Here is a 144,179-nt window from a genome sequence, read left to right on the forward strand (position 1 = left end):
TTTGGGCCTTTGGACAGTGAGGAGGGAGGAGGTAAATGGGCTGCTGTTACAACTTCTGCGATTAAATAGTAAGGTGCTATGGGAAGGGGATGAAGGGTTTGGGGTGATGGAGGAGTGAACCAGAGTGTCACAGAGGGAACGGTTCATGCGGAATGCTGACAGCAGGGCTGAGAGGAAGATGTGTTTAGTGGTGGCATCATGCTGGAGTTGGTGGAAATGGCGGAGGATGATTCTTTGGGTGCGGAGGCTGGTGGGGTGAAAAGTGAGAACTCTGTCATGGTTCTGGGAGAGAGAGAGATCGAGGGGTCAAACTCGGTTGAGTGCCCTGTCAACCATAGCGGGAGGGAAACCTCGGTTGAGGAAAAAGGCAGACATTTCTGAAGCTCTGTTTTCACAGGTGGCTTCACCTGACTGGCTGTGGTGTGACAGCATATATTAAAAGTACAGAACAACAGAAGTGTTTGAGTAGAAATAGAAATTTAATTTTCAGCCTAAGTTTGTGGCAAGAACCACTTCTGCTGCAAGGGCTGGTGTGTCTAATCTCCAGCACTGGAATATGTATTGTTGGACTGAATCGCAGGAATAATGATGCAGGGCAAAATCAGTTTGAAACAAAAAAATGGCTATATTGAGGAACACCTGGTAAAACCAGTTTCAATCTCAGCATAAAGAGATGCGGCCTCCCAGAGCTGTGATTACGCAGACAGCAACAATCTGCCATAGTCACATCTTTACAAGGTATTTTTGTCACAGACATCTGAAAATGGTGAAGGATCAAAATGCATAGATCTAGGCTTTTATTTATTGAGATAGAATTCTGGAAGCTGCAGTTTTGAAGAGGTTTCTTGTCCATAACTGGCAGAAATCCTGTGCCTGCTGCCTCTGACTTTCTAACATATGTATCCACGTTCTCCACATCATTTCTAACATATGCCAGTGACGAGTGATCTTCATGGCTATGGGAACAGACTTTGTAAGTCTAGCCTCTTATATCTGGATACCTTGTGATATGCAATAAAACTCGGTACATGACATATGGAGCGCTGCATGTTCAGTCACTTCAGTTGTGCCAAATGATTGTCTGATTTGTTAGTGTTTAAAATATTGCTTAATACTTAACTGAGCTAAAATGGACATTTCACATGTTTATGTTTCAACACTTCTATTTTCCAAAGTAAGCAAATGTTTGACTTACCAAGCTTCCAAATTTATGAGAGAGAAGGTTTAGCGTCTACCCTCGTGAATGAAGCCAAAATGTCCAGACATTGTGAATTCATTGTAAACCTCCTTCCACTATTCAACAAAAATGACAATCGTCACTGAGAGATGGGCATTGTTTGATTTGTCCCTTTAACAATACAATTTGTAATTTAACTGAAACTGGACCAATTTATGCAATGACTTTACTGTCAAACCCAACAGAAAAACCTTTTAGTTTCCTCATAGTTTCTAAACAATAAAAACAGACATTAGCCAGAAAAGAAACATTTACGTGAAACAGAATAGGTGCAATGGGTGGCAGGAAGCAGTGACACAAAACAGAATGGAGAATGGAGCACAGAACGAAGGCACAGAAAAAGTTTAAAGTTAGCGTCACAAATAGGTTTACATCAACACTGCAATGAAGTTACTGTGAAAATATCCAAGTCGCCACACTCCAGCACCTGTTCGGGTACACTGAGGGAGAATTTAGCATGGCCAATGCACTTAATCAGCACATCTTTCGGACTGTGGGAGGAAACCAGAGCACCCAGAGGAAACCCACGCAGACACGGGGAGAACGTGCAGACTCTGCACAGTGACCCAAGCCGGGAATCGAACCCAGGTCCCTGGTGCTGTGAGGTAGCAGTGCTAACCACTGTGCCACCGTGCCACCATGCTGCCTGCGAAGATTTTCACACACGCGCCCACTCTGTCCTCTCCTCTCCATTCAGATCACCATAGGTAACTAATCCAAAAATAAGGAAAAGCTAAAAACACTCAATATCTGAGCATCTTTTACCTCCTATCATTTTAGACGAGCAGTTATCCTGAATAGGCTGCAGCCTGGCTTTCCACACTCTTTTTATTATATATTATGTATTGCCAGATATATGACCTGAACAACCTCCCCTTGGCCTATCAAGAAATATTCAACACCACTCTCTCAAAATATATGACAAATCAAAATAACTGTCTGCCAGACATTCGCCTGTTTATAGTTTTTTAAATAATATTTAATCTTAAAATTAAATCAAATGTGATGTTCATGTTCCCATAAAATGAAAGAACAGGTCATTAATATGATGCAAGAATGCCCAAACTTCTAGCATTATAGCTGCATATGTATGTATTGTATCTCTGTGTTTCTTTCTCTGGTGTTGAAGACTGGAATCTGCAAGGAAGAAGTCTATTTCCCTGAAATTCTGCTGTCTGGGGGTGGATCATTATTTGCAGGTGGTTATATGGGAGTCAGAAGACAAGTGTTTGTCTGGATCTCTGTCCAGAGGGGTTAAAAGACTGGAAATCTAGCATCCACATGAGCATATCTATTTTTGGTGCTAACTGGTTCTGAAGAAGGGATTTATGTCTATGGGATGCTGCTTAAATTGGAATAGAGATAGCTAGCTGTTAAGCATTATACTTTGTCAATGTAAGCATTGAAATTGGTAAAAGTTATGCTAATTATTTTTATTATATTCTAACTATATACTTAAATAAAGTTTGTTTGATAAAAGCTTCCCAGTGGGTCAATTGAATCTTACCTGGCGCAGAATACCTTATGCTCACCCGAATGCCAAACTCATAAAAAGGGTCTAGGATAATTTTATAATATACCTTGGAGTTTCTGGTCTAGTTCCTAACAATAATAATACAGCAGCTTGTGTCTTCAGCAAAATTATTCTGCACCAATCTCAGCAGAGATACAAACTCCACGCAACACCACCACCACACGGCCCACCACACGGCCCGCCCCCGCCCCCGCCCCCGCCCCCGCCCCCCCAGCAACTGTTCCAGCTGTGTCCATTTGCGCTTTTTTGAACCAATAACCATTATGTGCCTTTAATAAGGCAATTAGCTTAACAATGTAATTGTCACGGTATGCATTTGCTGATACATTGACACACTCATGTTCTGACTTAAGCTTTATCCAACAATGAAGTATTATTAACAATGTCCTTTCTAAACCTTCCATGAACACACAATCCAAACACGACAAACCATAACATAAGAAACTTGTCAAGCTTTGAAGGCAAGCTTGCCAGATCTTGGAGGCTACATCTGATCTGAGAGCCTGTGAAGTGCATTCATGAAAGTGAAGCACAAGTTTAAGTTATTGAGCAAGTTAGGCACAAGATATTTTTAAATTAGTTTACAATATTTCAGCTTCTATCTTAATCCCATATATATGTCCCAATAATAAAATTTTACAGAGAGCAAAATAATTTAAAAGTGAAAAATTCAGTGCATTTTACTTCCTGGTTTTCTGTCTGTGCAAATACTTCAGTGCGATTGGCTGCTTTTGCTGCTTGGTGATATCACTGTTGCTGGATTCCTGGAGATTCTTTTGATTTGACATTAGATTCAAACAGCTGTGGAACGGATAAACCCCACAGCTCAGAGATCCGTAGATCTTTGTGGTGAGCTTTCTTCAAAGTCAGCAATGAGCACCATTGCTTTACCACTGACAATGGAATTTGGTCCATAAATCAACATCCTTCCAGCTCTTTAAAAACTTTCCACTGCCCTACACAAAAATAATTATTCATATAAGGAAGAAATACAAAATATGTGTAGTTATTTGGTTAGTATTATGTTGTCCACATGCTTTAAGTCCTATGTGCATGTTTCCCTTTAATGTCCCTGTAAGCCATGTTTATGCCTGTCTTATTCATCAACTTGAGTCTATGTTGAAATGCTTGTGGAGTGGCAGAAACAAAGGTAGTGTAGGTTATTGTCAGGTCCTGTCATGGTGATCCTCAACTTGAATTCCCAAGTACAGGGTCAAGTCACATCCTTACAACAGCGGAAGCCCAATGCGTACCCAGTGTGTTTCCTTTAAAGGACATAGCTGAAATGGAGTCTAGTGCAGCCTCCTTGGAACAATGCTGACTTTCACAAGTTGTGAAACCTCTTCCCTGCTGTATCAGTAGTCTGAGTCTCCCTTGATGTGCCTGGGAATTGCCCATAGGATCTGTCTGATATGGGTAAAGCCTATCATTGCTACTCTTTCCAAATGATGCCCCAATCAGTCAGACTTGACAGTGACAGAGGCCCGCACTTGGGTGATGACAGTCTCAGTGACACCAGTAACAATATTGATGAGAGATCTGCTTTATGTAGTTCTGCATTTGGGGCGTATCTTTGTTTGGAGTTTGATGTATAAGAGTCAGAAGACAAGTGTCTGTCTGGATCCCTGTCCAGAGATGTTAAAAGACTGGAAATCAAGCATCCACATGAGCATATCTATTTTTGGTGCTAACTGATTCGGAAGAAGGGATTTTTTGTCAATGTGGTGTTGCTTAAATTGGAACAATAGAGATGGACATCTGTTAAGCATTATATTTTGTCATGTTTAAGCATTTAAATTGGTAAAAGTTTTTCTAATTCATTTTATTATATTTATGCTTGCTCCCTCACTACTTTGGGACTCATCTTCAAAAAGTAATGTGCATGGATGCTACAGGGGCCTTCAGTAAATAAGTCCCTCCCTCAGGAGAGTGCTGACATTAGAGGTGAACTATCGCACTTTTCTCTCCTACAGTGACACTTTGTTCATGGCAAACTCAAAGGATAACTCGGACAATACTGTTTCTACAGTAACTTCTGCAAGAAGGTGTTTTCTACTAAGATAAGTACTAAAATGTTATCACAATAGCCATGCCTGCAGCTGGTCAGTGCTGTCTATTCATTACAATGCCGTACATAAAGCTTTAAAAACAACTGCCAATCAAATCTGATTGTACTGTAACGAGGGTTTGAGAAATATTAGGCATGAAGCAAACTCAATGGAAATCCACTGAAGGGTGTGAATAATATGAATGAATTTAAGGAGAGGTTAGGCAAGCCGAAGGGAATAGAGGCTTACGACAAATCGTTTCGATGAGAAAGATGGGAGGAGCCTGGAATGGAGCACAGACACCAGTAAGGGCTGGTTCGGCTGAAGTGCAGGAAAGTGGGATTAGCGCGCCCTTAGTGGTGGATATTGTCGATGCTGACTCATGGGTCTAAGGGTCTTTTCTGCACTGTATGACTCAATGGCTGGAATTTTACCGCCAAATTGGGGCGGGCGTGGCTCACAGAACGGAATTCTCCGTTGACCTCGGGTGGGATTTTACGAGCCTCGGTCTGTTCCTGTGTTTCATGGTGTAGTTAATCCTGTGTAATCCTATGAATAAAAAAACCTAAATGTTCAAACAGCGGATTTTCTGAAAATACAAATACAGTGATATTATAAATATAACATAAAAATGATAAATTTGTACAAAGCGTTGGTTAGGGCTGATGTTGGAGTACTGCGATTGTTGTAGCAACTCCAATATAGAAAGAATGTTAAAACCATAGCGAATCGAGAGTTGGATTCACCAGGATGATGCAGAGAAAGAAAAACTAGAAATATATGTGGTAATTTAAGACATTTGGACTATTTGCATTGGAGCAGATAAAGTTTAAAAGGAACTTAAGGAAGAATTTTTAAATTAGGGAGTTTAGGTATTTCTTCCTTCAGTTTGGAGTCAATGAAGGAAAGTCGTCAATTTAAAATTGTTGTTAAAAGAATGAGAAGAATCATAAGGAGACATTTCTTTACAAGGGAAGTTTTACCACATGAAATACTTTCCCACGGGGAATGGTTGAAGAGACTGTTATATTTTTAAAAGGGAAAACTAGCTAATTATTTGAAACAATGTAAAATACAGAAATATGAGGACAGCAAAAGGCAATTGAATTAGTTTTGAAATGTTCTGCAAACGTTGGCACAGATACAATTGGCCAAATGACCTCCTTCTGTGTGGTATACATCAATGGGCCGCAATCCTCCAAAAGAACAACCAAGGCCGGGATTCTCCATTCTCGTTCACCCCATCACCACTGCCGGTGAGAACGGAGAAGGAGCACCATTTGGCGCTCAGCCAAATCTCCATTCATTGCAGCGGGACCGGAGAATCCCAGCCGCGGGCAAACTCGAAGAATTTCAGCCAAAGTGTCATCTCCAGTGGGAAACGTGGAGTGATTCCTGGCTGGTTGATCGGAATGATCCCATTCGCAATCCTCCCCAACTTAATTATCTTTTTAGAGGGGGAATGATTTGCGCCATGAAGAGGGGGCAGAGCCTAAAGATGCCGGCAAGGCCTGCTCCTTAGAGATCAGAGCACCCTCTTAAAGGCTGCCTGATCTCAGACTAACTTGTAAGACCTGTCATTGAAGCCTCCCTGACAAATCAATGGCATCATTGGTACCCCTCCCAAATCATCACCCGAACCAAAGCCACCTCCCACCCTTATCACCGGCATCATCGGGCACTCCCCCTCCCTCATCACCAGCATCAAAGGCCCCCCCCCCCACCGCCACATAGGTTTGAACCCCGCTATGTCCTTTCCCTTTAGGCTCCATCCCCTTGGCGGTGCCAACCTGGCAGTCCTCCAGTACCCTGGCAGTGCCAACCTGGGTGTCAGGAGGCACTGCCAGGGCACTGGCAAACCATGTCGCTGACCACCTGGGGGCTTCCATACCACACAGGAGGCCTTTTGGCCCCCTAGCCCCCAGCTTGGTAATCACACCCGGTCTCTGTTTCTGGAGACCGGCAGTGATTCCCACCGGCTTCATGTCACACCGGTGGGTGGGAGAATTTAAGGAGGCCGGAGAATTTGACTGACAGCCGATTCTGAATATTTAAATTAATAATTATGTATGCCATTAGGTCGCTGGCCAGGAACAAGGAGAATCTCAAAATGAGATCTCCCCAAGGCAAATCCTGTTATAGGCCTACTCGCGAGAGTCCCTGACCATGACAGGATTTGCGCCTGAGTGAACGGAGGCTGGAAAATCGCCCCCATGATTTCAAGTAAACCAGTTAAATTAGAAGGATAGGGTCATTTGTGCAAGCGATCTGTTGGTTCAGTGTAAGCATCTTGATGGTGAATACGCTCATTCTTCATAGTTTCATTGTGTTCTTTCTTATGTTGCGTTGACATTGCAGCATCATTTTCATGGTAGGTCACTGACAGACATTTGCACCTATTGCTCAGATGGTCCCGCCTGCCCTTTCACCACCTTAAGACATCACAAAGCATTTTATCACTAATAAAGTACTTTTGGAGGGTAGTGGCTGTTATAAGGTAGGAATCAAGGCAGCCAATTTGCACACAGCAGGATTCCACAGGCAGCAATGTGATACTGAGCAGGTAACCTGCTTACGTGATCTTGATCATGGGATAGATATTGGCCAGGATCGGGGATAACTCGCTTGTCATCTTTCAAAGTTGTGCAAAGGGATCTTCAAACTCCTCATGTGAGAACAGACAGAGGCTCGGTTTGGCGCCACATCTAAAAGACAGCACCCTCAACACAGCCCAGCGCTGGCAGCCTAGACATTTATGTTCAAGTCTCTGGAGAAGGACTTCAACGCACAACCTTCTGACTCAGAGAGGAACGTGTTTCCGACTAGTGGTTTGGGAATGTGTTCCCGCTGCCAGGGCTATGGGATCCATACTACTGATATTGCAATGTGGATTACTGAACAGCACTGATCGCAGTGAAAGGATTTCGTGCTGGCAGAGGTATCATTGACACCTTGTTTATATCACAGCAGCATCACTCGAGTTCCCAGTGTCAAAGCTGTCAAGGCAAAGGAGCTAATCTGTTATGTTCATTTAGAGGAACATGTGTGTTCCCAGAATAAAATGTAGTTAGAATTAAATCATAGGGCTGAATGATTTGTTCTTATTTAGGAATTTATTTCATGAAACAGCTTCTATATTTTAATATAAATGCAGCGCAAACTGAGTGTTCCTCTGAAAGACATTTCATTCAAGCTGAAATGAATCAACGGGCTCTGGTGATATTAAGCAGGAACCCAGCAGAGAAGAATTGCTGGAAGCCACTGATTTTAATGCAGCTAGCCTTTTTGAACCTGATCTGGAACTAATGGAATTCCTGCTAATTATTACTGTCTTAACAAAAGCTCATTAGACACTCTGCGGAGAAAAGCATTTCTCAATCAAAGGACAATCATAGGAACCCTACAGTACAGAATCAATTGATAAGGAATCAGGGAATCCCTACAGTGCAGAAGGAGGCCATTCGGCCCACCAAGTCTGCACCGACTCTCTGACAGAATGTCTTAGCCAGTCACTCTCCCCAGCCCTATCCCGTAACCCTTCCATGGTTAATCCATCTAACCTACACATCTTGGGACAATTTAGCATGGCAATTCCACTTAACTTGCACATCTTTGGACTGCGGGAGGAAACTAGAGCATCCGGAGGAAACCGACGCAGACACTAGGAGAACGTGCAAACACTGCACAGACAGTGACCCAAGGCTGGAGTCAAACCCGGGTCCCTGGCGCTGTGAGACAGCAGTGCTAACCACTGTGCCATCCATGGTGGATAATGTGCAAATAGGGACTACAAGGATCCCTTCCCAATGTTAACTTCGCTTTAGTTTGATTTAATTGTTCCGAACTGTAAATTGGAACGCTTCAAGCCAAGGATTTCAATAAGAAAAAGTAAGCCACTTAAAGAGAGGGATACAGATAATAGAAATGCAGAATTCCACTAAACGTACTTACACCTTGCTACAATCCTATTGTAATGGAAGCGTAGGAAACTGGAGGTGAGGATCCTCCCACACTCAAGAAGGAGAAAGGGAATTTGGTGGCATGGAGGCACTGCTGCCTCACTGCTCCATGGACCTGGGTTCAATTCCCAACTTGAGTCACTATCTGTGCAGAGTCTGCACATTCTCTCCGTGTCTGCATGGGTTTCCTCCGGGTGCTCCGGTTTCCTCCCACCGTCCAAAGATGTGCTGGTTAGGTGGATTGGCCATGTTAAATTGTCCCTCAGTGTCCCGGGATGTGTAGGTTAGAGGGATTGGCGGGGTGAATGTAGGGGGTTGCGGGGGTAGGGCCTAGGTGGGATTGTTGTCAGTGCAGACTCAATGGGCCGAATGGCCTCCTTCTGCACTGTAGGGATTCTATGATTCTATGATAAAGATAATCCAAAAGATTCTGTGGACAGAGAGATTCCAGAGATGTCTGAAATAAAATCAGAAAATGCCAGAAACAAGCATGAAAGTTCAGTGCTGAGTGCTATCTATTCTACAAAACATTTAGTGCTTGATTATTTTCCAACAAAATATGCAAAGTATGGATTATTTGTACACACAGACCTTGCAAATAAAGTAAACAGATATAATTGAAAGAATAACTCTTTGTGATAGCAGGGAGCTGAAATTTATTTTGCCTCGTGTGACAGTTTGCTAACCCCTTCACCCCAGAGTGAGTTAATAGGATATTTCCATATTGCTGCTATCACCGCTTTACAACTTTAATAATAAAATGCTATCGCTAATAACATGAACAGAATTAATTCAGCGAGACACAGACGAAGCTATTTTTTTCAGTGTTCTACAGAAATTGCAGTTCTGCTGCGGTATTTTTCAATGTTTACTTGGAACATAAATACACCAAAGTTCCGTAAGTTCAAATAATCTATTATTAATAACTCTCATTAATTCCTGCATAGCTCCCATCTTCTTTTCAGCGAAACATGGAGTCAGAATAGGGTGACCTTAATTTCATTAGCTGCACTGTCCCCGGAGATATAAAATCATTTCCTTACAGAATTAATAAAGTGAGGTCCAACACCCAGAAACGAGGCAAAAATGTGAAAACTGCCCTTGGAATGCACCGGGGTTATTGGGGAGCTGGTGCCGTTTGGTTTGGATTCTAAATCTCTGGTCTGCCTGAATCTTTAGGCAATCCCAAATTTGACTATCAACATATGGATTGCAATTTCCATTTCAGTTTCAGAAATTAATGAATCAAAATGCAGAACGCCACATTTTAATAGCAAAGCAAAAAAAAAGTGCCTTGGTTTTCAGATGCTGCTGCAGTGTTGCTGAAGCCATTTACTTAGACATTGACAAAGATTTTAATTTGGCTTCAGTCATCCAATAAGCTACCAACTGCCTAAAACTGTCCACGAAATGATGCTTTGCCATTCCACGTCATTCTTTCGCTAGTGCACCTGTTAACCCAGCTGGATTTTTTAAAACTCAAGTATTGTTCAAGAAACATACTGTCGAAGCTTTTTGTCTTGTATTCATCAGGACAGATGCAAGAATGCCAAATTTCAAAAGGAACAGTTTATACTGCATGAGAAAAACGTGCTGATTGATTGACAAGTGGACTCTGACTGGTTGAGGCCTTTCCATGGAGAATGCACCAGGGGAAATAAAATGAAAAATTTACACCAGTTCAGTTCACTATTTGAGAAGATCAAAGGGCTATTAAAAAGATAAGAACTAGGGACGGAAGTGGGCAATTCAGCCCCTCGAGCCTGCTCCGCTGTTCAACAAGATCACGGCTGATCTTTTCTCGGCCTCAACTCCACTTTCCTGCCTGTTCTCCATAACACATTACTAATTAAAAACCTGCTTATCTCCTCCTTAATTTACTCAATGTCTCAGCATCCACCAGACTCTGAGTTAGTGAATTTCACAGATTCACCACCTTTGGGAGATGTAGTTTCTCCTCATCTCTGTTTTAAATCCGTTATCCCTTATCCTAAACCAATGACCTCTTGTTCTTGACTGCCCCACAAGAGGAAGTATCTGCTCTACACTGACTTTGTCAATGCCTTTTGTCATCTTATTGACCCCAATTAGATATTCTCTCATTCTACTAAATTCTAGAGCGTATAGGCCAAAACTACTCAAATTCTCTTCACAAGACAAACTCCTCAATTCTGGAATCAATCTAGTGAACCTCCTCTGAACTCCCTCGAATGCCACTATATCCTTTCTCAAATAAGGGGAGCAAATCTGTACACAGCACTCCAGGTGCGGTCTCACCAATGCCTTGTATAGTCACAGCAACACTTTCTTACTTTTATACTCTGTTCCTTCAGCTATAAATGCCAAAATTCCATTTGCTTTTCTTGTTACCTGCTGTCCTTACATACCAGTTATCTGCAACTCATACATACCCAGTTCCCTCTGCAAATAGGTTCCTGGAAGTCTCTCTCCATTTAGATAATAAGCTGCCTTTCTATTTCTCTGACCAAGATGGATAACCTCACACTTATCCACATTAAACTCCATCTGCCACACTTTGGCCCACTCTCCGAACCTATCCATTTCTATTTGTAAATTTCCTCATTGCAATTTACTATCCCACCTATAATTGTAGAATCATATAATTATAGAATCACTACAGTGCAGAGGAAGGCCATTCGGCCCATCAAGTCCACACCAACTCTCCAAGCCCACAACCCATCCTATCCCTGTAACCCCACACATTTATCCTGCCAATGCCGTTAACTTGCACATCTTTGGATACTAAGAGGCAATTTAAAATGGCCAATCCACCGAACCTGCACATCCTTGGACTGTGGGAGGAAACCGGAGCACCTGGAGGAAACCCACACAGACATGGGGAGAATGTACAGACTCCACACAGACAATCATCTAAGGCTGGAATTGAACCCAGGTCTCTGGTACTATGAGGCAGCAGTGTTAACCACTGTGCCACTCCATTTTAGTATCATCTGCAAATTTGGCTATTGTACCATCTATCCCTGCATCCAAGACATTAATATAGATTGTAAATAGTTGGGGCCTGAAGACCGAACACTGTGGCACTCCACTAGTTACACCTTGCCATCCAGATAAAGACCCATTTATCCTGACTCTCTGCCTACTGTCAGTTAGTCAGTCTTCTATCCAAGCCAGTAAATTATCCCTAACCCCATATTATCTTAGCTTGTGAATTAACTTTCTGTGCAGCATCTTATCAAACACCTTCCTGAAGTCCAAAAATATTATGTCTACAGGATTCCCATTATCCACTTGGCTTGTTACATCTTCAAAGAAGTCAAGCAAATTAGTCAAACACGATTTCCACTTCATAAAGCCATGCTGAATCGGATGGAATGTGTTTTGACTTTCCAAATGTCCTGTTATTCCTTCCTTAATAATGTATTCTAACAATTTCCCAACAACAGACATTAAACTAACCAGTCTACAATTTCCTACTTTCTGCCTTCCTCCCTTTTTGAGTCAGACTGTTAGTATTAGCATTTTTCCAATCCTCTGGAACCTTATCCACATCCAGTGGAGCTGAGTCCACAAAAAGATCAGCCATGATCTTATTGAATGGCGGAGCAGGCTCGAGGGGCTAGATGGCCTACTCCTGCTCCTAGTTCTTATGTTCTTATGAAATTTTGGAATATTATAACCAATCAATTCATCATATCCTCTGCCTGTTCCTTTAATACCCTAGAGTATAGACCACCAGGCCCTGGGGACTTGTCTGCCTTCAATCCCAATAGTTTGTTGAGTACTATTTCCCTATTGATAATGATTGTTCTAAGTTCCTCCCTTTCTATTTCCTCTGCATTACCTGTTACTACTGAGATGGTACTAGTGTCCTCCATATTGGAAACAGAGGCAAAATATTGAGGTAAGTTTGATAACCTTAATTTGAGCCAGAAGTGGCCCAAGTATTTTGTTTAAATGTTGGTTAAGTTTCTTTTGGTGCAGCTGGAACAGCTCTACCTGGGTTTGCCTTTAACGTTTCCTGTCTGAATCAGCCGGGACCCTCAGCCCACTTCCTGGTTTACCATCTGCAGTTTTCTGATGGAATTGGCCCCAGCCACAGTTCCTGCTCACTGACATTCAGATAATTGTAGTAAGAGTTTTAACAACACCAGGTTAAAGTCCAAAAAGGTTTATTTGGTAGCAAATACCATTAGCTTTCGGAGCGCTGCTCCTTCGTCAGATGGAGTGGAAATGTGCTCTCAAACAGGGCCCAGACACAAAATCAAGTTACAGAATACTGATTAGAATGCGAATCCCTACAGCCAACCAGATCTTAAAGATACAGACAATGTGGGTGGAGGGAGCATTAAGCACAGGTTAAAGAGATGTGTATTGTCTCCAGACAGGATAGCCCGCAAGTCCAGGAGGCAAGCTGTGGGGGTTACTGATAATGTGACATAAATTCAACATCCCGGTTTAGGCTGTCCTCATGTGTGCGGAACTTGGCTATCAGTTTCTGCTCAGCGACTCTGCGCTGTCGTGTGTCGTGAAGGCCGCCTTGGAGAACGCTTACCTGAAGATCAGAGGCTGAATGCTTGTGACTGCTGAAGTGCTCCCCCACAGGAAGAGAACAGTCTTGCCTGATGATTGTCGAGCGGTGTTCATTCATCCGTTGTCGTAGCGTCTGCATTCAGATAATCCCCAGTGACTTCCAGCAGGAGACAGTTCAGCTCCATTGTAAACCCCCAACCAACTCCACAAACTGTGGCTTGTCATCATTCTAAATTCACAGCAAAACACCTGTCCTTAGAAATATTATCCAGTCTTTACAACATTGCTTTATTTGCTCTATCAAAGTGCAAAGCATTAATAAAAATCCTTTCCGCAAGCTCACTTGTAATTCCAGCAATCATTTTTTTAAAAGTTTCTCCAGATTTTGGCACTCCCGGCACTGTTCCAGATCTGTTCTACTATTAAAAATCTCCCAGCAGCAACAGTATGTGAATGTCCCCCATTAGGGGCAGCAAATCTGCTGTGAACAGGATCCGCCACAATTATCAGCCTCATTGAGCATAAATGCCTTCCAGCATAATTGAAACAGTACCGTCAAACAAATTCAGGGCCACATCGTTTTTAACAATTATAGCATGAGCATCATTATAACATTAGAATTTTAATTTGGAATTATTCATGATGTGGCCCAAAAGGCGACAATCTCTTGTAAGAGCGCAGACAATGTTGAGGCGGTTTTGCCTGAAAATTAATGCTGGGCATAAGAGGATTTACCTTGATAAAATTTCTGATCTAAACTGGACTGACAATGCAACTTTCGCTGCGGCATTTTACTATCCTGAGGCTTCACATCGTCAGGAGTTGGTACATTTGCAGCTCAGGCAACGCAAAGATCTTATCTCAGGAGACAAGAGACATGCAAATTTGAAAAGCTCAGGGAAATAAATGACTCAAGGTCAAGCATCGGATATGCTGCTGATTCTGCATTTGTTTGCTTGCGTAGGGACATGCATAAATAAACATTAACAATAGGCAGTCTGATTTTTGTGTGTATAGAACATTTCCCTGCAACATTTGATCATTTATGGAGGGTAGTTCAGACAGAATGCTATTTCCTCGTCCTAATTTGTTGAAAATGTGAATTTCTAATGGTCAGCTCACAAACTGGTCAATTATATTCCCACAGATGCTCCCAGCATACAAGGCATGACAAAGCTGAAAAGAACAAGTCACTAAACCTCATACGACAGCACCTTCCAAACCCACAGGCAGCTTATATAGCAGAAAAATTAACGTTGTTAGTTCAGGTTAGGAGGGGTGGAATGGCTCCCCTCCCCACTCCTCATACGACTATTTAAAAAGGATATGCTTGCCAATTCAGTGAATGTTTAACTATTTATGTGCTGTGACTGTAAAATACAGAAAAAGACAGGTTTTCCTGAGTTTTTGAAAAGGAGAACAGTATTTCTTGTCCCATAACTTCCTGGCTCCCCAACATAGGATTTGGGATGTACTCCATACATGTGCTGGGGAATCCCTCTTGGAAGTTCCCACATGAAGACTTAACTGGCAATTGTCTAGAAGGGCTAGCTTTCCCTGGACAATTGCTCTCAGAACCATCCAACAAAGCAACTTAAATTGCTAATTTCAGAAGGTTCTGCCAGTTTTACACTCACATTTACTCTGAAAAGGTTAGAAGAAAAAAATAATTTTTAACCCAATTTTAATCATCCAGACTGAGTCCCACACTCAACACATCAGAGAATCCCCAGCAAAGCACTCCACCACCATGGTACTTCCCATCCACACGGGATGCCCCACCCTCCCACAACCTGACCTGACCGGGCTCAACCCCACACCAGCCTGAGACAGGCACTTTGGAATTCGAGCACAGGTAAGTTGCTATGGAGTGGCAGTCTGCTGCTAATGGAAGTTATCCGAAGGTTTACCATTGCTGGACGGCAGGCCCATGGATCTCTTGAAATCAGACAATGCAGGGTGCCTATGATTTGAGTCAAGCTGCAAATTCATAAATTCCTGAACTCAAACATTTGCCACTAACTGAAGATCCCATATATAATGCCTGGGCTCATCACAATAGATGGTGCAGTTTCACAGAGGATGTGGACTTTGAGGATTTAACATGCAAATCTGGTGATCAAGAAAGTACACATTGCTCTCTCAATGTCCCACTCTCTTTCGTTTGAAGTGGTTTTGATAAATTATTCTGGTTCCTGTATTTCTGGGATTGAGTTGTTGGAGATAAACAATGCATTCTTCACTCAGACAAGAAATACAATAGGTTTGTTTCATTTTATTCCCCTCCATAAGCAAATTTCATCACTTATATGTCTCAGTGTTATCACTCAGAGGCCATCCCCACCCTGAGCCAAATTGCATTTTTATTACACCTCGTTCCACAAATGTACATAATAAACCACCACAACTCTAGTTAATTGGAATCAAAGCTACAACACTGCAATAGACAACTGCTTAACAGACTTTATTAAAATGGTATATTTTCAGTCATAGCAATTAAGTATGCTCATAATTAGTCAGAGGAAACTGCTCTACGATTTCTACCTGTCTTCACTAGCTTGCAATGTTCTGCCCATTTACTTGAATGGACCTTTAGCTTCAAACTTTGCTGTCAGGAAGATTAGGAGCAGACAAGAACACATGCATTGCTACTTTACCTATTGATTCCAATATACTGCAGGCTTCATGGCGATAGCAAAATTGAAGATCTAAATATACAACTAATAGTTCAGCCATAGTATTATGCACAGTGTCATTACATTACACTTAACTGGGTTGGGGGAGTAACTGGAGGGACCAAGTTGTATTAACAGTGGCACATGAAGCGGTTAGACTGACGGGAATACTTGATGAGAGCTGAGACATTCAAAACTGGTGTATTTGGGGCGAGATTGCGTGGGTGGAATTGCATTGCTCAGCCATACTGGTAATGCCACTCAAACGTAAATGTTAACACAGGAAGTGAGAAGACTTTAAATGGGCTGTTGTGGTTGTACAATGGTACAGTAAGACTCATGTCCTACTTATTTCATTTTTTAATTGAAGTTTTATCGTTATTAAATAGCAACTAAACTTACTTGGTATGGAACGTACACAAGCAAGAAAACTTGTTACAAACCTACCCATCATAAAGTCAGAGAGTTTTACAACATGGAAACAGGCCCTTCGGCCCAATCATAAATCAATGAGTGGTTTGGAAATTTACCCATGAAAAATGAAAAGCCAAATTGACCAAATCATGTATGAATTTTACAATCTTTCAGCCCATCTTTCTTCCTACAGCTGGGCCAAAATACAGGTTAAAAAATGTTGAAAGTGGTTTTGCAATGTAAATACATTTACCAATGAAATTGTTTTTCGTATCCTTATCATCTTTCAGTAATGTTTATAATCGGAGGCTTGTAGTTCTGATATTTGTAGCCATGCTTTGCTTTGGAGGTTTGTGCCAGAGTAAGTCTGAACCCTGGATTATTTATGCAAGCCAATGTCAGCTGAACAGATCCAACGAGGTGGAGATACCAGCACATCCCAGTTTTAAAGGAAATCTTTTTCAGTGGGAAGGAAAGGCAGAATAATTCTACACATAACGTAGGACAAGATTAAAGCAGGTTGTATCCGCATTGTGATCAGGAGCCTTACGATCCAGAAAATGTGTAGTGATCGGATTTGCTCGTTCCAGACTCAAAATAAGTTTGGATATGTTTGATCATCGATAGGCTGCCAGTCAAAAACAAAGGAAGGAACTAGAAAATCTGTAAAGTTTGTTAAAACGGGTATTTATTGATTTTCACAAATTTCTCATTTTATTTTAATGATGATTCATTAAATACTATTTTCTCAAATTTGAATTCCATCCAATCTTGCAATCTTTAAATTAATTACAGGAATGCACACAATTCACGTGTAGTGTCAGCACACACACATTGCATGCTGCACATGTTCTATTTGCTATTCATGTTCCTGATCCCAAAAAATCTCAGAGCCCCAACCACACGCTCACAAAATGAATCAGCGAGGGTCAAAGTCATAATTGCTGGCATAGCTAGTCAAGTATTTGCTTTTCTTATTTTTTTTATGCAATTAGTGAGCATTTGACAACTTTTCTGCTGCTCTAGTTACAGGGCCTTTCCCCAAGCTCTTGTTAGTCGCTCGCTACATCAGTAAGTTGGGTCAAAGTGTTTTAGGCAGATGTTAGGAGCAATCTGGAAATAGCTGCACCAATACAATAGTCAACCTGCTGCGGTACTGCAGAAGAAACCCCCGCCACAGAAAAATTAATATTCTGAGAAGGCATGAATCTTTTAAGTCCGAAATTCCAAGTGTCATTATGCTTAGCCGGATGATATTCAGGGATCAGATTTAAGTAGACTACAAAACGGAATCACTTTCAAGAGCTGGCTATTTGCGAATATTTTTGTGCCAGCTCATCAATGGTTAATCAACCATTTGAAGGAAGATTCTATTTTGCAGAGAACCTCTAGTTGAATTTTTATCTGAGTTTTTTCTATTTAGTTTCTTCTTTTAATCAGTTGATATGGTAGCAGAGCCTGCTGAGCATTTGCAGGGTTACTAGAAAGTCATCCAATTGAATTTATTGTATTCCAGCTGCACACAAATAAAATTAGGAGTATTTTTAGTACTTTGCTTTAGTTTTTGTAATTTTACTAATAAACACTTTTTTTGACTTATATTTTGTTGACTCTAAGAAGCAAATATTACACGCTGAATGCTAACTCCCAAAAAACAGTTGGTGAGGGGGAGAGCGGGCTGTATCAGAGGTTAAAACACAAGCTTGGCCGGAATTTTCAGCCTGGGGTGGGCGAGGCTCGCAGAACAGAATTCTCCGTTAGCCTCGGGTGGGATTTTATGAGCCTCGCCCGAGCCAGGTTGTAAAATCCCACAGATGGGGTCTGGAACAGGAATAGAATGAGCACGAGCAACCAATTTGCTCACAGGATATGGGGTTGGTCATTTAAATATTGAAATGAGGAATAGATATTTGATTTTTAACCAGTTTCCTAGGCCTCAGGAAAGGCTATGTGATGCACTGAATTCATATGACAAGTGTTTTATAGGATTGCTTGTGGGTGGGCCTGAAAGCAGTTCTTTCACCAGTCCCAATAAGCTTTGCAAGTGTACTCTCCTGCACCCTGGAATGATCTGCCTGCTTTCCTCCTCACCGCTATCGAACTACCCCCTTCCCCAATGCTGATTTCACTCCCAACCCCTAATATACCGACCTGTACTTCATAGGCTTCAATCCCACCTGAAAGGCCTCCAGCATGTCAATCGGGCTGCCTGAGGGCAGCAGGAGCGCCATAGAAGAAAAAGGGACTGGACTATTACATTCTTCTATACATTCCGCAACAGCTGACTCATGACCAACAGCAAGCACCCACCACCAAATGCACTTAAGTCCATGCAGAGCGGTCTTCCAGGTCTATATGTAAATACATAATTAAAGGATTAAAGTCAAGGTTATTAATAACCTGACAGCTGAGGGAGTACAGGGGGTTTCCATCATTGCAGTGTAGGGTGGTTGGGTGGAAAGGAGGTTGGTGAGATTCTTTTCGAAAGTACAAGATATGGTAACTAGAGAAAATGCATAGGATGCTGGGTATATAGGTTTAAGGATCATGTCAAAGACCTAGGACAAAGGATATTATTGGAGAAGATGAAGGAATATGAAATTAGGGGAAGGGTAGGAAATTGGATTAAAACAAACTGGGAAAAAAGGGCAGTTTCTCATTGGTCAGGAATGGATGACATTTGGATGACATTGTTCGAAAGGATGCAGAAACCTTCTGCTCAGTTCGTACATCAATGTTGTGGATATAGGGCGAAAGTGTGGTGTCCAAATTTACAGGCATTAACGTAGGAAGCATAGGAAATAATCAAAGACAAAATGAGGTTTCAAGGGACTATTGACAAGATTTTGCAATGAACAAACAAAAGTAATAAAATGATGGAATGCTCTTTTGGAGTTGGTGCAGACAAAGGCCCGAATTGATTTGATTTATTATTGTCACATGTATTGGGATAGTAGTTAAAAGTATTGTTTCTTGCACGCTATACAAAACATACTGTTCATAGAGTACATAGGGAAGAAGGTGCAGAATATAGCATACAGTTTTAAAAACATAGGAGTAAAAGATATGATGTGGAGTTGCTGGCGTTGGACTGGGATGAGCACAGTAAGTAGTCTCACAACACCAGGTTAAATTACAACAGGTTTATTTGGTAGCACAAGCTTTCGGAGCTCTGCTCCTTGATCAGGTGAGACTCACCTGATGAAGGAGCAGCGCTCTGAAAGCTCGTGCTACCAAATAAACCTGTTGGACTTTAACCTGGTTTTGTGAGACTACTTACTGAGTAAAAAATAGAATTTGAGGGTATACTGGGGACAGCTCACTCCGGAGCCATCTTAGTTCAGGAGTTCCCCAAAGAGGGGTGGATGCACCATTCCTGGAGGCACTGGAAAACCAGTATGAAAGCTTGGAGTGGAAAGAGTAAGCCCCTGTTCCACCTCCTTGTGCCAAAAATCAATTTAATATTTGGCCGCCAAATAGGGAACATATCAGATATTAAACTGATAAAAACAGAAACTACACTTGATCTTAGGCAAAAGGTTGAGAAGCGATCATAGAGATTCTATGGTTCTATTAGAATAGGTTAAAGGCAAGATATGATTTGTTAGAATGGTTTAATATTTTGAAGGATGAATCAGGGTAAATAGAAAGACTTTCCAGTGCTTGAGCTGTCTAGAACAAAAGAATATAGCTCCAAGCTGTAAGTATTGTTAGGGCAGAAAGCAGGAGGAAGTTTTTTGCCAATTATTGAGGCTGAGAGTGTGAGGCATTAGTGATTGAATCAGAAGCTAGGTCAATATTCAAAAACATTAGCTCGGTGGTGAAAGGCGAGGGCGCGATGGGCAAGAGTTGTGGGAACATGGTGACCACATGGGATTAGGGCTACTGCTCAGATGGAGACCATGACGATCTTCTTAAAAGCAAGGAGCTAGATTAAGTAGTTGGTGAGTAAACCTGGCACATCATACTGCCAGAACATCAATGTGCTTAGCAGAGGCATCTAACAGTCTCTTATCTTTGTGATAAATGCATCCGCAAGCTTCTCGCACTGGTTACCTTCACTTCCCACTTTGCAAACTCTTTCCACCATCTTACACCCTCATTCTACCTAACCCCCAATAACCAGGAAAAATTATGACAATTATTAACATTTCCCCTTTTTTTGACGTGAAATTAGACCAGGGCTACAATCCCACTGATTGAAAATAAACTGAGGTTCAACTAGGAAACACATATTGAATCTTAAATGTTTTTTTAACAAAACCACTTTAGACATCTTAAAATTTTAGAATTCAGTTTTATTAAGCTCATTTACTGACATCCATAATGGTACAGACCAAGTTCAAAAAAGCAGTAGTAATGATCACCAATATTTGAGTCAGTAGTTTTTTTTGCCTTGTCAAACTCCTTACATTTACAGAAATAACAGAAGGTGGTCCCACAAATAAATTCCACCACTTATTTTTGTACTAAGTATGATCAAGCTTATGGATCTAGCTGCTTCTTGTATCAGAAAACGTTTAATGAAATAAGACCTGGTTGACAAAAATTGTTCACCAGAAAGGCACAAGTATTTGGACTAATTGTAAGTAATCCTTTATCAATGTTAGTTATTCAAGTCCCAATCACCTTTTGCAGGAAGTGCAAAAAGGAAAATTTATTTCAGAAAACCAACTTGGATAATCTAAACAGCAATATACATACATTTGTTGGGCGAACATACAAGAATTAATGTTTTAGTAAGTTTATGAATGCCTTTTTGTTGCATCATTTACTCTCAGTAAAGGTTGTAAAGGTTTTCATACCTATATCTGTAGGTCAATTAAACAAAAATAAACTTTACATAAATTCATCTGTATAGTTAGTACATATAGCCAATAATCTTGGCCAATGTCACTCAAATGCACAAAATAGCCCCAAGAATTTATTTTCTTTCTGTCCTTGTTCTTAGTTTGCAATATTCTTTAGAACCTCTACAACAGTTTTAACAGTATAAAATCATATTGGTAGTGAATGCAGTCCAGTTACACAAAGAATGCATGTATTTCTGACCTACTTTCAGTATGAGTTAAATGTGTTGGTCAAATGTATGCACATCAACAAGAAATTAGTTTACACTGAAAACTTTCCAGAACTAGGTAAGCACCTACAGACAATTCACTAAATGCTAACTTTCACAGATATCTCATGGATACATTTTTGCCATCACAATATGGGACTACATAGAGAGCAGGTTCAAAACAAAAGCTTATCAGAAAAACTCAGTCGACATTTAAAATTTATCTGCAAATGAGTAAAGAAAAAAAAGTTAAAGATTTAAACTCTAATACACTGAATGCAGTTGTCAGAAATAGCCCATGAGGTGGTATCCTGTACAGCAGAAAGCATCTGAAGTAGATTTCAACAAACTTGACCGAAACCATACGCAGTCAGAACACATCTTAAAAATAATCCCAAACCGCCTTCTGTAGCAATGTAAACCCAAAACGTACCTTAATTTCTGGTATTAACCAGGGATCTCAAATCGTTACTGTAAGTTTCTATGTTACAAAAGAAAGGTTATTCTCCTTTCTTAAGTTGAGTAGACTTTTGTGGTGAAACATATACTGGAGCTCAAATACTCAGAAGTTTTTCAACACTGCCTGAGCCACTGCAAATTATATTCAGTGATATGTCTGATCACACTGCTTTCCCGCCTCTCCCCGTAAATGCTCACAGATACTTTCAAAAGAATACATATACAAATGTTAACTTCTATTTACAAACAAAAGCTCATTTTATTTCAGCTTAAAATGTATAAAACTTTGGCACTACCTTTAAGGCAATGCACAACAAAGACCGTTAATACTCAATCTGCTGTAACGAGCAGTGAGCTAATTGATAAAACCCTTCCCAAATGGAGCCGTGCATAGCTGTGTACTTCCACTCAGTGAGAAAATAAGGTGACCACGATAAACCCATTAGTTTAAGGTATTGATTCTACATTCTGCCAAGCAAAGTATCTTATACAATTAAAAAGGCATGCAGAATTAACGAAGGTGGAAAAAGAAATGTGTTGTGTAATCAGCCATTTCTTAGGTAAGCTAAAGGACCGTCTCCCTTCCTCTGAAAGGGAGAGCGAAGGCATAGAAATAAAAAGTAAAATGTTTTACAGTAAACATAGCTACAATTACAGGCATACATACAAAATTAAACACAAAAATGCTCAATGTAGACTACCCTAATTACTTAAAAAATTTACAAGACAAACATAAATAAAGCTGTTACAACTGGCAAATTGTACAGTACTGGTCCATTCAGTATATCTTCCCTTATATTCAGAAGTAGATTCAAGTCGACTGAATAGTTTTCAATCTGCAAAAAAGAAGACATTTTGTTTTTATATCTTCCATTTAGAACAATTCAAAATCCTGCAGGCACTCTCCTTACTGGAACTAATCATTTACAAGTTGTATATTGGAAAGATTGCACTGCAATAACTGTTATTTTCAAAGACCGCATTTCTGATGATTGATATAATGAAGCCATTAATTCATGAAAATATTTAAATATCAAGTATGCTGATTTTTATAATAACTCAGATTATATTATATTTTTTTAAGTTTACAGGCATTTTATAAATCTCACCAGGAAACAACAGTGTTAGTATATGAAAATACCACTGAATGAGGAAACTAAATCCTACTTCTGGCCAAGGCGTGTTGAATCGAGTAAAATGGAGCAGCTTACTTATAGAAAATGGGAAGATAAAGCACAAATGCTTTGATTTTTATTTAAAAATCTGAAATCTAAGTGATGGCCAGGCTCATTAGTAACCACATGGCTCAAAAGTAAAGGCAAATGAGGAAACAAATTATAAAACAGTAATTTAGGAATATCAGTTCATGTTTTAAAAGCCTCAAGACTATCGGGAAAATTGAGAAGTTGAAGTATGAATGAATAAAAGGATGCACCATGTCTTGATTTTGGCACAACAAAAATATAAAGAGGAAGAAGAGCAACTATTGCAAAAAATTTACACAATGTGGAAGGGGCAAAATGCAGATGCACACTGGCAAAAGTCGTATCAAAATGAGAGTTAGCTGTTGGTATGAAGAGGCAAAAGCCAAGCCTTGAAGTCATTCAGCCCATTGTGACTATAACTCTTTGCTAAGAGTTTCCAATTAGGCCTATTTCACTGCTTTCTTCCCAGAACTCTTCAATTCCTTTTTGAAAGTTATTATTGAACATGCTTCCATTACCCTCCCAGGCAGGGTGGTCCAGATTACCACAGCTTGCTGCATAATACACATTTTCCTTATGTCATGCATGGTTCTTTTGCTAATTACCTTAAATCTATATCCTCTTGTAAGAACTGTGCATTTATAATTGTATCAATTCAATTATATTGCCATTCCATGCTACCAAAATCTATCACTTCACACTTCTCTAGATTAAATTTCATCTGCCATTTGATTGCCCATTTCACCAGTCCATGAACTCTGGAAGCCTGTTGCTCTCCTCTTTGTTTACGACATTTCCAAATTCTGAGTCATTTGCAAACTTTTAAATTATGTCCCGTAAACCCAACTCATTAATATATTTTTAAAAGACCTGTAATCCTAACCCTCCCCTACACTCTTAGTTTTGACAGAAGAGTTTAAAGGACACCCCAGAGTAGGGAGTAGCTCTTAAGTGCTGGACAAAGTTTGACTTTATGGATTTGAGAGCTGCTGAGGGGAAAAGTGTGGGCACAAGGTAGGAAAGTAGGGTACTGGGTACTTTAGCAATGGGTTAATGTGGGGTTACATTTGAACTTGAGCTAGTGACACAAAAATAGCTAATTATGCACGAGGCTAAAGTACAAGAGACAGTGATCAAACTCAAAACTAAAAGAAGCTGGATCTGTGAAGATCTGAAAATATGATTTTCATCATCTCATTTTTGCCTTCAGGGAGACAAAGATAATGGCAACAAGATACTTAGAAAAGAGGGAAGGCAAGTAAACAAGAGGGGACAGGAGTGAGAAGGCGTGGGAGACAGAGATCTCACCTTTGAGCTTCTTAGCTAAGCTCTGGATGGATCCAACCACACCTGAGCCCACAACTGCTGCACCTGGATTATTTTGGGGACGTGTGAACAAATAGTGTACGTGCGTTAAAAAGTTATCAAGCATGTGAACTTTAAAAGACTAAAGTAGGCCAATTGCTGTAAATCGACAAATAATAGAGCAGCGAATGTGGTAGAGTTGAATATACCTTTAAATGAAAATACAAATACAGGTCGTTCCTTCCTTAAAGTGTAGAATTTTTATGAAAGAGTTTTCCTGGTGACTGAATCACTTCAAAAATCTGTCTTTTGACAGATGGTAAATATTTTTAACACAATGAACCTGTTGAAAATTTGACTTGGCATCTTTATATCAAGGCTAGTTACTGTAATGAGTTTAGGGAAAAACTAAGGTAACTTACCAATCCCTTCAACAGCTTTAAAACAGACCACAGTCCTTTAAGTTATTCTTTATAATGACATCAGTGACTGCATCAAACACAAACTGCACATTTTTGGTGTCTGTGGCACATGTGAAGTGAGTGTAGATTTCCTTAGTGTCCTTTCGTTTGTTCAGATCTTCAAATTGACATTGTATATATGCTGCAGCCTCTTCATAGGTGTTTGATCCTGCATGAAGCAAAAGTCAACGTTTAAATACAAATTAACTATTGTAACACGGAATTTCCAGTCAGAATCTTCAGCATTTTTATCTGTACTGTGTACACAACCTTCCCTTGAAATTGCAAAATAACTACCACGGAATATTACGACTTATGTTTAAAAAATCATCCAGTCATAGGAATTTTCACGTTGTGTTGATAATGTAATAGGTTAGATTACTAGCCTTTCATAAAGTCACACCTGTAATTCAACTTACAAATTCAAGTGAAAAGGTATCAAAGTAGCAATTTGGAGAGTTCTGCAGTTTAAGAAGGTTTTTCCACTCAATGATATGTCCTTGCTCCCTGAAGATGGTGCTCACCCTCGGAGAACCATGAGGCAAAACATAGCAGTGGCGTTCTGCAGCTACAATTCTTCACTATTTGTTTCATGGATTACATTAGAGATGTAGACTGCTTGCTTCCAATACCCGTGAACTATGACTTAAGTAAAGAAAGTGGGCTACAAACACTTGGAAAACTGATCGTGATGACCATAATACTGCCAGAATTTTACAGATGTGGAGATGCCGGCGTTGGACTGGGGTAAACACAGTAAGAGTTTTAACAACACCAGGTTAAAATCCAACATTAGCTTTCGGAGCGCTGCCCCTTTGTCAGATGAAGTGGATATCTGCAGATAAAAGCTTTAATGCAATTATTTGGTACCATACATTTATTAATCGATATTGTAAGCTGGAGTAGGTTTGGTCAAAAAGTGAGTTCTAGACACTTGGGAAAGAAAGAATTATCACCCAATTAGCCAGGTAAACCTTACAATGCACAGAACAGCCCTAAGACCACAAGGACGGCTGCCAAGTTATCACACGAGCTGTCCCCATAAGCCATCAGAACAGATTATTAAACTCATTCCTGGCACTTGTACGGTTAATTTAAGATTTTGTTCAAGTGTAGATTAAAACTTGAAATGTTTTCATGCAAAAAATTAAAATACTACCTATACCATATTTTTACCTGCATATTCAGGATAGCAAATTGTAAGGGGGCTTCTTTTAATCTTTTCTTCGAAGAGATCCTTCTTATTCAAGAATAGAATGATAGATGTGTCTGTAAACCACTTGTTGTTACAAATGCTGTCGAACAGCTTCATGCTCTCATGCATTCGGTTCTGTGGAATTACACAATTACTTTAATAAGTACAGTCTATTAACTGGATTTATGCAAATAATCTAGTCTAAATTCAATGCAACACTGAAGGAGCACTGCATTTTCAGGGATGCTGTTTTTTGAATAAGATGTTGAACAAGTCTCAAGGTGGACATACAAGACATTACTCTTTCCAAAGAGCACAAAGTTTTCTCAGTGATCTCATCAATATTCCTCTCTCAACTATCAACAGCAACATTAGTGCGACTCGTCACCCGCCATTTGCTGAAGATGTAAAATATTATGCTGTACTTATCCAATAACAGGGACAAAGCTTCAAACTGAAATTCAAGTGAAGCAATCTGCAACATCTTGAAAAGCGTTATGACCATGAAAATTCATTCTTCCTTCACAGCAAGGAAATTTAATTTGAATGACTTAGCAATTAAAATGAAGCAGAGATCTGGAAAATTGCCAACATTTTAAACCTGCAACCCAATGTGTTGAAATTGGCTGTAATACTCCAGCACTGTTTTCCCAAGTCCATAATCAAACAAATGAAATGGATCGATTGAGTTTTCAATCAAGCTGCAACACATTAGTGAGGCTAAATAAAAACAGAAAATGCTGGAAATAGCCAGGTCTGATGACATTTGTGGAGAGTGCAACTGAGTTAATTCAGGGCTGTGACCTATCAGAACTACCAGACCCAAAACATTTAACTCTCTCTCCACAGATGTTGATAGATCTATTAGCTTTGTGTTTTATTTCAGATTCCCAGCATTTGCAGTATTTTACTTTTGTATTATTAACAAGTCCAAGTTAGAATAAAAATATAACTATGAACAAAATAGCTCCTATTATAGTTTACTAACCTTAACGTGTATTTTATTATGTATGCTCGATATATAACCATAAAAAGCCTACACAATGTAACTGTTCACTAGTCCTGCTTAATGTTTTTTTTAAAAAAGTTATGAAATCATTGACTCCAAATGTAGCGCTGCACTAGACCATATCTGCAGATTATGCCAAGATGACAGTATTGTGATAAAATTAACATTGCACACTATGCATAACTTGGGGCACTAATACATAAGGAAGACATTTGAGTTTTGGCTGTGCTGCAGAGAAAGAGCCATGAAGATGCTTGCCAGTGTCCAGGGACAGATATAAAAACGGAGTGAAAATCTGGGCTATTCAGATGTGAAAAATATTTTTCAGGTGTCTCGGAGGATACAAAACATAGTAAACCGCACAGAAAGGTAAATCTATAATAAAATAGTGACGGTAGAAGATGGCTACAAGGTTACTTCAATAAAAGATAGACTAAGAGTTGATGTTAGGACATCCTTCATAGATTGACTAACATAAGCAATGAACTTCCAAGTAGTGGATGTAAATATCCTAGAAATATTTAAGAGATTGTGACATGGAAACTATAGGTTCTTACTGAATAAATCATCTGAGATAGTGTGAATGGCTTTCTTTACATAGATATACACATCTTACAAAACATTAATGCTGATCTTTTTCACAAGGATGAGATAGATTGGAGATTAGAGAAGAGCAGAAAGGAGGGTAAGAAATGATTTGCATTTATATAATGAGATATCACATCAGGATATCCCAAAACACAGATTTGAAGAGCAATCACTGTTCAAATGCAACAATTTGTTGACAGCTAGACCCCACAACCCGAAGACAGATTCCAAGATGATCCATTTTTGAGACGGGTGTGCTGTACTGGAGGTTGCCCCAACAACTTTTGACTTGGAGGTAAATGTATTGTAGTCAATCTGATACTAAGGAGGAAGGGAAGAAAAGAAATCTGGAAGGAATAATCTTTGGAAAGCAATTAGGGAAAGAGAAAGGAAAAAACAAAAATTGAAAGATCTGTGCCCATTTTGCAAATAAAAAGGTAGTTAATGCCAGCTTTTGAGAAATTAACCTACTATGATAGTCATTAAATGCCACACTGTCAAAGAAAGCTTCATGATTGAATAGCAAAGAGGTGTGTTTTCGGTCAGGTCGTGGTTTAGTATGTCTACAAAATATTATGCCCATAATATGAATACAAAATCAACAGCATTATTTAATAGCAATTCACATATTCATTAAGATTTATCTTGCACTCAAGTCTTCAAACCAGATTTTAAACTGAAAAATTTCTGCACAGTAGTGTGAGCATAGGTAATGCTCTGTGTTGACGATACTTTATTTTAAACTCATCTCAAATCTTAAACATACCACTTCAAAAAGTAAAATATTTGATGAAATAAAAGTTACTAAAAAGAAAGTGTTAACAGAGATCTGGATTTGCAAATGTTAATCATGAGCGGCACGATAGCACAGTGGTTAGCACTGCTGCTTCACAGCTCCAGGGACCTGGGTTCAATTCCCGGCTTGGGTCACTGTCTGTGTGGAGTTTGCACGTTCTCCTCGTGTCTGCGTGGGTTTCCTCCAGGTGCTCTGGTTTCCTCCCACAGTCCAAAGATGTGCGGGTTAGGTTGATTGGCCATGCTAAAAATTGCCCTTAGTGTCCTGAGATGCATAGGTTAGAGGGATTAGTGGGTAAAATATGTAGGGATATGGGGGTAGGGCCTGGGTGGGATTGTGGTCGGTGCAGACGCGATGGGCCAAATGGCCTCTTTCTCTACTGTAGGGTTTCTATGATTCTTTCTATGATTAATCATCCTGCTTCCTGTCTTCTGTTAATGCCATTTTGACCTGACTGCTAGGGATACACAACAGCATCTCAAGTTGCTTGCAACTTTCCACTCATCTCCTCCTCCCCTCTACCACCAACAGGGAGATTGCCTCACCCCAACTCCATCCTGCAACAACGTACCCAAGATCAGGATTCTATAGTGCAGGGATGGAACAGCTATCCCAAGATGTGATCTGCCTATGGCTCTATCCAAATTCAGGGAAACAGCAACTGCCTTTAACAATGAAGAGAGCATGGCACAGCTACCTGTGAATTAACGTTGAACAGACATGAAAAGAAAAACATGGGTATACATTACATCCTTTTAGTGATTCTCTTGAATATTTATCCTGACAAATATGATCAATTCACTTACCATTTCCTCATCCTCTGCAAGAACAAGGTCGTAATCGCTGAGTGCCACACAAAATATAATGGCAGTTACTCCTTCAAAGCAGTGGATCCATTTTTTACGCTCAGACCTCTGGCCACCCACATCAAACATTCTAAAAGAAAACAGCATTTTAGTGTTTTTCCATTTCAGGAAGCTCAACTGTCATTAGAACATAGAACAGTACAGCACAGAACAGGCCTTTCAGCCCACGATGTTGTGCCGAGCTTGATCTGAAACCAAGATCAAGCTATCCCAGTCCCTATCATCCTGGTGTGCTCCATGTGCCTATCCAATAACCGCTTAAATGTTCCTAAAGTGTCTGACTCCATTATCACTGCAGGCAGTCCATTCCACACCCCAACCACTCTGAGTAACCTTTCCTCATAAGACCTGTCCTCCAAAGCAGGCAGCATCCTGGTAAATCTCCTTTGCACTCTTTCTAGCGCTTCCACATCCTTCTTATAGTGAGGTGACCAGAACTGCACACAATATTCCAAATGTGGTCTCACCAAGGTCCTGTACAGTTGCAGCATAACCCCACGGCTCTTAAACTCCAACCCTCTGTTAATAAAAGCTAACACACTATAGACCTTCTTCGCAGCTCTATCCACTTGAGTGGCAACCTTCAGAGATCTGTGGATATGGACCCCAAGATATCTCTGTTCTCCACAGTCTTCAGAACCCTACCTTTGACCCTGTAATCCGCATTTAAATTTGTCCTACCAAAATGAATCACCTAACATTAATCAGGGTTAAACTCCACCTGCCATTTTTCAGCCCAGCTTTGCATCCTATCTATGTCTCTTTGCAGTCTACAACAGCCCTCCACCTCATTCACTACTCCACCAATCTTGGTGTCATCAGCAAATTTACTGAGCCACCCTTCAGCCCCCTCCTCTAGGTCATTAATAAAAATCACAAATAGCAGAGGACCAAGCACTGATCCCTGTGGCACTCCGCTAGCAACCTGCCTCCAGTCCGAAAATTTTCCATCCACCACCACCCTCTGTCTTCGATCAGATAGCCAGTTACCTATCCAATCGGCCAACTTTCCCTCTATCCCACACCTCCTTACTTTCATCATAAGCCGACCATGGGGGACCTTATCAAACGCCTTACTAAAATCCATGTATATGACATCAACTGCCCTACCTTCATCAACACACTTAGTTACCTCCTCAAAAAATTCTATCAAATTTGTGAGGCACGACTTGCCCTTCACGAATCCGTGCTGACTATCCCGGATTAATCCGCATCTTTCTAAATGGTCGTAAATCCCATCCCTTAGGACCTTTTCCATCAACTTACCAAGCACCGAAGTAAGACTAACCGGCCTATAATTACAAGGGTCATTTCTATTCCCTTTCTTAAACAGAGGAACAACATTCGCCACTCTCCAGTCCTCTGGCACCATCCCCGTGGACAGTGAGGACCCAAAGATCAAAGCCAAAGGCTCTGCAATCTCATCCCTTGTCTCCCAAGCTATCCCTTTCATTCCAAGCTATGAAAGCAGGTATATTTGTAAAAACACAAACAAGACTTTCCAAGTAATGGAGCACACTATCAGTACTTCCATCTATCCAGCTACCAAATGAAACTGCATCACTTGAATACAATACAGACAAGTCCAAAATCAACCCTCGTTAAACCCAAAGCTGTGCCGACTAGGCTTTTAGCTACAAAACCAATAAGAATGCAACGTGAAGGCAGCTGATTAATAGGATGCCATGAGATCTTCTTTTTCTATTTCATAGTTGCTTTCATATTTTCTCCACTTTAACGAACTCTATTGCTTTAGGTGAGGCACAGAGATGTTATGACATTTCAGTTAGTCAAAAGGTAAAACTTAAAAATAAATGCTGAATTTCAAATAATTCTTGCACTGCCTGTTTTGCAGGGGATTGGTCAAAAAGGCCAACTTTCTAATCCCAAGAGATAATCACTGCACTATTCAAATCTTTTTCCTAGTTTCTCACTACCTGTTCTACAAAATTGCATTTCACAGCACCTTCATCCTCTTTAAATCATTCAAGTTTATTCCAGCAAAAACCAGTAACAAAGACATTTTCCAGTATATTCTGCATTAACAAAAACTGAAAATACACTTGTCAAAACACTGTATCCACTGATTAATTTTTCCAGCCATGCAAGTGGCTGTTGTAACATTGAATCGAATGTGAGAAAAAATGGCGCTATTTATACAAGAGCAGTATAAGAAAACACAACAAACACTAAGTCTACTAAATTAATCTTTTCTAAATATAGAAACACACTAAACTTCCACTTGGCTCACTATTAACTATTCAATTTAATTTTTTAATGTTACTTGAATTATTAGCAGACTTTACCTTTTGTTTATTCATTTTGAAGTTTCAGTATATCACGCAAGCAAAATGGTCAGCAAAATGAATTTAAAGAATAATGGTACTTACTTAAAATGAAGGTCCTTAAATGTGAAATGGGTCTCCACAATGCCCGTTGTTTTAACTCTGGTCCTTAGAACATCTTGTTGAGTTGGAATGTAACTTGGTTGTGCTACTCTGTCCAAGTCATTCAGATAACTTGAGAATAAAAGTTAGAAATAATGACACACAAAATACTGTTACGATTTTCAAATATTTTTAATTACTCAAGTTTCCACAGTCCTTTAAAAATTTTAGAAAAAACATTAGTGCTCAGTTTAAATAGAAAACTCAATGCTCAGAAACATTTCTTCCCCTCCCAAAAGTCTGACCCTCTGGTGCTTTGTGCATGATGTACATGCCCACCTAGACGATGAATGTTGACATGCTGTTATTTAATTAGGTAACAGGGTTGAGCTTGATGCAATCATCATGCAGTAGCCATTTAAGAAGACTTCCTTAGTGGTTACTAGATATCACCTGTCAGATTTCCCATCAGAAGTACTAAGGCCTATTGTGCAGCACCATCATATTTTTAGATAGATTCAAGTGGCAACTCTCACTTCTGCCCTTTTATATTGAAATGTTTAGTCAACAGTTCCCAAAGAAAATGCCTCAATCAACCACCAAAAACCCAAATGTGAACTTGTTGGACTTGCCATTAAAAAAAAACAAATTTGACATGCTTACAATAGGGTTCCATATATTCCTAAAAAGCGATACATCAAAGTCAAGAATTCCATGGGTGAATCGGGATATTAAAACAACTTGCATTTATATTGTAGCATTTACGTAGTAAAACATCACAAATATTCCAGAAACAGAAATGAGAATGAATACCAGGCCAAAAGGGGGAGATATTAAGACCAAAGCTTAGTCAAGATTTCAAGGAACAATTATGGTAAATCACTGCACACCATGAGACTGTTACAATGACAGACTGTCTGTAAAATAATCACATTTAGTAGAAAGCATCTACAGCTTTCAATTGTTATCTTAAGGCTAGCATTTTCATTCCCATCAAAATAGCTTTAGGCAACTGCTGCAGCAATTGCCATTTTCATATTTTCTGCAATGTTGAACACCACAGCACATAATACTTACTATGCAGAAGAGTCATTCAGCTGATATTCTCTGGACCTATTGAAGCAGGCTTGAACACCACTATCCTTCCAGAGTCTCTTGATTACTCCAGCAAGCTCCACAGTCATAAACCCTTCTTCTGCTGCACCAGCCAATACAAACAACTGACGAGCATCATCCTAAAGAAAAAGGTTCGTACTATGTGAATTAAATAGAATTTCAAACATGTCCCTCATCCACATCCCCCTCTTTTCTAAACTTTCCCATTTAATTTTCTTTTTGCCCCTCCCAGAACAGTTCAAGGGGTAAAGTGCCTACCTGCAGGACAACACATTTTCTACATCTTGCATAATAAGCCATATAGGAGATGAAAGGATTTCTTTAAGAACTCAGCAAATCTGAACAATATTGAATTTCCTTTATGTCCCCTAAATCACTGATAGATATTAGAATGAAATCCTTTTGTTAGGGGTTCATTTCTAAATGATATTCTCTAATCATTTCACTACACTGTCCTTTGTTTCCTACCGTAAAATCTCTTTTGGAGCAAGATTTTGATTCAGATTCATCAGAAGATAACTGGAAGTCTATTCTCTCTCATGTACATTTCTCATCTATGTGCAAGACATGGGTTGCTACAATTTAAAATCTGATATCATATTCAACTATCCAAAGTTAAATTATCTAAGATTTATCCAAATTTTGATCTAACCTATGATAAATGCCATACTCCCTAGCCCCTCAAATTAGTATGTACTGGCCATGTCCTAAATTGGCTATGTTTTGGACAAAACCTTTTGCATCACTCTCAAATGTGGTAGTCACATTGAACCTTCTCCCAGTACAATACTCTTTGGAATGGAACCAAATACATCTCACTCACAAAAATTCCGACTGATGCACTCACTGTTTCAACATTATTGGCTAGACACTATTCTATTAAACTGGAAGCAGTCTGCCCTGCTCTTTTGCTAATTGGATACTTGTGCAGAATCTCAAACGAGAATATAAAGTACACTATAAAAGCACCACTGACAAATTTTATACAGATTGGCAACCTTTCCTGGATTATTTTGAAGAACTACAACTCTCTACTTTCATGTAATTGACCTGATTAGGTTGTGTGTATGTATTTTATTTATATATATGATTGTTGCTGTAATTTTTATTTTTTGGGGAGCTTCTTCCTCCTACTTCTCTTTTCCTTTCTTTTTTCCTCTTCCAAATGTAAGTTTATTAAATGATTGTTGTACTGTAAGCTATTGTTGTCGTATTATGATTGTTGAAACCCAACAGGAAAAAAAAGTCAGCCAACCCGACAAAGTTAACTTTCAAACCATCTCATTTAGTAAACCACAGGGAACTGTTCGAAGTGCAACCCTGCAGAAATTACTGCAGCTAAACACCCATGTATAAATCCACAGATAATAACCGGGTCTATGTTCACCCACGGCATGCCAACAGATGGTTTTGTAGACTAAGTAATGAGTTGTATTTCAGTGAGAGTGGCAACAGTTGTGAACTGAATGGTGATAATGCAGACCAATCCCTTTCTAATATAATAACACATTATTTGAGAAAGTTAAAGTTTATTTATTAGTCACAAGTAAGGCTTACATTAACACTGCGATGAAGTTACTGTGAAATTCCCCTAATTGCCACAGTTGGCACCTTTTCGGGTCAATGTACCTAACCAGCACGTCTTTCAGAATATGGGAGGAAACCGGGGCACCCGGAAGAAACCCACACAGACACGGGGAGAACGTGCAAACTCCACACAGACAGTCACCCAAGCCAGGAATCGAACCTGAGTCTCTGGCGCTGTGAAGCAGCAGTGTTAACCATAGTATTGTGCTTCCTGGAGCTGCAACCACAGGAAACACGAAAGTAAACTTATTAAATTCATTAAGACTGGTAACAGGAAGACATGCAAGCAATAAAAAGCAGGTTTTCCTGGCTACTCTCCTTAAAACAATTTGGCAAGTTTACTTGAATGTCAGCACCTGCCACACCAGCATGGATGTCAGCAGCTGACAGCACACACACTAATGGTTCTTCAATCCTGATGCCTGAAGTTTGCTGTTTCATCTGGCAAAACAATAAACCGCAAGAATACTCTACCACAAAAAACAAACTAACAAGCTCAGAAAGTTTGAACGGGGTGCAAGTTTTAAACTGTACCAAATTCTGATCCTGAATCAGGATGGATTAGTAAGAATTAGGTATTGAGAAAACAGGGTGCAATCAGGCTCAATTTCAAATGCATTAATTGGACAACTTAAAAGGGAGATGGGATGTGTAGAACAGAAATTGAAAATTAAATGCAAAGTAGGGTAAGTATATTAACACATGTTACCCAAGAGCCAACTTGCTTCGGCATGTCTCAAGTCACTGGTCAACAAGGTCATCCAGATATCTAACCATATGCACCTATCCCCATAAAACAAGTGAAAGCAGAAGTGAATAGGAAAAAAAAATTCAATATAATTGAAAAATACTGTATTTCTTCTTGCATTTGTGTATGCTTGATCTTTTACTCTGGTTTAAGATTCAACGTGGTTGCATTAGATCTGCCAACAAAACTACCATTGGCACTCTTGTTGAAATTGCAAAGTCCTGTTGGTTAAGGACGCCTCTTACAGTTGCAGTCATTGACTTATGTGCACAGGCATCAGCAAGCACATTTTAACGGCTTTATTGTGCCAAAAAAATTACTATTAAACTGACTAAGTGCACACCAATGATACCAAGCTTCCGTCGAGAAGAGATTTGAAATCAGGTTACTCATAGCTGGAGGAAATGTTTATTTTTGGTGATAAACCCATTTTCAGTTGTACTAATAAAAATGTGCGAGATCAGAAGGAATACATTTTAAATGGGAAAAAAAACAATTATGTTGAAGATGCCAATTGCAGTGGCTCACGGAAGATATGACATGTGATTATCCAAATGAGTTTTAATCAGAAATTTGAACTGCAACCTAGCCAGCACAATTTCAAGTTCATTTAGGACAGTTTCTCAACTGCATCTAAAAATGGAAACTCTACCCCTTGTACTGTATTTGACCAAATTATCTGCTATCATTTATAAATAAATTACAACTAATGTAACTGTGCAACACCTGTGCTAGTAATACAATATGTTCGCTTGCATTAAGATGCAAGCAATCTCATTGTGCATCCAATTAAAAAATCCTATGTGTTAGGTATTGTCATAGTAACACCAGGGACACTGCAACAAGAGAAGTGTCTCTGTTTCCTTTGGAGGATAGAAGCACTTTGCTAAGTTAGCACCTTTCTTAATGCAGCTAACTAGCCCAAGGCAATTCACAGAGGGGTGAGAAATAATCAGGTCACTGAACAGATGACAGAAGAGTCAGGCAAAATGACTCAAAGATATTGGTGAACAAGTAGTTTCTGAAGACCTCATAAATGAACAGTTTTAGTTTCTGCTGTCCATTGATGTCAATACAAGTTTGGTTGGAAGAAGTGTTTGCGTGACATGAAAACTGATTTCAGCTCATTGAAAACCAAGATTGCCATTGCTACCATGCACACAAACTTCAATTATCTGTAATCAAATGTTTTGATAAGATAAAATATCACACCTGAGCCATTATCCCTCAAATGACAGTCATTAAACACCGTTTAAAATTGTAAATGTTATGCTAAATTGAGCCATGAGTATTCTAATCAACTCTTTTCAACAAATCCAAACACAATGTTAGAACATTAAGTGCTGCTTCCTTGTGTCTTATTGAGCCGCTGCATTACATGCAAATGTATATATATATATATATATATATATAAATTAATACTGGTAAAAGTTCCAGTTTTGAATTCCATTTGAGCATCAATTTAAAGAAGCAACTGTGAAATACAAGTGAAGGCTGCTGCTTCTATAGTAGCCACCTCACTTACATAGTGGTATGAGTCTACAGCTTCGGTGGAATACTTGTGCATACATTGTTGTTTGAAATACATGTGAAGGCCACTGATTTCATAGTAGCCACCTCACTTATATAGTGGGATGCAGCCCATAGTTCAGTGGAGTACCTGTGATTATATAGTTGTTTGAAAATTACAATGTTTTGCCAGTGAGAAGACAGTTAATTGTCAAGCTGTTAGCCCACATGGGCCAATTAAGCAGTCAACCCTGCCCTTCATCCAGAGAATGAAGTTCAAAATTTGAGAGAAAGAACAAGGAAACTTTCGATCAGAAAAGGAAACATTTAGAAAAAAATGTGTAGCAGCAAATGTATTAGAAAAATGTCACTTTCTCCAAAATCAGACATGTTAGATATTCACCCAATCCTATCCTCAATCCTTCCAAGTAAAATGGTGGGATAATTGTTAAAGACTAGAGGTAGAGAGACCTTTCAGGTTTTGCTGTAGTGGCTGTGCCCCAAGGGGTTCCACTCAATCAGGGCTAGTTTTGAAAGTCAAGTTAGCTCCACAGGAAAGTGTAGCTCGCACAAAAAACCAAAACTTAACATAATTTAGTCTCGCATCCCTGCTTTTTTGTCTGTAACCCAATAAGTTCTTCATCCTCAAGTACCTGTTCAATTCCCTTTTAAATTTAGTTACAAAATCAGCTTTCGCCCTCTTTTATGGTAGCATGCTCCAGATCCTGACAATTCAGTGAAAGAAAATTCTCCTCCCCTGCCGTCCAGCTATTCTGCCAATCATTTTAAACCTTGGCCTCTGAATATTGACACAATTACAAGGTGGAATTGTTTTTCTGGATGTGCTCTATCAAAACCCATCAGCTTGAAAGGCATCTATTGGGTCACCTCTTAACCCTCTGCGTTTCAGAAATGGAGTAAGTGCTGCTTCCTTGTGTCCTATTGAGCTGCTGCATTACATGCAAATACATACATGATAAATCAATACTGGTAACACTATTAATGTATCATATATGTATTTGCATGTAATGTGTAGGAGCATACGAGCTCTAACATTTCCTCAACACTCAAGCCCATTATTTCTGGTAACATTCTCTCACTCTCCCACTGTATCCTTCTGATTATTGCCTTTACATCTTATCAGAATTCTGGTACCTAGATTTGTCCATAACACTCCAGCTGAGACCTAACCAACTGATTTCTAAAGTTTGATGTTTGCTTTGTTTTCATACTTCATGCCTCTATTTATAAAATGTTAAGATCTAGAACTATCAAAATGCATTCTATTCACATTAACATTTTACTTTAAAAATAGTTTGCTTCCTTAATGAATTGAAGAGAAATACAGAGTTCATCTCAAATTTATTTTAAATACAGATACCATTGAAGTACCTGGATATTGTTGCATGCATATTAATCAGTAATTATTTCACTCCTTGAAAAATACAAAACAATGAGTCAGATTTTCAAATTAGGATCAGGAACACAGCACCCAAATAAATTCCAGGTGCCAACCTTGCTCCCCAACTCTGTTTTGAAATGCAGTGTTATAATTGCGTTCAAGTGTCCAACTGGTGGTATCAAGCATCTGCAGGAGATCCCTGCAGAACGCAAGCAGCAAAGACATCCAGCAGCCATGATGAGGGCCTGCCACTATCTTACCAAAGAGAATGGGGAGAACAGTCCTCCAAAGGAGTGTGACAATCCAGCCAAAAAGGTAAATGTGCACAATCTAGTGTAAGATCCCTAGGGTGGCACAGTGGTTAGCACTGCTGCCTCACTGCACCAGGTATCCACGTTCCATTCTGGCCTTGGTGACTGCATGGAGTTTGCACATTCATTCCTCCTCCTTCCCCCCCCCCCCCGGTGTCTACATGGCTTTCCTCCGGGTACTCTGGTTTTGTCCCACAGTTCAAAAATGTACAGGTTCGGTGGATTGGCCTTGCTAAATTGCCCCTTAGTGTCCCAAGATGTGTAGATGGATTAGCCATGGTAATGTGTGGGGTTACAAGGGTAGGGCAGGGGAGAGGGCCCGAGTAAGATACGCTGTCAGTGAGTCTGTGCAGATGGGCCGAATGGCCTCTTCGGTACAGTAGGGATTCTATGAGGGCCTGGTAACTTACAATTCATTAAAAAACTTCCCCCTTCACCCCGTTTTGAACATGACATCTGTGCACTGACAAGCATCAGGTTGTTCAGGATCGCCAAATTCACTTTTTAAAGTTGCAGTCCTGGCCTCCCCAGCCCATCTACAAGCGCTACAAAGAAGCTTAATGGGCCATTAATTCAAGGAGAGTGGACTCCCAATTCCCTTCCATCATCCACAACCACCCCGCAGCACCACCGCCCCATCTTCACTTTGAAAACTAGAGGGTATCCTAGAGGCATTGGGATCCAGATCCAGAGATACCCTCCAGAAACCTGATTTTTAAATCCGACCCTCACCATACCTGACTCCACTGATAATCCACCTTGTTTCTTTCCATTGAAACTGTAAGACTAATGAAATTAAAAACTAATTTAAGCAGAACAGTTGCTCCATTCATTGCAAGTAGGTGTTCAACATCAATAAATTGATATATTCTTCAAATAGATTAAAAAGCTCTTATTCCCAACACAAACTGGTTTTATTTTGAGAAACAGCAATCTTAACAGTTCTACATTATTCCTTTCTTTTTGCTGTGGTGTTGCGTTTAATAAATTATTTGACCAGTTTGGTCTAAGAATTTTTTTTTAAGGGAAGACAGTATAGTGATCATGTCACTGGACTGATAATCCAGAGGCCCAGGCTAGTGCTCTGGGACATGGATTCAAATCTCTCCATGGTAACAGGTGGAATTTAAATTCAATTATTAAAATCTGGAATTGTCTCGCAATGGTGACCATAACAACCATCACCGAGTGAAAACCCATCTGGTTTGCTGCCATCCTTACCTAGTCTGGCCTACATGACTCAACTGCCTTCTGAAGTGGCCTTACAAGTTCAAGAGCAACAAATGCTGGTCTTGTGATGCCCACATCCATGATAGAACTTTTTAAAAATCGTTTTCTAGATAAAGTATTATTCTAATTACAATTAGATGAATAATGAAATTGGCATTATTGAAATGTCAATTTTTTGTGCCACTTACAGCTCTTGCAGGATCACCAAAGTCTATCTTTAACCTTCCCATTGCCCGAATAATGGCAATAATAGACTGAATGGTGTTACTGTAGACAACAGCTTTATATTGTTTGCATTCTTCTTCTGAATAACCAGCCTCGTGTATAATCCTATAGACAAAAAACTGTAATGTAAAATTTACAAAGACAATCTGTCACAATAGAATAAGGAAAACTGGACACCTTTTCACCCACTTGCCCAGCAAAAAACTGTATACTTACTTCATTTGTTTAACAATAGTACTTTTGCCAGATTCACCAGCACCTGTAAGAGACAGAAACATCTTCAGTTGCACATTAACAATGTAAACAATTTATTTGCTCTTCCCCCATGCCCACTTGCACACTACTGAAGTTTTGAACTGTAATCAAGTGAAAATGAATAAACACAAACCAAGAAGCTCAAGTTGGTCAGATCTTAAAGAGACCATTTTAAGAGAATTGAATATTCTGATTCATGCACAAAAATGAATGCACAGGCATTAAATCACAAAAAGTACTTCTGCCTTATACAAAGTAGTTATATCAATACTAAATAAAAAGCAAACCAAAAGTTGGGAGCATTCAACATTTACTGAAAAACGTTCAGCACATTGTTTTAAATGTTAATCACTGCCGATCAGCTTGAATATAGCTCAAGTGGCCTTTTTGTAGTCAGTCATGAATCAGTGGTAGCGCTCTTGCCTGAGTCGTGAGGTTGTGCAATCAAGTCCCACCATGGACTATAGATTTCAGCACAAAATCTTGGGTAACACCCAAGTGTAATATTGGGGGAACTGCTGTACTTTATCTTTCAGATGTTTCCAGAGTGAGGTTAAAAGATACCATGGCATTATTTCCAGCTCCCCCTACTCACACCTCAACCAAGATCACTAACGAAACAGATCAGGTTATAGCACACTGCAGTTTGTGGGGCTTGTTATGCACATGTTGTATGATGCTATGTTGTAATGATGCACTTCCAGAGATTCCATGAGTGAAAACTGAAAGGATTAAATAAGATTTGTTCAGCAGCCTACAACAACCGCATGGCTGCACCTAGGTCCCCTACATATCTCCTGCTTAAGAGGACTTCACACCCCCGGGGGTGATTACCCACTGAGTCCCAACTGGTCCCCAAACCAGGTGACCCTTTTCTGCTGTGTTGCCCTTAAAAGGGGCAATCACCACACATGGTGCTTGCATTATCACAGTGAAAACATTTCAAAACTACTTAATTGACTGTTAAAAGCTTTGATATATTTTGAGGTCAGGAAAGGCACCACATAAATGCCATTTTCTTTCTTTAGGATTTCTCTTGAATTAGGGATAGGAGCAAGCATATGATCAGTCAGATATTAGTTGCAGCACCCAATGGCTCCTTACTGCACATTTCCAGAAAGCCTTTGACAAAGTGCTGGCATAGACAGAGGATTGGCTGACAGACAGAAGGCAGAGAGTGGGGATAAGGGGGTCCTTTTCAGGATGGCAGCCGGTGACTAGTGGTGTTCCACAGGGGTCAGTGTTGGGACCACAACTTTTCACAATATACACTAATGATTTGGAAGATGGAACGGAGGGCATGGTTGCTAAATTTGCAGATGATACAAAGGTATATAGAGGGACAGGTAGTGTTGAGGAAGTGAGGCTGCAGAATGACTTGGACAGGCTAGGAGAGTGGACAAAGAAGTGGCAGATGGAATATAATGAGGGAAAGTGAGAGATTATGCACTTTGGTAGGAAGAAGAGAGGCACAGACTATTTTTGAAATGGGGGAAGGCTTCAGAAATCTGAAGCACAAAGGGACTTGGGAGTTCTGGTTCAGAACTCTCTTAAGGTTAACATGCAGGTTCAGTTGGTAGTTAGGAAGGCAAATTCAATGTCAGCATTCATTTCTAGAGGACTAAACTACAAGAACAGGGATGTACTGCTGAGGCTGTATAAGGTTCTGGTCAGACCCAATTTGGAATATTGTGGGCAGTTTTAGGCCCCATACCTAAGGAAGGATGTGCTGGCCTTGGAGGGGGTCCAGAGGAGGTTCACAAGAATGATCGCAGGAATGAAGGGTTTGTCATATGAGGAGCGGTTGAGGGGCGGTTGAGGAGTCTGGGCCTATACTTGATGGAGTTTAGAAGAATGAGGGGGATCAAACTTACAGAACACTGAGAGGCCTAGATAGAGTGGACATGGAGAGGATGTTTCCACTAGTGGGAGAAACTAGAATTCGAGGGCACAGCCTCAGAGTGAAGGGACGCTCCTTTAAAACTGAGATGAGGATGAGTTTCTTCAGCCAGAGGGTGATGAATCTGTGGAACTCATTGCCACAGAGGGCTGTGGAAGCCAGGTCAATGAGTGTCTTTAAGACAGAGATAGATAGGTTCTTGATCAATAAGAGGATCAAGGGTTACTGGGAGAACGCAGGAGAATGGGGATGAGAATCATATCAGCCATGATTGAATGGCAGAGCAGACCCGATGGACCGAATGGCCTAATTCAGCTCCTATATCTTATGGTCTTATTAACCCCATTACAAGAGTCTAAAGGAAGGGGCAATGAAACATACATTCTCTGCTGTAATTATGCCCCAATAAAACAAGGGTTAAAAAAGCAAAGTTTGTGCAATATTGTAGTAGAAAACATTTTCAGTATCATGCATGCCCAGGGCCATGTGGAAGCATTAGATGCAATGGCCCATCATCCTGATAGCCTCTACAAAGCTGCCAATTCAAATATTTGGGATGTTCTTTTTCTTCAATTTTCTCTAAATCCCATTTAATAGAGGGGAGCAAAGCAGCAGCTCTGCCATTGACTTATAAAAACTAGTACACCAAACTGCTTGCTTCCTCAAACAATAATGCAATTTTCCCACATTTCCATACTATACCTTTTCATTTCTAAACTTAATTTGTATTCATCCCACAAATATTCCTCCGGGGCCATTCCCTTAAAATATTGTTAGCTAGCTTTTCTCTGAAGTAATTAATTCTATGCCCTTAAACCCGCCCTTGTAGATCAGACGATAAAAAGAAAATGTTCTGTATCTGCATTTCAAAAGGATTTGGTAGGATAGTTCATAATTTTAGTAAAATCATGATTTAGGATATTAAAAGGAATGTGACAGCACAAATGCAAATCTGGCCAAGGACTGGAAACAGCGATAGCAAATTCTTGGGACGATATGGATGCAAATTTGCAGACAGAAAAAAGTGATTGCAAGAGAACACAAAATAGCTAAATTGGGAAGACTGGGTGAAAATTAGTGCAGATAACAGATATATTTTTGGCAAAATACATAGCTGAAATATTCATAAAGTTTTCACCACTTAATAAGAGGACCGCAAGCTAGGGGTTCAGAATCACAAATCTTGAAAAGAAGTTGATCAAATTATTAAAGTATGAAATCCTAGATTTTATAAATAGCATTGGTGAGTCAAATGCAGATAGTAAGGCTAATGCTGGAATTGGTTAGGTTTCAGTTAGAACGCTGCGGTTACTTTAGAATGCCCTCTTCTAGGATATTAATGCCATCAAAAGGGTATAAAAGAAATGCATCAAGATAAATCAGGTTATAGAAGAGGGAAGAGCAGCCTTTAAGTTTTCAATAACTTTTTCTATTCTAGGAAAATGTTGATAATTATGAATATTTTAGAAAAAGTAAATAAAGAAATTATTTACCAACTGGTATATTAATGGGTAGAGGACATATGAAGTGCTTTAAGATATCCTGAGAGGTAAAAGTATCATATCAATGCAAGCTGTCAAATAACCTGGCCAAAGCAGTTTCTGAAATCTTAACACAAGACATGGCTGTTTCCCACACCCACTGAATTCCCATGTGAACCTAATCTGCAACTCACCCAGTCTCTGTTGCACTCCAATGTAGTCACCCATCTTCTCACATGCCCCTTACTGCCCCAATAGTTATTAATTGTTTGCAGTCACTTTGGTGTTAAGTTACTTAATTTGACTTGAGTATTGCTGAAAAAAAACCCTCTATCAAAGCTTTTAGCCTTGCATTCATCAGGACAAATATAAGAATGCCAGAGTCCACTTGCCAACCATCCAGCATCCTTTTTCTCATGCAGTATAGATTGTTGTTCCTTCTAAAATTTGGTATTCTTGCATCTGTCTTGAGTGTAGGATGAAAAGCTTTGACAGCATGTCTCTTTTTTCAGCAATAGTTGATTAGAATTTTATTGGATTATTCAAAGTTGTTCAAAGTGTCTTTGAATTAACAGAAATCTATCAAACTTACTTCAAAGATTGACATCAGTTTTTTTTTCTGAACATCATTTACCAAATGTAAAATGATTTTGAAATCCATTTGGTAATACGCCAATTGAAGAGTTTAAGGGTCAAGAAAGAATGGCAACTATTTCAGCCAATAGGATATCTACAAAATTAAGTTCATGAATTTGATTTGATTTATTATTGTCACATGTATTAACATAGTGAAAAGTATTGTTTCTTGCGGGCTATACATATCGTTCATAGAGAAGGAAACAAGAGAGTGCAGAATGTAGTGTTACAGTCATAGCTAGGGTGTAGAGAAAGATCAACTTCATGCAAGATAAGTCTATTCAAACGTCTGACAGCAGCAGGGAAGAAGCTGTTCTTGAAGGATTGAAGGTTCCATTCAAACTTCAAATGCTCTTTACTGCCTTTTCAATCAACTCTGGTGTTAGATTGTATCCTACCAGCTTAGACTCCTACAGTCATAGATTTGAGTTCTGGAAAGTACTCACTTGTTCACAAAAAAAAGTACAGACTATCTTTCCAACAAAACTTAAGATTTTCCCATTACACTATTTTGAATGGCTCTTATTTGCAGATAAGCAATTGCAATCCAGAAATTTTACCAAGTTTTCAACATCCAATTTTTAGTTGGCCTCAAAAATTTCAAATTGTTAGATTACTGCCCAACTACAATTGCCAAATCTGAACTACTTTGTTTCCAGAACTGTATTTTAAAACAGAACCAGAAACATCACTTTTATTTAAGCATAAACACAAATTTACTAAAGTGTTATTGGATTTCATGCAAACAATGCTTGCTCATAGTAAGAGCACATATATTAATGCTATTCACACAACATAATGAAGTTTTATTTTATTAACAAATACCATTTGAAACCATAGCTTTAAAATTAGCTAATACAATCACGTAATGTCCACTTTTCAAGCCATAAAACTCTTAAGCATTCACTGCAGAAGATTGAAAATATATTGCATTGCTAAAATGTTTTATTGATAATATTTCTTAGGAGAAATAAAATCAAATGGAGTGAAGCCTCTACTTTATAGCCAACAAAATTAAGAATAGTAAGATCACACTTAACATTTTTCAATGCATGTATAGAATTTATCTCCAAGAATTATTCCTAGTTTTAAATTGTGCCTTGCAAATAGTTTCATAAATTTTCTACATTTTCTCTCGATCAGAGGAGAAGGAACTTGTAAATACTCATGCCATCAACAATTACTGATGGAATAATATTGAGAAAACACCTGTACTCTTGGCAGACAGGCTCACTAACAATCATAGACCCATTATTTGGAGTTTTGCACATACACTGAAACCAAGCAAAGAAGCACAATAACTACACATATTCATCTGATAGAACAATTAAGCCTGTGCTTCCTGCAATGCAATGAATTAACAGAACAGATTTAAAATCAAGCACATTCAATTATGCCCACAAAACAATTTATTTACTACTTAGTGTTTTCTTACATTGAGTCAAGAGTGAACCCCATTCGTACAAACATGCTGTAAAACTCCCTATTTCATAGAAATCATAGAAACCCTACAGTACAGAAAGAGGCCATTCGGCCCATCGAGTCTGCACCGACCACAATCCCACCCAGGCCCTACCCCCATATCCCTATATATTTACCACTAATCCCTCTAACCGACACATCTCAGGACACTAAGAGCAATTTTTAGCATGACCAATCAACCTAACCCGCACATCTTTGGACTGTAGGAGGAAACCGGAGCACCCGGAGGAAACCCATGCAGACACGAGAAGAATGTGCAAACTCCACACAGACAGTGACCCAAGCCGGGAATCGAATCCAGGCTGTGAAGCAGCAGTGCTAACCACTGTGCTACCGTGCCGCCCCATGTCACCTCAAACCACTGTGCTACCGTGCCGCCCAGAAATTATATAAATTTCTACCTACAATCTATATAATCTAAAGAGGCAAATAACCCAGACAGATAACTACAATATTCTGCTGCAATCAGGTCAGATGCAATAGGATATAATCCTAGCATTGTGAGATTTATTCAAGTAGATCGTATAATAACAAGATAAATCAAAAATAAGCTAATAAGCTACTCCTAATACCTGGAAATGTGCCTCAAGGAAACGTACAAGTACCTTAGATATTTCACAGCATGTTCATTCTGCTTAAATAGATAAAGGAAGAAGATTTCCCCAGTTAAAACCTTCAAAATTGATTGGCTTCAATTATAGCTTCATTATTTTCCACAGTATTGCACTGAAATTTTTAAAACAAATTTTGAAATCAACTTTGGAAGGCATAAAATTCTTCTGAAAAATCACTTGCAAAAGATGAAATTATTTCCAACTTGCATAGTCCCTTTTTTAGAAGTTAAAAAGGGGGGGCGGGGGGTTGGTGGTGGTATGTGATACGAGCATGGAAATGGCTGTGTTTTCACAAGCTATGACACTTCTCATCTTTCAATCCTTTCATTTATTCTGATGCATAAGTACATAATCATGGAGTGAAACTCAGTACTATGTCCCTGGAACATTTTTGGTTAGGTTTTGTGAAAAAGTGCTAAGTAATGAAAATCCTCAATGGAAAGAAGAAGCAAGAGGCAGCTGAGCCCTCAATATGGCAATTTGATCAGTAAACTAACCGGTACCTAAGAAAAACCAAGCAGCGTGCCTTAATGACCATCAGCTGGTCACTCTGACATCCATCATTATGAAGTGCTTCGAAAGGCTAGTCATGTCACAAATCAATTCCAGCCTTCCAGACTACCTGGATCCACTACAGTTTGCCTACCACCGCAACAGGTCCACAGCAGACGCCATCTCCCTGGCCCTGCACTCGACCCTGGAACATCTAGATAACAAGCCACCTATGTCAGACTCCTATTTATTGACTACAGCTCAGCCTTCAACACCATTATTCCCATGAAACTCATCTCTAAACTCCATGGCTTGGGCCTCTGGACCTCCCTCTGCAACTGGATCCTGAATTTCCTAACTCTCAGACTACAATCAGTAAGGATAGGCAACAACACCTCCTCCACGATCATCCTCAACACCGGTGCCCCACAAGGCTGCGTTCTCAGCCCCCTACTATACTCCTTATACACCTATGACTGTGTGGCCAAATTCCCCTTCAATTCGATTTTCAAGTTTGCTGACACCACCACTGTAGTGGGTCGGATCTCAAACAATGTACAGGAATGAGATAGAGAATCTGGTGAACTGGTGCAGCAACAATAATCTTTCCCTCAATGTCAGCAAAACAAAGGAGATTGTCATTGACTTCAGGAAGTATAAAGGAGAACATGCCCCTGTCTACATCAATGGGGACGAAGTAGAAAGGGTCGAGCGCTTCAAGTTTTTAGGTGTCCAGATCACCGACAACCTATCACGGAATTTCAGTGCTCATATTGCTGAACTACAGAGTACCGATAAGAAGCTTGATGAAGCAGAGAAAAGAATTCTTATTATTGAGAATGCAACTTCTTCGGTTGAAGCCTGCTTTCCATCTTTGGAAAATCAGCTTAAGTAGTATGTCAGATATCCTGATCAATCTGGAGAGCCGGGGCCAGAGAAGGAGGGTGGTCCATGTGACCGGCTTTCCAAAAGGAGCAGAGGGCAAGCTCCTAGCTAAATCTTTTGAGAATTGGCTACCACGTTTTCTTATCTCGACACGAAAGCTGGATACATTAATCTTGATAGGGCAAGTCGTATCCTTTTTGAGGTCCAGCCAGTAATCGTACATTTTCATAGCTTCAATCACAGAGGTTTAGACGAGGCCAGAAAGGGTCTGAAAGCCATCTAACTGCAGTTTGCCCTGCTTTATTCTGCTAATCTGAGGGAGACATCTGTCAGTTCCTTAAGGCTGTTCGACAATCCTACTAAGGTCTTGGCCTCTTCAAATGACAAAAGTTTGGAGTTATAATCTGCAGTTCATTACTAATCCTGGACTTTACCCCTTGCCGTTAGACTCCTTTCTTTGATTTCATGATACGGCACAATGATTAGCACTGCTGCCTCTCAGTATCAGGGACCTGGGTTCGATTCCGGCTTGGGTCACTGTCTGTGTGGCGTCTACACGGTCTCCCCATGTCTGCGTGGGTTTCCTCCAGATGCTCCAGTTTCCTCCCACAGTCTAGAAGACATGCTAGTTAGGTGCATTGGTCGTGTTAAATTCTCCCGCAGTGTACCTGAACAGGCGCTGGAATGTGGTACCTAGGGGATTTTCAGTAACTTCATTGCAGTGTTAATGTAAGCCTACTTGTGACACTAAAAAACAAACTTAAACTTATCATGTTGACAGGGGTGATCTACAAGCCCTGAGGTGAATTTCACCTGCTATCCTTTGTTTACCAGGGAATGCATCCCTTAGCATATTCCTTTAATTACTCCAAGCTTAAGCAACAGATTTGATCCTATTATATCCTTGTTGTGCCAGGGATGCAAGGTGGCATGGGGGAACTACCTGCATTGATTCTAGTCTTGCGTCAAAATTCAACCCTTGTGGTTTAATATCCTTAAAATGATTGAGCATGTTGGGGAGTGTGCTGGGTAGGTTGTGTGGTATTAGGGATGTGCAATACTTATCCTTTTTTTCTTCTTGTACATAAGAACATAAGAAATAGGAGCAGGAGTAGGCTATCTAGCCCCTCGAGCCTGCCCCGCCATTCAATAAGATCATGGCTGATCTGAAGTGGATCAGTTCCACTTACCCGCCTGATCCCTATAACCCCTAATCCCCCTACCGATCAGGAATCCATCTATCCGTGATTTAAACATATTCAACGAGGTAGCCTCCACCACGTCAGTGGGCAGAGAATTCCAGAGATTCACCACCCTCTGAGAGAAGAAGTTCCTCCTCAACTCTGTCCTAAACTGACCCCCCTTTATTTTGAGGCTGTGCCCTCTAGTTCTAGTTTCCTTTCTAAGTGGAAAGAATCTCTCCACCTCTACCCTATCCAGCCCCTTCATTATCTTATAGGTCTCTATAAGATCCACCCTCAGCCTTCTAAATTCCAACGAGTACAAACCCAATCTGCTCAGTCTCTCCTCATAATCAACACCCCTCATCTCTGGTATCAACCTGATGAACCTTCTCTGCACTCCCTCCAAGGCCAATATATCCTTCCACAAATAAGGGGACCAATACTGCACACAATATTCCAGCTGCGGCCTCACCAATGCCCTGTACAGATGCAGCAAGACATCTCTGCTTTTATATTCTATCCCCCTTGCGATATAGGCCAACATCCCATTTGCCTTGTAATCCTTGCATTTATAATAATGGTATACACTATGCGGTACCCTTTACTCGTGTTGTGCAAATATGAGTAGCGCCACTGCGGGGAGCTGGGTGGGTAGTTTGATTAAGAGGTTGCGAGCATGGCCCAATGAGTGCTCTCAGCTGGTGAGGAAAATCCACTTAGAACTAACGGCATTGCATAGTTTGTTCCTGTATTTTTGTTATTTTGGAGTCAAAGAATCTCTGACAGACACCTGTAAAGAAGCAGACAGAGCACATATCCTGGAAAAAGACATTGTTTTATATCAATGGCGACCCCGATGTTGAATGATGGGGAAGTATGCTTTGATGCGAGAATATTTGGTGATCAGCCTTTTCTATTCTTGTGTCAATATCCTATATTCGCCTTGACTGAATACACAACAGCAGTAGCTACTTTACTTGGCTGTCTCTGGTATCCTGTAAGCGAGGGCATCCACCATTATGCCACGTACTCATGGCTTTATCTTGTTATCCTGTTTTTCCCCCAATCTCTGAAACATCCTTTCATTGTTTGCATTCTTGGAGGTGCCACTTGCAATGAATGATCTGAACGAAATGCATTGGTACTTGCATCTCTTTCTGTATATGTGGAAAAATGATTATGCTGTACTATACCAATTCTTGAGGGTTTGTTGCATTGTTTGTAAAAATGGGAAAAATCTTCAATCTTATATTAAAAAGGTAAAAATAAATTTTAAAAACAGAAAAGCAAAAAGCTACATACTCTGGATCTCACCATCTTCAATGTGTATGGTGATCACTTTTACAATCTCTTTCTTTTGCGCTTCAGAATAATGAGACCAATTACTTAAAATCCTTGCTCGTTTTCAGATGCCTCAATCATTCTTTACAGGAGTCCAGGAAATGGCTGAAATTCAAGTTGGTCAGTAAAGTTTGTATGCTGAACATGTTAAGTTCTATGCTGGAATAATGTAAAAGTGTTTACATTTGCTATCTAATGCGCAACGCCATTTTGGAAAGACCAATTACATTCTAAATCCTGCGCTGCAATATATATGGTATTAGCTCATTTTCCACAATGGTGTGAGTGGCGTTATACTTGGACCATGTTGTGTTGAGCTGAGGAGACCATTATGAAGCAACATGTCCAACAAATGCAGGTTTGGAAAGGAATGGGCTCAATCCACGACTGAAAAGTCTGCTGGCATTTACCATGAGCTTCACCAGCACCTTTGTCAAGGGACTGATGTCAACCAGTATCCACGATAAGGAAGGAAAAAAGTTGGTAGAGGAAATAGCAAGAAAAATAAATGATAGTGTTATACATCTATAATACTGAAATACACATTCAGTTTAAGGGTATGTGTCATCTGAAGACAAAAGCCCTCTTCCAAAACCCCCAACAGCAAATGGAAGAAATTCAGTTATACTTACCTTCACACAATTGCATTTTGTTTTAAGAGGGCACTTTCAGACCAAAACTTTAATAATGCTTCAGTAAAAAATAACATTTTGGTAAAATGATTGTAAACAAGGAAGGCCATTCAGCTCATTTTAAATCAACCATCTAAAATGGTGGTATTTCATCAGTGCAAAGTAAAGTCACCATAGTCCCAGATGACCATAGGCTGCTCTCTCCTTTGGTAGTGATTTAACCTGAGGATCATTGCACCTCAGGTGAGGAGCAAGGTTGAGACAGCAGACCTTCATGAATAACCTCAGCCAGCACAGAAACTGAACCCTCGCTGCTGGCGTTGTTCTGCATCACAAACCAGCCGCCCAGCATACTGAGCTAACTGGCCCTGATCAATGCAGCATTCAGTTGGCTCTTAAGTGATACTTCACTTTACTATTCTAGGATCAATTGTGTGTGAAGAACTTCAGACACTAGTTCTAAACATGCCTTTCATTAACAAAAGTTACTCTAGTTTAGGCAGGGATCTCAGACACAATATATCTACGGTGTAAATTTATTAGCAGAGAGTCCACTCTGATTAGAAGAATGTTAGTAATAGATTGGTGTAACTCTATAATACATGCAACTTGCAGTGGAAAAGTTATCACATTTTTACAATCCAGGGCACCTCAAATGGATCAGTGATTGTTGCCTGATCTCCCAAGATGCCGATTAACTAGATGATTAACTGTTGTGTGATCAGGTTTAGCATGCCTTTTATAACGGGATATAGCTGAACAGACTGACAACACCTTTACCTTTTACCACAAGTTTCAATCACAAGCTTTACTTGGCGCTACCCTGTATCATGCCTGCAGAAATCCTAATAGCTCTCCTTTAAAACAAATAAACAGAAATCTGTTAACTCTCTTCATTAGACAAAGGAAAGACCTGTTTTAAAAGTTTTGAGAAAGTTTGAGGCTTCTTACTAAACAGATCCTTGTTCTACTCTTCGCAATTTAAATCTGAAGTAATCTTTCCGATGCATCTTGTCTATACCCCAAGTACCCCTCCACCAAATTCTGTAAAGGTCACAGAGTCAAACCCAACAGCTGAATTTTCTTAGCTATATTACCTGAAATGCAACACAGTAGTAGGAAAGCAGGTAATCTCGGTTAACAAAATATATGCAGTTTTTGATATTGATTTAACAGGATAATCAATTGCCTTTACAATCAACGTTTTGATGATCAGCTTTAAGTTCCTAACAATCTATAAGACAGTATTCACATTAAGAACACCTAATTTATTTTCTTTTATTAAAAAGTTCTGGTGGAAGCATTAAACAAGTAGTTAACAACAACATACCGGAAATCCTACAGTAATACAGCAATAATGAGGTGGTCTATTGGACAGTTGGAGTACTACTTGATTCTCATTTTTCCACACTCGTGTGAAATCTAGCATTTTACTTAATTTAACTAGAAAACATTTCCATCCCTTGAGCTGTCCTAAGAAGCCTAGAGATTCCCAATGTCAGGTACCCCAATTAGTAAAATTTATTCTCTGCAGTATCTTCAAAAATGTAGCACTACTTTTCATTATCACAAAGATGCTCAAGAATGCATGCATTTCAAGAATCCAACATGATAGAAACCATTTAATCACCTTCACAAATTGCTATTCATTCTCATGTATTTCATAAATGATTTCCCCTTCTCCTTTAACTTACACACTCCAATTAAATAATCAAAGCTTTCAGATGCAAGTGCATCATTTCTTCAAAATAACCAATGTAACCACCATTGTTAGCTGGAAGATTAAAGCCCAAATTTGCAATTAATAGAATCTTAATTAGGAGCTTTTAAAAGTAATAAATTTTGGTTTGGATCCCAACTCCATTGTCACCTTAACTTAGAAGGGGAAAATTAGCCAAGTCACTGTCTGAAGGTGAATGGTGGATTATTCAACAATATTGAATGAGAAATAGATTTGGCAAAGGTAAACCGGAGTTTCAATTTATATTTTGCGGTTTCTGAATTATCATTTTGTCAAATGGTTATTACCTAGTAATATTTTTCTTTGTTCCGTTTTCATTTCCTAAGGCAGCTACCCACAGTAGTGTACTGTTCTGCAGGCATTGCGAACCCTTCCATTCTTCAGCTAACTATCCTTCTAGGCTATGACTGTAGAAAGGCATAAAGCCTTCAATAAATACAATTATTTACTAACGGACTTACAAGATAGACTTACACGTACAGGCAGCAAGGAACAGATCAGATGCTCGAGGAGTATAAAAAGTGCAAGAAGTTACTTAAGAGGGAAATCAGGAGGGCTAAAAGAAGACATGAGGTTGCTTTGGCAGACAGAGTGAAGGAAAATCCAAAGAGCTTCTACAGGTATGTTAGGAGCAAAAGGATAGTGAGGGATAAAATTGGTCCTCTTGAAGACCAGAGTGGTAGACTGTGTATGGAACCAAAAGAGATGGGGGAGATACTAAATGGTTTTTTTGCATCCGTATTTACTGAGGAAACGGGCATGGAGTCTACGGAAATAGGGCAAACAGGTAGGGAGGTCACGGAACCTTTACAGATTAATGGGGAGGAGGTGCTCGCTGTCTTGAGGCAAATCAGAGTGGATAAATCCCCAGGACCGGACAGGGTATTCTCACGGACCTTGAAGGAAGCTAGTGTTGAACTTGCAGGGGCCCTGGCAGACATATTTAAAATGTCAGTATTCACGGGGGAGGTGCCGGATGATTGGAGGGTGGCTCATGTTGTTCCATTGTTTAAAAAAGTTCCAAAAGAAATCCGGGAAATTATAGGCCAGTAAGTTTGACGTCGGTGGTGGGCAAGTTATTGGAAGGTGTGATAAGGGATAGGATCTACAAATATTTGGATAGACAGGGACTTATTAGGGAGAGTCAACATGGCTTTGTGCGTGGTAGGTCATGTTTGACCAATCTATTAGAGTTTTTCGAGGAGGTTACCAGGAAAGTGGATGAAGGGAAGGCGGTGGATGTTGTCTACCTGGATTTCAGCAAGGCCTTTGACAAGGTCCCTCATGGGAGGTTAGTTAGGAAGGTTCAGTCGCTAGGTATACATGGGGAGGTAGTAAATTGGATTAGACACTGGCTCAATGGAAGAAGCCAGAGAGTGGCTGTGGAGGATTGCTTCTCTGAGTGGAGGCCTGTGACTAGTGGTGTGCCGCAGGGATCGGTGTTGGGTCCATTGTTGTTTGTCATCTATATCAATGATCTGGATGATAATGTGGTCAATTGGATCAGCAAGTTTGCTGATGATACAAAGATTGGAGGTGTAGTGGACAGTGAGGAAGGTTTTCAAAGCTTGCAGAAGGATTTGGACCAACTAGAAAAATGGGCTGAAAAATGGCAAATGGAACTTAACGCAGACAAGTGTGAGATATTGCACTTTGGAAGGACAAACCAAAGTAGAACGTACAGGGTAAATGGTAGGACTCTGAAGAGTGCAGTTGAACAGAGGGATCTGGGAATACAGGTACAGAATTCCCTAAAAGTGACGTCACAGGTGGATAGGGTCGTAAAGAGTGCCTTTGGTACATTGGCCTTTATAAATCGGAGTATCGAGTATAAAAGTTGGAGTGTTATGGTACGGTTATATAAGGCATTGGTGAGGCCGAATTTGGAGTATTGTGTACAGTTTTGGTCACCTAGTTACAGGAAGGATGTAAATCAGGTTGAAAGAGTGCAGAGAAGGTTCACAAGGATGTTGCCGGGACTTGAGAAGCTGAGTTACAGAGAGAGATTGAACAGGTTGGGACTTTATTCCCTGGAGCGTAGAAGATTGAGGGGAGATTTGATAGAGGTGTATAAGACTTTGATGGGTATAGAGTGAATGCAAGCAGGCTTTTTCCGCTGAGGTTAGGGGAGAAAAAAACCAGAGAGCATGGGTTAAGGGTGAAAGGAGAAAAGTTTAAAGGGAATATTAGGGGGGGCTTCTTCACACAGAGAGTGGTGGGAGTGTGGAATGAGCTGCCGGATAAAGTGGTAAATGCGGGGTCACTTTTAACATTTAAGAAAAACTTGGACGGGTTCATGGATGAGAGGGGTGTGGAGGGATATGGTCCAAGTGCAGGTCAGTGGGACTAGGCAAAAAATGGTTCGGCACAGACAAGAAGGGCCAAAAGGCCTGTTTCTGAGCTGTAATTTTCTATGGTTCTATAGCAATAGAGATAAGGGAACTTGGCGAATTTTTCCTTATCCCCATCACACAGAGGCTAACTGTAATATCCCCACCATTGCCTTGATCAAGATTAGCTAAATGTGCACACAATAATCAGCCTACATGATCTGTATATATTTATCTACTGAAACATCAGAAAAAGCCAGTTGTGCTCCAGGAACAGGGATTGACTTAAAATTTGCGATCGCAAGGCTCAAAAAGACAGGAGGCCTTTATCTTGCAATTTACAGAAATCTTTGAACTTAGCCGGTCAGTAAGGTAGCCAAGAAAATCATTTTCAAAAATCAATTATTAAGGTAAGGCCACAGGTGAAAATTCTGTAGTGCAAGTGAATCTCATTTTATGTTTGAATCCATAAATTACTTCTAGGCACTGGACCATGTTTTGAACCGGATTTTATAGAATTATAGCTATTTATAGAACTCCACCAAGTTCTATTTTAGTTGAAATGATTTTTTAAAAGCACTTCAATTAGCCTGAATTTAATGAGCAAACATATCTACCCAGTGACCTGTTCCTTCATAAAACATCTTGAGCATTGTTATCACTTAAATTCCTGTCTGTAAATTAAACTTTTTGCAATCACTGTATTTCATTGCACAAGTAGTACACCTGCTTATCCACGATTTTTTAAACTTCAATTTTAAATCCATTCTTTAAAATAACTTGGTTATCAATCATAATATTAAAGCACAAGTGCAACTGTCTAAATTTCCATGTTCCAGTTTGTTAATTGCTGCATTGAAGTTATGACCACATTTGTGATCAAAACAAGCTGACCTTTTACATTCAATAAGCATACAAGAATTTAGATTTACTTTAAGTCCCTCTGCTGGAAAAACACCTGGCAGGTACCAGCACAATTCCACTTTTCTCCAAGTGACTCAAGAAAACCAAGATCAAATTGCCCAGCAATGGAAAGGATTATCTTACTACACATATACACACAGATCATACTGGCCCAAATCACCCGGTATCCAGATCAGAGATGGAACAAAAGTTGGGAGATAAGTAATGGGAAGTTCTGACACACAAGCTGAAATTTCCCAGGAAGTTTAAACTGCCAATCGGCTGATTTGCACTGCAAAGGACCCTTGGTGAAAGTCTGTGTCAGATACTTGGGGCCAGTTATGCAGGATTTACCTGGATACTTTACCTGCCATACCAACCAACCCCACTAACCAACTCCCAATCATTCACTCAACCCTTCACCTACGCACCTTTTTCCCTCATTCGCCCTCACCCATCTACCTCGCTTCCCCATTCATCAAACTGACACAGATTTGGCCTGCTGCAGGTACATGGGAGTAAAAGAGCCAACCCTTACCTTCTCCTCACCTCCCAGAAATATTACTTTAGAACATCTGCATAAATGTGGCAACTGATTTATAATCTCTGAACTGTGGATAACGTGCTACAGAACAATCAACAAAGTATGTTAGATATGCACAACTTTCATTTCACTTTCAGTCAAACTTTTCATAAACTGTGAAAAAGTACAATTATAGATTTCACATCCTGCTAAATTTAGATTGGTTCTTTTAAACAGGATAAAGTACTGGAGTTCACAAAAAACTTTTTACATATATTAATCCAATTTGGTCCAAATACATTAAGTAATGAATGACAAAGAATTGAAGCACTCAGTGGTGCGGGAAGAACAGGTCTTGATTCATGGGACACAGACACTAAAGAGGGAGCTGTTCCATTGGTTTGGGTTCCACTTAAATCGGGCTGGGACCAGCATTCTGTCAACTGTATAACTAGGGTTGGAGATGAGGTTTTGAACGAACAGGAGCTGGGTGAAGGGCGAATTAGAAATCCAAAGTGAAAGGGTCAAGGCAATAGAACAGTGTAGCAAAGTAGATAAAGGCAAGCAGAGCAGGACAGGAATGATAAAAGTGCATCAGCTAGTAAAGTCCATGTAGGCAAAGAAAACAAATTAAAGGCTCTTTATCCGAATGTACAAAGCAAAATAGATGATCCAGTGACACAAATCGAGGCAAGTGGCTTAGATCGCCATAACAAGTCTTAAGTTTAAAAGGAGACCAGGTTTTCACAGTAACTTCATTGCAGTGTTAATGTAAGCCTACTTGTGACACTAATGAACTTAAACTTAAGTTTGGAAAATAAATATCCCAGGGTATACTATTTTGAAAAGATGGGCAGAATAGAAAAGGGGGGGATAGCCCTGATAGTAAAGGATGACATAAGGACATTAGCGAGGAAATATCTTGGCTCAAAAGATCAGGAAGCAGATTCAATATGGAGGAGATTAGGAATAGCAATGGTCAGAAAATGCTGCTAGTAGTAGTTTACATCATCCTCTAAACAGTAGCTGTACCTCTGGACTGAGCATCAAGCAAGAAATTATTGGAACATGCAACAAAGGCAATGTAATAATTGTAGGTGACTTGAATCTTTATTTAGACTGGGTCAACTGGATGGTGAGATCGTAGAATGCATTTGTGCTAGTTTCCTGGGGCAACATATCGTGGAAACAACTGGAGACAAAGTTATTTTGGGTCTGGCATTTTTAATGAGGCAGAGTGAATTAGTAATCGCATTGTAAAAGATCTGCTGGGAAATAGTGATCATTAATACAATTGAATTTGATATTAAGTTTGAAAGCAACATATCCCAATCACAAAAAAGGCAAACAATCACAAACATTGGGTTTGTACTCGTTGGAATTTAGAAGGCCGAGGGGGGATCTTATAGAGACCTATAAGATAATGAAGGGACTGGATAGGGTAGAGGTGGCGAGATTCTTTCCACTTAGAAAGGAAGCTAGAACTAGAGGGCACAGCCTCAAAATAAAGAGGGGTCAGCTTAGGACAGAGTTGAGGAGGAACTTCTTCTCTCAGAGGGTGGTGAATCTCTGGAATTCTCTGCCCACTGAAGTGGTGGAGGCTACCTCATTGAATATGTTTAAATCACGGATTCCTGATCGGTAAGGGAATTAGGGGTTATGGGGATCAAGCGGGTAAGTGGAACTGATCCACTTCAGATCAGCCATGATCTTATTGAATGGCGGGGCAGGCTCGAGGGGCTAGATAGCCTACTCCTGCTCCTATTTCTTATGTTCTTATAAAAATCTTAAACTTAAGCAAAGCCAATTACACAAGTATGAGAGGAGAGCTAGCTAAGGTTGATTGGGTGAATAAACTAAAACGTATAGTAGCAAATAAACAGCAAGAAACAATTCAAAATGTTAAACAAAAATACATTCTATTGAAAAACTCAGCAAGAAAGCTCCATTTGTGACTTATTAAGCGAAAGAATAGTATTAGATTAAAAATGAAGTTTGTTATGTTGCAAAGAATAGTGGTAATGAGGATTGGGACTGTTTTAGAAACCAGCAAAGGGCCACCAAAAAGTTGAAAAAAGGGGGAAATAAAGAACTAAAAGTAAAGTAGCCAGAAATAACAACAGTTTGCAAGAGCTTTTATAATTATATGAAAGAAAGCAGCTCAAGTAAACATTGCTCCCTTAGAGGCAGAGACAGAGAAGTTATCATGCGGAAAGAGAAAAGCACCAGGACATCCAAATCCTTCTGTACGAGTTCTGCAATCTCTTTCCATTTAACTATTGTATTCTTCCTGCCAGAGTGGAAAAGTTTTAATTTTAGCACATTATACTCCATCTCCCAAAATTTTGCCAAATCACTCAACATGTTTATAATCGCTTTGTAGACTCTTTATCTCCTCTTGGCATCTTACTTTCCTACCTATTTTGGTGTTATGGGCAAATTTAGTTACCATACATTCAGTCCCTTCAAGTCACTGATATAGATTGTAAAAAGTTCAGGACCCAGCACCCCACGACATACAGCTTGCCAATCCAAAAAATACCAATTTATCCCCATTATGCAAATATATATCCCCTTAAACCATTTTCTCTTATCTTGTGTAGTAAACCTTGATGTGGCACCTTATCAAATGCCTTTTGGAAATCCAAGTTCACACATATACTGCTTCCCCTTCATCCAACTTGACTTACTTTAAAATTAGTTAAACACAACTTTTCTTTCAAAAAGCCGTGTTGGCTCTGCCTGATCACAGTGTTTTTTATAGAAACCCTACAGTACAGAAAGAGGCCATTCGGCCCATCGAGTCTGCACCTTATAACTTTTATAACTATCCCTTTCTAACCTCCTTAATAATGGATTCTGGCACTTTTCCAGAAGGTGCCACAAAGATAAGGTTTCATTAAGCAGGGTAATATACGAGTATAGACCCAAAATTGGTTAACAGACAAACAGCAAAGAGCAAGGATAAATATGTCATTTTCAAATTGGCAAGTTGTGATTAACAGAGGGCCACAAAGGCTGGAGTTTCAGCTATTCATAATCTAAATTTATGATTTAATGGAGAGACAGAGTAATATATTCACATTTGTTGATACGAAACTAGGTGGGGATACAAGCTGTGGAGGGGCTGCAAAGAGATTTAGACAGGTTAAGTGGCTGGACAACAAAGTGGTAGATAGAGTATAACGTGGGAACGAGATTATTCACTTTGGTCGTAAGAACAGTGGAACAGAATGTTTTTAAATGACATGAAATTTGTAGATGAAGTTCAGAGGTACTTGGGTGTACTCATACAAGGAACAAAGTTAGTATGCAGGACCAGCAAGCAATTAGGATAGAAAATGCCATGTTGGCCTTTTTGCAAAGGGATTGGAACACAAATAATTCTTGCTACAACTGTTCAGGTCTTTGGTGACACCACACCTGAAATACTGTGTTCAGCAGGGAATGTGCAGCAGCCAGGATGGCTGGTACCCAGAGCCAACCCTGCCCAGCATCCTTGACAGACACAGGCATCATCTCAGCCTGAAAGAAGCCACATGTGATTAAAGTTTCCACTTGTATTAATTTACTGCTCATAAGGGTCTGTAGAGAGATATGCATTAAATTATTTAAGGAAGAATATACTTTTGTGGCAGCACAGCAAAGGTTCACTAGATTGGAATGAGAGGGTTTTCCTATGATGAGAGGCTGAGTATATTGGGTCTAGATGCTGCACAGCTTAGAAAAATGAGAGGTGATCTTATTGAAGCTTACATGATTCAGAAAAAATTTGATAAAGTAAACATTAAAGATGTTTGCCGGCAGGGAATCTAGAACACGAGGACAACAGTCGCAGGATAATGGGCTGGTCATTTAGGTCCGAGGTGCAAAGAAATTCCTTCACTCAAAGGGTTATGAATTCTTGGAATTATCTATCCCTGAAGGTTATGGATGCTACATCATGAAATATATTTATGGCTATGACAGACAAAACTTTGGTCTCCAAGGGAATTAAAGGATATGGGAGAAGGGGGGTGTGGAGAGGAAAAGTAGAGTTGAGGCTATCATCATATTGAACGGCGCAGCAGGGTGCATGGCTATGTGGTCTTCTCCCATTTTTATTGCCTATGTTCTTATATTCAACCAAAAGTTGAACACACACTACGTGACATTTTCTAGCTTTACCAAATGCAGAAAAAAGGTTAACGTACTAATATATACATCATGGGAATATGGACACTATCACGTGCCCAATGTGGTGTTTATTACTCAGCTTTTGTTTGCTTAGTCTAGATCCAATTAGGTGTATTGGATAACAGTTTTAATGCCATTATGTTATCTAATCCAATAATCAGCTGCCATCCCAATTACTTGTTGCACCTATAAGGCAACAAACCCTCGAGGCAGCTTTCACATCATTACATATGAAAGTGCATACATCAATATTGCCTCCTTCGGCTAATTTATTACTAACATTAATTTCTTCAAGGCTCAATGTGCAGAATAATATTTTCAATGCCAGATTGTACCAATTTCTTCACAGTTCAGAGAAAATCCAATTTAGAAAGTTGCCTATTAAATATGATAAACGATGGGCATCACCAATAGTTTGCACTGAAGAAACCTTGCCCAAATCCTCCTCTCCATTTTATGAGTTACATATTTAAAGCAAGCCTTATCACCCTGAGAAAAAGTAATATTTAAATCACAAATTTGAGAAACATTACAACATATAAAGATTAAAACTAAGTGCAATTGTACTAGGAAACATGTTTCGACTTGCTTAGATTTCCACCCCCAATTGTTTTGCCAGACTGATATACTTGAATGAATTGCAAGTGATTAGTTGATTTTTTTTAAAATTTAAGCACTCTGGTCAATATACACGAACAAAGAAAATTACAGCACAGGAACAGGTCCTTCGGCCCTCCAAGCCTGCACCGACCATGCTGCCTGACTTAACTAAAAACTCCTACGCTTCCGGGGACCATATCCCTCTATTCCCATCTCATTCATGTCCTTGTCAAGACGCCCCTTAAAAGTCACTACCGTATCCGCTTCCACTACCTCCCCCGGCAACGAGTTCCAGGCACCCACCACTCTCTGTCTCGTAAATCTGCCTCGTACATCTCTTTTAAAACTTGCCCCTCGCACCTTAAACCTATGCCCCCTAGAAATTGACTCTTCCACCCTGGGAAAAAGCTTCTGACTATCCACTCTGTCCATGCCTCTCATAATCTTGTAGACTTCTATCAGGTCTCACCTCAACCTCCGTCGCTCCAGTGAGAACAAACCAAGTTTCTCCAACCTCTCTCCTCATAGCTAATGCCCTCCATACCAGGCAACATCCTGGTAAATCTTTTCTGTACCTTCTCCAAAGCCTCCACATCCTTCTGGTAGTGTGGCGACCAGAATTGAACACTATATTCCAAATGCAGCCTAAGGTTCTATAAAGCGTCAACATGACTTGCCAATTTTTAAACTCAATACCCCGCCGATGAAGGCAAGCATGCCGTATGCCTTCTTGACTACCTTCTCCACATGCATTGCCACTTTCAGTGACCTGTGTACCTGTACACCCAGATCCCTTTGCCTATCAATACTCTTAAGGGTTCTGCCATTTACTGTATATTTCCTATCTGTGTTAGACCTTCCAAAATGCATTACCTCACATTTGTCCGGATTAAACTCCATCTGCCACCTCTCCGCCCAAGTTTCCAACTGATCTATATCCTGCTGTATCCTCTGATGGTCCTCATTGCTATCCACAAATCCAACAACTTTTGTGTCGTCCACAAACTTACTGATCAATCCAGTTACATTTTCCTCCAAATCATTTATATATATTACAAACAGCAAAGGTCCCAGCACTGATCCCTGAGGAACACCACTTGTCACAGCCCTCCATTCAGAAACGCACCCTTCCACTGCTACCCTCTGTCCTCTTTGACTGAGCCAGTTTTGTATCCACCTTGCCAGCACACCTCTGATCCCATGTGACTTCACCTTCTGCACCAGCCTGCCATGAGGGACCTTGTCAAAGGCCTTACTGTAGTCCATGTAGACAACATCCACTGCCCTACCCTCATCAATCATCTTCGTCACTTCCTCGAAAAACTCGATCAAGTTCGTGAGACACGACCTCCCCTTCACAAAACCATGTTGCCTCTCACTAATACGTCCACTTATTTCCAAGTGGGAATAAATCCTGTCTCGAAGAATCCTCTCCAATAATTTCCCTACCACTGATGTAAGGCTTACCGGCCTGTAATTACCTGGATTATTCTTGCTACCCTTCTTAAACAAAGGAGCAACATTGGCTATTCTCCAATTCTCTGGGACCTCCCCTGTAGCCAGTGAGGATACAAAGATTTATCTCAAGGCCCCAGCAATTTCCTCCCTTGCCTCTCTCAGTATTCTGGGGTATATCCCATCAGGCCCTGGAGACTTGTCTACCTTGATGTTTTTCAAGAACCCCAATACTTCCTCCTTTTTGATCTCAACATGACTCAAACTATCTACACATACTTTCCCAGACTCATCATCCACCAAGTCCTTCTCTTTGGAGAATACTGACGCAAAGTACTCATTTAATACCTCACCCATTTCCTCTGGCTCCACACATGGATTCCCTCCCTTGTCCTTGAGTGGGCCAACCCTCTCCCTGGCTACCCTCTTGCTCTTTATATGTGTAAAAAGCCTTGGGATTTTCCTTAATCCTGCTGGCCAATGCTTTTTCATGACCCCTTTAAGATCTTCTTACTCCTTGCTTAAGTTTCTTTCTACTTTCCTTGTAGAAGGTGAAAGTAGAACTTAAGCACAAAACATTCTTTCCTATTTTGATCTTGCATGCTACAGCACATTTGTTACCTAGAAACAGGAAGTGATTGTTTGAATAATGAACACATCTAAAGCCTATGATGTTGGAACAGCTGCATCAAAATATTATAAAGCTCAGAAAATCGTGATACTCCACATGAATACCACTTGCAAATATTCCATAACTAATGCTCAATCTGAATCAGAGAATCAAACTGCACTAAATGCGCAGAGCTCCCTTGTATGAAAACGCATCATCGAACTCTCACGATCTGTTTAACTCATTGATGTTTTGCTATCCTATTAAGAATTCAGATGTGTGTAAAAATGTAAAGTTATAACGAAACAGATTTGGTATAGGATTGAAGTTTTAGTAAATTTTGTTCCACATCAGTGGGGTGTCAATACAAATTAACAACACTGTAATGCAGTTGGTCAGTGGTTTAAAAACTTTCCTAATTATCTACCCAGAGCAGTCTGAAAAGGCAGTCACCTCCAACCCTTTCATTTCCTGCACATTCCAAAAGCTAAACTGCATTATAACTGGGAGCAAAATAAGCAGCAGCTAGATTCATCTGGCATCCGAAAAGTTGACATTTTGGCTTTTTTTTGGGAGGTGGGGCAGGAGTGAGGGACCACAACTCTGGCACAAGAGGAGGCAAAAGAAGGAGATTGGATTGCAAAGCTCGATGACAGGATATAAAGTATTAAAACACAAAGAAACTATGGTGTGATTCTACAGCAAGCAATTTTTGCTGTTAGAAATTCAAGCACTGACCAAAAATAAACGACTAAACTAGATATAAGTTCACAAGATGAAAGCCAGAGCCGGTGTTGTACATGTGGGGGACGGGGTATGGGAAAGGGTGTTGGCGGGGGAAGGACCGGTGGACTGGCAGGAGGGGGGGGGGGGGGGGGAGCGGTGAAGGACTGGTGGAGGGATGAAGAACCGATGGGGGTGGGGCGGGAGAACCGGAGGGGTGATGAGGTTGGGGCGGCGAACCGGTGGGGTGATAGGGGATGGGGAGGGGCGAACCGGTGGGGCGAACAGGTGGGGTGATGGGGGAGGGGTGAACCGGTGGGGCGATGGGGGAGGGGCGAACAGGTGGGGTGATGGGGAGGGGGAGGGGTGAAACAGTGGGGCGACGGGGGAGGGCGAGGGTGAACTGGTGGGGCAACGGGGGAGGGCGAGGGCGAACCGGTGGGGCGACGGGGGAGGGCGAGGGCGAACCGGTGGGGCGACGGGGGAGGGCGAGGGCAAACCGGTGGTGCGACGGGGGAGGGCGAGGGCGAACCTCGAGAAATCCAGCACGAGGGGGCATGGCTTTAAATTGAGGGGGGGTAGTTATAGAACCGATGTCAGGGGTAGGTTCTTTACCCAGAGGGTGGTGAGGGATTGGAATGCCCTGCCAGCATCAGTAGTAAATGCGCCTAGTTTGGGGGCGTTTAAGAGATCCGTAGATAGGTTCATGGACGAAAAGAAATTGGTTTAGGTTGGAGGGTCACAGTTTTTTTTTAACTGGTCGGTGCAACATCGTGGGCCGAAGGGCCTGTTCTGCGCTGTAATGTTCTATGTTCTATGTTCTATGTTCTAACCGGTGGTGCGACGGGAGAGGGGGGGGGGGGGGGATGGCGAACCGGGGGGACAACCGGAAGGCGGGGACGACTGGAAGGCGGGGGCGGCCGGAAGGGGGGAGAGGCGGCCGAGGGGGGCGGGAGAGAGAGATGGCCGAGGGGGCGGGGGGGACAGACGGCCGAGGGGCGGGGGGACAGACGGCCGAGGGGGCGGGTGGGTGGGGGAGACAGACGGCCGAGGGGGCTGGGGGGTGGGGGAGACAGACGGCCGAGGGGGTGGGAGAGACAGACGGCCGGGGGGGTGGGGGAGACAGACGGGCGGGGGGGTGGGGGAGACAGACGGGCGGGGGGTGGGGGAGACAGACGGGCGGGGGGGTGGGGGAGACAGACGGGCGGGGGGGTGGGGGAGACAGACGGGCGGGGGGGTGGGGGAGACAGACGGGCGGGGGGGTGGGGGAGACAGACGGGCGGGGGGTGGGGGAGACAGACGGGCGGGGGAGACAGACGGGCCGGGGGGTGGGGGAGACAGACGGGCGGGGGGTGGGGGAGACAGACGGGCGCGGGGGGGAGACAGACGGCCGAGGGGGCGGGGGAGACAGACGGCCGAGGGGGCGGGGGAGACAGACGGCCGAGGGGTTGGGGGAGAGACGACGGGGGGGGGGGGGGGGGGGGGGGGGAGGGAGATGACAGCCGAGGGGGAGGGGCGAGAAACGGCCGGGGGTGTGGGGGGAAGACGGCCGGGGGGTGTGGGGGGGGAAGACGGCCGGGGGGTGTGGGGGGGAAGACGGCCGGGGGGTGTGGGGGGGGGAAGACGGCCGGGGGGTGTGGGGGGAGAAGACGGCCGGGGGGGTGTGGGGGGGAAGACGGCCGGGGGGTGTGGGGGGAAGACGGCGGGGGTGGGGGGATCGAGACGGCGGAGGTGGGGGGAGAAGAGATGGTGGGGGAGGGGGGGGGGAAGAGATGGTGGGGGAGGGGGGGGGGAAGAGATGGTGGGGGAGGGGGGGGGGGAAGAGATGGTGGGGGAGGGGGGGGGAAGAGATGGTGGGGGAGGGGGGGGGGAAGAGATGGTGGGGGGGGGGGGGGAAGAGATGGTGGGGGGGGAAGAGATGGTGGGGGAGGAAGAGATGGTGGGGGAGGGGGGGGGAAGAGATGGTGGGGGAGGGGGGGGGAAGAGATGGTGGGGGAGGGGGGGGAAGAGATGGTGGGGGAGGGGGGGGGGGAAGAGATGGTGGGGGAGGGGGGGGGAAGAGATGGTGGGGGGGGGGGGGGGAAGAGATGGTGGGGGAGGGGGGGGGAAGAGATGGTGGGGGAGGGGGGGGGAAGAGATGGTGGGGGAGGGGGGGGCTAAGAGATGGTGGGGGAGGGGGGGTAAGAGATGGTGGGGGAGGGGGGGTAAGAGATGGTGGGGGGGGGGTAAGAGATGGTGGGGGAGGGGAAGAGATGGTGGGGGAGGGGGGGGGGAAGAGATGGTGGGGGAGGGGGGGGAAGAGATGGTGGGGGGAGGGGGGGGGAAGAGATGGTGGGGGAGGGGGGGGGAAGAGATGGTGGGGGAGGGGGGGGGAAGAGATGGTGGGGGAGGGGGGGGGAAGAGATGGTGGGGAGGGGGGGGAAGAGATGGTGGGGGGGGGGGGGGAGAGATGGTGGGGGGGGGAAGAGATGGCGGGGGGGGGGAAGAGATGGCGGGGGGGGGAAGAGATGGCGGGGGGGGGAAGAGATGGCGGGGGGGGGAAGAGATGGCGGGGGGGGGAAGAGATGGCGGGGGGGGAAGAGATGGCGGGGGGGGAAGAGATGGCGGGGAGGGGAAGAGATGGCGGGGGGGGGGAAGAGATGGCGGGGGGGGGAAGAGATGGCGGGGGGGGGGGGAAGAGATGACGGGGGGGGAAGAGATGGCGGGGGGGGAAGAGATGGCGGGGGGGGGAAGAGATGGCGGGGGGGGGAAGAGATGGCGGGGGGGGGAAGAGATGGCGGGGGGGGGAAGAGATGGCGGGGGGGGGAAGAGATGGCGGGGGGGGGAAGAGATGGCGGGGGGGGGAAGAGATGGCGGGGGGGGGAAGAGATGGCGGGGGGGGGAAGAGATGGCGGGGGGGGGAAGAGATGGCGGGGGGGGAAGAGATGGCGGGGGGGGGAAGAGATGGCGGGGGGGGGAAGAGATGGCGGGGGGGGGGAAGAGATGGCGGGGGGGGGAAGAGATGGCGGGGGGGGGAAGAGATGGCGGGGGGGGGGAAGAGATGGCGGGGGGGGGAAGAGATGGCGGGGGGGGGAAGAGATGGCGGGGGGGGGAAGAGATGGCGGGGGGGGGAAGAGATGGCGGGGGGGGGAAGAGATGGCGGGGGGGGGGAAGAGATGGCGGGGGGGGAAGAGATGGCGGGGGGGGGAAGAGATGGCGGGGGGGGAAGAGATGGCGGGGGGGGAAGAGATGGCGGGGGGGGAAGAGATGGCGGGGGGGGGAAGAGATGGCGGGGGGGGGAAGAGATGGCGGGGGGGGAAGAGATGGCGGGGGGGGAAGAGATGGCGGGGGGGGAAGAGATGGCGGGGGGGGAGAGATGGCGGATGGGGGGGGAGAGATGGCGGATGGGGGGGAGAGATGGCGGATGGGGGGGAGAGATGGCGGATGGGGGGGGAGAGATGGCGGATGGGGGGGGAGAGATGGCGGATGGGGGGGGAGAGATGGCGGATGGGGGGGGAGAGATGGCGGATGGGGGGGGAGAGATGGCGGATGGGGGGGGAGAGATGGCGGATGGGGGGGGAGAGATGGCGGATGGGGGGGGAGAGATGGCGGATGGGGGGGGAGAGATGGCGGATGGGGGGGGAGAGATGGCGGATGGGGGGGGAGAGATGGCGGATGGGGGGGGAGAGATGGCGGATGGGGGGGGAGAGATGGCGGATGGGGGGGAGAGATGGCGGATGGGGGGGGAGAGATGGCGGATGGGGGGGGAGAGATGGCGGATGGGGGGGGAGAGATGGCGGATGGGGGGGGAGAGATGGCGGATGGGGGGGGAGAGATGGCGGATGGGGGGGGAGAGATGGCGGATGGGGGGGGAGAGATGGCGGATGGGGGGGGAGAGATGGCGGATGGGGGGGGAGAGATGGCGGATGGGGGGGGAGAGATGGCGGATGGGGGGGGAGAGATGGCGGATGGGGGGGGAGAGATGGCGGATGGGGGGGGAGAGATGGCGGATGGGGGGGGAGAGATGGCGGATGGGGGGGGAGAGATGGCGGATGGGGGGGGAGAGATGGCGGATGGGGGGGGAGAGATGGCGGATGGGGGGGGAGAGATGGCGGATGGGGGGGGAGAGATGGCGGATGGGGGGGGAGAGATGGCGGATGGGGGGGGAGAGATGGCGGATGGGGGGGGAGAGATGGCGGATGGGGGGGGAGAGATGGCGGATGGGGGGGGAGAGATGGCGGATGGGGGGGGAGAGATGGCGGATGGGGGGGGAGAGATGGCGGATGGGGGGGGAGAGATGGCGGATGGGGGGGGAGAGATGGCGGATGGGGGGGGAGAGATGGCGGATGGGGGGGGAGAGATGGCGGATGGGGGGGGAGAGATGGCGGATGGGGGGGGAGAGATGGCGGATGGGGGGGGGAGAGATGGCGGATGGGGGGGGAGAGATGGCGGATGGGGGGGGAGAGATGGCGGATGGGGGGGGAGAGATGGCGGATGGGGGGGAGAGATGGCGGATGGGGGGGAGAGATGGCGGATGGGGGGGGAGAGATGGCGGATGGGGGGGAGATGGCGGATGGGGGGGGAGAGATGGCGGATGGGGGGGGAGAGATGGCGGATGGGGGGGAGAGATGGCGGATGGGGGGGGAGAGATGGCGGATGGGGGGGGAGAGATGGCGGATGGGGGGGGAGAGATGGCGGATGGGGGGGGAGAGATGGCGGATGGGGGGGGAGAGATGGCGGATGGGGGGGGAGAGATGGCGGATGGGGGGGGAGAGATGGCGGATGGGGGGGGAGAGATGGCGGATGGGGGGGGAGAGATGGCGGATGGGGGGGAGAGATGGCGGATGGGGGGGAGAGATGGCGGATGGGGGGGGAGAGATGGCGGATGGGGGGGGAGAGATGGCGGATGGGGGGGGAGAGATGGCGGATGGGGGGGGAGAGATGGCGGATGGTGGGGGAGAGATGGCGGATGGGGGGGGAGAGATGGCGGATGGGGGGGGAGAGATGGCGGATGGGGGGGGGAGAGATGGCGGATGGGGGGGGAGAGATGGCGGATGGGGGGGGAGAGATGGCGGATGGGGGGGGAGAGATGGCGGATGGGGGGGGAGAGATGGCGGATGGGGGGGAGAGATGGCGGATGGGGGGGGAGAGATGGCGGATGGGGGGGAGAGATGGCAGATGGGGGGGGAGAGATGGCGGATGGGGGGGAGAGATGGCGGATGGGGGGGGGAGAGATGGCGGATGGGGGGGGAGAGATGGCGGATGGGGGGGGAGAGATGGCGGATGGGGGGGGAGAGATGGCGGATGGGGGGGGAGAGATGGCGGATGGGGGGGGAGAGATGTCGGATGGGGGGGGAGAGATGTCGGATGGGGGGGGAGAGATGGCGGATGGGGGGGGAGAGATGGCGGATGGGGGGGGAGAGATGGCGGATGGGGGGGGAGAGATGGCGGATGGGGGGGGAGAGATGGCGGATGGGGGGGGAGAGATGGCGGATGGGGGGGGAGAGATGGCGGATGGGGGGGGAGAGATGGCGGATGGGGGGGGAGAGATGGCGGATGGGGGGGGAGAGATGGCGGATGGGGGGGGGAGAGATGGCGGATGGGGGGGGGAGAGATGGCGGATGGGGGGGGAGAGATGGCGGATGGGGGGGAGAGATGGCGGATGGGGGGGGAGAGATGGCGGATGGGGGGGGAGAGATGGCGGATGGGGGGGGAGAGATGGCGGATGGGGGGGGGAGAGATGGCGGATGGGGGGGGAGAGATGGCGGATGGGGGGGGAGAGATGGCGGATGGGGGGGGAGAGATGGCGGATGGGGGGGGAGAGATGGCGGATGGGGGGGAGAGATGGCGGATGGGGGGGGGAGAGATGGCGGATGGGGGGGGAGAGATGGCGGATGGGGGGGGAGAGATGGCGGATGGGGGGGGAGAGATGGCGGATGGGGGGGGAGAGATGGCGGATGGGGGGGGAGAGATGGCGGATGGGGGGGGAGAGATGGCGGATGGGGGGGGAGAGATGGCGGATGGGGGGGGAGAGATGGCGGATGGGGGGGGAGAGATGGCGGATGGGGGGGAGAGATGGCGGATGGGGGGGGAGAGATGGCGGATGGGGGGGGAGAGATGGCGGATGGGGGGGGAGAGATGGCGGATGGGGGGGGAGAGATGGCGGATGGGGGGGGAGAGATGGCGGATGGGGGGGGAGAGATGGCGGATGGGGGGGGAGAGATGGCGGATGGGGGGGGAGAGATGGCGGATGGGGGGGAGAGATGGCGGATGGGGGGGGAGAGATGGCGGATGGGGGGGGAGAGATGGCGGATGGGGGGGGAGAGATGGCGGATGGGGGGGGAGAGATGGCGGATGGGGGGGGAGAGATGGCGGATGGGGGGGGAGAGATGGCGGATGGGGGGGGAGAGATGGCGGATGGGGGGGGAGAGATGGCGGATGGGGGGGGAGAGATGGCGGATGGGGGGGGAGAGATGGCGGATGGGGGGGGAGAGATGGCGGATGGGGGGGGAGAGATGGCGGATGGGGGGGGAGAGATGGCGGATGGGGGGGGAGAGATGGCGGATGGGGGGGGAGAGATGGCGGATGGGGGGGGAGAGATGGCGGATGGGGGGGGAGAGATGGCGGATGGGGGGGGAGAGATGGCGGATGGGGGGGGAGAGATGGCGGATGGGGGGGGAGAGATGGCGGATGGGGGGGGGAGAGATGGCGGATGGGGGGGGAGAGATGGCGGATGAGGGGGGAGAGATGGCGGATGGGGGGGGAGAGATGGCGGATGGGGGGGAGAGATGGCGGATGGGGGGGGAGAGATGGCGGATGGGGGGGGAGAGATGGCGGATGGGGGGGGAGAGATGGCGGATGGGGGGGGAGAGATGGCGGATGGGGGGGGAGAGATGGCGGATGGGGGGGGAGAGATGGCGGATGGGGGGGAGAGATGGCGGATGGGGGGGGGAGAGATGGCGGATGGGGGGGTGAGAGATGGCGGATGGGGGGGAGAGATGGCGGATGGGGGGGAGAGATGGCAGATGGCGGGGAGAGAGATGGCGGATGGGGGGGGGAGAGATGGCGGCTGGGGGAGGGGGAGATGGCGGATGGGTAGATGACGGATGGGGGGGGGAGATGGCGGATGGGGAGGGGGGAGATGGCGGATGGGGAGGGGGGAGATGGCGGATGGGGAGGGGGGGAGATGGCGGATGGGGAGGGGGGGAGATGGCGGATGGGGAGGGGGGGAGATGGCGGATGGGGAGGGGGGGAGATGGCGGATGGGGAGGGGGGGAGATGGCGGATGGGGAGGGGGGGAGATGGCGGATGGGGAGGGGGGGAGATGGCGGATGGGGGGAGATGGCGGATGGGGGGAGATGGCGGATGGGGAGGGGGGGAGATGGCGGATGGGGAGGGGGGGAGATGGCGGATGGGGAGGGGGGGAGATGGCGGATGGGGAGGGGGGGGGAGATGGCGGATGGGTGGGGGAGATGGCGGATGGGGGGGGGAGATGGCGGATGGGGAGGGGGGCAGATGGCGGATGGAGAGGGGGGGAGATGGCGGATGGGGAGGGGGGAGATGGCGGATGGGGAGGGGGGGGAGATGGCGGATGGGGAGGGGGGGGGAGATGGCGGATGGGGAGGGGGGGGAGATGGCGGATGGGGAGGGAGGGGGGGAGATGGCGGATGGGGAGGGAGGGGGGGAGATGGCGGATGGGGAGGGGGGGAGATGTTGGATGGGGAGGGGGGGAGATGGTGGATGGGGGGGGTGATGGTGGATGGGGGGAGGAGATGGTGAATGGGGGGGGTGATGGCGGATGGGGGGGGAGATGGCGGATGGGGGGGGAGATGGCGGATGGGGGGGGAGATGGCGGATGGGGGGGGAGATGGCGGATGGGGGGGAGATGGCGGATGGGGGGGAGATGGCGGATGGGGGGGAGATGGCGGATGGGGGGGAGATGGCGGATGGGGGGGGAGATGGCGGATTGGGAGGGGGGAGATGGCAGATTGGGAGGGGGGAGATGGCGGATTGGGAGGGGGGAGATGGCGGATGGGGAGGGAGGGGGGGAGATGGCGGATGGGGAGGGGGGGAGATGGCGGATGGGGAGGGGGGGGGAGATGGCGGATGGGGAGGGGGGGGAGATGGCGGATGGGGAGGGGGGGAGATGGCGGATGGGGAGGGGGGGAGATGGCGGATGGGGAGGGGGTGAGATGGCGGATGGGGAGGGGGGGGGAGATGGCGGATGGGAGGGGGGGGAGATGGCGGATGGGGAGGGGGGGGAGATGGCGGATGGGGAGGGGGGGGAGATGGCGGATGGGGGGGGGAGATGGCGGATGGGGAGGGGGGGGGAGATGGCGGATGGGGAGGGGGAGATGGCGGATGGGGAGGGAAATGGCGAATGGGGGGGAGATGGCGGAAGGAGGGGGGGGGAGATGGCAGATGGGGGGGGGGGGAGATGGCGGATGGGGGGGTGGAGATGGCAGATTGGGGGGGTGGAGATGGCGGATGTGGGGGAGGGGGAGAGGTGGCGGATGGGGGGGGCGGGAGATGGCGGGTGGGGGGGGGAGAGGCGGATTGCGGGGGGGGTGGAGATGGCGTATTGAGGTGGGGGTCGAGATGGCGGATGGAGGGGGGGGGGGAGATGGCGGATGGAGGGGGGGGGGAGAGATGGCGGATGGGGGGGGGGGGGGGGGAGATGGCGGATGGGGTGCCGGGGAGATGATGAGGGGGGATGGTAGAGGCTCAGTAGAGGCGCCCATCCCAGGCGCTCGGATACAGTCACTCACTCACCCAGCAGCAGCAGCTTGACCTCCCTGGCCGCCTTCTCCCCGTCCTCCCGCAGGTTTCTGTCGATCATTTTGGATCTCTCCACCGCCGCTTTGTCCTCGGTGCTGAGTGTGCAGCCCATTCTTGCAGCTTGTGTCGGGCCCCCCCCGCCCGCGCCGCGGCCTCTCCCTGCGCCCCCCCGGCCTGCCTGCCTCTCTCTCTCGGTGATGGAGCAGCGCTCCCTCCTCACAGCCACTCAGACTTCGGTTTCCCCAGAAACCAGGCAACACGCTCTAAAATTAATGAGGGAGTGGGTGTGGGGATTGTGGCGGGGTGGATCCTCCCCTGGGTGTGAATCGCCCTCCGGCTGCTCAATGGGCTCCCCGCGGGTTCCCGGTCTCTCTCTCGCTCTGCCTCGAGCGCGGTACCGTTCTCACCGCCAACGTCTCAGCCGCCCCTAGCGCATGCGCAGACACCCAGACCCGGATGGTCTCCCCTCCACCGTCTGCGCCTGCGTCACCCCGGCGGAAGCGGCCGGTAACCCATGGCAACCGCCACAAAGAGCGACTTCCGCTTCATTCACTGTCGATGTCTGAGTCAGTGTCTGTGCTGAATGGCGTTATTTTTTTTCTCTCCATTGCACACTGTTTTCATCATGGAGTCCACCTGCTATTTTTATTACTGTGACTCCTCTCAGCTTCACCCTCTGTTCCTGCTGCATTCTGTGTCCCCTTCATTTTGGGTTCTCACAGATATTCATTTACAGATCAGTAATAGCATCCTCCCAACTCAACACTGGCAAAAGGAAAGCCATCACAATTGTTATCATCCGGCAGCTGCTAATTACCCTGCTAACCAAATCTCAAAGGGAAACATCACAGTGATTTTCAATTTGTTTGTTACTACAGAAGCTTACGTGTGTTGCAAGGCAGGAGCCAGTGGGCTGACGAATGGCAGATGGAGTTTAATTTAGACAAATGCAAGGTGATGCATTTTGGTAAATTGAACCAGGGCAGGACTTTACTCAGTTAATGGTAGGGCGCTGGGGAGAGTTACAGAACAAAGAGATCTCGAGGTACATGTTCATAGCTCCTTGAAAGTGGAGTCACAGGTGGACAGAGTGGTGAAGAAGGCATTCAGCATGCTTGGTTTCATCGGTCAGAACACTGAATGCAGGAGTTGGGACGTCTTGTTGAAGTTGTACAAGACATTGGTAAGGCCACACTTGGAATATTGTGTGCAGTTCTGGTCACCCTATTATAGAAAGGATATTATTAAACTAGAAAGAGTGCACTAGTAAGATTTACTAGGATGCTACTGGGACTTGATGGTTTGGGTTATAAGGAGAGGCTGGATAGACTGGGACTTTTTTCTCTGGAGGGTAGGAGGCTGAGGGGTGATCTTATAGAGGTCTATAAAATAATGAGGGGCACAGATCAGCTAGATAGTCAATATCTTTTCCCAAAGGTAGGGGAGTCTAAAACTAGAGGGCATAGGTTTAAGGTGAGAGGGGAGAGATACAAAAGTGTCCAGAGGGGCAATTTTTTCACACAGAGGGTAGTGAGTGTCTGGAACAAGCTGCCAGAGGTAGTAGTAGAGGCAAGTACAGTTTTGTCTTTTAAAAAGTATTTAGATAGTAACATGGGTAAGATGGGTATAGAGGGATATGGGCCAAATGCGGGAAATTGGGATTAGCTTAGGGGTTTTAAAAAAAAAGGGCAGCATAGACAAGTTGGGCTGTAAACCTCTATGACTCTATGAGCCACAAATTCCCTTAACACTTTTGGAGATTTAAATGGTAAATTGAAACCAAGGAAAACTTAAACACACAAGATTACATTCACATAGTTAGAGTTAGTCTTACATCATATTTCCCCAAAAGATTCTTACTTGCTTAAACTCAGAAATAAACACCCCTTTCGGTAACATTTGCGCCACATAAATGCCAGGCAATGACCATCTCGAGTAAGAGATAATCCAACTGCCGCCGCTCCTTGACATTCAATGGTGTTACCATCACTGAATTCCCCCCACTGTCATCATCCTTGGGTTTACCCTTGACCAGAAACTTGCCACATAAACACATTGGCCACAAGGGCAGGTCAGAGATGAGGAATACTGCAGTGAATAACTCACCTCCTGACTCCCAAAGCCTGTCCAGCATCTACAAGTTAGGAGTGTGATGGAATACACCCCACTTGCCTGGATGGGTGCATTCCAACAACGCTCAAGAAGCTTGACACCATCCAGGACAAAGCAGCCCGCTTGATTGGCACCACATCTACAAACATACACTCCCTCCCCCACCGACGCTCAGGAGCAGCAGTGTGTACTATCTACAAGATGCACTGCAGAAATTCACCAAAGAGTCTTTGACAGCACCTTCCAAACCCACAACCACTTCCATCTAGAAGGACAAGGGCAACAAATACATGGGAACACCACCACCGGGTAATTTCCCCTCCAAGCCACTCATCATCCTAACTTGGAATTATGTCACCATTCCTTCACAGTCACTGGGTCAAACTCCTGGAATTTTCTCTGTAAATGCATTATGGGTCAACCCACAGCACATGGACTGCAGTGTTTCAAGAAGGCAGCTCACCACCATTTTCTAAGGGCAACTAGAGATGGGCAATAAATGCTGGCCAGCCAGTGATTCCCACGTCCCACAAATTCATTAAAAAAACATCATCTATAAAAAATCCAGTAAAATTACCACTAGGCATAACCCACTTTTGCTATAAGGGAAGTATTTCAAAGGCATCTCTCACTCAAATGTGGAAATTAAGTCTTTAAACAACACCTTGCTTTCTGGAACAAATGGACACTTCTTTGGGGTGGCTAAAGGCTGCTCACTTCAGTTCCTCACAGTTCTGCCCCTGCACAGCACTCTTATCAGGCAATCTCCTAGAAGCAAAAATCAGTTTTACTGGTGTTCAATTTTAAAGTGTACAAGACTAGTTTTCTTATTTCCCCGTTTTACTGTTTTTTTCCTTCTGAGCACATGGTCACTCCCGAGCACAGCTTCGAACCTCATTTTAAATATATTATTCCTCTCATCTTTTCCCAATTTTCTTTTTCATTCTTTGAAATATACCTTTCCCAGAATATAAAGAACTTATTATAGAATCCCTACAGTACGGAAGGAGGCCATTCAGCCCATTGAGCCTGCACCGACAACAATCCCACCCGGTCCCTGTAACCTCACTGGACAGTGAATAAACCCTATTCCTGAAATATGATTAGGTGTTCTAAATGTTCTCTCTGTCGGAAACTGTACTGATAAATCTTGCATATTCTCAAGGTCTAAACATTCTCTTGGAATATGGCCTCGCCCTAATGCCTTTTACCATGATTTTTCACAGCAATTTGCTCTTGGCTAAAATGAACAACATACCTTTAAAAAATACATTAATACGTTCAAAATATCAGCATGTGTTTTAAAATCATAATCACTTGGTTAAATCTCTGACTGCATTTCATATGTGAAAACTGCTTTCTTGTTAGCTCATAAACTTCTTTTAAAAGTAATTCAACTTAATGCTGGTAGTTCTGTCAGTGCCTTAATGTCCAATGGTTTGAAAATCATGCTAACCTATTAGGGTTCGCCCACTTGTAGGTGGACTGGCCATGCTAAATTGTCCCATACTGTCAGGGGGATTAGAAAGGTAAATACATGGAGTTAGGGCCTGGGTGGGATTGTTGTTGGTGCAGGCTCTATGGACCGAATGGCCTCCTTCTGCACTGTAGGAATTCTATGATTCTATGATCTCCATCATAAATATTAGGAACACAGGAGCAGAAGCAGGCCATTTGGTCCATCGAGCCTGCTCAGTCATTCAAACAGATCATGGCTGATCATGTACCACTTTTCCATTATCCCCTTATCCCTTGTTGTCATAAGTATCCAGAAATCTATAGAAACATAGAAGATAGGAGCAGGAGAAGGCCATTTGACCCTTTGAGCCTGCTCCATCATTTATTCCGATCATGGCTGATCGTCCAACTCAATAGCCTAATCCTGCTTTCTCGCCTTAACCTTTGATCTGATTCGCCCCAAGTGCTATATCCAGCCATCTCTTGAATACATTCAATGTTTTGGCATCAACTACTTCCTGTGCTAATCAATTTCTGTCTTGAACATGCTCCATGCTTGAGCTTCCACAGCCCTTTAGGATAGAAAATTCCAAAGATTCACTTCCCTCTGAGTGAAGAAATTCCTCCTCATCTCAGTCTTTACTTCATCTGTATAACATTACCTGCCTTCACCCCCGCCCCCTCCCCCCCCCCCCCCCCCCCCCCACCTCCGTGGTCACTTTTTTGTCACTTCCAGGCTTGACTACACTGCCTTGCTAGTCTCTCACTCTCCATTCCCCATAAACCTGTCCAAAACTCTGCCCTGCCCACTCCATTCTTAACTGTCTCCCCATTTCAACAGTGTATTAAATTTAACATCCTTATCTTTATTTTTAACTCCATTCATGGTCTAATTTACATTATCCCAGTAATATCCTTCAGCCATATATCCTTTCTTTGACTCCAGAATGTACGCATCCTCCCTTCCTTTACCCCATCATTGGTGACAGTGCCTTCTGCTGCCTTGATCCCATTATCTGTAAATGCTTGCCTCTACAGCATGTGTATTAATATGTAGAGCTGCTGACCGGGAGATCACATTGCTTTGGAATGAACAGTCAATATCAATTAAGATCAAAATAATGTTTCTTCTAATGTCACAATGTTAACTGGCTTCTTGAAAGGAGTATTGAACTTATGTTTTCAAGCACCTCCTTGTTATTTATCACACTGAGTACTATATCTGAATTAGTTTTAATTTTAATGTTTGGATTTTTAAACATTACAACAATAAATCATGAAATAAACCAATCCACACAATTTCTAATGTTGTATTTGAACAGAGAGAGCTGTCAATGTATGATTATCAGACATTGCTGTGAGCAAAAAAAAACACAACTCAGATGAGTGAATTAAAGTCAAGAAAGATCTTGTGCTTTACTAAGACATATCACTGATATTCAAGGCCAATCTGATCTGGGTCCAATGGTGTTCACAAATATTAGCAGAAAAGTTATATAAATAATTTGGGATACAGACTCAGAACTGGATTACAATTGGAGTGGTGAATGCAGAGAAATATTAGGTCAAATCAGAAAAGGAAGTAAAATCTAATTCCATGGCTTTTGAATGTGAAATGTAAAAGCATCAGGATAGTTGCTACTTGACTGTATACCCCATCACTGTTCAGGAAGCAGGAAAATACTTACTAACAAAAATCTGTAAATCTTAAGGAAGCAGTACAAAGAATTCACCTGTTATTTTTGTTTCTTTGTTTTACTAAGCTTTTTTTTAATTAGGGGAAATACTCCCAATCTAGAAAAACAACTAGAATTTATGAAAATAGTATATACGGTGAACAAAATACCAATATCTAATTTATTGTGCAACTGAATAGAATGACTCTTACGAAGAAAAGATTAATTGTTCGTGTTGAAAATTTATAACTAATTTTCCACTTACCCAGCAGCAATTAAATGTTACCCATTCGTCAATGGAAAGTGATGATTCCAAATCTCTTTTCAACTCCAAGTCAATTTGTTCTTTGTTTTTATATTTTAATAGAGGGAAATCATTTAAAAGAGTTTGCAAAAGACAATGGTAGCTGAAATTAATCCACATATAGTAAATGTAATTTCAAATGATCTGATCAATAAAATAATGACAGATTTATCTATTTTACTGTTAATACTATCCCCTTACATTCGCAGTCAATATAGTGCGTCTGATGACGCATTTGAAAACTGTAAGCTCTTCCCAAGCTGAAACACCATAAATGTGTCCAATTTAATTAATAGGTACTATTTACTTTTGAGGCATCAAGAAAACTGATCTGATATCTATTGTCAAACAAAAGTAACATTGTCACCATAACAACCTGGACTTTAAAAATATGGTGACAGTCAGGGGCAGGGCACCACTTTAACAGTCGACTGCACTCTACAAAACTGTTTGTTATTAAATGCTGGTATTTCTAGTTGACTTTGGAATCTGTGATCAAACGCATAACTGTGTTGTAATCAACTATGATATCGCAACCATGTTATTTACATCAATAGGTACAAGCTAAGAAAGGTTGTCCTGAGCATTAAAGATAAGTAATTGACAGATTTTTGCACAGCAGACATGAATTACTCAGTTATCGTCAATGTATAAACACAGTTTAGTTGAAACAGGATTGTTTCAGAATAAACAACATTTTTGCATATATTATACTTACTAATGTATATACGAATGGGTGAAACAGTACAGAAGAAAAAGATAATCAACTTCATGCCATTTTGATCTGAAGAAATGCTGACCAACCAGAATGTAATCACTTTGCTTTGGAACGAAGACAAGTTTGTTGCTGGCATTTCATAAATCTAAATTATAACAAACCTTGAGATCTCTTGGACTGTGACATGCCAGACCAGGGAGAAGTGAAGCCTCCAGGTTTTCCCTCTTCTTGATTTTACCCCCCTCCCCCCCCCCCCCCTCCCTCCATCAAAAAAAATAACAACAAGACCTATTCAGGCCAGAGAATCTGGAAATCATTGGATGGGAAGTAAGATGCAACTTGAATGGAACACAAGTCCTTTGATATCAACAAACTAATGTGGAAACAAGCAATGAATGAAAGACACATGACAGCTCTGTCGCACATTTTGCTCAAGTTTCTTGAACATTTTTAATGATTCAGTGGTCTGCCTCAGGATGGCCTTGTGGCACAGCACACAGAATAACAGACATAGGTTTGTATGCTGAATTCACAATGGGAAATTCAATTCTTTATTTGGTTGAAATTGCATTGTGCAATATGAGTAGAAAAGCATCAACATAACATTTTTTTGCTCACTGTTTTAAGAGTGTATTTAAAATAGCGACTGATTTGATAAAACTGTTTCCACATTTTTATACTAAGGTCATGAACGCAGATAAGATTTAAAACGCATGTCCAATGTCACACTTATGGCATTCTATCAGATCAATATTTTACTGAGTCAGACAAAATATCAACAAGTTTCAAATGTGATTTTAAGCATTAACCCTGCACTGTATTACAGCTGAGCCACAACAGAGAGAAAAATGACAGTAGGCAGCAACAAAATTAGTGATACTTTGGGAAGAAAACACATCTCAGTGAAAAAGACTTGGAGGCCTAGAAATTTGATTATCCCAAGTAGAGAACAAGAATGATCCCTATGCCAGTTGTAAGTTGAATGTTCAGTGGGTCACAAAGAGATTCTGGTCCTGTATGGTTCAGCATCAAGGGGGCGATCTTACCGGCTCGTCATGCAGGTCGAAAAACCAGGTTCGTGCCTGGTTTCTCGCCTTTCACAATCTTATCAGCCCTGGATTTCAGGCGTGATCAGCAGTCCACAAGGCTGATTTAAATATTCATTTCAATGTGATTAGTGAGCACCGGACGCCATTGTCCAGGCTCACTTGCCTTAGCAGCCTTGCTGGTGAAGATCCTAACCGGCGAAGATCATAAACACTGGATAAAAGCAAATTACTGCGGATGCTGGAATCTGAAACCAAAAGGAAAAATGTTGGAAAACCTCAGCAGGTCTGGCAGCATCTGTAAGGAGAGAAAAGAGCTGACGTTTCGAGTCCAGATGAGCCTTTGTCAAAGTTAAAAGGCACAGAAAGTGGGAGGTCATATATGGTCCACACCAACTGACTTGATGGCTTCACCGATGGGACCGGAGGCCATTGAGGCCCTCCAAATGGTTGGGGATGGGGAGGGCAGTGCCACTTGGGCAGTGCTAGCCTGGCACCCTGGCAGAGCCCATCGGGCACTCAGCAGTGCCAAGGGGCAGCGCCTAAGGGGAGACAGGCAGGAGGGAGCTGTGTATACTCAACCGGGGATCAGCCGGGACAGTGATCGGCCGGGGGTGGTGTGGGCAGGAGGGGGATCAGGGTGGTGATCGCTGGGGGGGAGTGGGGAGGCGTTATCAGGGCAGCGATCAGCCGGGGTGGGGCTTATCAGGATGATATCTGGCGGGTAGGGGAGGGGGGGGATATCCAGGGAGGTGGGGGAGTGACAAATCTCCTGTGTTGTGTGTATACTTGTGCACAGAACACTAAGCGATCTGCCCATGCGCAATGGCACCTCTAGCTGTGAGCAGCTGGCTTTCTGGTGAGGATAGACTCCATCCAATCCCCATACTGATGTGAATCGTACTTTGCCTCATTTTTTGCACTAAGTGGCAGAAGATCATGTCTGAAAGCTCGCTTAAAAAATGGGCGCGATTCTCCTGTTTCCACACTCATTTGCCATTTAGAATGTTTTTGGTAAAATCGTCCCCAAAGTGTTTATTGATAACTATACATAACTATGTACATATGCATATTGTATAGCTCAGGCTATGAGCTAACTCCATGCTTGTTTCTACATAGGTCTCTGTCCAGACCATAACTGACTCTGGTCTCAGGTAATGTGTGTCTTTACATCACACTGTGGGCGGTACTGTTTCCCAGTTCACCATCAACCCCTGCACTCTCGGATACCTTTATATTACAGTGCCTAAATGGTAAGCTCGAGACATATACATTATTGGGCCTGGAGCCTCATTACCATTGAGACAGAAAGCTGCAAATACCTAATGTTCTTTCCCAGGTAGCTAATCGGAGAAGAAGATTTAAAGCTTGGGCTGTTGTGACATGAGGAACCACAAAGAAGGCTGAGTGAGAAAAGGGACGATGGAGAAAACTGCCATGAAAATCATGATGACTCCACCTGGCTCCACATTCAGGAAAATGTATTTTATTCATTTACCTTGGTGTTTTTTTGGGCCTGCAACAGAACCTCTAAAAAACAATGGTTGGGCCACATGTCTTTGAAAAGATACCAAAAGCAATTGGGAAAACCCCTAATTATTTCATAAAGGAATGTAACCACAAGATTCCATGGTTTAAAACAGAAGAATATTTACTGTACAAGAGTCAACCAAGCAAACATCATTGAATATTCAGTGAGCCAAATAACCTGTTTCTGGCATGGGCCTTAGCGCCTAATCTCTTGCCTTTCCTATACGTAGGAAGCATATTCATGTCTCAAAATGCAATACACTCTTTACCATAATACAGGCTTTCAGCATCCAAAAATGGACACAGAGACATCCAATTTCGAGGCCACAATTTTAAGGTACAAATCTCTTTAAAATAGCTTTAGTCACCAACAGTTAAAGAATACAAAATCAGCATATTCTTCCCCGCCACTCATGGAGAATGGCTATTTGGAAAATCCACGTCAGCAATAAGTCAACAAGCTCAGAAGAAGAAGTAGAAACGGAGTGTGGGGGAAGCTATATATTTAAATTTAATTTGTATGTTTTATAGACAGACCTTTACTCAAAACAGAAGATGAATTGAAAATGAAACTGAAAGGGAAACAGAAAAGACAAACCTCAAAATGAAACGGAATCTCCCAATCTTTAAGGAAACCGAAAACAAACTGAGATTGAGAAATCAAAATTAAAAGGACATGGGTCAGTCCAAGTTGAGCAGCAGCAGTTGCTGAGTGCACTGGAGCAGGACAGACAAGTTGAGGATGACTCAAGAAGAGGCTAGATCCAGAAGCTGGGAATAAGCAAAGAGAATAAATTGCAACTATTTCTGAAGATAACACTGGTGGATCTACACCAGCCCGACTAAGTTGAGCCGGTTCTGCAAACGTGTGCCACTTGTGATTAAAATCATGCCCCTCAGGCTGGTTTATGCACTGCTGTCGGCTGGGTATCAGTCCAGCTCCTTGATGGAGAAACTAGAGTTCTTCAAGTGGAAGACAGATTTTGAAGGACTCTGAGTGTATTCGCCAAAAAACGGAGTGGACTCCAAGTCAATCTGTAAAACCTGCTTAATTGGATCTGCCATTTAATGTGCAATTTATGGCTTATCTTTGGTTACAATTTGCCTGTTAATTCATGTTTAACTCATTAATTCTGAACATTATTTTGTAGAATAGATAGAATTTAGTGTTTGCTTGGTTGACTCTTGTACAGTAAATATTCTTCTGTTTTAAACCATGGAATCTTGCGGTTGCATTCCTTTATAAAATAATTGGTATTTTGTATTTCTTTGATTTAAAAATAAAATTGCTTGACTCTATCAAGATTATAGCAAGAGGGGAAATAGTTGTTGAAAAAATTTAATTGAAGTTTGCTATTATCAATCATTTCAGCTTTTTATTCATAGTTAAGAGATTGGTATATTACAATCAAAAATGTTAGGGCAGAATTTTACTTTGGTTCTGAGGCAGGAGGAGGTTGCATAAAATTGCAAGGATGGGAGTCCTGCTGGGATCCCGTCTGGCCCAACATAGATGCAATTTCATGGTTGGATGCCCAAAGCCTCAGAGGAAACCAACTCTTTCACCTATTAAGGTCCTTAATGGCCACTTTAGGATCTTTTCCCGCCCAGCCTCAAATTTTAGGCTGGAGGAAGCGGATGCCAGTCGGCTGGGAAACAGAGAAATAAACTTTTCTCCATCTCAGGAGGGAAGGGGGGAGCATCTCAATCCGAAGGACCCTTCAGATATGGGGTGCCCACCCCTCTTGGACCTTGGAGTTCCGGCCCTTCCTCTACCCCAAGCCTACCTCCCAATGCCATGACCTCCCACTCCTCCCGACCTCTCCCACCTCCCCACCGTACCCCCATCCCAACCCGGGCAACTCCATCTCCCCCACCCCCGGGACCCCTGCATCCCCCGGGATATACCTCAAGAACGGTCCTGGAACTTAGTCCCAGGAAGAGTGCTGCAGTATCTCTTCTGGCCACTGGAGCACTGTGCCTGGGTTCGGTTGGAGAGCCGTCAGTTCTCACAGGCGGAACGTGAGAGGAAGTCCTGTCCACTGCCAATCAATGCTCAATTGAGTTTTAAATGGCATTGGGTTTCCAAGAGTCGGTAGTAGCATGTTACGTGCTGTCTCTCGGCAGTCACCATCCTTAAAATTCTACTCTTAAATCCAATTCACATAACATCAACCGAACTTTACATGGAAATATCTGTATATTAATACAATAATATCCAGCCCTTGCTCGACAGCTGCTTGAGATTGGCGTAGACCATTTGCAAACCTGGCTTTATATTTGACCCTGAGATGGATTGCTATCACACATCCATGCCTTTACAAAGACCTTCTATTTTCACCTCTGTAAGATCACCCAAGTTTGCCCTGCCTCATCCACTGCTGAGGCCCACTTCCCTGCCTTTGTTTTCTCTCGACGTAACTGTTCTAATTCATTTCTAGCTGGCCTCCCATGTTCTACCTTCTGCAATACTGGGTCTTTCAAAACTCTGCTGACTTTGACCCCGCAAATCTCACTAAGTCCTGTTCATCCATCTCCCTGTGCTTGCTGACCTACATTGGCTCCCAGTTAACCACACTTCAATTATAAGATTCTCACCCATGTTTTCAAATCCCTCCATGACCTTACGCTCTCTATATTTTACGATTTTCTCCAGGTTACAGCCTCCTCCACGTTTTCTGCACTCTGCCAGTTCAGACTTATTTAGCATTCCCGATTTTAATTGGCAGTCATGCCTTCAGTTGACAAAACCCTCAGCTTTGGAGTTCTCTCCCTAAATCTCTCTGCCTCTGCACACACAAGTGCCAGACAATTATGATCTCCAACAAGGAAGGATCTAACCATCGCTCTTTGACATCCAATAGCATTATCATTGTTGACTCCCTCACTATCAACATCCTGGGGGTTATCATTGACCACAAATTGAACTGGACTAGCCATATAAATAATGTGGCTACAAGAGCAGGTCAAAGACTAGAAATCCTGCAGCAAGTAACTCATGTCCTGACTCTCCAGAGTCTGTCCACCATCTACAGGGCACAAGTCAGGAGTGTGATGGAATACTCTCCACTTGCCTGGCTAAGTGCAGCTCCAACAACACTCAAGAAGCTTGACAATATGTAAATATTGTAATATGTAAATATATCGCCAATTCTTCACTGTTGCTGGGTCAAAGTCCTAGAACTCCCTCCCTAACAGCACTGTAGGCGTACCCTCACTTCAGGGACTGCAGCAGTTCAAGAAGACAGCTCACCACCTTCTCAAGAGCAACTAGGGATGGGCAATAAATGCTGGTCTAGGCAGTGATGCCCACATCCCATAAATGAAGTAAAATACCTATTTTCCTCTATTAAGGCCTTCCTTTAAACCTACCTGGGTGGCACGGTGGCACAGAAACAGGGACCCAGGTTCAATTCCTGGCTTTGATCGCTGTCTGTGCAGAGTCTGCACATTCTCCCTGTGTCTGAGTGGGTTTCCTCCAGGTGCTCCAGTGCCCTCCCACAGTCAAAAAGACATGCTGGTTAGGTGCATTGGCCATGCTAAATTCATCCTCCGTGTAGCCGAACAGGTGTCAGAGTGTGGCCATTAGAGGATTTTCACAGTAACTTCATTGCAGTGTTGATGTAAGCCTACTTGTGACACTAATAAATAAACTTTAAACTTCTTTGACCAAACTTTTGGTCAGCTGACCGAATATCTCTTTATCTGGCTTGGTGTCAAACTTTGTTCAATAATATTTGTAAAGTGCCTTAATGACATTTATTGTATTAAAGGCATTATATAAACGCAAGTTGTTGTTTCTGTGAAGCAGATATCCATCTGTAAACAATAGAAAAGAAAAAAAGTAGCCTTGAAAACGGGTATATTCTGCCTTCTCATTTGCATGGTTCTTGTTATCTAGAGCTAACACTCTGTTGAGTGGCTACATACCTCAGCAAAAAGTCCCAATTTGTGTGAGTCTAGCACCACTTAAAGCTGCAGTACTTCAGCTTCGTCTGCACTCCTTAAAGAGCAGCTGGATTCTGGCTGGAGCAAGTGCTGGAACTGATTATGTCAGTGTCTGAACAGGAAGAGGACAGAATGATGATGCAGCAATGGTGAAAATGTACTCCAGGATTCTCTGACACTGGCCTGGGCTTCTTGGTACAGGAGGTGCAGAGAAGGAGACAATGTTGTTTCGACATGGGAGCCAGAATGACCCCTAGATAAATGTTGCAAAGGCAATGGGGACCAGAGAATTCTGGCAGCCAATGCCAAGTGTCAAGTTCCAAGGATCTGCATGGAGTACTACAAAAAGTTCAATCGCCTCACACAAGTAGTCAAGATCGTTGAATGTATTGCCGTTTACCCACAAACTCACTACTAGGTCATCACACACTGTTCAATGCACCACACCCCATTACTCATTTGCTAACAATTTAGTCTTTATTCATTAGATGTAATTTGATTCTGATTTGATTTATTATTGCCACATGTATTAGCATACAATGAAAAGTATTGTTTCTTGTGCGCTATACAGACCAAGCATACTGTTTATAGAGAAGGAAACGAGAGAGTGCAGAACGTACTGTTACAGTCAGAGCTAAGGTGCAGGAAAAGTTCAACTTAATGCGAGGTAGGTCCATTCAAAAGTCTGACGACAGCAGGGAAGAAGTTGTTCTTGAGTCAGTTGGATGTGACCTCAGACTTTTGTATCTTTTTCCCAAGGAAGAAGGTGGAAGAGAGAACGTCCGGGGTGTGTGGTGTCCTTAATTATGCTGGCTGCTTTGCCGAGGCAATGGGAAGTGTAGACAGAGTCAATGGATGGGAGGCTGGTTTGCGTGATAGATTGGGCAACATTCACGACCTTTTGTAGTTTCTTGCGGTCTTGGGCAGAGTAGGAGCCATACCAAGCTGTGATACAACAAGAAAGAACGCTTTATATGGTGCATCTGTTAAAGTTGGAGAGAGTCATAGCGGACATGCCCATATTTCTTTCGTATTCTGAGAAAGTAGAGGCGTTGCTGGGCTTTCATAACTATAGAGTTGGCATGGGGGGACCAGGACAGGTTGTTGGTGATCTGGACACCTAAAAACTTGAAGCTCTCGACCCTTTCTACTTCATCCCCGTTGACATAGACAGGGGCATGTTCTCCTTTACGCTTCCTGAAGTCAATGACAATCTCCTTCATTTTGTTGACATTGAGGAAGCGATTATTGTCTCTGTGCCAGTTCACCATTCCTGTACTCTGTCTCATCATTGTTTGAGATCTGACCCACTACGGTGGTGTCGTTAGCAAACTTGAAAATCGAATTGGAGGGGAATTTGGCCGCACAGTCATAGGAGTATAAGGAGTATAGTAGGGGGCTGAGAACACAGCCTTGTGGGGCACCGGTGTTGAGGATGATTGTGGAGGAGGTGTTGTTGCCTATCCTTACTGATTGTCCTTGGGAAGGTACTGACAAGCCAGCTTCTTGAAACATTGCAGTCCTTGTAGTGTAGATATACCCACAGTGATGTTAGGGTGGTATTGCAGGATTTTGACCCACTGACAGTGAAGGAACAGTGAGAAAGTTCCAAATCAGGGTGGTGTATGACTTGAAGGAAATTACAGATGGTGGTGTTCCCATGCTGTCCTCTTCTAGGTGTTAGAGGTTGCAGGTTTGGAAGCTGCTGTTGAATGAGACTTGGTGAGTTGCTGCAGTGCATCTTGTAAATGGCACACACAGTTATCATTGTGTGTCGGTGGTGGTGGGAGTGAATATTTAAAGTGGTGGATGGGGTGCCAATCAAGCAGCCTACTTTGTCATGGATGGTCTTCAGCTTCTTGAGTGTTTTAGGAGGTTCACTCATCCAGGAAAGTGGAAAGTAATCCATCACAGTCAAGATTTAGGCCTTTGCAAATGGAGGACAGGCTTTCGGGAATCAGGAGATCAGTCACTAGTCACAGAATTCCCAGCCCGAATTCCCAGCCTCTGACCTGCTCTTGTAACTACAGTTAAAGTGTTTGGTCAACGTAAACCCCAGGATGTTGATAGTGGGTGATTCAGTGATGGTAATGCTCTTGAATATCAAGGGGAGATGGTTAGATTCTCTCTTGTTGGAGATGGTCATTACCTGACACTTGTGTGGTGTTTCTTGCCAATTATTAGATCAAACCTGCAGCATATGGAAATGGACTGCTTCATTATCTGAGAAGTCTACAACCATGAGTGAGCAGCTCCACTCCTGACCTCATAACGGAAGGAAGATCAATCATGAATCAGTTTAAGATAGCCCGGCCCAGGACACTGCCCTGCAGTGATGTCCTGAGACTGAGATGTTTGACCTCCAACAGTTTGTGCTGCAATGTGTTTGGATGATGTGACTGTCATGATTGAACCTTTGATATTGTACGCAAGCCGTGAGGTTTGCATGTGTACTAAATGTGTACGGGTGATACGAAGCTACACATGTGAAGTATAAGGCATGATTGATAGAGGTCCTGGCATTGATAGGCAAAATCCTGGCTGTAATGCTAAAGACTTAGGCTCCAGAACTAGCCTGCCCTAGCCACGCTGTTCTAGAACAGATATAACACTGACATATATTTGCCAAAATGGAAAATTGCTCAGGTGTTTTCTGTCCACAAAAAGCAAAACAAATCCAAAACAGCCAATTGCTGTCCATTCAGTCTACTCTCAATCATCAGCCAAGTGACTGAAGGTGCCATTGACAGTGCTATCAAGCAGCACTTACTCAGCAATAACCCGCTCGCTAATGTTCAGTTTGGGTTTCATCAGGATTGCTCAGATCCAGACCTCATTGCAACCTTGATCAAACCATGGGAGAGCAAGCTGAATTCCAGAGGGGAGATATCCTTGTCATTGAGACAACATTGGACTGAGCACGGCATCAAGGAACCCCAGTGAAATTTAACTCAACGTAAATCCGGGACAAATCTCCGTTGATGGGTGTCACAAAGGAAGATGATTGTGGTTGTTGGAAACCAATCATCCCAGGCCCAGGATATTGTTGCAAGATTTTCTCAGGGCAGTGTCTTTGTCCAAATCATCTTCAGCTGCTTCATCAATGACCTTGCCTCTATCTTCAGGTCAGAAGTGGGGATGTTCAATGATGAATGCAGTGTTTTAGTTCTATTCACAATGAATAATGAATCAATCCAGTTGACAGGCAGCAAAGCCTGGAAAACATTCAGGCTTTGGCCAATAATTGACAAGTAACACTTGTACCACTCAAGTGCCAGATAATGACCATCTCCAACAAGAGAGAATTTAACCATCTCCCCATGACATTCAATGACATTACCATCACCAATTCTCCAAACCATTGGCTAGAAACATAATGGACCAGCCAGATCAGGAGGTAGGTATTCTGTGGCGAGTAATTCATCTCCTGACTCCCTGAAGCTTTCCCACCATATACAAGGATCAAGTCAGGAGAGTTATGGAATACTTATCAGTAACCTGGGTTTGGAGGCAACCACAATAACACTCCTGAAGTTCACCCCATTCCACACAATCAGGCCCTCTGCTTGATTGGGGTGCTTTCTGATACTGGAAGTGAAGAAGCAGGATATTGAATTTGATGTATTAAACTGTAGCGTGTATTATGTACAGGATGCATGCAGCAACTCATCAAGGTTAATTAGACAGTTCCTTCCAACTCCATGGTCTCCACCACTGAAGACGGGAATGGGTTAATGAACTCTGTAATACTTAAGAGATTTTGCGAGAAGCACTGTAGAGCTCATGTTTTCGTGCATCCAAACCAGATAAGAGAAGCAGCTGCTGTGTACAAATTCATGACTTTTCCCAGCTAATTGTGTATCAGGAATGTGGCTAAGCTAGTATCAGCAAAGCAGAATCAGCTCGACTCCATTTTATGTGATATTATGTACCTTTGTTTAACATGGTGGAACTTACATGTATACCTTCTGTGATCATATACTAATAGATTCATATATATTCATTATATACTATTCATCATAAATTGCTATATAGGCCCTGTGTTTTAGTTAACCTGTTTATGCAAACTTATAATCTTATGTAATAGATAAACAACGCACAGGTGGCAACAAAACAGATATTCGCAGCCTTGGAATGGCCACGGTTACACGGGAAAGACGGAACTGCCGGGACAGCAATAATCGTGGGAAGATGAGGACGTGACCAAGGACGAAAATATATGTATAAATGTTTGCTCTTGACCTGTATTCAGTAAGAAGTCTGGGAGACCATGTTAGGGATTGGACTTCTTCCACAATTGTGAAAATAAACCACTGTGCTTTGACTCACGACGAGTCTCAGAGGTATTGTTTTACCTACAACAACCACCAAGAAAGATAAATGGAGCCATATTCGGGGCATGGGATTACTCCAAATTTCCTGCAAGTGACATATCATCCTTAACTGGAGATATATACATATATGAATATATATGTTTATATAATATCATTTATTCATTATTACCTGATCAAAACCCTGAATTCCCAATCATACCATTGGTGCATCATTTTCACATGATGTTTCAGCAGGACGCTCACAACTACCTGTTTAAGCAACTGCGGATGGCAATAAAACAGGTCTTACCAGGTCATACCAGTGTTATTCATAAGAACAAGATTTTTAAAATACAAAAATCTAATGCTGTTTGTTCTCAGGTACTGTCTTGTCACTGTCTGCAGCTGAAATCATTTAATGAAACTTTTCCTGTTCATGAATTATCCTAAGGTGCACAAAGAAGCATTTACAACTACATGTATTTGTATCACATCTTTATTATAGGAAAACATCTCGAGGTGCTGATGTATCTCTTACTGTTACCGTACGACCCTTACTTCCCAATCCTGGCCACTGCTGCTATTCATCTCCCGCCCGGTGGCTTGAAGGACTTACCTGACGGCCGCTGTCAGTGTTCCAGAGGTTGGATCTCCTGCGTCCCTCCTCCTGCAAGCTACTTTGGGATCCTCATTTGCTGTCTACAGCCATTGGTTCAACGAGGCCGAGGCGCAGTAATGGCCGACCCATTTCGGTTCATATTTCGGCAGCCATTTCAGGGCGGGTGCAAACATATTTTTCAGTCGGTGCGCTTCAGTCTCGTTTGTCCCATCAATGCTCCAGAGTCTGACTCTGTCAGTGAATCTATTCTAAGGTCAATAAAGGTTTAATTGTTAGTCAAGAAACATAGAAACCCTACAATGCAGAAGGAGGCCATTCGGCCCATCGAGTCTGCACCGACCACAATCCCACCCAGGCCCCATCCCCACATATTCTACCCGCTAATCCCTTTAACCTACGCATCCCAAGACTCTAAGGGACAATTTTTAACCTGGCCAATCAACCTAACCCGCACATCTTTGGACTGTGGGAGGAAACCGGAGCACCCGGAGGAAACCCACGCAGACACGAGGAGAATGTGCAAACTCCACACAGACAGTGACCCGAGCCGGGAATCGAACCCGGGACCCTGGAGCTGTGAAGCAGCAGTGCTAACCACTGTGCTACCGTGCCGAAAGATGCATACATAAGATGATCAGAGAAAAAAGTATGAAATTACTGGCTTTTTATACTTTAGCACATGCATTTGTGCAATGCATGAACACTAGGCCTGTGTATAAGCATGCAACCAGCAATACACTGTGGTGAACCATAGATGGTTACCACTATGGGTACTGAACCATAGATGGTTAGCACGATGGGTACTTGTACATATGTTACTCTTGTTACTGTTGGGGTTAGGGTTGGGGTGTTCCACCTGTTGGTATTGTTCTGTGGTACACTCCAGTTGGCTCCGCCTACCTATAGGAGTATAAAGGTCACTGCACTGCCCAGTGACCCTTTAGTCTGGGATTGTATTGTTAAGCAGTATGCTCCATTCTTGTTGTTAATAAAAGCCTTTATTTCTCGGGTACGATCTAGCCTCCCGAGTGAATTAATCGCACATCAATTTTATTAGCAACAATTTTGGTTGAAGAGGAAAAAAAAAACCATGGAGCAAATGTTAAAACCCGATCGGCTTACCTTAGATCCACGTGCCGCTGGAGCGTCGAACACTTTCGACCATTGGTTGAAGGGTTTCCAGGATTATATCGACGCCTCAACACCAATCCAAAACGACGCCGATAGATTGCAGGTCCTCCACGCAAGGGTAAGCGACACTGTGTATGCAACAATCCGTGATGTCCAAGACTACAAAGGGGCCATCGAACTACTTAAGAAACTGTACAACAGACTGTCAGACAGACAATTTCTATGGCGTCGAGGTCCCGATCTGTTACCGTTCCTGGGAGCTGCGTGGTCAATCTAACGGTGCGGGGCACAGTTTATGAGAACTTCAGACTCCTCGTGTTACCGCACCTTTGTGCTCCGATACTCCTGGGACTAGACTTTATGGTCCACCTGAGGAGTGTGACCCTGCAGTACGATGGGCCACTCCCTCCACTTTCAGTGGGAGAACAGCAGCCTCCAAATTGCCCAGCGCGCTCCACGTGCAGTCTCTCGACACTCAGAATCACCCCGCCGTCTTTATTTGAAAATCTCGTGCCAGGCTGCAAGCTCATCGCAACTAAGAGCAGGCGTTACAGCGCTGAGGATCGGATCTTTATTCGATCTGAGGTTCAGCGGCTCCTCAGGGAAGGGATCATTCAACCTAGCACTAGCCCATGGAGAGCACAAGTCGTGGTGGTTAAGACTGGAGACAAGCCCCGGATGGTCATAGACTATAGTCAGACCATTAATAGGTACATGCAGCTGGACGCGTACCCTCTCCCGCGCATATCTGACATGGTCAACCAGATTGCGCAGTACCGGGTGTTCTCCACCATCGACTTGAAGTCAGCCTATCACCAGCTCCCCATTCGCCCAGAGGACCGAAGATATACGGCCTTTGAGGCGGATGGTCGTCTCTACCACTTCTTAAGGGTCCCCTTTGGCGTCATGAATGGGGTCTCGGTCTTCCAGCGTGCAATGGACCGAATGGTGGACCAAAACAGGCTATGGGCTACCTTCCCGTACCTGGACAACGTCACTATCTGCGGCCATGACCAGCAGGACCACGATGCCAACCTCCTAAAGTTTTTACGCACTGCGTCTCGCCTGAATCTGACCTATAACAGGGAGAAGTGTGTATTCAGCAAGCGCTGCCTAGCAATTCTCAGATACGTGGTGGAAAACGGGGTCCTCGGCCCTGATCCAGACCATATGCGTCCCCTCCTTGAACTTCCCCGACCCACTAGCGTCAAAGCACTGAGAAGATGCTTAGGCTTCTTTTCGTATTACGCACAGTGGGTTCCCAATTATGCGGACAAAGCCCGTCCGCTCATAAAGTCTACCTCTTTTCCCCTGGCAGCAGAGGCTCGCTTAGCCTTTGAAGGGATAAAAGCTGACATCGCGAAAGCCACGATGCACGCTGTCGATGAGTCCATCCCCTTCCAGGTGGAGAGTGATGCATCTGATTTCGCCCTGGCCGCCACACTTAACCAGGCGGGCAGGCCCGTCGCCTTTATCTCTCGCACCCTCCAAGGCCCTGAAATTCGGCACTCCGCTGTGGAAAAAGAGGCTCAGGCCATTGTGGAGGCCGTCCGGCATTGGCGCCATTACTTGGCTGGAAAACGATTCACCCTGCTCACGGACCAGCGGTCCGTGGCGTTCATGTTCAACAACACGTTAAGGGGTAAAATCAAAAATGATAAAATCTTGAGGTGGAGAATCAAACTCTCCACCTACAACTATGATATCATGTACCATCCGGGGAAGCTCAATGAGCCCTCAGATGCCCTGTCTTGTGGAACATGTGCCAGTGTGCAGGAGGACTGGCTGCAGGCCCTCCACAATGATCTCTGCCATCCGGGGATCACTCGGCTCTTCCATTTTGTAAAGGCCTGGAATCTACCCTACTCCGTAGAGGATGTCAGGTCGATAACTTGAAGCTGCCAGGTATGTGCTGAATGCAAGCCGCACTTCTACCGACCTGACAGGGCACACCTCATTAAGGCCACTCGCCCTTTTGAACGACTGAGTGTTGATTTCAAGGGCCCCCTTCCTTCGACAGACCAGAATGTGTACTTCCTCAACGTGGTTGACGAGTACTCCCGATTCCCTTTTGCCATTCCCTGTTCAGACATGACCGCTGCCACGGTTATCAAAGCCTTGCGGGATCTTTTCACCCTGTTTGGTTACCCCAGTTATATCCACAGCGATAGGGGTTTGTCGTTTATGAGTGACGACTTAAGGCAATACCTGCTCTCTAAAGGGATTGCCTCAAGTAGGACTACGAGTTACAACCCCAGGGGTAACGGGCAGGTCGAAAGAGAAAACGCTACAGTCTGGAAGGCTGTCTTACTGGCGTTGAGGTCTAAGGGTCTTCCAGTCTCCCGTTGGCAAGAGGTACTTTCTGATGCGCTCCATTCAATCCGGTCCCTCCTGTGTACGGCAACCAACGCTACCCCACATGAGCGGATGTTTACCTTCCCTAGGAAGTCTTCCTCTGGGACCTCACTACCGTCTTGGTTGACGTACTCAGGACCTGTCCTCCTGCGGCGGCATGTTAGGACCCGCAAGTCCGACCCTTTGGTTGAACAGGTCCATCTCCTCCACACCAACCCTCAATATGCCTATGTAGCATATCCTGACGGGCGAGAGGACACGGTCTCTATTCGAGATCTGGCGCCTGCAGGGGACCTGGAAACCCCCGTCGCTCCCGCACCCATGGATAGGGACCCCTTGCCCTTTATCTCCCGTCCTGACACGGCGCGGACAGTATCGGGACCACCACTTAATCCTCTTACTCCCGTGTACAGCTTGCTTGAGTCCAGGAGATTGTCGCCACCTCGTGGTCCACCCGTCCGTGAGGAACTGGAGGAGTCACTGGACACCGCCTTGGAGAGAGGGTCATCACGGTCACCAGAACCGGCGCTACCGCCAGTGTTGAGGAGGTCGCAGAGACGGTGCGGCCCTCCGATACGACTGAACTTGTGAATATATGGACAGTTCGTACTGTTTTGTTTTGCCCCACCGGCCTTTGTTTTTAAAGGAGGGGTGAATGTGGTGAACCATAGATGGTTACCACTATGGGTACTTGTACATATGTTACTCTTGTTACTGTTGGGGTTAGGGTTGGGGTGTTCCACCTGTTGGTATTGTTCTGTGGTACACTCCGGTTGGCTCCGCCTACCTATAGGAGTATAAAGGTCACTGCACTGCCTAGTGACCCTTTAGTCTGGGATTGTATTGTTAAGCAGTATGCTCCATTCTTGTTGCTAATAAAAGCCTTTATTTCCCGGGTACGATCCAGCCTCCCGAGTGAATTAATCGCGCATCATACACTTTGAGAAAAAAACAGTGCAATTGATAATACCATGAATATCCCTGTGCACCACATCAGCTCTCTGTAGATAAAAGCAGAATACTGAAAAGCGGATGCTGGAATCTGAAACAAAAACAGAAAATGCTGGAAGATCTCAGCAGGTCTGATTCCCTTCGTCAGAGCAGAGGGTCAACCAGACTCGAAATGTTGGCTCTATACTCTCTCCACTGATGCTGTCAGACCTGCCTAGATTTTCCAGCATTTTCTGTTTTTAGATCAGCTATCTGCCTTCGTATCTAACACTGTTACCCTCTGTCAAATTGACTAACATTGCATGTATTACCATTGTGTGAAGAGGGATGGATAATGAGATTAAACTCAAATAAATAAAATATCTGACATCAGGTTTTTTGGATTAGATTTATGTTTCCCTCATAAATTTGAGAAATGATTGTAGCCTCAGATCCCGGTACGGTAGCACGGTGGTTAGCACTGCTGCTTCACAGCTCCAGGGACCTGGGTTCGAATCCCGGCTCGGGTGGAGTGGAGTCTGTGTGGAGTTTGCACATTCTCCCTGTGTCTGCGTGGGTTTCCTCCGGGTGCTCCGGTTTCCTCCCACAGTCCAAAGACGTGCGGGCTAGGTTGATTGGCCATTCTAAATTGCCCCTGAGTGTCCCGGGATGCAAGGGTTAGAGGGGTTAGTGGGTAAATATGTAGGGATATGTGGATAGGGCCTGGGTGGGATTGTGGTTGGTGCAGACTCGATGGGCCGAATGGCCTCTTTCTGCACTGTAGGATTCTATGATTCTACGACTCCACTATTCCTCAGGTTAAACTGTGAAGTTTCAAAAATCAGTTATTTTGATAGAAGGAATCAAATGTAACAAGAGCTGATAGTTATATGGAGAATGCAGAAAACAGCTCTGACTGATATTATATTTTGAGTTTCAGGGTCTATTGTCTAGACATCGGCAACACCGCGAGAAAATGATGCAAATGGAAAACTCCCTGCACATCACTTAAACCTCATAACGCATAAAGTGAAAGACTCTGAGAAATCAAAGTAAATTGTTTACCATTTTAAGTATGTTACTTTCTCAAGACTGCACAGTGTAGAAATCGTGCCATCTGACATTTAATTGAATTGCTGAACGCCCTCTGAAGCGATATGAAATGACAGTATAATTCCTCATGTTCAGATGGAACGTACCCATTTTCTATATATGAATAGCCTCCAGTCCTCTTTCTACTTTGAAAGACCACATGTGTTGGGATTCCCAGTGTCTTCTCCCTCTCCACAAGCATTGGCAGCCCGGGCTGAAAGAGTTTTCATGTTTTTAACAAAGTGACCTTCATGATTCTGGACAAAATGGCAAAGACGAATATGATATTGGTTACAAAACTGGTAAAAGAAACTAGGTACCAACGTTTTTTAAAAAAATTTCACAAGAAGTGACGTCGCTGGCTGGGGCTTTGCAAATAAATCAGCCCGAAGATGAGGAATTGATGCAACTGAATTGCATCACTGCACCTAAACTGGCCCCAATCAAGATTAAACTCCAGGTAAATAGCCAGCCCCTAGACGTGGAAGTGGATGCTGTTGCCGCAGTATCCATCAATGGGGAGCAAACCTTTCAGAAACTCCAAGTGGGCATCTTGCCTTTAACCCTGCAATACACCAAGGCTTGATTGGCCATGTACATCGGGTAACCCTTATGTATTATTGGGACCACGGGGACCCCAGTTACACATGGGCAACAGACAATCTGATTCCCCCTAATAATGGTGCAAGGACCAGGGCCCAGCCTTTTGGGAAGAGACTGGCTACGGAAAATCGGCCTGGACTGGCAACAGACATTTAAAATGGGTACTGGCAATCCATACAAAGTCATTCCGAAGTATCCCGAAGTGTTCCAAAAAGGTCTTGGGAAGATTAAAGTTCATGATGTGGAGATGCCGGCGTTGGACTGGGGTAAACACAGTAAGAAGTTTAACAACACCAGGTTAAAGTCCAACGGGTTTATTTGGTAGCAAAAGCCACAAGCTTTCGGAGCCTTAAGCCCCTTCCTCAGGTGAGTGGGAATTCTGTCAGAATTCTCTGTAATTCCCACTCACCTGAAGAAGGGGCTTAAGGCTCCGAAAGCTTGTGGCTTTTGCTACCAAATAAACCTGTTGGACTTTAACCTGGTGTTGTTAAACTTCTTACCATGATTAAAGGTGCCAGGGCCAAGATTTACATAGACCCAGAGACCCAACCTAAATACTTCAAGGCACGGCCAGTCCCCTCTGCTCTACGTGCCAACATAACGGCCAAATTGGAGCATCTAGAGGAACTTGGCGTTAAACGCTCAGTACTATTTGCTGAATGGGCCACACCAGTAGTCCCAGTTTTAAAACCCAACAATGCGGTCTGTCTCTGTAGGGATTATAATTTGACAGTCAACAGAGCTTCCTGCTTAGACAGGTACCCTGTGCCACACATAGCAGACTTGTATACAAAACTGACTTGGGGGGGTGGGGTCACATTTTTCACATGTCAAGAACTGAGCATTGAAGATGGCATCATTTGATGGAAAGCCCAGGTGGCTGTCCAGGCAGCAATCAATACTTCACAAATTGCATAATGGCCACCCAGGAATTTCTGAAATGACAATGCTTGCAAGAAGCTATGCCTGGTGGCTTGGCATGGACACGGACATTGAAAACCTAGTCAAGTGGTGCAAATCTGTCAGGAAAACCAGGAGGTTTCTCAGCAGCCTCATTGCACCCATGGGAACAGGTGGGGAGGCTCTGGGTGCAAGTACATGCAGACTTCACAGGGTTATTTATGGGCTCCATGTTCTTAATTCTTATTAATGCCCATTGAAAATGGATCGGCGTTCACAGAATCATAGAATAGAATCATAGAATCATTGATTACCTACAGTGCAGAAGGAGGCCATTCAGCCCATCGAACCTGCACGGACAACAACCCCACACAGGTCCTATCCCCGTAACCCCGTGTATTTACCCTGTTAATCTTCCTAACACGAAGGGGCAATTTAGCATGGCCAATCCATCTAACTCACACATCTTTGGACTCTACAACTTGGTGCAACACCATAGAAAAACTCTGGCAACATTTTTGCACACGTGGTATACCTGAGGTCCTCGTAATGGACAGCAGGACCCTATTTACCAGCGGGAATTCCAGACCTTCATGAATACAAATGGAGTGAGGCACATCCGCATGGCAGCCTATCACCCGTCTTCAACCGGTCTGGCTGAGCGAGCAATCCAGGTATTCGAAAACAACATGAAAAAACAAACAACAGGCTGTTTGGAAATGAAGCTTGCATGTTTCCTTTTCATTAATAGGACAACGCTGCAGATGATGATGGGAGTAGCCCCGGCAGAGCTATTGATGGGCCGACATCTTCGGATCGGGCTTGGCCTAACTTTTCCAAATCTGGGCGGCAAAATCGAAGGAAAGTAAGAAGCCCAGAAAAGGGCTGTGACAGATATAAATCTGACAGGACCTTCAGGCCAAGAGACACCTTCCACATACAAAACTTCGGTGACGCCTCCCTGTGGATCCCAGAACCCGTCATCTCAGAAACAGGACCGGTGTCATTCATGGTAAAGACTGACTCATCTGATGAAGGAGCAGTGCTCCGAAAGCTAGTGATTCCAAATGAACCCATTGGACTTTAACCTGGTGTTGTGAGACTTCTTACTTTAATGGTAAAGACTGGGGAGAAGTCTAAAAAAAATGTTGCCCATCGCTGCCGTCGGAAACCCTCCACAGGAGCGACTGTTTCACTAGGCACGCCACCATTTGCACTTTATACACCAGCCCATGGAGGGAAACTCCACCCACTAAAAGCCCAAGAGAGGTCTACGAAGACTCAGCCTCAAAACGGGGACAGAGGTGGCGGAATCACAGTCAGAGATCACCACAGAGGCCAAGCCCTCTGCAGTTCCCCTTTGACATTCCAAACGGAAGAGATAATTGTCCACTAGGTAAACACCCCTGGACCAGACTGTCCAAGCAACAGAAATGAGGCCCACAGGTCAAACAACAAAGATGGCCCCATCACTATTGGAGCGAGGGGGAAACCTCAGACTTGGAGGAGAAGGGATGTGATAATCTTCATGAATTCCATGGGGAATCACGAATTGGTCTCCCTTAGTAACTGGTAATTGCCTGCGCTACTGGAACTCATTACCTGAGCCCTTTATAAGGCAGGAACCGAGGAGGGTCTGCAGAACTATTGTCCCAGTTGGGACTTGTGTGTCCTAGAATGTGAAACCCCAGACGGCAAAACCCCAGACGGTGAAATCCCGATCGGCGAAACCCCAGACAGCGAAACTCCAGACAGCGAGGGCCCAGCCGGTGAAACCCCAGACAGCGAAACTCCAGATGGCGAAAGCCCGGACGGTGAAACTCCAGAAGGTGACTGATAATTTAACTTACAATGGACTCCATTTTCATTGGAAGGAAGGTTGTTTGCTGTTGTATTAAGGAAGATATATTTGGTGTTGACATTGCAATTATAGCAGCTTGTTGTTTTAATAATTTATCATTGTGAAATTATAATGTGCTTGGATTGTAATTTATAATGTTTTGGATTGTAATGTATTTGGATGAATTGTTTGAATAAAGAAAAGTTGGAACTTGTGTATGTTCTCCATAGAGGCGTGGCTTAATTTTGTGTTTAACAATAACATTCCAGTCGGGCTTCCTGAGTTATTACACTTTGGGAAACATAAGGAACTCCATTCATCAGATCAAATCAAACTTTATTCACAAAAAACACTCTGACAAGGTGCGATTATTTTGAATTTGTAAAACTGGCAATTATTTCAACAGCTTCATCATGTTGCTTTGGAAAGTGGGGAAAAAAATAGCATTTTGCCCTCGGCCTCTGAAAAAAGAATTCAGGCCTTCCAACTTCACCCACCGACTGGAGAACCAGGAAACAGGAATAAAATGTGAATAATTGCCCTTTCCTTCCCCTCTCCAATGCTTGAAAAACAGTTAAACCCTTCCCTCCCCCAGCTGAGCTGAGATGGAAATCTAACCCTGCGTGAGAAAGGAGCGTTCAGCACAATCCTCCCCCTCCGAATGCCATTTGTGTTTCAGTTAAAGGAAGGGAAACCCAGCTCCCCCCGCCCACCCCCCATCCCCGGCACCCACTTCCCCCCACCCCCGGCACCCACTCCCCCCCACCCCCGGCACCCACTTCCCCCCACCCCCTCAGGCTAGGTACATTCTCAACTTTTACCCACTCCCCCCTTGAAAAATGGACGCATTTTGTCGAATTTCTGCAACAAAATGTCTTCCATATCCCAGTGACAATGATGGTGCAGTTTTGCCATCTGGAGGAATAGATGCAAAGCACACATAAAGATCACACATTGATGGCCTTTTAATTGATAGGTTCAGTGCACATCTTATGTTGCTTAGAATGAATGTACAAATAGGATCACTTTTAGTAGACATTGATAGGTGGCCTGGATTGGTTGTAGATCCTGGCTGATATTTTATTTTATGGGTATATAAACAGGTCAATGATTTTTGGAGTTGTACTTTTGGAAGATCTTAGTGTCTCCACCATTTGGACTGTCTGATTATCCCAGGCGGCATTGGATAAATGACACTAATCATTTGCTGTTAACATAGGTATCAGTGACAAAGGTGCTGTTTAAGCCATATTATCCATGCAGTCTATTCCAGCTGCTGCTTGCAATATGGTTAATACTAATTGTGCATTGAGAAACAATTTCCTTGTCCTGGTGGCAGTGCAGGTTGAGAAAATGGTTAAGCAATAATGCATACAGGATCTTGGGCTTGAATGGCTGTCTTGTCTGTAGACAATACACATCTTTTTAGCCTGTCTTGATGCTCTCTCCACTCCCATTGTTTTGTTTCTTAAAGACTTGATTAGTTGTAAGTATTCGCATTCCAACCATTATTCATGTAAATTGAGTCTGTGTCTTTATAAACTCTGTTTGTGAACAGAATTCCCACTCACCTGAAGAAGGGGCTTAGAGCTTCGAAAGCTTGTGTGGCTTTTGCTACCAAATAAACCTGTTGGACTTTAATCTGGTGTTGTTAAACTTCTTACTTGATAAATAAGGACATAGGGTGGGATATTCTGGCCTCGACCTCCATGGTCCACCCCTTGCCCGCTCTGATTCCTGAGACAGGCGGGGCAGTCATAGAGTACAAAAGTAAGTACTTTACGATTTTTACCTAGAAAACACTGGTTCACTTCAAGTGGAATATCGTGGCCAGTTCCGGGCTCCACACCTTAGCAAGGATGAGAAGACATGGGAGAGAGTGCAGTAAAAAGGGTGTCATATTCAACAACTCACCACAACTACTCACATCTTATTTTGAGAACGGAAAGTGCATGTTCAGCGGGCCTGCTCAATCCTAGCTTCCAGAACAAGTTTCAAATAGCCATAATGGCTGGGCAGTTCTGGCCAGTTAGGATGCTCCTGGTGTGCTTACAACATCTCCACACTAGTGTCCTTCTCAACATGAGGTGCAGTGTGCGGGACATGCTTGCATTGCCCATTCCATTCTTAAGTCCTTCAACAGCAGCAGCACTATGGAGTCAGATTTCTAATTGAGTGGGTGAGGTGGGTGATATTTGGGTCGACGAAATAGTCGGATCAGGGTGTAGTCAGGTGGTTGGGGGGAAGGGAGTCGGCTAGTCACAAGGATAGTCTTGTGATCAGGTAGACGGATCTGTTTAAGAAGGTGGTCAGGGTTGCATGGTCAGGGGCTAGCCAGGTGGTCGAAGGGTAATTGGATCAGTTTAAGAGGCTAGTCAGGTGGTATTGGATGGCCGGTTCAAAGGGTATTCAGGCTGGTGAGGGTGGGATGATTGGGGAGGTCGGTTGTGGAATTGCCCAGCTGTTAGGCCAGGTATTACACTGTCCAATATTGCCAGGGTAAGTTGCATGTATCTGGCCCAGGTCTCCGCCCGAACCTCGGAGTCGGAGACATTCTAAGAGGATCTCGTCAGCAGCAAATCAGTCCATCAGAAGTTTAAACTTTCTGTGAAATTCACTTGTATGACTGTGCATCAGGACTTCCGACAGGGTCTGGCCACGCCAGATGGGTCTCCCTGTGTACGTCCCATCTCCGACAATTCAGAGACGGGGTGGGATTTATTGCAAAACTATGTTTTGTGGCGGTGGGAGGCTTCCCACCATTGGCTGGCGGCAGGATCTTATGGTCCTGCCAGAGTGATGCGCGACAATTAAGCACGTGGAACCAAGGCTTCGATATTGAAGGCTTTTATTGTGTAACAATGGAACTACTAACACGAATACACCAGTTCAGACTGAAGGGGTCCTGCCGGAGCAGAGGGTCTTATACCTCGCCACCGGAGGCGGGACCCCACTGGAATGTGCCATGATAACACTTATAACAGGTAAACACCCTAACCCAACAACATTGTACAACCCCCACAGTAACAACACCCGAGCCCAACAGTAACATAATAACAACCCCCAGTGGTGAACCACAAGTCCAGACGGTCTGGAGGACTGCACCGACACTGTGATCTCCTCAACACCGGTTGCGAAACCGGAGCAGGTGCTTGCGGTGGCGTTCTCTCCAAAACAACATCCGGCTGTCCCCTCAAGGACTCCCGGGCCGGCTGGCCCTGGTGAGGCAATGGTGCAGGGGATCCTGGAACCTTTGGTGGTGGTGGTGATGATGGTGGCGCCGATCTCCGAGTCTCAGGCAAGCTGTACATGGGAGTAAAAGTGTTATGCACTGGTCCCGGTGCAGACCGCGCCACGTCTGGGGAAGCAATGAGGAGTAGTGGATTCGTGACTGGGGGAATAGGAGCGACAGGAGTTGCTACGTCCCCTGCGGGCGCCAGGTCTCTAATGGAGACAGTGTCCTCTCGCCCGTCAGGATATGCCACATAGGCATACTGAGGGTTGGCGTGGAGGAGTTGGACCGGTTCGACCAAGGGGTCGGACCTGCGAGCCCTCACATGTCGCCGCAGAAGGACGGGTCCTGGGTACGTCAACCAGGCTGGCAATGAGGTTCCCGAGGACGACTTCCGAGGGAATGAGAACATCCTCTCGTGGGGAGTAGCATTGGTTGCCGTACACAGGAGGGAGCGGATAGAATGGAGCGCATTTGGAAGGACCTCCTGCCAACGGGAGACTGGAAGGCCCCTGGATTTCAGTGCCAGTAGGACAGCCTTCCAGACTGTAGCATTCTCCCTTTCCACCTGTCCGTTACCCCTAGGGTTGTAGCTCGTGGTTCTACTAGAGGCAATCCCGAATGAGAGCAGGAATTGCCTCAAGTCGTTGCTCATGAACGACGAGCCCCTGTCGCTATGAATGTAGCAGGGGTACCCGAACAGGGTAAAAAGCTCACTGAATGCCTTGATGACGGTGGCAGTCGACGTGTCCGCACAGGGGACAACAAACGGGAACCGGGAGTACTCGTGTATTATGTTGAGGAAATAGACATTCCGGTCCGTTGAGGGAAGGGGGCCCTTAAAATCCACACTCAGCCTCTCAAAAGGGCGAGTGGCCTTGACCAATTGTGCCCGGTCTGGTCGAGGGAGATCGACGCCACCGTTGGCCCCTGGGCGTCACTGCATGCCGCCGATGTTGATGCTGAGGACCCCTGCTGGTCGCTCCTAGTCGTCGTGGACCATGATGGCCGCCCCCATGAATCGCACGTGGGCGAGGGTGCCAAACGCAGCGACTCCTGGTGGTCTTCCTCCTCCTCCGTCAGCCACGATGGCGCCGTCCTGGGTTCGCACGTGGTCGGACCTCGTGGGTACTGCGACGCCGAAGGAGATTGTCTCCGTTCTGGAGGGTTACAAGCTGCACTGCCGTTTTTAGACTTAGACCTGCAGACTTTGCCGTAGTGGCCTTTTTTACCGCACTGACTGCAGATTGCCGTTCTTGCCGGACACTGTTGCCGTGGATGCTTGGCCCCACCACAAAAATAGCATCACTGGCCACCTGGAGCTGCCGCCGTCGTCGGATCGATCTGGGAGCGCGGGTTAGCGGGGCGAGGAGGGAGCTGAGCTTGCTCCTGCCACATTGACTGCACGTGGTCCTCGGGGTACAGCGCCAAGCTCTTCGACGCCGCTTCCAGCATCCCAGCCATCTCCATTGCTTGGGTCAAGTCGAGATTCCCCTTTTCCAGCAATTTAAGCCTGATGTACGAGGACCCTACCCCTGCTACGAACGCGTCTCGGGCGAGGTCGTACATATATTGTTCGGCTGATACGTCTTTACAATCGCAACCCCTGGCAAGCTGCAGGAGCTCATTGGCGTAGTCCTCCATGGTTTCGCCCGACTGCCGACGTCGTGTAGCGAGGAGGTAACGAGCGTGTATCTCGTTGGGTGGCTTCGTGTATCGTTTTTTTAGGAGCTCGACGGCCCTCGGGTAAGTGGGAGCTGCACGAATGGCGAGATAAATCGTGTCGCTTACCCTTGCGTGGAGGACCTGGAGTTTATCACTGTCTGTAGTGATAGCTACAGAGGCTGCCAGGTAGTCCTCGAAACACTTCCACCAGTGGTCGAATGTGTTAGCGGCACCGACCGCACGTGGGTCCAGTGCCAGACGATCCGGTTTTAAGATCTGTTCCATACTCTTTTTTGTACAGCTGTGAGTTTTCTGTTACACAATAAAATTGATGCGCGACAATTAAGCACGTGGAACCAAGGCTTCGATATTGAAGGCTTTTATTGTGTAACAATGGAACTACTAACACGAATACACCAGTTCAGACTGAAGGGGTCCTGCCGGAGCAAAGGGTCTTATACCTCGCCACCGGAGGCGGGACCCCACTGGAATGTGCCATGATAACACTTATAACAGGTAAACACCCTAACCCAACAACATTGTACAACCCCCACAGTAACAACACCCTAGCCCAACAGTAACATAATAACAACCCCCAGTGGTGAACCAACGATGGTTCACCACACAGAGTCAACAGGGTTTCCCATTGAATGCATCCCTCACCACCATGAAACCCATGGTGGGGTTGTGCCTTCGGTGTGGCTGGAAGATCCCGCCGACTTGAACTGCTGGAAAGATCCAGCCAGGAAGATTTAAACCTGCGTATCCATAAAGAGGGGAGGAAAATTTGTCCAATTGCCTTCAATTACGAAAGGTTACATTTTTGAATTTTTTGACACAATGGTGGGATTTTAAAGTTTTTAAAAGTTTATTAATTAGTCACAAGTAAGGTTTTACATTAACACTGCAATGAAGTTACTGTGAAATTACCCTAGTCGCCACACTCCGGTGCCTGTTCAGGTCAATGCACCTAACAAGCATGTCTTTCAGACTGTGGGAGGAAACCGGAGCATCCGGAGGAAACCCACAGGCACGGGGAGAATGTGCAAACTCCACACAGACAGTCACCCAAGCCGGGAATCGAACCCAGGTCCCTGGCACTGTGAAGCAGCAGTGCTAACCACTGTCTACTGTGCCCTTGTCCCCAAACTTTACGGCTTCGCTCGTCCCAAAACTGTAAAATCCCACCCCGGTCAACGGAGATCTTTCCATGGTCTGCCCCTCGCCCAGTCTGATTCCCGTGGCAGGCAGGACAGTAAAATTCCCACCAATGATTCAGGATGGAGTGGGAAAGAATGTTTTTTTTGGGGGTGGAAGAGGATGGGTCAGGGTAGAGCCTGAAAATTGTGGGGATGTGCGGAGGTTCTATTGAATTTAACAGTAGGTCCCCAGTTTAATTTTTTATGCCATTTCTCAAACCGCAGCCAGGGGAGTGCCAGTGGTGAAACTGCCATCGCCTGAGGAAATGGGGATGGTGTGGGGTAACCAGGAAACATTGCAGAGTTGGTGAAGGGAATCTGTTAGAGATTAGAAATCTGCTTAAAATGAACATTTATTTAGTAATCAGCCTGAAATAGCTAAGAGGGAAAGATTAGAGCTCTAAGTTTTGTTTTACTGGTAACTGCTTAGAGTTTTATTTTGCTGAGAGGAAGTATAAGTGAAATGATTATTCCAAAGTAATAGAGACCATAGCTGGGCAAATGTATAAATAGATAAGCGTGCTGCAAAGCTGTGAAGCTTTTCATTTGGCCTTGCCTAATCAAGATGTTTACTGGAATGCAAAAGTTAATTAGTATGTAGGAATGGAATAGAACCTACTTTAGTGACTAACTGTGGTCCAATAGCCTGAAAAGAAATAAGAACAGTTGGACAGAATGGCCATTAACAGTTTATTAACAGACCTTAAAAACAGCTTTAGGCACAAAGTAACTGATGACAAAAGGAACAATGGAGCCCCTGAAAGTTGGTTTGCAGGCCATAGGTGGGGTATATCGAGGGAGTTACAGAGCTAGCCATGGGAAACAGAGATATAGGCCGGAACTCTACCACCTCGCCCGCCATGGAATCGGAGGGTCCGACAACAGAAATCTCCGTTGACCTCAAGCGGGAATTTCCGGTCTCGCTCGAGCAAGGCCGTAAAATCCCGCCCATTAGGACAGCAGGCCCTGGAAGGAGGAGAGTAACTAAAGGCAGGCAGGATATAGCTCCATGGTTTAAACAAAGAACTGGATGCACATTGGACTCATTATATTAAGAGGACAATTAAGATGTTTACTGGAATGCAAAAGTTAATTAGTATGTAGGAATGGAATAGAACCTGCTTTAGTGACTAACTGTGGTCCAATAGCCTGAAAAGAAATAAGAACAGTTGGACTGAATGGCCATGAACAGTTTATTAACAGACTTTAAAAAAAGCTTTAGATGCAAGTAACTGATAACAAATAAGAACAATGAAGCCCCTGGTTTGCAGGCCAATTTAAAGGACAATTAAGTCCCATCAATATATCACCCAGAGCCACCACAGAGAAAGGGTATAAAGGATACGTTTTTGAAGGAAGCCCTTGCAGTTGGTAGTGGAGAGAATCTAACATTTTTGGTTACTTCGAGAATTTGTGAAGATATAAGACACTGGGGAGAAAAGTTAAAGAAGGAGGAGGGAAATGCTGGTCACACATCCCCATCGTCCTGTCTGACCAGAACTGATATTTGCAACTTGTGACAGTCGCATGCCTTTCCTGTATAATTAGTGTGCTATATTTCATCTTAAATTCTGATTAAACTCAGCATACTTAACAAATTTAAAAATTTTTTTACTCCATTCTTCAAGTTACAAAGCTAATGCTCAGCGTGGACCATCCATCTCCTTGCTTGCTCCAAAACAAATACAAGTTGAATACAATTCATGGTCCCCACAAGAGATGATGTGGAGATGCCGGCGTTGGACTGGGGTAAACATAGTAAGAAGTTTAACAACACCAGGTTAAAGTCCAACAGGTTTATTTGGTAGCAAAAGCCACACAAGCTTTCAGAGCTTTCGGAGCTTTTGGAGCTCCGAAAGCTTGTGTGGCTTTTGCTACCAAATAAACCTGTTGGACTTTAACCTGGTGTTGTTAAACTTCTTACTGTGTTTACCCCACAAGAGAGACATACAAGATCCAAACTAACAAGAAAAGTCATTGCACCCCATCTTGGACTGGATCTGATGCTTGACTTGGCCAAAAAGCTGAGAAGCGCACTCTTGCCTGGTGATCATGGTTGCAGTCAATCCTGATCAATTGATTAGGTAATTGATAACATCAACTAAGTGTACTTTAACTAAAATATCAACAAATTGGCAAGCTTAAAGCTAACTGCTGGACTACTAATCGTGTGGAAGAGCGAACTGGGAGACATCACGGATGTGGAAAGGTGGGGAGGACAGGCTATTTTGTCTGATGATTTTCTTGAGGGCTCAATATTGCTTCTGGTCCCCACGTCATGGCAGGAAAAGCAAATCCTGTTAGATCCATTCAAACTTACGAATTGGAAGTAAGCCATTTGGCCACTCGAGCCTACTCCATATAATCCATAGAATCCCTCCAGTGCAGAAAGAGGCCATTCAACCCATCAAGCCTGCACCGACAACAATCCCACCCAGGCCCTGTCTCCACAACCCCATGTATTTACCCTGCTAATCTCCCAGACACTAAGGAGCAATTTAGCATGGCCAGTCAACCTAACCCACACACACGGACTGTGGGAGGAAACCAGAGCATGGGAGGAAACCCACACAGACACAGGGAGAACCATGCAAACTCCACACAGACAGTGACCCAAGGCCGGATTTGAACCTGGGGTCCCTGGCGCTGTGAGGCAGCAGTGTTAACCACTGTGCCGCAGTGTCACCCCTGGCATGATCATGGCTGATCTGATAGTGGCTTCAAATCTGTATCCTCTAACCTCGGTAAACTTTGACTCCATTGTTAGTCAAAAATCTATCTAACTCTACCTTAAAAATACTCATTGACCCTGCTTCCACCACTCTCCAGGGAATAGAATTCGAAAGACTCACAAACTTCTGAGAGAAAAAAGATCTCCTTGTCTCTGTCTTAAATGGGAGACCGTTTATTTTAAAACTGCGTCCCCTAGTTCTAGTCTCTCCCACAAGGGAAAACATTCCCTCAGCATCCATCCTGTCAAGTTAATCATGAGCTTAAATATTTCAATAAGATCACTTCTCATTCTTCTGAGCTCCAGTGGATACAAACCCAGCCTGTCCAAACTTACCTCAGAAGATCACAGTCCTTCCCAGATATCAGTTGTGTGAACCTTCTCTGAACCATTTGTAATGTATTTATCCTTTCTTAAATAAGGACACCAGAACTGTACACAGTATTCCAGATGTAGTCTCACCAACACCCTGTACAACTGCAGCAAAACATCCCTCCTTTTTTATTCCATACCCCTTGCGATAAACAACATTCCATTTGTCTTCCTCATCACTTGCTGTACCTGCACACTAACATTTTATGATTCATGTACCAGGGTATCCAGATCCCTCTGTATCACGGTATTCTGCTTTATTTTTCTGCTTAAGTGATATGTTGCTTTTCTAGTCTTCCTGCCAAGGTGGACAAGTTCACATTTTCCCACATTAGAGTTCATCCGCCAAATTCTGCCCATCACTGAACCTATCCATCTCCCTTTGCAGCCTCCTTATGTTCACTTCACAACTTACTATCCTATCTATTTTTGTCTCATTGGCAAATTTAGCAATGATATACTTGGTCACTTTGTCCAAGTCATTGATATAAATTGGAAATAATGATGCCCCATTGTCTCTGGCCAAGGCCTTTTCCACTAAGCCCTGGGAAACCCATCAAGGAAAAGCATAAATTCAAATCGCTGTGAAAATATCACCAACAGAACATGATGTAAATATTTTGACTATGGCTCCACTTCTCCAGAGTAAGGACTCCAAAGCACACCACAACACCACAGTGGAAGCTGACATTTCTGTTGGGTGTTTCTGCAAATTTGCTGACTGCAACCCCTACCCCCAGACCCAAGACTCTCTCTCATCCATCATGGATTAATTAAGATGACCTCCCAAGATTTCTTACATATTTTGGCTAGTGTGAGGGATTTAGATTTCTTTTGAAATAAATGGGAGATCCTTTATTTTTAAACTATGTTTTGTTTTCATGTGTAAACAACTCCAATTATTAAGAATGTACATTTCAAAGAATCATAAAGTAAATGCATTGATGAGGCTTTCTTACTTAAACACAGTAAGAATGATTAATAAAGGATCAAACATGTAACTGGGAACCTATCGTAAACCTATTGTGCAAATATTACTAAATATACCAATAAATTCATTGTAAAACTTTCACCAGCAATTATTGTTACGAACAAGTTATCACTGAACAACCGGTTTTACAATATACTTTATCTGAAGGAATCATTCTTTATCTCTTCCCAGAGGCAATATTTATGAGTGCATTTTGCAACTTTACAAACCTTGTTAAAGTAGAAATCTTACTGGTCTACACTGTGGATTCCTGTGGGTCCATACAGCTGTGTTCAGGATATTTTTAAACATTCATGACGGAAGATGTAATTTGGTGGGCAGAATAAAATCATTTGGTTTTCATGCCTGATATATTTTTAATAGTAATAAAATTCCTAATAAAATAATAACTAGCAATCGTAATATAATCAAGTCGTAACAATATATCTGGCCACCAATCATTCTTCAATGTGCTTCATTTAAAGTTGCATTACTCTGTGGTATAAATTTAACTCCAGAAGTTTGTTTTGTCGTGAAGAAACCTGGGGTGCTAAACTGGATCACCTCTGAAAACAGGAGCAGGGATCAGATTGAGGAATTACCCAGTGCCCCATCAATGTAATGCAACGCGCCAACTCTGTGCTGCCTGCAGTGTGCAGTGAGTGCTAACCGTCCTGTTCATTTGCTGCATCAGCAGGGGTCCAATATCATTAAATGTTAGCATGAGTTAAAGTTAACCTGCACCTCTTAAAGGAAAGCTGCACTGTGGCGGCTGGAAATGCTGAAAATAGTGAATCAACAACGTCTGAGTGTGGCATACAACATGCATCAGGTTTTTCCAAGGCTGTACTGCCGATCTTGGTAAGGCAGGTGAAAAAGAGGCATCCTGCAGAGGGGAAGGGGGCCCGCCAATGTGAAGTTAGTGGTAACAGGCAGCTGCAAAGAGTCAATGCCAAGAGTCAAGCTCCGAGGACATGGATGCAGTGCTGCAAGAAGTTAAATAACCTCACACAAGTGTTTAAGGTCAGCAAATGCAATTTTAAATGCAATATCCCACAAACTATAAAATTAGCCTCCGCCACTGCTCAAATGACCACACTCCACCAACACTCTCTGTCAACTAGGAATCCTATTCTAAAATCAGGGGGATTCACCTCACATTTAACATTGTTGCAAGCTTCAAAACCTACACTTCGCAGTGTGCTTACACTGTCAGCCATTCAACCATGACAGCCACCCCATGCAAGCACGTTGCACAACATTCACAAGCATGCCTCTCTGTCTTGCAGGGAAAAGTGGTGCATAAACCAAGGCAGCAAGGACTAACCGGAGGCAGAGAGATGCACACATCTCCATGTTCTAACCCACTTGGAGGAGATGATCCCATTGCTGAGACCGTGGCCAGCAGCAGAGCTGAAGATGACTGTATTCTCATACCTAATCCTTCTTCCCACAACCCACTTCTCCTCATTTCACAATCCCTTCTGATTTACAAGCTGCAGATCTTTTAAGCAGTCACTCCTTATATTTCCCTCTCTCCTCACCTCAAGCTTATCCTTTTCCCCTTTTTCCTTTCGGGCATCCAAGAACTTCCTTGGAGGAAAGCCAAGAAGGGGGTGATGAAGGAATATATTTGCTTGGTTTCACACTGACAGCCACCAGTTCAAATACTGACACTGCGTGAATCTTGGAGGATAACATGGAGGCAAGACCCGCACTTGGTGAGACACTGAGAACAAGTCAGAACATGAGGCAAGGATTGCACGGGAACCACCTGGTTCCCGGGCATGGTTGTGCATGTGCTTTGCTGCCAATGAGCGCTCTGAGGGACCAGGCTACAGAAACAAACTAATAAGGTGTGCACAGAAAATGCTCAGTGCAAAGGGAAGTCTGTCAGAAAACCTGCATTCAATGTCAGGAAGCATGAAGGAGTCCAGCACCAACGTGGCACCGGATTTTTCACGAGTTTGGAACCCATCTTCCTTCAGTGTGGACCTGCTGCCCAACTCCTGCAATATGCCTTGGGACCAATCTTGATGCAGCATCTGATCGCAGATGACCCAGCTTTCAATACAATGTAAGCAGCTTCCACTAAAAGTGTGACTGCTGCAGTGGAAGCTCAGACTATTGCCATTGTGGCTGTGCTCCAACAGATACCAGGATTGCTGAGGAGCCACCCCAGGGGGAGTGGTCGTGGCTCCATGAACCAGGAACCTCGTATTCTGTCTCAGGAAGACAGCATTTGTCATTCCTGCCACTCTACAAGTGCCATTGCTGTGGCCTGTTAGTCAGGTTGCCCGGACTGCTGCCTCCCATGTCAAGATGGGGGAATGTGAAGTGAGCCTTCTAAGCCTAGTGCTGCTCAACATCATCCTTCAAGATCATCTGCAGCCTCTCTCAGTGAAACACAGCAAACGTTCGCTAAGTGTGCTGCAGCCACTGACACAGCACTGTGTAGGAACACCAGGGTATGTGGGACTTTTGGTGAATGGGAAATTGGGGTCAAGGTTACTGGTATTACTCATGAATTATCTGATCACGTGGAGCCCAGGGGAAAGGGGCTGTTTTGTTCATTTCCTGCTCCTCTGCCTCCTTCTCTTCCTCATCCTCCTCTGGCTCTGGTTCCTATTTCTTGCTTTCCACCTAATAGGTGCTGGCAAAGTTGAGAATTAGACCATCACAAATCTTGTACAGTTAGTCAATTATATGGGTAAGCTTGTAGTCTGCAGACTTCCTAGTTACTCATTTCTATACACCTACAATAGATTATGATACACATTCACACAGAATCAACCCTTCCTCTTACTTTATTTAATATGTATAGATTATTTATTCTAAGATTTTGATTTCTGAATATTCATCTTTCAAGCAAGTTGTATGGGAAGATTCAAATTATTTATAAAATTTACATATCGTAGTTTTAAAATTGCAGATTCAATTGAAAAAATTCATATTATTACATTCAAATACGATTTAAAAACAGGAGTTATCAAAATATTAGGCCTCTTGACCATGCTCTAGTGGTCTAGTTTGGACCAGGGAGTGGCGCGGGCTTGGAGGGCCGAAGGGCCTGTTCCTGTGCTGTATTGTTCTTTGTTCTTTGTATGCTAATTTGATCCCAAATTTGCAAATAAAGAACTAGATTAGCTCTAAGGCTATTTCTAACTGATTGCTGGGTCAGTCAGTTCATTGTGCGGGTTAGGTGGATTGGCCATACTAAATTTCCCCTTAGCATCAGGGGGATTAGTGGGGTAAGTAAGTAGGGTTAACGGGAATAGGGCCTGGGTAGGATTGTTGTTGGTGCAGGCTCGCTGGGCCGAACGGCCTCCTTCTGCACTGTAGGGATTCTATGATTCTATGAAAGTTAAGCTGAATATAATATAAATCTCCATGGTTTCACTTGGCCTTTCATTCTCCTGATGTGGAATGGAAAGAGTGTCTGCCACGTTTCAGTGCAGCGCCTGCCGCATAGTCTAAAGTCTTTGCACTCTCTCAACTGTAAGCAATAAAAATGGAGATAAATACTACCTCATAGTGCCAAGTGGCAGCGACAAGGTATTTTTTCTCTTTCTCTTGCTCTGCAGTACTAAACCCGTACATCAAATGGGAATTCTAAAATTATGCAGGGCCAACACAGTGCTCTCAACCATCAATTAAATAATGTTTGCCTTGTGTCCACTGATTATACATTACAAAGAGCAAAAGTTATTATGACTCAAACTAATAACCACTTTGAAAGATTCAAGAATTGAGGAATTCTTCCGTTTTCAGCTGTGTTATGATGTCACAGTTAATACGGAGAAAGCAAAGCATTTCCCTTTGCACTGTTTGAAATTTGACATAGCAAACATAAAGCCTTAAAAAAATTAAACAAAAATATTAGGGGACGATCTTAACAAAGAACTTAAGTGCCGAACAAATGTGAAAACGGGAAAGAATCGCATCCATTTTTTGTGCGAGCTCCCACACGCACTTAGTGCAAAAATGAAGCAAAGCATGATTCATGCCAGTTGGGGGAGTGGACAGAGCCTATTCTCGCTGGGAAGCTGACTGCTGACTGTGAGGGGTGCTATTGCGCATGCGCCTTGATCTCTCTGTGTACAATTGTACACAATACACTTAGAGATCTGTCACTCCCCCCATCCCCCCAGACATCACCAAACCCGCAATCATTGGCCTCCCTGGCCAATCGCTTCCCGATAATCCCCCTGTTGATCACCACCCCAATATTCATCAGGCCGATTGCCACCCCAATACCCCTGCCAGCTGATCGCCGCCCCAGCCGATCCCCGATGTGGAGTACCTCCTGCCTCCCAGTTATTGCCCCACCCCATCATTTCTCCACCCTCATCATGGCCCTGTATTCTATTAGGCCCCATCCTTGGCACTGACCGTTGCCCAGTGGGCACTGCCACGGTGCCAGGCTGACAGTGCCAGGGTGCCCAGCAGGCAGTACCAGAGTGCCAGACTGGCACTGCCTAGGTCACAGGCTGGCAATGCCAAGCTGGCACTGCCCAAGGGGCACTGTTCGGCCTTGCTCCTGACCACCCGGGGGCAGGGGGAGGGGCCTCAATGGCCTCTGATCCTACTGGTGAGGCCATCTCGTCTGATTCCTGTTGCTGGGGACCCTATCCGATCCTCGCCGGTGAGAACCTTCACCAGCGAGGCCGTTAAGGTAAGTGAGCCCGGACAATTCCGTCCGGGCTCGCTAATAATATTTAAATTATCAAATGAATACTACAATCAGCCTTGTGCCCTTCTTGGGCACGAGGCTGATTAAGCCAACAAAACGTAGGCTGGTAATCTTCCCGGCTCACCACGTCGATTGACCGGCGTGACAATCTGGTAAGATCGCTCCCTAAGTCTTGTTTATCAGACCACCTGAGTACTTAAATGAATAATGTGTCAGGACCAAAGGTTGTTCTTTAAAGATCAATTTTCGGAAATGCTGCCTTTATAAAATATCATATTGCTCCCCCCCAAATAAAAGAAAGCCAAAATTGTTGAAAAGTTTCCCCAAACTCTGCTACAGGTATTTCAATAGGGACTTTGCCATTATACTTTGTATTAAAATAAACTCCAACACAAAGAACTGTAAACAGGTAGAGCCTTGGACCTCGATCAGGCCCTACCTTGTGAGTGCTAACTCATGTTTAGTGTTAGCAGGTAGCCTTAAGTAAGAAACAACACCCACGGAGCATATAAAATAGTGACATTGGTTACACACATGAGACACTTCTAACATTCCTTAGCTTAAGCTCTTGATCATTTTGTAAAAGACCCAAAGAGCATGGTATAAATCTCTGAACAAAGAATGTTTAACTGCACAGCAGCTGTGCTAATGAATGTACTGTCTATGTGACAAACCTAGTCATTTGGATTAAACTAAGGGTTGCATGCATCAACAAAATACTTAGTTTAAAACTCTCAACTTTTAACTTGTGGTCAAAAATCAGAAGCAAGCAATATAGCTATAAAGTTAGGAGGTATTTCTTAAAGAATAAATCTGAATGACATATAGGAGACCAGAATCGGACATTAAACATGTCATCCAAAATGTTAGTAGATGGAGAGGATGTGATATGAGTGGACATTTCACTGCTCTAGAGACACTCTAGAAACTCCCTTCTAACAGTCCTTATTGCCTCAGCTACAACCTTTCCAGTCAACCAAACAGAGGAAGCTCTCTATAATTCAATGAATTGTTGGCAATGTAATTAAATGGCCTGACTATTAAAGAAACTGAAGTTGAAGTAATAACATAGGTGCTTAGCTCTACGGAGTTCGCTTCCACTCCTGCTATCATAATTATATCTTGTCCTTTCAGTTTCCAGTGCCTCAAGGTCAAAAGAATTGACAAGTGTGATGGGAGAAAACTTAAATCCTTTCTCAAAAGCTTGGGTTCTGGTTCACAGTGGGTTTAGTTAATCAGGTTTGAGACAAATCTCCTTGGAATTCAATGTCTGGGCAGGTCATGTTGTGGTGCCCAAGGTTAGGCATCGACCAGAAAAGCAATCTATTCTCACGTTAAAGGAAGTCTCTGTGCTTTCATATTTTATGCCACCAGACAGAATCATATATTTTCTCTACCTGTGGGCTCGTAAGAGAAAAGGAGCAAAATAAATCGCAGAGACAGCAGCAAGGCTTTTTCTTTTAAAATTACAGTGGGTGGAATTTTCCCAAAAAACGGCAAAGCGTCAATCCCGGCGCGAAAACCGTTCAGACCTGAAAATTTGAGGCACATTGAAAAACAAGTTTCTCCCTATGTGAAAAACGCTGCACCTGAGGCATGAAGTGTCTGATTCGCCTCCCCTGGGGATCATCTGAGCACTCTAATTGCTGCATTTAAACAGCTCCACAACACTTGCTCTCATTCAAGCCAGGAGGATGGCAGCAAGGAAGCCTACTCCTCAATTCACAGAGGGAGCCCTCACCCAGTATGCTGGATGCTGTAGAGGAGAGATGGGCAACAATATATCCTCGGACTGGCAGGCGGACCCTTCAACAAGATAATGAATCCTGCCTGGGAGATAGTCGCAGCACTGGTCAGTGCCAGGAGCCTGCATAAGAGGACAGGGGAGGGGGGTGCAATGCCACAAGAAGATGAATCACCTACTCCATTGTGCCAGGTCAAGTGCTCCCTTTATTCTCTCTGCACTCCACCTTGCCGTCACCCCTCCGAATGTCACCTCGACTCCACACACAGCCACTTTGCAGCGTCCAGCACCCCACCTCCCACAGGCTTCCTCAAATCCCTGGCATTCCGCTTCAGAACTCCTCCCTGCTTATGCGCCACGCCCACACATGCCAGGTATCATCGACATCTGACCCACCAGATGGCCAGCTCACATCGTCCCCATTTGTGTTCTTGCAGGAGAAGCTTGACCAGAACTGTCACAAGTGAGAGAAGACGGCCGGTGAGATGCCTGAGCTGAGGAATGGCTCAGTCACTGAGGACCATGATTGAGGGGTTCAACTGCATGGTGCAGACAATGGTGGAATTCCAGACTGGCAGTGCCAGTTGACGTTGAGGCTTCTGGAGCTCACTCCAGCCGCCTCTCCATCCCATGGAGCAATCCAAGGACCCACAAGCACACAGAGGGAGCTAGATCCGCTAGAGCACAGCCTGGGATCTTCCATCCAGGAGACCAGGGGTGTGCCCTGTCAGTCTGAATTTCCCCTGCCCGAGACCGGCACAACTCAGACACAGCAGACAGAACAGGGTGATGCTACAACACCAGTGCCACTCAAAAGTAGGGTCTCAGCCCTCCAGAGGACACTCTCCAAGGGCATTGCAAGCAACAGGAAGTGGAAGGCAGCAGGTCATCTCCACCTTTGATGTGCATCCTGGGAACAAACCTAGATGTAGTGGGAGGGTTCGCAAGGCGAAGGAATTGCAGGGGCACAGTGTGGGCATGGGTGAAGTTAGGCATTAGTAGTTGGGGGATCATTGTCACCCATCACATTTTGATCAGTCGCAACATTAAATATTATTATTATTCACCACGTTATCACCTCAGAATCATTAACCCACCTCCCAGTGGCATAGCACTTCTCGCCATCGGAACACAGCTGTTCTCACTGGGCCTCCATGCCCACCAGATGGTTAGACTCTCTCAGGGTGAATGTTTCATTCACAGTAATAGGACTCAGGCATGATTCAGTGAACCCTAGACCCTAATCCCCCTCTAGAGCAAAGGTCAGAGGAACGTAGGGCAGAATCTCACTCAGACATGAGTTGGAGAGCCTGTGTGCTGATAGCAGACACACAGGACTCTGACATAAGCAGTAACTGAGGAGAATCACAGACTATTCCTCACTACGAGCCGACCTCCCCCTCCTACATTGACCAGGAGCAGCTACTAAAGGACTGCCCAGACTCAGCACACTGATGATCAAGAGCACGGCCATCTTCATCCTCTGGCCGCAGAGGGGTCACAACATCCTGGGGCGGGGGGGTGGTAAGTCATGCTGTCGGACAGCGAGATAGTCTTACTCCATGAAGTGGGAGGTGGTGAGGACATCTCTAACCCTCCTGCCCACATGCACCCTCACGCAGCCCCCCTCCCGGCCACCATCCTCAGGCTCCTCAATGGGTTCTTCCTCAGCATCCTTCTCATCCAAGGACACATGCCACTCCTCAAGTTCATCCTGAGGAATGTCCTTGCCCCGCTGCAGAACCAGATTGTGGAGGGCACAGCAGACCGTGGCAATGTGGGAGACCCTCTGTGGGCTGTATTGTAGAGCCCCACCGGACCTGTCAAAGCAGCAATCACATCTTCAATAGGCCGATACACTGCTCAATGACAGCTCAGGTCGCACTGTGAGCCTCATTGGCCCTGGTCTCCGCAATAGTCTGTGGCCTCCATACTGGCATCAACAGTCACAACCTGGGGGGATATCCCTTATCCCCAAGTAGCCTAAGGTGTCCTCCCAAGATTCCAGAGATCTGCGACTGGCTGAGGATATAGCTATCATACATACTCCCTGGAAAACTGGCACTCACATGCATGAAAGGCATTTAGTGGTCACACCCCAGCTGGACATTGAGGGAGTGGAACCCCTTCCTGGCGTTAAGGGGTGTGGAGGGCAACATGGGCACAATGTATCACCCCTGCACCTGTGGCAGACCAGCTGTGTGCCCAAACCCGTAGCCCTCCCGTACTGCCGGGTCTGGTCCAGATCAAAGTGGATGTAGTCTAGAGCCTGTGCACACAGTAGATCGGTCACATCACGGATACAATTATAGGTGGATGCCTATGAAATACAGAGGTCCCCCGTGAAGCCCTGGAAGGACCCCATGGCGAGGTTGAAGGCCATAGGGAGCGGGTGTCCCTCCCTGCCACGTGACGTCAAGTCCGCAAAGGCATGACACAGGTACCGCACAGTCTCCTTCATGAGATGGAGTCTGTGACAGCGGATGGTGTCAGACAGCTCCGAGAAGGACACATGAGTCTGGTCCTTTTCAACACCTACGTGCCCCCTGCACAGCTGATGCAGCCTCTGGCCCTTCGTCTTGCCCAGCGACCTTGGTCTTGTTCTGCAGGGTCTCCCCATGGAGCACGTTGCTGCTGGAGTCTGCACTCTTCCAGTGCAGTGATTAGTAAGATAGCCAGCACCACTGAATGCATCCCAATATCACTCAGGATCCTGTGAGTGGTGTGCGGGACAGAGCGAGAGAGGGAGTCAGGTTGGCGTCACAACTGCTGAACATCATTATCTCCCCTGACCTGCAAGCAGTCAATCTAGAGGCTCGATTGCAGCAATCACACACTCACAGCTCAGGTGCCATCCCATCTCCAGACCATGACTGGCACCGGCCAGTGCCCTCGCCCGCTGAGACTCATCTGTTGCCTTCCATCTGTGTTTCCCTTTCCTTAAGCTCACTACCACTGGAGGTTCACGTGCTCCCTCATCCTGACTGGCCAAGATCAACTGGATAGTTACGTCGGCCTTGCTGGATCCTGATTGGCAGGGGTTGGGTTCTGGCAGAGAAGCGATCCCATTGCCTCTTTGTCCCATGCTACCAAGCTTTGAGCCTTGAAACCTGAGGATTCGTCCCATTCCTTGACTTTGAGACTGAGGAGCTGACATTGTTAATTCTTGATGGCCAATTAGTGTCCCAAGAATGACGTTCAGGATTATCAGAGGGCACAATTGCTTTCTGCTTCCGGGAGAGGCAGAGCTAATAGGCACTCTTCTGAGTCAGAAATCTTATTGTCGTCATGCCTCAACACCTCCTGAACAGTTACTCCATAGGTTGAGCCCCCCATCCCCCCCCACTCTTGGGGGGCAGTGTTGCTTTCTCTTTCAGGGTCTCACCAACCCAGCCTATTAGGTCTGGCTCCTTGACTCCCATCACACCCGCCTGTTTGGCCCACAGCTGCTCCCACTGCAAACTCCCATGCCGCTGACAGCAGAGTTCTACAGCACTGAAAGGAGACTCCAGGACCAACACCAACTGCGACCCCCATCTTGCCCCATGAATACAGCTTTAAGCCCCTGACAACTGTCCTCCTCTTTCTCTTACCACCACCCTGGACACACCCGACCCATCCCATCCCCGGCCACCACACTCCCACATCCCTCCCCTGGAGCTGCCCAGTGACCTCTGTCCCCGTGGACCCTGATGCTCAGTGGAGACAGTGGTGCTCATGTCCTTCCTCCCTCTCAGAGGATACGATGTCTGGTTATTATTAAAAGGCAGCAGTAATTCACGCCAGTGCGACGTCCACCTGGTGGGTGGGAAGATTTGATGAGGGCTGAAGATGCAACGTTGACACTGCTAAGTAGATGCTAATGGATTCACATGCATGTTAATCAGGTACTTGTCGTGTACCTGAGCGCATCATTGGGGAGGGCCCGGGAAGATTGCGTTCTGGAATCTCGTCACAAATTCCGTCTTTGGTCTCTCGCAATATTTAATGGCCATGAAGGGATTTGCGTCTGCAGCTAAACTGTGCCCAGTGTCTTAACTTAACTACAATTCTCATAAAAAGATATAGACCTCAAGTTGGCATTGCTTGTATCAGCACAATCTGGCTAAAAGGTTCCAAACCACTGCAAAACATCATGGAATTTTAAATGCAAGTTACAGCGAGCGTAAATTGATGCTTGGCTATAATGTTGAATGTTTGTTTAGGAATTATAGGGCGAGAGGCTGGACCCGCACACAAAACTGTCCACACCCCAAAATGAAATCATGAGGTTGACGAGTTTTCATCAATTGCACCCATTTGTGGCCATTCACAGATGCTCCTCAAATTTAATTTTAGCTGCACAGATAGTAGGCATGCTTAATACTTCTACATAATTAAAGAATGCTTTATATCCTAAGAAACTGACTTATGTACTCCAGTGAAACTAGGGGCCCTTTTTTACCATTTTGATTCTAAGTGCTGGGCGGACTTGAAACTGGGAATGTTTCAGATCCGACTTTTCGACCCGTTCTCAGGCGCCCCCATACGCACCCTGCCTGAAAAAATATCAGCGATTCCGAATCGCTCTGCACAAGCCTGTGGGTGGGGCTTAACACCCCCAAAATGCTGTAACTCCAATCGGTGCCTCCAACTGCGCATGTGCAGAAAAAAAAGATAGAATAACGTTCACCTGCCACATCCCTCCCGGGCTGGATAATGCCTCCCCCTGGCCCCACCCCCACAATATTACTGACCCCCTTATCCCTCCACCCCCCCGCCACCCAGGCTGATTGCGGCCCCCCCTACCCCTTCCCCCCACTGATCTCAGGAAGAGCGGAAGTGGACCCCCCTTCCCCCCACCGATCTCAGCCAGAGAGCCATCGGACCCCTCCCCACTGATCTCAGGCAGAGCGGAAGTGGATGCCCCTACCCCCCCCTACCAATCCCAGGCAGCGGACCCCCCTGCCCCCCCACCAATCTTAAGCAGAGTGGCAGCGGACTCCTCTTTCCCCCCGCTGATCTCAGGCAGAGTGGCAATGGACCCCCCCCTTCCCCTCACCCTCCCCCCACCTCAGACCCTCCCGCACAAGGCCCCCATCTCCTCCGGACTCCAATGGCTGTGTGACACCTTCCTCTCTCTCCCCTGTCCCCAGTCATTGGGCATTGATCCACCACCTGCCCACCTCCCCGCACCCCCATCAGCACACCTGCAAGTGCTCACCTGCTTTCCCCTCAATGCTAACAAGCAAACTGCATGGAACTTGCTGGAATGCTCTGCCAAACTGCCTATAGCTCATCTGCCCTAATGAGGGACAGTTCCATAAAAAACTCAAGGATGGACAGGCAGGCAGACAGGCGATACAGGACAATGTGCACATGACCAGTCCCCCGTTTTTCTGAGGGCAACCTGGGGAGGCTACTGGATGCAGCAGAGGCGAGGCGGGACACCCTCTTCCCCCCAGGAGGACACAGACCTAGGGAGGCTGATGGCAATGCAGCCTGGGACGCAGTCACTGTCTCGGTCAGTACCAGGGCACTGGCCCCCCGAACCAGGAAGCAGTGCCAGAAAAAAGTCAATGACCTCATCCTGGCAGCAAGGATGAGTGCTGAACCCCATCCTGCATCTTCCCCCAAATCTCCCTCAGATCCTCCCACCCCCAGCACCCTGCATGTTTCCAGCCCCTGACCCCCAAGCAGCTCCTTCCTATACCCCCCAAGAGCTCCATGCGCTTGCCCTCTAAGGGCCACCACCTGATAATCTGTAGGAGTCACGCCATCATTTCTTTCATGGCTCCTTCTGTGTCCACAGGAGAAGACTGACCATAACACCCATGAGAGGGCGAAGACAGGGGGTGGTGAGCCAGACCTCCAGGTCCTCACCCCCTTTGAGGAGTGGGCGCTGGAGCCGTCAAGGGAAGGGGAGATGCGAGCTGTCAGCGACAGAATGGTTGGGCTGTTGTCAAGACGTGAGCACCTGTCAATCCTCCACTCACTTTGAGGCAACTTCTCGGGGACATGAGTTTTGGGTGCAAAGGGCAAGGTTTAAAGGAGATGTACGAGGCATGTTTATTTACACAGAGAGGGTATTGGATGCCTGGAACTCGCTACTGGGGAAGGTCGTGGAGGCAGATACAAGAGTGATCTTTAAGGGGCGTCTTTACAGCTACGTGAATGGGATGGGAATAGAGGCATATGGACCTGGAAGGTTAGGGGGTTACAAATCAGATGGGCAACCTGGTCGCTGCAGGCTTGGAGGGCCGAAGGGCCTGTTCCTATGATGTAATTTTCTTTGTGCTTTGTTCTATGTTCAATGGGGAAATATGAATCACGTGTTTTGCATCCCGGATTTATCTTCCTCCCTTGCACTTAACCTTGTGTCCTGTGTTGCAGGGACAGATCTGGACACCCTGGGGCCTTCTGGACTATGGGCCCCTGCTGCAGCACCTGCCCATCCTGGTCAGGACAGCTGGGATGAGTCCTTGGAGGATATGGCTGAAGGGATCTCCAAGTTTGGCACCATTTTGGCGCCAGCTTCCACCTCGCAACTCACCAATGCAGAGACTGACACATCATTGGGTCCAATTAGTGGTGAGGCTTCTGGGTCACTCTCTGGTGAGCACAACACATCATATTGGAGGGCTGAAGGGCCTGTTTCCTGTGCTGTACTGTTCTTTGCTGATGTACATCGGGTGGAGGAGGGAACGTCCAAGGCCTCTGGCACGCTGGGGTCTGCCTGAGGTGAGGACTCAGCTGGCCCCAGGCTACATGCTGGTCCTCTGAGATCACTTCTCCCTCAGCTGTTGGAGATGCAGCAACAGAGCCAGGGAATGCAGGAGGAGCTGACGGCCACGCTGGACCAACTGCAAGGCTGTTGGGAAGAGTTCCAAAGCTTTGAGGTGGACCAGCTATTGCCTGTCTTGCGTGGTTCCCAGGCCAACACTGCAAGGGTGGCGTCTGCAGTGGAAACCCTGGAGCAGGAGATCCTCACCATGAGTGGCAGGCTCCAAACGGTGGCCGGGCCACAGCAGGTCACAGCTGAGAGACTGAACAGGCTTCTCGAGATTCTGTGGCCCATGGCTGAGAGGCTCAACAGCTTGCAGGAGAACCAGCGGGACAGCACTGAGACACAGCAGGCTACAGCAGCAGCCCTTGAGAACGTGGCCCAGTCTCAGATGGCCATGGCTGAGGGGTTGCAGAGCATGGCCCAGTCTCAGAGGGCACTTGCTGTGGCCATTTACAGGTGGCCCACAACTCAGTTGGCCATCACAGAGGGCTCGACCACCATGGGGAGGACGCATGGGGAGGTTCTCCAGGACTGGCAGGGCCAGGTGATGCCGGAGCTTCTGGAGCTCACTGCAGAAGCACTGCTGTCCCATGGAGTGACCCAGGGGCCCACAGGAACCCCAAGGGAGAAGGAAAGGCTCGGGCCCAAGCCAGGGCCTTCCAGCCAGGAGACTATTGTTGTGGCTACCGCCTTCTGATTGCCCCCTTCCTGACACTGGGCATCTCAGGGGCAGCAGAATGAAGAGGGTGTCATGGAAACGTCCCAGACACTGGAAGCCAGTCAGAGCCCTCAAGGTCCAGGGCCTCCAGAGGACACCCGCCACGCGCTTCACAGGCAGCGGGGCAAGGTAGGCAGCTGGCCCCCTCCACCTCCGATGTATATTCTGGGGAGTCACTGAGACATATTGGTAGGCCACGTAAGGATAGGAAGCTGTAGTTGCACTAAGATGGCACAGGTGAAGGGCTGTACTAGTTAGATAGATCTTTAAGCACTTTAACATTTTCCGTTCACAAGCTTTTATGTTAGAATTTTTTATTTAAACACCTTTATTGCAATTATTAAATGTTTTTTCACCACCCACCTGTGACTAATTTGTCACAAATTTGTTTCAAATAGGAATCCTCTTCCATTGATGATCACCGGAGGGATGCTTCATGTTGATGTCAGTTGGGGAGGCCCCTCAATGCTGTGTCACTGAGAAAAGGAAGCCATTGATTCTCCAGAACCCACGAGCGATTCCCTCCCCTCCCCACCCCACCCGCCACAGGGCCCCGCATGGGGGTTTCAGATCCCTTACCCACTACACAGAGATGGGCCCAGGTGCCAGCGTGCATACAGAGCTCAGGTAAGAGTCAGACTAGTTTGCACCAGGGCATCATCATAATGGTGCTTAGCGAGTCGTCATCACCCTCCTGCCTGCCAAAAAACTCACTAACACAGCATACCCAGGCTCCCCACCCTAATGTGACAATGTTGCAGGAGATAGAAGAACTTTGGGGGGTGGCGGGAATGGAACCCACAGACACAAGCCCCTAGCGACTGAATCGCCTGGTGAGCAGGGCCTCCCTAGCCGCCCTCGCATGCCTCATTTGAGCTGCCAGCCCTCCATCGTCTGAGTGGTGTTCCAAGGCGTGCTCTTCCTCTTCTTCCTCCTCCTCCTCTTTCTCCTTCTCCTGCTGGTCATCCTCCTCCCCAGTGATGCCCAGCTGGTCAGCCTCCTCTTCCTCCTCCTCCAATAGGTCACCTCCCTGCTGAGCCAGGTTGTGCAAGGCACAGCACATGACCACAATGCGGGACGAGATCATAGGGCTGTACTTTAGGGCCCCGCCAGAACGGTCCAGGCACCAGAATCGCATTTTAAGGAGCCCAAAGCACCTCTCCACTATCACAAGGGTAGTTACATGGGTCTCATTGTAGTGGGTCTCCGCCTCTGTCTCAGGCCTCTGCATAGGCGCCATCAGCCATGTCTGAAGCGGGTAACCCATATCACCCAGGAGCCACCCCCGCAGCCTTGACTCCTCCTCAAATGCCTCCGGGATGTCCGAGCTCCTGACAATGAAGCTGTCATGCACACTGCCTGGGCATCTTGTGCAGACGTGCATAATGTTCATGTTGTGGTCACACACTAGTTGAACATTCAGGGAGTGGAACCTCTTTCTGTTGATGAATCTTTGTGGATTCTGTAGGGGGGCCTTGAGGGCAACATGGGCGCAGTCGATGGCCCCCTGTAGGTTAGGCATCCCTGCAGCCCAGGCTTCCTGATTGGCCTGGTCCAGGTTAAATTTGATGTACTGCCCAGCCCGGGCATACATTCTGTGACCTGCTTGACACAGGTGTGCACAGTTGACTGGGAAATGCCACAGACATCTCCGCGAGGGGTCTGGAAGGAGCCAGTCACATAAAAGTTCAGAGCAGCCGTGAATTTGACAGCCCCAAGAGTGGGTGCCCACCAGCAGCCCCCCCCCCCGCCCCACCCCTTCCCGCCCCCCTGCCCCACCCCCCCGTCCCACCCACGCCACCCCCCCCACCCGCCCCACCCCCCCGCCCCACCCCACCCCCCCACCCCACCCACCCCACCCCATCCCCCCACCTCCCCCCACCCCACCTCACCCCCCCACCCCACCCCACCCCCCCCACCCCACCCCACCCCCACCCCACCCCCCCCGGCCCACCCCACCCCCCCACCCCACCTCCCCCCACCCCACCCCACCCGCCCCACCTCCCCCACCCCCACCCCCACCCCGCCCTGCTCCCGCCTCTAGGTTCCAGGTCCTGCAACAGGTTGCACAGGTGTTGCACTGTCTCCTTTCGGAGGCGGAGCCGTTGGTGGCACATGGTGTCCGACATCTGTTCAAATGACACTTGTGCACGGAACTGCTGGGTTCTCTGCTCCCTCCTTCTCCTGCGCCCCCCCTCTGGGCAAATGGCGGCCACCTCCTGCCTCTGGTGGTGTCTCCCTCTACTCCTGCAAGTAGTAAGGCCTGTGCCTCCTGTGCCCACAATTCTTCCTCCGGCTCCTCCTCCTCAGCTCCAGCAGCAACCAAAGGAACAGCAAGATCAATCGGTTGCATCGCAAAAGCCATCTCGTCACTCTGAAGGGGTCGGGGGGGGGGGGTGGTTTACAGATGGAGAGGAACACATGTAGAGGTTAAGGAATGCTGCTTGCCCCAGCCCATCAACAGTCACTGTCCATACTGCCCATTACCCGCAGCCACATGCTCCCCAAAACCACAGCTCCCCACGTTTGCCCCAGCCACATGCTCCCCAAATTCACAGCCCTCCCAACTGCCGCAGCCACATGCTCCCCACAATCACAGCCCCCCAATTGCCCCAAAATCACAGCCCCCCAATTGCCCCAGCAACATGCTCCCCAAAATCACAGCCCCCCAATTGCCCCAGCCACATGCTCCCCACAATCACAGCTCCCCAATTGCCCCAAAATCACAGCCCCCCCAATTGCCCCAGCCACATGCTACCCAAAATCACAGCCCCCCCAATTGCCCCAGCCACATGCTACCCAAAATCACAGCCCCCCCCAATTGCCCCAGCCACATGCTACCCAAAATCACACCCCCCCCAATTGCCCCAGCCACATGCTCCCCAAAATCACAGCCCCCACAATTGTCCCAGCAACATGCTCTCCACAATCACAGCTCCTTGCAAAATTGAGAGGCTGCAGCAGTGCTATCTGCAAGGGTTTTGTGCACATCCTTCAGCTGGAAGTGAGCCGGGTGCACTAGGACCCAGCAGCAGCACAAGACCCGAGGTCAGTGCTGAGGCCGGGGTCCCTGCTGCAAATCGGACATCGGAGACCCTGCTGAGCAACAGCCCCCCACCCCCCCACACACTCGCAGAGCTGCCACCGACCCAAGAAAGAAAATGGCTGCAACGAAAGGACACCGGTAAGCAGCAGAGAGCCATCGGACGCTATGCACTTCCCTCCTCACTAACCTTCACTGATGGAGCGCCCAAATCGGACTTTTATGGAGCATGTCTGTTTCTCACCAATTCCAGATTAGCGAACGCGGTGGTAAAGGGGGAAGTTCCGGTAAAGTTGGGCGTGCAGCCCATTAAGTCAATTTAAATGCATGCAAGTGCATTAAATGGCTGTTGCACCCATCCCGGACGCAGTCCCGATCACATCCATTTTCAGACCTTGGTAAAGGGGGAACTGGCGCAGAGGCGGGTGTGGATCACGCTACTTGCCTCACACCCGACTTTAACAAATTTTTGCGCATGGAAACGGGCGCAACTTGATGGTAAAATTGGGCCCTAAGTGCTGGGCGGACTTGAAGCTGGGAGTGTTTCAGATCCGACTTTTAGACCCGTTCTGTGGTGCCCCCATACACACTCTGCCTGTAAAAATATCAGCAATTCCGAATCGTGCTGCAGAAGTCTGTGGGCGGGGCTTAACACGCCCGAAACCCTGCAGATCCAATCGGCGCCTCCCAACTGCGCATGCGTGGGAAAAAAACGTTAGAATAACGCTCACCTGCCACATCCCTCCCGGGACGGATAATGCCTCCCCCTGGCTCCCACAGACATTGCTCCACACCCACAACATTACTGACACCCTTATCCCCCCACCCCCCCCTCCCCGCCACACAGACCGATCGCGGCCCCCTCTCCTCCTTCCCCCCCACCGATCTGAGTCAGAGGGGCAGCGGACTCCCCACCCCCATTCCCCCCCAACTGATCTCAGGCAGAGTGGCAGCAAATGTATTTAAATAGCTGTCGCTTCTGTTTTGGGCGTGGTCCCGATCGTGGCCATTTTTGGGCCTTGGTAAAGGGGGAACCGGCACGGAACTGGGCACGGATCGCGCTACTCACCTCATGCCTGACTTTACCAAGTTTTTGTGCTCGAAAACAGGCGCAACACGATGGTAAAATCGAGCCCTGGTAATGGACTAATGTAGATTTTTAAATAAGTTATTTTCAGTGATTTACAATCAGATTAGTCACAGCTGGACGGTGAGACACTGATTAAAATGTTTGTTCTTTGTGATAAACCTGTTTTTTTAGATTTAATATAAAGCTGTACCAGGTTAGCATTCTTAAAAATGCATCAATTACTATTTATTAATGCAAAGCAGAAAAAGGAGTATGTTCTATTGTGCTGCCCATTTGTGCTGGTTGCGGGAAGATTTTACGTTTGTGATTATGCCCGGGTTTGGGTGGAAGCTTGCTCAGTAACATTACTTTGGAAATACAGCACAATTTGAAACACAATTTCATCCTGGTTGCCAATTGCACCCAATATAGAGACGCTACCTCTAATGCACTGCTATTGTACATTTCTAAAACTACAAATTGTAGCTGAGTCGAAGATGTAGAAATTTCACAATCTCTGAAATCTTGTTGAAAAATGTTAATATTCAAACAGATTCAAACATATAGCACAGATAAGAGGTGTGTTTCCTATGCATGTTTCCTAAAATTGAGCCCCTGATATTAAGTATTAGCAAATTTCTCAGCTTATGCATATGCTGTGGAGACCTTGCGCTGCAACAACATTACGTAGGTTATGCCTACTCTGTAAACAGAGTTGGAATATATGTGTTTGAGGTAAAATGAAATATAATATTAAATGTACCGTGAAAAGTATGAGGTGAGCAACAAAGGCCTTTGTGGGTTTCCTAGGAAACCGTTCCTTCATGGAGGAAATGGTTTTCTATGAAGTAAAGAACTCTGCCTCAGGTAATTTTTCTATTTGGTGCAATAAATCATCTGGAAAGCATTCTGGTTTTGCACTGCTAACTACTGAATTTATTCAGTGCTCCTTTTTTATTATTACCTGAAGTGTGGGCATCTCTGGCAAGGCCAGCATTTGTTGCCCATCCCTAACTGCCCTTGGCTTGTTAGAGGACATTTAAGAGTCAACCACATTGCTGTGGATCTGGAGCCACATGTGGGCCGGACCAGGTAAGGACGGCAGATTTCCTTCCCGAAGGGACATTAGTGAACACGATGGATTATTACAACAATAGACAATGGTATCATGGTCATCATTAGACTTTTAGTTCCAGATTTTTTCTTAAATTGAACTCAAATTCCACTATCGCCATGGTGGGATTCAAACCCAGAGAATTACCCTAGGTCTCTGGATGACTAGTCCAGTGACAATACCGCTACAGCACCACCTCCCCTTCACAGTAGGCTGATATCTGTTTTCAATAGAAGATTAAAATTTCAAAGGAACAGATTAAAAGTTCTAGTGCACCGTAATCTGAAAACTTGTCGGATCTCTGAAATGTTAAGGATTGTGATATCATTTTCAGACACAGATTGTGTAACATTGTCTGAGCAGCCCCCAAATTAAACCAAAGACCTGAACTAATGACAGGCTTCCACAGGGAAGGAAATGTATGAGGTTAGGAGGCCAAAGTATCGTCTGGGCTCAGGAAAACCCAGTTTGTGTTATTTTGTGGCATGCAAAATACACACGCAACCCGTATGTGATTTAATGACTCATTTTCGTCTTATCACACCTAGGCTTCACAGTGCATTCTGCGAGCTGCAGTGGAAAGTATGAGGAGTGTGGGTATTGAAGTGGACCAGATAGAAGGGGCCTCCTTTGGTTCTCCAACATAGCAGTCCAGGTCCCAACATTGTTTAAAGCCCACTAACCTCATCCCTCAACCTTCTCAGGCCCCACCCACCCCCAGAGCCACTCCATTCCACCTCACATTCCCCAAAGTTAGGCCATGCCACCTCTATGTCCCCATTAATCATCCATTGCCACTGAATCAATATGCACCATGTACAGTTCACAAGAGTCATGTAATAATTGTAGGACTTAATCATTACAAAAGCATTAAACCTCTAACAATCTAAGGAAATCTTGAATTCAAACTCACCATTATCAATACCAAAGACCCATGGGAAAAGAAATTGCAATCTGTTACCTGCCAATTAGGTTTGCAAAAAAATAAGAAACCTCATCAAAGGGTGAAATTTTTCCAGTATCATAATGGCAAGAATAATGGAGCGCTCCATACTGCTCTCTCAGGTATGCTCGGCACCACAATCCTCTCGTACTCAATCACTTTTTTGGAGAGTAACGAGTTTCGCGCTAGTACTGGGGCTGTGAGGGGGAGGGGCAAATCACGCCAGTAAGCCCAGCTTCAGAGCACTCAGGTACAGTTTTGCAAGGCTGTCCCGATCTCACAGTGCACTAGGAGACCCCCTCCCTCCCCCATGGGCATTGGGGCCCCCCCTCATTAGCAGCATGTTCCCCACCCCGTCCACGACATTTGAATCATCGTTAGTCACAGGTAAGGTGCCTGAAGATTGGAGGGTGGCAAATGTTGTGCCTTTGTTTAAAAAGGGCTGCAGGTCAGTGAGCCTCACATCTGTGGTGGGTAAGTTGTTGGAAGGTATTTTGAGAGACAGGATCTACAGGCATTTAGAGACACAAGGACTGATTAGGGACAGTCAGCATGGCTTTGTGAGTGGAAAATCATGTCTTACAAATTTGATTGAGTTTTTTGAAGGGGTAACGAAGAAGGTAGATGAGGGCAGTGCTGTTGACATTGTCTATATGGACTTTAGTAAAGCCTTTGACAAGGTACCGCATCGTTGGTTGTTGCATAAGCTTAAATCTCTCGGGATCCAGTGTGTGGTAGCTAAATGGATACAAAATTCTGATGACAGAAGCCAGAGGGTGGTTGTAGAGGGTTGTTTTTCAAACTGGAGGCCTGTGACCAGCGGTGTGCCTCAGGGATCAGTGCTGGGTCCCCTGTTATTTGTCATTTATATTAATGATTTGGATGAGAATATAGGAGGCATCATTAGTAAGTTTGCAGATGACACCAAGATTGGTGGCACAGTGGACAGTGAAGAAAGTTATCTCGGATTGCAACGGGATCTTGATCATTTGGGCCAGTGGGCTGACGAATGGCAGATGGAGTTTAATTTAGATAAATGCGAGGTGATGCATTTTGGTAGATTGAACCAGGGCAGGACTTACTCAGTTAATGATAGGGTGAGAATTGGGGAGAGTTACGGAACAAAGAGATCTAGGGGTACATGTTCATAGCTCATTGAAAGTGGAGTCACAGGTGGACAGAGTGGTGAAGAAGGCATTCAGTATGTTTTGTTTCATTGGTCAGAATATTGAATACAGGAGTTGGGACATCTTGTTGAAGTTGTATAAGACATTGGTAAGGCCACACTTGGAATACTGTGTACAGTTCTGGTCACCCTATTATAGAAAGGATATTATTAAATTAGAAAGAGTGCAAAAGAGATTTACTAGGATGCTACCGGGACTTGATGGTTTGAGTTATAAGGAGAGGCTGGATAGACTGAGACTTTTTTCTCTGGAGTGCAGAAGGCTGAAGGGTGATCTTAGAGGTCTATAAAATAATGAGGGGCATAGATCAGCTAGAAAGTCAATATCTTTTCCCAAATGTAGGGGAGTCTAAAATTAGAGGGCATAGGTTTAAGGTGAGAGGGGAGAGATACAAAAGTGTCCAGAGGGGCAATTTTTTCACACAGAGGGTGGTGAGTGTCTGGAACAAGCTGCCAGAGGTAGTAGTAGAGGAAGGTATAATTTTGTCTTTTAAAAAGCTTTTAGACAGTTACCTGGGTAAGATGGGTACAGAGGAATATGGGCCAAATGCGGGCAATTGCAACTAGCTTGGGGGTTTAATAAAAAAGGGTGGCATGGACAAGTTGGGCCAAAGGGCCTGTTTCCATGCTGTAAAACTCTATGACTCTATGTCTCACTAGCACTCGGGCCCTCCTGATAGGTTCCCCTGTCTGACTCCTGATGTGCCCTCCATCATGACTCCCACTCAACCTTATCCACCCTGCATGACCCCCCCTCACATGACCTCCCCTGTCATAGCCCCCACTCAAGCCCCCCCACTTGGCACAGCCCCTGCCACACAGGCGGTACCTAATTGGCACACCCAGGGTGTTCAATGACCACTGCCAGTCTGCCAGGTGGGCACTGCCTGATGGATACTACCTGGCCATGCCGTTGACCACCTGAGGGCTCCAATGGCCTCCGAGTCCCCTGGCATGATGATCGTAAGAAGTCTCACAACACCAGGTTAAAGTCCAACAGGTTTATTTGGAAGCAAATACCATAAGCTTTCGGAGCTTGCTGCTCCTTCGTCAGACTCCATCTGACGAAGGAGCAGCAAGCTCCGAAAGCTTATGGTATTTGCTACCAAATAAACCTGTTGGACTTTAACCTGGTGTTGTGAGACTTCTTACTGTGCTTACCCCAGTCCAACGCCGGCATCTCCACCTCATGATGATCGTGCCAGATCTGCACTAGTGGAGACCAGCACTGATTCTCAGTGTTACCGTGCCGCGCCTGAAGGCCGGAGACTTCCGTGTTTTGGGATTTGAACAAACTGTTTGGCACTGGGCATGAAATGGATTTTTAGGTCTGCGCACTATTCTCTGGGACCAGCGTGATCTTCTAACGGCGCAACAAGGTCGGAGAATTGCCCTATAATCTGTAACTATAGGCTCATAAATCTTTCAATGATTCTTGGATTAATAAGACTATCTGCTGAGCTGAAGCTTTGGAGATTCAGTCACGCGTTCATAAGGAATAGCATACAGAAGAAAAGCTTCTAGCTCCATGAAAGGAACTGATATTAATTTCTATTTCAAAGCAGAGTGCTTATCAATCAATGATTGGCGGAGCAGGTGCAAATCATTTTTTTCTACCTTCAAAAGTAGTTTTTTAAAAACACCGCAAGATCTGCCAGTCCAATTAAATCAGAACATAAAAATATGATGAAAATTTATTTTTACATCTTAATACATCATAGAATTTTCTCCATTGGACAAGTACTGTAATGCATATTAGCTATTACACAATACTGATCAACGTAAAGCTCAACCTACTGTTGCAAGACAGATCCCTATGATGAACAGTGGCATCACAAGCACTATATAGCTCCTATATAGTGAGAAAACAAGGTGTAAAAACATTTTACGCTAGTCTTTCAGAATGCTTCCACTTTCATCACAAATTCCCAAACCTGACAGGCTTTTGATGCGTTTCCAAGACACTGCAGCACCTGATGCAAATGGTGTGTGGGAGAAGATCCAATATTTGTGCTGCATTTAAAATGGAGAATCCAACCTCAATGGGTGCAGGCGTGCGTTCTGCACACTAAGCATTCTTGACCCACATAAAGGCCAGAGGGAAATGGTGGTGAGTTGGGAATGAGGAACACAATCTGATTTCCTCAAAATAAAATCAAAAAAGCACTGGAATGCACTTCCACATTCAGACAAAAAATTGGCCCACAGATTCTGATTCATGGACTAATTACAGCACAGAAGAGAGGCCATTCAACCCTTTGCATCCATGTCAGCTCCCTGTAGAGCAATGCAATCAGTCCTCTCTCCCCACTCTATCATTGTAGTCCTACAAGTTTATTTCCCTCAAGTGCCTATCAAATCTCTTTTAGAAATCATTAATCATTTCCACTGCCACCACTCACTGAGAAAATACATTGCAGTTGAAATTGCACAATTTTTCCAAGTAACATTACGGATCAAGTTTCTGTCCAAATGTAGTTCCGTAAATACAAATACAACCATGAACCAGTGCAATCATAATAGAACATAACTTTTTTTTCCTTTGCTTAGAAAACATTAATTGATATATTTAAGTGGTAACTGGATACAGTTTTATTAAAACAGCTGAAAATTTTTACATAACTGGAAAGGACTTTAAAAAAAACAATATTGAAACATTTAATTTCTTAGTAAATTAAATATTTGAAAAGTTTTTACTGAGTGCCTACCTTTGCACTTAAAAAAAAACAAGTTTAATTTGAAGAGTCTCTACAGCAGCAGCAGATGGCTGAAACTGGTGGAATCCCACAATCCTAATCAGTTTGTGAGGGAATTTGTACTCTTGAGTTCTTTTGTGTTTTCAGGGCCGAGGATTATAATTCCCCCCCACCCTGGGGCTCCAGATCATGCACAGAGCAAGAGAGATGGAACCTGACCACGCGACCTTGGGGCATGGCGCAGGAAGGTTGCTCAGGTGACCTGCTGTGCAGTGCGAAAACATGACCATGGGACCGTGTGTATGGCGTGATGAGAGCCCACGTGATTAGTCCAGGCTGGAGAAGCCGAACGTTAAGCAGCGCAAGTCCCAGAGCGGCTGTGTGAAAAGTGGGAGTGGGAATCTGAAGGGCTAAATCCTCAAAGAGAGGAGCTGAAATCCTTCTTGAGGTACATAAGAGTTGGAGGGACTTTGTGACTCATTGTGATTACTGCCATCTGGGTCGGCTGCTCATCATGATAGACACATGATGAGAGACATTTAAGGCCACAGTCAGATTGACAATAACCTGATTGATTGGAGGAGCAGGCTCGATAGGCCAAATGCCGACTTCTGCTCCTATTTCTTATGAACCTATGACATGGCACCACACACACACACTGACATGCTTCCCTCTCTCTTGCAAGACAAGGTGGCGTATAACCATAGGCAGTAACACCCCAACCAGACGGGCACAGGCACAGCAGCATATCCTCACCCCGATGGAGGGGACAATGTTCACCATCATTAGAGCAGCCATAACTGAGGCCATTGTCAACATGGGGTTGAATGCATTGAAAATGATGGTGTCTTTATACCTGATCCTCCATCTCACATCCCACTTCTCCCTCATTCCACAATCTCTTATAATTTGTAAACTGCAGATGGTGTAAGCACACAACTTCTGTTTTCCTACTGTACCCCTCTTGCAATCATGCCTTTGTGTCTTTCAGATATCCACGAACTGCCTTTTAGCCAGGTAGTTGTGGACGAAAGAGACTGGTGAAGCAGAAACACCATCACTTGCTCACGGCCACCAGATACTGGCACTGAAATTTAAAGTTTATTTATTAGTTTCACAAATAGGCTTACATAAACACTGCAATGGAGTTACTGTGAAAATCCCTGTGGAACTTCTCAGTTTTCATTGCAACACAAGCAAAAACTAACACCCGAATGCAGCAGGGTAAAACATTTTCTCATTCTTTGCACTATCAAGGCCCGCCATAATTTTGAGAATATTCATCATATCCTAAAGCAGAAGAGGGAAGGGAGATGTTAGGCCTGAACTTCCTCGGAGTTGTAATCAGCATTCGATTGCCACTCTGATCCCAGTTACTTACCAGAATCCTGCCTCGTCCAAACTTCTACTCAGGCCAGGCAAGATCCGGTGCAGTGCAGTGTGCCCCAGGGCCCAGTGTCAAGTGCAGTCCCATCAAAGGGAAAGAAGACACCCCTTTTTACAGCATCAGCTACCATAAAGCGGGTAAGTTTAAAGGTCCTTGACATGCCAGAGAGAAGTTAAGTGTAAGAGGTACACCGGTAGGATTTGGGGAGGGGTGGGTAGGTCGTGGGGTCAGGCCTCGGGGGAGCTGGGCTTTGGATGGGGGTGCAGCAGTTGGACCTCATGAGGGTCAGGTTGGGGGTGGGGTGGGGGTGTTGCTGGTGATGAGAGTCAGGCCTGGCTGAGGCTGGAGGGGGAAAGAGTTCCTGTGGGAGTGGAGGAATCCTGTGGTGGGTTTAGTCAGGGGGGTGGAGGGAGACCTGCAGAGCCAGATGGTGGGCAGACCTATGGGAGGATGTAGCCGGTGACCCATGGGAGGGGTGGTGTGAAGGGGAGTTCCATGGGGTAGCTGGGGTGGTTCTCCTGGCTGTTCATGGGCATTGAGTGACTCTTGTGGGGGATGGTTGGTGCACATCTGTGTAATAATTCCCCGGAGATTAGAAGTGTTTTAATTCTTTTAACTTTTTCTGAGTAAGTATTGGTGTAACCCAGTCTGAACAGTATGAAGTTTGCGTTTTAAATCATATTTTCAGATGGTTCCCAGTGCAGGGCAATTACCAAGGGGAAGTTTGCACTTCCGGGCAATTGTTGTGAAAACCTTACCTGGGAATGTCCAAAGAGGATTCCCCAGTGCTTCTGCAGGGTACCCTGCCTCCCAATCTCCACCTCAGCCATACAACATTGAGGAGCTCAGAAGTTGTGGCTCATTAAAGTTCTGGTGGCAGTTCTGGGGGCGAGCGGGGTGGAGGGGTGGGGCAGAATGAATCTGATCCTTATTCATTGGTCTGATCTGTGAGTAAAGAGTGGACCATTGAACTTTTCAGCCTTAAAGAGAGACACCCGAATGTAATCTTATGAAGGTGTTCATGATTGATCTGGAAATAAGGTCAGAAACAAAGGTATCTAACACCGCAGGAGATTCCAAGCCGAATACGTTTGAGCAATGCTGGTATATTTTTTATGGCAGTCCCATAGAACACGCTGTTCCAAAGTTTTGATTGAGATATTAGGCTGTGTGGATGGAGCTCCATATGTTACATCCAGCTTGTAAACTACCAGGCCTTGCATGCACTGGGTTGGAAAAGTGAATAATCTTGACTGTGTTAAATGGATATCCCCACCTTAAAAAAAAAGTCTAAATATACAAAAGGTTGCGGTATGTTCTCGGGAGAAGCTGCCTTTCACATTTGTACTCAATTAAGTTCCTCTTTCTGATTGCTTGGGAGGGGAAAAATTGGAACCGACATGTAAGTTACTGCCATTTTTTTCGAAAATGATTAATTTGGAAAGACAACAATTCTATTCCTTTGTGATTGGGAAGAGATGGATGTTGGTTAGCGAGCTGGCAAAACATTCAGATGTCAACAGAAACTAAGCATGGATTTTTTACAGCTATAATAGTTAGTCTGTCAAAGCGCCACTATGTTTTGTATGACAAAAGAATTGTCAGAGGAATCCTTTGATTTATTCCTGAAATATTCTGAGTTTATTCCAAGTAATCACTTTAGTTTCCATTTGGTGGCCAGTGAAGTCAGTAGGGCTCTGTAATTGCCAGCTGTAACCCAAGGGCTATGAAGAAATGAGAAATAAATCAGCTCTGGTTCCCATCACTATATCTCAGCCAGCAATCCCTGCTACAACTTTGCATCTGATTGTTGGATGAGATGAAGCATGTTCGGGCCATGGAACTATGCCCTAGAGCCAATCACTGAAGAGGAATTCAGAGGAGGAAAGATGGAGAAGAGAAAGATCAGCTGTCGGACTGATTATGTAATCGAAGGGCTGCTAATGCTGATGAGAGTTAGTGAGGCCAAGGGGCCTATCGCTATGCACTAGAGGGGTCCCCGTGTTTAGCAACTTAACCCACATTGCTTATGCCATCTCCTTCCATAAGTCCTGGCTATTGCAGCGACAGTTGATTCCCCCAAACACTCGCATTATTGCCTCCATCCCATGTCAATGTTCAGTCAGAAGAATATTAACATCACTCTTGAGAGACTTGCTGCTTTCCTTTCACTTGTTCCTGTTGAAGCCGTTTATTTAACTACCTACTAGCTGGGTCTGCTTTAAGTACAGCCCAGCTTTAAATCCTTCATCTGCATTCTCACCATTGCCTCCTCCACATTAATATGGATTTTATTGCCCAGGTGCATTGCACCAATTTATCAGCATTTCTGCTTCAGTCAGCGTCAGGACTGTTGCGAATTTCACTCCACTCAATCTCCCAGCAGCAAACCACGGGATAGGAAGTTCCATCTATCACCTGTGCAACAAAATAAGGTATCGCTGACCTCTGTGCTGCAGGAGCTGAAACGTAAACTGGCCAATCCTTGGCAAGAATCTGTTATTGCCCCAGAAAAGAATATGTTCTCAGTATTTTCTATCCAATGCTAAAGTATGGCATTGGTTTAATTTGTTTTATTTAGAATACTCCAACTCCCTCACGTAAACTCTCCTCAGTGCCATTGAGATGGTTTAACCATCTGCAATAGCAGGAGTAGCAAAGATTCTGGGGTCCTTTTCTCTTGACCTTTCTTCTCCCACTTCTCCAGCATGTTTAGAAAAGTGAAACACCAAGCGGGCTTTAAAAAGCAGCTATTTGTATTCATAAACCAAGCAGTAGTTACAATGACATTTTGATAAGAAAAGCTCCATGAGGAAGAAGAACACAGAGAAAATGATGGGCCAAACATTGTAGTCTCTGCAGTTAGGAATCAAAGGGTACTTGGGACTTCAACTCAAACCCCTCCCAGGGCACCAAACTTTACAGGATCAGCAACCATCATTAAATTGTTCCATTACTGCTCTTCACCTCCTAAACACTTGTTTAACTTCTTTTGCATGCACCATAATCAGCCATTGCTTATCCAATGCCACTGATTCTGCTACATTTTATCAGAGGATGTTAATCTTTCAAAAGGTGCTTTCATTTTCAACACCATACTTCAGTCCAGTTATGTATTTAAAGTGGTTTCACCTCTTCTGGTATAACACCATGTGATCTGTAGTGACATACGCAGAGGAATTTGCAGGCTTTTGTGGCCCATCCATCTTAGATCTAGAATAAGCAACACCTTCTTAATAATGTCATCTCACCTCGAGTACCCCCCACTTCCTCAGCATTCCTCTAGCAAGAGTCAGCTGGGTGATGTCTACACTTTATCTCATGATTGCAAACCAGCCTCCCATCCATTGACTCTATCTACACTTCCCGCTGCCTCGGCAAAGCAGCCAGCATAATTAAGGACCCCAACACACCCCGGACATTCTCTCTTCCACCTTCTTCCTTCGGGAAAAAGATACATAAGTTTGAGGTCACGTACCAACTGACTCAAGAACAGCTTCTTCCCTGCTGCTGTCAGATTTTTGAATGGACCTACCTCGCATTAAGTTGATCTTTCTCTACATCCTAGCTACGACTGTGGCAATACATTCTGCACTCTCTCGGTTCCTTCTCTATGAATGGTATGCTTTGTCTGTATAGCACGCAAAAAAAATACTTTTCACTATATGTTAATACATGTGACAATAATAAATCAAATCAAATCAATCTTCCTGTCCTAAATGGGCAAGACCTTGCTGGGACAACACACAGGATAAGCTGATAATTAGGCTTTTGTCTGCATTCTTCAGCCCATAGGTTTTTTGCAACCTTACTTACTGGATGAACAGCCAGAGGATGGTGACTCTATGGAATTCATTGCTCCAGAAGGCTGTGGAGGCCAGGTCATTGAGTGTATTTAAGACAGAGATAGATAGGTTCTTAATTGGTAAGAGGATCAAAGGTTATGAGGAAAAGGCGGAGAATGGGGTTGAGAAACTTATCAGCCATGATTGAATGGTGAAGCAGACTTGATGGGCTGAATGGCCTAATTCTGCTCCTATATCTGATGGTCTTATGTTCAAACTGCTATCAGTGTGGCAAAGATAACAGGGCATCTAGAACCTAAATAAATAGCGCTACCAACAGTGTATCTCCTTAACCGACGAGATTTAAGGATTGTGATAGAAACAAGGGAACAGCAGAGGAAGAAATAGGGTGAATGAGAATCAAATCAGATACAGAAAGAGAAATTAAGAGAGGAAAAAAAGATTGGATTAAGAGAGAGGAAAAGAGATGCAAGGGAAAATTAAGAAAAAAAAATGGTTTATAACATTTCCAAGAAGAATTTACCACATACAGGAATGAGATTGAACATTTTAAGCAGTTCCATTTCTAGACCTGAAGGATTGAGTGGTATTGCATGAACAATTATCAGATAATAAAAGGTGCTTGCATTGTTAATTACCAGCCTTGACTTTCTGCAGCAAGTTTAATTAGCAATTAATATGTAAATCCAGCAAGTTCTTAAAAAAAATAATGGGTGGATTAGGGCAAGGTGCTACTTGTGTCACGCAAATGGCAGAGCAACCTAAATTAACCAGGAAGTTTTGGAGATTTGCAACTCATATCTTTTAATTGTCTGAACTTGCTGACCAATTTGCACATTAACACCGATATGCATCATTAACACATTAATAGTTTTCCAGCGTGATCCACTCCAATATTTTTTGCCAAGAAAGCCTTCCTCATTTGAGCTTCCGAGAGAGTCTGACTACATAAATTAATTATTGATTGCACGCAATATAAATAGCTAAGTAAGTCACTGATATTCATAGAAACCCAATTCATTGATTGACATTCATGAAATGATTAAGTAATATTCAGTGACTACATAAATGGAATCTATAAATAAACAATTCCCCTGAGTAAATAATTAATCCAATGACTGCTATGAGTAACGAATTGTCATGGTAAAACTTAATTCACTGGCTATCAATTATCCTGCTCTGAATAACTAATCAATTGATTGAAATGATTGGCTAGAATAAAACAAAATGATTTTCCTGTTGATTTCAATAATCACTCAATAACGTTCACACTTTTCTGACTTTCAAATAAATCTAAAATAGTAATTAAATTCAGTTCATAACTATCTTCAAATTGACCTAATTGTGCCTCCAACAACTATCCCATTACGATCGGCATCCTTCAATTTGCTATTCAAGGACTTAGTTTTTGTTTATCTGACATCGGCCCTTGTCAAGCAGTTTATCTTTCTTTGGTCACTGACAAAGTTAGTCACTTCTCTTAACTCATTGCCAAACTCTCCCCATTACCTTAACTCTGATTTTTAAATCTATCATATCTTCATGTTGGAACCTGTGTTAAATTGGAAGGCCTGAACACTCCAAGTGTTGTGCTCCGGTTTCTGTTCCAAAAGCTAATCTTTATTCTGTTCCTCTTGGGCATAATTCACCTCAGGCAATCCTAATGTTCTGTTTTGTTACTTGTACAGATGCATTTTCAGAGACTTCATTAGTGAACACACAGGGATTTATTTGCAGCGATCGTCATGCTTGCAGATAATTCTAAAGTACCTCTGCCCCAGGAGAACTCCTTTCCTTGGGGTGATTCCCCGTTGAGTTCCAATTGGTCACCCAGGCCAGGTGACCCTTACGCTGCTGTGTTGCTCATCTCAACATCCCTCCCCCTTTAAGTCCTTCTACAATCTTCAGTAACTCATTTACTCAGTCCTACATTTTTATATACATGAATTGGACAATTATAAATCGAGTCTTTGAGGGAGTTTCCTGACCCTTGTCAAGTGGCGCAATTCTGTTGTCTGGGATACTTCCCCAGGACCTACATTGACTGCAATATTGGGCTCCTCTCCTGGTAAAGGCAGTTCATCATTATTTGCTGCCAGAGAGATATCAATTATGTCTGTAACAGATCGATCAGATACTTCAGTGTTTACGAGTTTAGAAACATTTCTTGATAGCAACACCTGACTACTGGAACATCTCTCTACTCCGCACATTGTCCACATGTTTATGAATGATCTGTCCCTCCATGTCCACTTGATATGAACGGGGTTCAATCTCAGAGACAATAATTCCAGGGATCCAACTTGATCCATGACCGAAGTTTCTCACATATATAGCTTAATGTACTATAAATTATTGTGCTGTACTATGTGAATCAGTGGTTTGCTTCCTGATTACTTTGGCTGGCCTCTACCCTCCCTGGCAAACTTGGAAACACAAGGCTCATTCCCATTCTGAGATGATGTTTCATTACCAGCTCTGCTGGTGGAACTCCCATTGTTGCAAGTGGAATGATACGGTACCTATAAAGGAATCGGAAGACATTGGTTTCCAAGGTTCTTCCTGATAGTTTCTTTAGGCCAGATTTGAAAGTTTGGATGACTTTCTTGGCTAGGCTGTTTGATGCTGGGTGCTAAGGTGCAATTCTAATGTGTTTAATACCATTGAGAGCAGTGAGATTTTGAAACTCCACACTATTGAATAGTGTGGAGTTTGTCTGATAGCATGACTTCAGGTAATCTGTGAGTTGAAAAGCATCGGCATGATCTTTTGTTGATAGCACGTGATGTAAGTGATGAAGACTTCACTTCAAAAATGTCCATCCATCTAGATTATGCATCAATCGCGATCAAAAGCATTGGGCAGGATTTTATGGCCTCACTCATCCCGAAACTGTAAAACTGACATTTCCACCCCTCGCCCGCTCCATTTCCCATGGCGAGTGGAATAGTAAAATTCCGGCCATTGTGTCCAGGAATGGACCAACATAATCAATATGGATTCATACGCATGGCCGGCCAGGCCATTCCCGAGGGTGCAGTGGGACTATAATTGACAACTTTTGTTGTCAGTTGGTGCTTTTGACAATGTTTGACAAGCCACCACATATAACTCCTGGCAAGCAACTTCATCTTAGAGATGCCAAGGTGAACGCTGTATATTTCAGTTAGGAGCAGTTCTCTCTCTGGTACAAGAATGGCTACATTTGCTCCCCATAGTATGAGGCTAAGAGCATTCGCATTCACTAGGTGTACCTCAGGTCAGTGCTTGAAACCATATTCAAAGTTGGACAGAATGAACACCTATCATTGAATTCTTGCCGAGGTGATCTGCGAGATAGCCTTGTCCTCTTTGAAGAAACCCAAGAGAAGTTTGTGGTCAGAGGGCTTTTGACACATACCCTATCAGCCTTTCATGGGACAACATTGAATCAGTGCCATATGGAGAGGCATCACAGTATCTGTTCTTTAGATGGGTCAAAGTTTACGAATAGGATTGAGGAATGCAGCAATTGTTTCACTCTGTTGAAAGCTTCTTCCTGGAGAGGCTTCCAAGATTGACAATAGTGTTTCTTTAGCAGAATATGCAAGGGAGCCAATACCGTCAATAAGTTTGGTTAAATATAACATTCATAGTGGTTTACTATCCCCAAAAATGATTTGAATTCAGTTGTTTGTGGGAGGAGGTGTCCCCATTGTTGCCTTGATCTTGTCTTCTGCGGGATGTAATCTTTGTATGGCTACACAGTACCCTAGGTAGGTCACATCAGTAGCTTCAAATGTGCCCTTCTCTTTCTTGAGGTGAACTCCAGCCTCCTGGAATCTCTTTAACACCTCTTCTATGTTTACGAGATGCTTGGCCTCTGTTGATTCAGTTATAAGGACATCATGAAGGTATACTACAACCACTGAAGCAGACTCTCCACTGACCTTTGAAATATTGCACATGCAGGAGACAGGCACGTTATTAGAATAGGTCTCTCTTTGTGATTATCATGACATAGCCCCGGGAAGTGTCATCTAATTCAAATTGCTAGTATGTGTGACTCGTATCAAACTTTGTGTAAGATTGACCTCCTGTCAGCTTTGCATACACCTCTTCAGTTCTCAGGATTGGACATTGATCCAACTTGGTGGCGTGATTAACTGTTAGCTTATAATCACCGCAAATGCGGATGGTTTTGTCCAGTTTCAAATTGGGGACTATTGGTGTTGCCCATTCCAAGAACTGAAATGGCTGGATAATATCTAGTTCTTCCAAACTGTTTAATTCAGTATCCACTTTCTCTCGGAGGACATCTGGTACCCATCTTTCCCCAAGGAATCGTGGAATCGCCTCTGGTCAACGTTAATCTTAACTCCTAGTCTTTAGATTTTGCCTAATTTGTCCCCGGCAGGCGTTATCATATTTTTTGAGAATTCTGGCAGTCCCCTTTACCGCACTTGAAAAATCTTAGCCCAATTCAATTTGTCTTCTTTAAGTCAATCACGGCTGAGAAGGTCTGGTCCTTCACCTATCACTATTATCACTGGGAGCTGGGTAGACTGTTGTCCATAGCTTACAGGTATCACTGTGGTATCTTCTATTTTTATTGCTTCTGCCGTGTAAACCTTCAACTTGGCAGAAGTGCTGTCTAAGTTAAATGGTTGGACTCCCTCTCTCAGGTACTAAAATGTATGCTCGCCCATCACCGTAGCTGATGCTCCTGTATCCACTTCGACCCTTAAGAGGCTTCCCATTTACCCAGAGTAAATTACAGTAATAGGATCTGGCTTTGCTGTTATTAGATTAAACAGAGAGTGAACACTAGAATCATTGGTGCTAAGCTCTTCCACATTGTATATTTGCAACATCTTGGTTGATCGATCACTCAGTGATCTGTACTTATCGCTGCACTGCTTTATCAAACGCCCTCAAACATTCAGCCTCCTGAAATCGACATGATTCAGAAGTGTGGTTGTCTCCACATTGGTAATATTCCACTTTAAGCATTACTGTCTGATTACTTCCACTGTATCTTTTTGTTCTGTTGGTGGCTGAAATTGTTTCCTGCTTCGCAGTTGCTTTGGCGGCTTTGGCACCAGGGCTGGCTACAGATTCCCACCCTAACTGGTGAATGGCGCCATTTTTACACCTTTACACCTACGTGGGCGGCACGGTGGCTAGCACTGCTGCGTCACAGCGCCAGAGACCCAGGTTTGATTCCTGGCTTGGGTCACTGTTTGCGTGGCGTTTGGACGTTCTCCCCGTATCTGTGTGGGTTTCCTCCGGGTGCTCCGGTTTCCTCCCACAGTCTGAAAGACGCGCTAGTTAGGTGCATCGGCTATGCTAAATTCTCCCTCAGTGTACCCGAACAGGTGCTGGAGTGTGGCGACTAGGGGATTTTCACAGTAACTTCATTGCAGTGTTAATGTAAGCCTACTTGTGACTAATAAACAAACTTTATTTTGTGCACTCTGCAAGTCTTGTGCATCTTTTTCAGTGCTTTCCACGACAGTGATATCTTCATTGCTTACTCATGCTGCGAAGGTGGTTAGGAATGCAGGTTGTAAAGAGGTATCATTCCTGGGGGTTTGGGGCACCCTCCACCCATTATTTCATTCGTTCGCTGTTACATCTTTCTGGCATGAAGCCACATTTTGTTTAGATTTTTGTACCAGAATTCAAAGGAATTGTGGCTGAAACGAAAGCTGAATGATCAGGGGTTTGT

General features: G+C 45.0%; 1 protein-coding gene and 1 non-coding gene across 2 annotated transcripts; both read right to left on the reverse strand.

Moving 5' to 3' along the window:
* Positions 1-19,742: 19,742 nt before the first annotated feature.
* LOC144508125 (U2 spliceosomal RNA) lies at positions 19,743-19,934 on the reverse strand. Its single transcript, XR_013500222.1, has one exon. It is a non-coding gene; the product is annotated as a U2 spliceosomal RNA (small nuclear RNA).
* A 727-nt stretch (positions 19,935-20,661) lies between these two features.
* On the reverse strand, positions 20,662-72,994 carry LOC144507968 (guanine nucleotide-binding protein G(i) subunit alpha-1). The gene is made up of 9 exons (XM_078235590.1): positions 72,555-72,994; positions 40,057-40,099; positions 39,804-39,945; positions 32,790-32,947; positions 31,716-31,844; positions 29,266-29,395; positions 26,048-26,201; positions 24,833-25,040; positions 20,662-22,736 (listed from the first exon to the last, which is right to left on the reverse strand). The coding sequence occupies exons 1-8, from the start codon at positions 72,670-72,672 to the stop codon at positions 24,850-24,852; spliced, it is 1,065 nt and encodes a 354-aa protein (XP_078091716.1). The 5' UTR covers positions 72,673-72,994; the 3' UTR covers positions 20,662-22,736; positions 24,833-24,849.
* Positions 72,995-144,179: the final 71,185 nt, after the last annotated feature.

Source organism: Mustelus asterias, chromosome 19 (assembly GCF_964213995.1).
Source record: "Mustelus asterias chromosome 19, sMusAst1.hap1.1, whole genome shotgun sequence".
Classification (NCBI taxonomy): Eukaryota; Metazoa; Chordata; class Chondrichthyes; order Carcharhiniformes; family Triakidae; genus Mustelus; species Mustelus asterias.

Excerpts from the sequence above, each read along its gene's own strand:
- LOC144507968 (XM_078235590.1), bottom strand. The coding sequence starts at position 72,672 with ATGGGCTGCACACTCAGCACCGAGGACAAAGCGGCGGTGGAGAGATCC. Across the intron at positions 29,396-31,715 it reads TTTAAGGACCTTCATTTTAA|AATGTTTGATGTGGGTGGCC; the intron begins GTAAGTACCATT and ends GTTTTCTTTTAG. Across the intron at positions 26,202-29,265 it reads TTGCAGAGGATGAGGAAATG|AACCGAATGCATGAGAGCAT; the intron begins GTAAGTGAATTG and ends GTAATTCCACAG.